General features: G+C 39.0%; 8 protein-coding genes across 23 annotated transcripts in view; 4 read left to right on the plus strand and 4 right to left on the minus strand.

Moving 5' to 3' along the window:
- Positions 1–516: 516 nt before the first annotated feature.
- Positions 517–6370, plus strand: LOC101171933. Its single transcript, XM_011483637.2, has one exon. The coding sequence runs from the start codon at positions 517–519 to the stop codon at positions 2782–2784; it is 2268 nt and encodes a 755-aa protein (XP_011481939.1). The 3' UTR covers positions 2785–6370.
- A 1023-nt stretch (positions 6371–7393) lies between these two features.
- Positions 7394–25113, minus strand: brwd3 (bromodomain and WD repeat domain containing 3). Of its 2 annotated transcripts, none has more exons than XM_011483640.3 (40): positions 24747–25113; positions 24522–24580; positions 24396–24425; positions 24147–24206; positions 22780–22930; positions 22575–22673; positions 22327–22487; positions 21999–22220; positions 21787–21887; positions 21621–21691; positions 20659–20759; positions 20524–20564; positions 20346–20450; positions 20122–20272; positions 19871–20005; positions 19636–19764; positions 19310–19535; positions 19075–19215; positions 18746–18926; positions 18576–18669; positions 18320–18481; positions 18041–18114; positions 17771–17963; positions 17531–17641; positions 17344–17451; positions 15917–16041; positions 15742–15824; positions 15550–15661; positions 15378–15439; positions 13133–13288; positions 12928–13048; positions 12724–12849; positions 12104–12179; positions 11970–12020; positions 11700–11843; positions 11455–11607; positions 11209–11366; positions 10920–11008; positions 10020–10148; positions 7394–9931 (listed from the first exon to the last, which is right to left on the minus strand). In XM_011483640.3, the coding sequence occupies exons 1-40, from the start codon at positions 24778–24780 to the stop codon at positions 9105–9107; spliced, it is 5352 nt and encodes a 1783-aa protein (XP_011481942.1). In that variant the 5' UTR covers positions 24781–25113; the 3' UTR covers positions 7394–9104. The 2 variants fall into 2 exon arrangements, with proteins under 2 accessions (XP_011481942.1, XP_011481941.1); XM_011483639.3 differs by having other exon boundaries at positions 11197–11366.
- Positions 25114–30040: 4927 nt separating this feature from the next.
- On the plus strand, positions 30041–74968 carry LOC101172430 (neuronal PAS domain-containing protein 2). Of its 9 annotated transcripts, none has more exons than XM_020708975.2 (23): positions 30041–30165; positions 30249–30290; positions 59660–59858; positions 61158–61214; positions 63861–64015; positions 64121–64212; positions 64440–64529; positions 64963–65083; positions 66096–66209; positions 66303–66421; positions 67136–67218; positions 67300–67406; positions 67492–67639; positions 67745–67829; positions 67903–68029; positions 69332–69429; positions 69569–69655; positions 69828–70010; positions 70351–70545; positions 71105–71283; positions 71362–71454; positions 71539–71749; positions 72015–74968. In XM_020708975.2, the coding sequence occupies exons 3-23, from the start codon at positions 59803–59805 to the stop codon at positions 72216–72218; spliced, it is 2604 nt and encodes an 867-aa protein (XP_020564634.2). In that variant the 5' UTR covers positions 30041–30165; positions 30249–30290; positions 59660–59802; the 3' UTR covers positions 72219–74968. The 9 variants fall into 9 exon arrangements, with proteins under 9 accessions (XP_020564634.2, XP_023818395.1, XP_020564635.2 ...); XM_023962627.1 differs by having other exon boundaries at positions 30042–30290; positions 71105–71137; positions 71210–71283; XM_020708976.2 differs by having other exon boundaries at positions 30043–30290.
- Positions 74969–75380: 412 nt separating this feature from the next.
- c14hxorf57 (chromosome 14 CXorf57 homolog) lies at positions 75381–84350 on the minus strand. 4 transcript variants are annotated; one of them, XM_020708982.2, is made up of 14 exons: positions 83276–84350; positions 81796–81935; positions 80592–80784; positions 80032–80140; positions 79853–79953; positions 79644–79763; positions 79460–79555; positions 79209–79367; positions 78241–78389; positions 78041–78156; positions 77777–77901; positions 76735–76974; positions 76119–76312; positions 75381–76045 (listed from the first exon to the last, which is right to left on the minus strand). In XM_020708982.2, exons 1-14 carry the CDS (start codon positions 83868–83870, stop codon positions 75974–75976), a joined length of 2409 nt encoding a protein of 802 aa, XP_020564641.1. In that variant the 5' UTR covers positions 83871–84350; the 3' UTR covers positions 75381–75973. The 4 variants fall into 4 exon arrangements, with proteins under 4 accessions (XP_020564641.1, XP_011481948.1, XP_011481947.1 ...); XM_011483646.3 differs by having other exon boundaries at positions 76130–76312; positions 76735–76971; positions 83276–84346; XM_011483645.3 differs by having other exon boundaries at positions 76130–76312; positions 83276–84344.
- Positions 84351–84525: 175 nt separating this feature from the next.
- Positions 84526–101271, plus strand: tbc1d8b (TBC1 domain family member 8B). 2 transcript variants are annotated; one of them, XM_011483649.3, is made up of 21 exons: positions 84526–84909; positions 87952–88062; positions 88341–88459; positions 88579–88804; positions 90158–90398; positions 90542–90749; positions 90838–91005; positions 91096–91257; positions 91492–91642; positions 92570–92784; positions 93258–93375; positions 93453–93738; positions 93822–93951; positions 94031–94129; positions 95490–95558; positions 95645–95885; positions 95957–96022; positions 98317–98409; positions 98533–98580; positions 98672–98769; positions 98850–101271. In XM_011483649.3, the coding sequence occupies exons 1-21, from the start codon at positions 84783–84785 to the stop codon at positions 99297–99299; spliced, it is 3426 nt and encodes a 1141-aa protein (XP_011481951.1). In that variant the 5' UTR covers positions 84526–84782; the 3' UTR covers positions 99300–101271. The 2 variants fall into 2 exon arrangements, with proteins under 2 accessions (XP_011481951.1, XP_011481952.1); XM_011483650.3 differs by lacking the exon at positions 98317–98409 and having other exon boundaries at positions 84527–84909.
- Positions 101272–105714: 4443 nt separating this feature from the next.
- On the minus strand, positions 105715–112423 carry LOC101162623 (gap junction alpha-3 protein). The gene is made up of 2 exons (XM_004076505.3): positions 112234–112423; positions 105715–107443 (listed from the first exon to the last, which is right to left on the minus strand). Exon 2 carries the CDS (start codon positions 107399–107401, stop codon positions 106331–106333), a length of 1071 nt encoding a protein of 356 aa, XP_004076553.1. The 5' UTR covers positions 107402–107443; positions 112234–112423; the 3' UTR covers positions 105715–106330.
- A 2739-nt stretch (positions 112424–115162) lies between these two features.
- Positions 115163–121449, minus strand: LOC101163022 (gap junction beta-1 protein). Of its 3 annotated transcripts, none has more exons than XM_023962407.1 (2): positions 121316–121449; positions 115163–116556 (listed from the first exon to the last, which is right to left on the minus strand). In XM_023962407.1, exon 2 carries the CDS (start codon positions 116540–116542, stop codon positions 115820–115822), a length of 723 nt encoding a protein of 240 aa, XP_023818175.1. In that variant the 5' UTR covers positions 116543–116556; positions 121316–121449; the 3' UTR covers positions 115163–115819. The 3 variants fall into 3 exon arrangements, with proteins under 3 accessions (XP_023818175.1, XP_004076555.2, XP_004076554.1); XM_004076507.4 differs by lacking the exon at positions 121316–121449 and adding an exon at positions 117236–117453; XM_004076506.4 differs by lacking the exon at positions 121316–121449 and adding an exon at positions 117791–117966 and having other exon boundaries at positions 115360–116556.
- The window catches only part of ophn1 (oligophrenin 1), a 21121-nt gene continuing 1590 nt past the window's right edge, over positions 121424–140954 (plus strand). Inside the window, exons 1-22 of the mRNA XM_023962406.1 lie at positions 121424–121649; positions 122962–123057; positions 123286–123347; positions 123934–124005; positions 126731–126832; positions 126922–127032; positions 128218–128322; positions 128400–128529; positions 128631–128731; positions 128857–128948; positions 129967–130045; positions 131532–131565; positions 131640–131702; positions 132134–132208; positions 134265–134349; positions 134462–134520; positions 135242–135347; positions 135479–135638; positions 138252–138399; positions 139038–139325; positions 139501–139648; positions 140351–140401. Coding sequence (XP_023818174.1) covers positions 121496–121649; positions 122962–123057; positions 123286–123347; positions 123934–124005; positions 126731–126832; positions 126922–127032; positions 128218–128322; positions 128400–128529; positions 128631–128731; positions 128857–128948; positions 129967–130045; positions 131532–131565; positions 131640–131702; positions 132134–132208; positions 134265–134349; positions 134462–134520; positions 135242–135347; positions 135479–135638; positions 138252–138399; positions 139038–139325; positions 139501–139648; positions 140351–140401 — 2321 coding nt within the window. The 5' untranslated portion in view covers positions 121424–121495. The remainder of the gene's footprint in view (positions 121650–122961; positions 123058–123285; positions 123348–123933; positions 124006–126730; positions 126833–126921; positions 127033–128217; positions 128323–128399; positions 128530–128630; positions 128732–128856; positions 128949–129966; positions 130046–131531; positions 131566–131639; positions 131703–132133; positions 132209–134264; positions 134350–134461; positions 134521–135241; positions 135348–135478; positions 135639–138251; positions 138400–139037; positions 139326–139500; positions 139649–140350; positions 140402–140954) is intronic.

A 140954-nucleotide genomic window follows, 5' to 3' on the forward strand; every position in this document is an offset into this window, starting at 1 on the left:
AGATTCCTGTTCTGCTCTGCTCAGATGCATCCACTTCCAGACAAATAGATCCAAGTATGTTAAAGTTAAAGTACCATTAGCTGTCACACACCTAGATGTGTGAAATTTGTTCTCTGCATTTGACCCATCCCCTGGGGGAGCAGTGAGCTGTAGACATAGCCGCGCTCAGGAACCATGTGGTGGATTAACCCCCCAATCCAACCCCTTAATGCTGAGTGTCAAGCAGGGAGGCATTGGGTCCCATTTGTAGAGTCTTTGGTGTGACTCGGTCTGGATTTGAACACCCAACCTTCCAGTCACAGGGTGGACACTCTTTTCCACAAGGCCACTGAGCTGGCACGTCTTTGTTTTTCTCAGTTGAGCTGGCATCTGGCTCAAAACCGTACAGCTGGATTGCTCTGATATTGCCTTCATGATGACCTGCATTGACACATAAAAATGTAAAAAAAAATACTTTTCAAGTCATTAACCATGGTTTAATGTAAATATCAGATCTCTATTTGACAGAAGGCGACTATGGAGCTTCAAACAGAGAAGAGGTTCAACAACTTGAGCATTGAGCAAATCCAGGCTCTTGACAGAATTTTGACTGAGGTCATCCCTATCCACGGCCGGGGAAATTTTCCTACGCTGCAGGTGAGAGTGAAAGACATAATTCGTGTGGTCAAGGACCGGCTGGTTGAGCGGGACATCATGGTCAAAGACATACGTCTCAATGGAGCCACTGCCAGTCACATCTTAGTGAGAGACAACGGCCTGGGTTACAGAGATTTGGATATCATTTTTGGAGTTGAGCTGCCCAGACAGGAAGATTTCCAGGTGATCAAAGAGGTGGTGCTGAGCAGCCTACGAGACCTCCTGCCATACGGGGTCAACAGGCGGAAGATCACCTGCCTCACGATGAAGGAAGCATACGTTCAAAAGATGGTAAAGGTTTTCAATGAGTACGACAAATGGAGCCTCATTTCACTCTCCAACAACAGAGCTAAGACCGTGGAGCTTCGGTTTGTCAGCTCCCTTCGTAGACAGTTTGAATTCAGCGTGGATTCTTTTCAGATAATATTAGATCGCGTGCTGGAGTCCTACTGGGTCATGGAGAGGAAGCAAGAAGGAAAGCTGGCACTGAATGACACAAAGTTGTCAAAAAGAGAAAGGCATGAGGATAGAAAGAAGGAGCAACTTAACCTGCAAAATACCAAAGAGGGTGTTGAGGAAGGTTCGTCAGGCTTGGATGAAAGTCCATGCCAGGATGAGGAAGTGTCAGTGCTTGAGAAAGAACATCATGACGAGACTGAGCCTATTGTAGGGGAGCTCAAGGTAGATCAAGGGTTAGAACCCAAGAAAAATGCGAATAACCAGACGGAAGAAAAGATAAATGGAACTGAGGGTGTTTGTTTAGAGGAAAACAACTCTGTTGGGTTCAAGTTGTGTGAAAAACAGGGAGAAGGGAAAGAATACCTTAACTGTGATTATCCACTAGTGTCACCCTGCAAATTTATTGAATTCACAGATGCCGGGGATGCACTAGTGTCACACGCTTTTTTAAAGCTTCAGAGTAATGAGCAAGGGTGTAAACCAAAGGTTCCCCTGCCGGAGAATTCACAGTCACAAGGAGCAGCCTGCTGTCAAGAAAATAATGAGGTAGATTCGGTAATCTGCAGCACTGAAAATGCCCAGAACCTGACAGATTCACACCTTGAGTTCTCCTTTCCTCCACCGGCGAAAAAAACCTGCAGCACAACACAGGACATCAAACCGGATTACTGTCCTTCACCAAAGTTACAAAGAAAAATGTCTCGGAAGACAATCACCAAGACCGACAAATGGTCTCTCCTGAATGACTTGTCAGACCTTACAACACAGTTGTTCCCTCCAATAGAAATACCAAAAAACCTTCAGTCTAAACCTCTCTCACTTAATGCAACTCAAGTTAGTGACTCACTCATGCTGAGCTCCAAATCAGAGAACTTTGAGGGTGCAGACTTCCCTGCAGAATCTGCATGCAATCCACCTAGTTCCTTCCACGAAGGTTCATCTTCCTGTGAACCTGTGGACCTGATTGTGGAGACGGCACACTCTACGAGACCTCCTGATGTGACGACAAACACATCTTTCCAACCTAAAACAGATGGTAATAGATTGGATTTGGGAGACACTGTTCCAAACAGTTGTGAGTCAGACTCGTGGTTCGGGGCGTCAGGAGAGCCCATCATTACAGTCGAAGCTGAATGTATGTACGGTGACTTTGAGCAGGCCTTGCACCACCTTCGTCATCGCCTCATTGCCACTCACAACCCAGAGGAGATCCGAGGAGGTGGGCTGCTAAAGTACAGCGACCTGCTGGTTAGGAACTTCAGGCCAGCCAGCGAAACCGAGATCAAGTCCTTGGAGCGCTACATGTGCTCTCGCTTCTTCATTGACTTTCCTGACGTAGGCGAGCAGCAGCGGAAGATCGAGGCCTATTTGCAGTGTCACTTCATCGGCAACGAGGAGATGAGCAAATATGACTACTTGATGACCCTGCGGCGTGTGATCGACGAAAGCACGGTGTGCTTAATGGGACACGAGAGGAGACAGACGCTCAACATGATCACGGTTCTGGCTTTACGCGTGTTGGGAGAACAGAATGCCATTCCCAACACGACCAACGTTACCTGCTTCTACCAGCCAGCCCCGTACATGGCGGAGCCGATGTACAACGGCTACTACATAACTCAGGCCCAGCCCCCACTTGTCTACCACCCCTATCCTCTACACGTCCACATGCAGACTGGCCTGGTGTAGCGACAGTAACGCGCCCACACAGGGCCCTTAAAGCTGCTTTAAGCAAAGTGCTCTGCAAAAAGAGGCACGTGCAAGTTTTAACAACAGGCACCTATGGGCGCAGTGTTGTTTAATGTTTTCAAATCTCTCCAGCATCTATTGTGAACAATGAGAGGTCAGAACAGCAATAGGGCTGGAGGTAAAGCATGTGGCCCTTTAAGATAAACACTGGAAAAACAACCAAGAAGCTATTAGAAGAGAACACGTTGAGAGGATATCATCAAAGGGGACTGACTTTTATGAATGGCTGTCTAAGCAGAATAAGTCTGTATTTCTCACCTGCATGTGTGGAGGGAGATGCTGGAATCTGGAATCTGGCTGGTTAATAAACGTCTCTATCAAAAACTATATGTCAGGAAAAAAATATCTTAGCTTGGATTCAACTAGAGATTCAAGTCTCGTATGTGTTTTTGTGAATCTTTCGTCTCTGGAGATAATGTTTAACATGTTTTTTCAAATGTGTTAACAAATAGGACTCCACAGTAACACACTTTGACAATTTCTCCTGCGATTCCTCCATGTTGTAACACAATATGTGTTTGTTATTGTGAAAACTTCATTTCAGAGTAGTTTACGAGACAAAGTAAAAGACTGCACTCAATTATTGACATGTTGAGAGAAACACATAAATGGAAATACAGTATATTTAGCTATGTCTTGATTATATTAGATTTATTGGTTCATTTCAAGCATTAATAATAGAAAAAACAACAAGAAATCACAGATGCATTACTCATTCAGAAATAAGAAAGCGCATTGATTTAAAACAAAGACAGTTTATCAAAAAATATGAGAAGATATCATCTTCTTAACAGTGTAATTATCCATAATCATAAGTAGAGATTTTTCCAGTAATACAACACACACTTAGGTCACATTAGATCAAAAAGTATAATGTTTATTATGAACTAAAGTCAAGTGCAGTTTAATTTATTGCTTGAAAAGGAGTGGAAAGAAGTAATTTGATGTTATGTTTTTGTATAGCTGTCATAATCAGGTTCTTATCAGATCAAGTGCAGATTTTTTGTCAAGTATTAAAATAGAGTGGGATATTTAGCTATTTCTTAAAAGTAGAAAATGCACAGATTGTTGTCCTTGTGTAATTTTATATAGAAAAAAAAGCATTCTTCAGTATTGTATTTTTATTAACTAATCGTAGCCATCTCTTATCTAAGTGTACAACATGGTTCAGTAAGTCAGACCTCGAAAATGTTTGTGGTGTACAAACCTAAACAATTTAGGGTATGTGGAGTGATATCAAGTTCTGTTCATGTAACTTTTGGTAATTTTTTGTTCCTCTTTAAACGTCTGAAGTCATGAAGGATCTGGTGTTTCTAAGGCTCAACTGGGGAAGATTTACTTGTTTGAAACAAATGTGTCATTTTAAGGGTGTAATCTGGCACATCTCATCCAATCAAATTACATTAAGTTGTAAAAGTGGCGAGTTTTGTGAAACATTTGTGTGTTTTTTTCATATTGTTGCACAATTTTATGAAAATCCATACAGTGTATAGACAGGATGATTGTAAAAAGGGAACATTTTGGTTCAAATAATATTGAAATTTTTTCCCGACTCAGTTAAATGTCACTCAAAGATCAAACAACTTTCTTCAAGTTAACATGGAGACAATTATAAATGAAACAGCTCACCTGACAGCTGTTTTCAGAGCTTTTCATGCTTTTATTGTTTATTTTTGAGTGTGATAATGCAGTAATGTCTTGTAGCTGTACATATTATAGCATGTCACATTTGACATTTCCAGAGTTTCTTTTTAAATGTACTTATTATGACAAAAAGAAAAAAACATAGCTGTTGTGTGCTTTTTCATCAATTCTGTATTGTGCTTTGCTCCATGTGTTTGATTTATTGTTGTGTTTTGTGAACTGCACTGCTCAGGTTTCCCAGCAGTCGATGGTCATTGTTGTGTTTGTCATCCAAAGAGATGTTCCACGCAGAAGTGGTCTGCAGGCAGGCAAGTCCAGCACACACTTGTTTTTCTCGATGAGGTTCAATTCTGCTTAAAGAAACACAAACCTTCTTTGAAGACAAGTGTTCTTCCTCCAAAATCCCAGCATGCTCCTGTGCATCAGTGGGGCTCTAGTGTCAGTAAATAGGTTTTCATTGATATCCTTAGTAACATTGCTGAGTAGATCTTCTCACTCATTTTCAACTTCAAGAGCCTCGTGTCTGCTCTTTTTAAAAGGAAAAGGCAGATCACATTTCTGTTTTAAGCTTACATGTGAAAAATTATAAAAGGTCTTTACAAAGGGTCAAATGTCAAATAGTCATGGCATCAAATGATCTGTGTTTTTGAGCTAACAACACTTCCTTCATGCTTTTCAAAGGCACTAATTGGAAAACCTGTTGGGCTCTTTTAAGATATGGTTCATAATCTCCCAGTAGCTTGAGTGTGAAGTCCTGTGAAGTCCAAGTACAGCAGGAACTGGAACAACAAACAAAAGGCGTGACAGCAGTGACAAATATAGCTAGTTTGGAGTTGAAGACCAGACTTTTAAAGCAAAAGAGACAAAAAAAAAGCTTTTGCTCTTAGAAAGGGTAAAAGTAAAGTTAAAGTTGTCACACTGAGCCATGACAAAATGTAGCCACAGTGAAGCTCCAAAAACTCCAACTAATTTCTACTCTGCAGCCGTCCAAGACCAGATGCATCGTTTCTTGCAGTACGAGCTTTTACTTTGAATTTGAGAGAACATGACTTTCAATGTAGATCATGTCTCTCAAATAGAGCAAATTTCTTACCTGTCAGCCCACACTGGACTGTAGAGTTTCTCATCCCTAATCTATTAAAAACACACAAAAGCTTTTACTTCTAATGGAGCATGAAGCAATATATATTCTAACGACTGTGAGACATTTTAGCGCAGTTTCGTCTATTTTGCATTATGTTACCTGTCTCTATTTCCTTTAAAAATGTTTTAGATGAAGACATTTAAAAGGCCTTTCTTTGTTTTTGGAGCAGATGGAAAAAGGTTAAATACATACATATATATTACCATAACATTCAAAAGTGTTTGTTGTACTTTTAAAAAGTCGCCCACTCTCCTAAAAAGAGGTCAGCAGTTTTAGATCAACAAACTGAACTTACATGACACTCCAAATCCTTTTAAGCGTCTTCAGCGGATTCCACACCGTAATTCTGTGACACTTTTGATGTAGTGGATCAAGTAGAGGCTTAGTTCGTTAGAAAACATCTCTCATTGTGACTAAAAACTGCGAGTGTGCTTTTCATTGTTTGTTTGCAAGTTGCACACATGTTGGGCAATGAAACAAGCAAGTTGAAGCACAGATTTAGGTGTAAGAAACTCTGCAACTGGAGCACTTTGTAAATGCACTTAGATGCTGTTTAATATTGAATGTGTTTTAAAGGTTTGTGATTCTTCTGCTGTTATAAAATATGTAGCTGTATGCATCTTTAGGACTTGTGTCATCAAAGATATGCTATGTCTCTGAAGAAAATGAATGATCTAGATTCTGTTATCCTGCTGTTATCATTGTGTTATTGTGATAATAAATGTGATGCAAAAGACATTTGTTTGGAGTTGATCTGAGTCTAAGCCACCACATCTTTACTTTTTCATGTTTCATATTGTAGTTGCCTCGAGAGGGCTAAAAGGTGAGACAGAGAAACATTCACCTTCATTCAATCGTAACACCTCAAAGTGATGGTAAAATATGTATTTAGAGCTTTCTATCTTTCAGTTTTGCATAATGATTTATCTAAAGTTTGTTTCAGAAAGCAGTCTTGTCGTGTGACAGCTCCTCATGGACTCTCCACAGGAAGACATCCATCCTGTTACTTATGCCCGTGTCTGTGTGGATTTTCAGTCATCTAGACTATTTTACTGCAGGACTTTGTTCTTCAGGGCAATTGGACTTCCACGATTGACATGACCTTCCACTGATCATCTAAGTAGCTTCTTCAGTTCTAACTACTGGTGTGGGAATTTAGTCCATTTATGTGCTGACTGCTTCAGGAGAGTGGCAGAAAGTTAAATAATTAGATTTTGTGTGAGCGAATACACAAATTAGTGGTCTTCGAGGTGGTGGCACTCATTACTGGTTCATTGTTTACGTGTGGACACTGAATTAGCATACCCATATGGAATATGTTTATCTTATGCAGTACTTTCACACTGATAATCATATTTCAACAGTCGATGTGATAAATATGCATACCAACATGTGTTTAGCAAATGTTTTTTATCCATTATGCATGAGTCCATGTGATCCTCGAGTATCTGCAGTTTCTAGGTGTGGTGGAGCAGTGCGTCACAGCTCAGCCGTGTTTGTTCCTCGTCTGACTCACCTGAGCCTACAAAGCATTCAAGCAAAAGGGTACGTTTGGATTTACAAGAGCCTGCCGCAGTCCGACCCAATATTCATCATCGTCTTTGATTTTAAATGTCTCCCTTTGGTGGATGTCCACGATTTTTTAGTTCTGATAACGGATGAGTCAGCCTCATAGCATGTCAGCAGTGCCTCAAGATGGTGAGTTTTTACACCAATTATTACGCAAGGTATAGGATTACTTGTGCTCAAAAACAAGTGACATTTTTGAAGTTTTAACATTTTATTAAAAAATAAGACATGGTCAAAACATTTTGTATAAAGCACGCTCACATAAGCTTCATCCATCTACAGAAACATGTAATTATTTTATTACAATGTTCTCAAACAAGACTAGGCTTGGTTTACAATAAAAAAAAAAAAAAACAATTCCAGAAAGGAATCTTAATTTTACACCAAGCTAATACACCAAGTTTCAGGACGCCAGTGAATCTTGGTGAATTTTCCTACATGCTGATGCCAATTTGAGTTTTATTTCTGGGAATTTCGACACAAAAAAGAAGTTTGCTCTCGCACCGATGCAAGAGGATGGTTGGATTTCAGCAACTCATCTTTTTTCTCGGTTTTCGTCTGACTGAGCACTGCCTCCAATGACCTTAGCAGTGTTTGCACGATAGTGCAAAATTGTATGTAAACATTATGAACACACACAGACATTAAAAAAGGAATAATTGTGTGATCAGTCAAGAATCACAGCTCATGAAACAAACAAGATCCAGTGATTAGAAAGTCACTGATGGAGGAAAACAGGGGAGAAGAAAGTGGCAGTTTCTTCTTTTACAATGATGAAGACAAATCAGACGAGACATTCAGTTATGCACAGGATGAAAGATAGCAATGTGCTATATGAAATCAAAGTGTGCTGGCACAGGTCACGAAATCATAAGGTCGTAAATCTGTACTATCTTTATTCTCAGCTGCCACAGGGAATAGATCAATGTGCAAATATCTACTTTTTCACACAAGTATTAACATATGAAATAGATAACGTGAGCCAAGGATATTCAAATAAAAAAAATAAATATATCTGTGGAAGATTTGTACAAGGAAACCTTCTGCTTTTGGACAGCCTGGAAGGAAGAGTAGCAACTATGAATGGAAAACAGCTTAAAAAATATGCTACAAAAATATGACCTAAAAAAAAAATAAAATCAAAACACAAAGAAAAGCAGTTTCACTTAAATAACACAATTTGGAATCCAAAAAAAAATAAGATCAAAACAAAGGAATTAGACATTCATAAATCACAGATGTAGAGAGGGGATATTACTCTACTCGCTTTTTCACAGCATCCTCAAACCTGTCTAGTCTAAAAGCACAATTATACCACCAGGTCAGAAAAAGAAAATACCTACGGCATGCTGTTGTGACGCCATAGCAAGAACCCAAAAGGTGGACATCAGAAACCACAAACAAGACTGCACCTGTCCCATCATGACCAAATGGGTTAAAGCCCTGTTCGGTCTCACAAAGATCCAAAATGAGCACCTTTTAAAATGTTTTTTTTTCCTTTTGGCATCTTTCTTTGGTGACCAGTTTATGACATAATTGGAGAGGAAATGTGGGGAAATAAAGTGTATTTGCCCCAGAATTAAAACACCCATGATGGAAAAGAAGTGTTGGGAGAGGAAAGCTGATGCTCCTCAAACAAGTAATAAGGCCAAAGTGAGTTAGTCCAGTTGGAGGGCGGGGGTCCCTGCTGAGCAGAAGCTCTGTTGACCGAGGAGGAAAAATCCATGGCAACAGTTCATGAGCACCATCTTTCAGTATTAGAGTTATAAGCATTCTCAGATAAAGAAAAAAATTTCTATTTATATATATTTAATCATATATATACAAACACTTGTAGAAAAAAAATCCCTGATTTTCACGTTAAAGTTTTTTTAAATTGAGGTTTGAGAGAGAGAGTAGCGTGTCAGTGACTCCAGCCCATAAGCTGGCTGACCCGGGCCTTCTCAGTCATTCGGCGAACCCGTCCTGAGCGGGACATGCCCAGGTTGAGAGGGTCGTCCTTCGAGCCGTGGCCGTCGTCCTCGGACTCGTCCCTGTACACCACTGTCCTGCGGCCTTGGTTGCGCGTGTTCACCCTCCCAGACCGACAGCGGCTTCCTCTCGGCTTATTAGCTGCAGAAGCCGAAGCTGCTGCAGCTGCAGCTGCTGGTTGTTGCTGCACTTCAGAGTTAGCATCTTCTTCTTCCTCCTCCTCTTCTTCTTCTTCTTCCTCCTCTGGCTCTTCCTCCTCAGACTCCTCTTCATGTTCTACTTCTTGTACATGTTTTACTTCCATTTGTTGCTCCTCTTCCTCCTCCTCCTCCTCTTCTTCTTCTTCATCTTCTTCTGCATTATCCTCCTCCTCCTCCTCATCATCATCTTCGTCCTCCTCCTCAGCTGGAAGCTGTACTCGTGTCCGTTTAGCTATCTGTGGCATCTCTTCCTCTGCTCTGGCTTTCCTTTTCCCCAAAGCCACCACCTTACCCTTCAGTGACAGGCGCAGTGGCTGACGGGGGGCTTTGCTGTAGTCATGATCTCCTCCTTCGACAAACTTCTCTACTTCAGAGTCAGAGCTGCTCTCCGTGTCTGAGGAAGAGGAGGATGAGGAGGAAGAGGAGGAAGACGATGACGAAGTTGAAGTCGATTCCGACGAGGAGCTAGTGGAGCTGGATACGTCCTCGTCGTGGTCTTCAGGTTCTTCCCCGCATTGCTGTCTGGCGCTTTTGTTCTGAGCAAAGTTTTGCCGCTTCCCTGGAGCAAGACAAGAAGCTGAGGGTTCGGTTCTGGGCTGTGCCACTGTAAAAGTGAATGCAATCATCAAAAATATCTCCCCTCATACCTCGCTTATTGACTGGTGCTGCTTTGGTGCGGTTCGCTCGATGTGGAGGTCTGTCTTCCACACTCGTCTCTGAACTGGGTAAAGACGGCTGGCTGTCCTCCTCCTCTGCTATACCGCTGCTTTGGTGCTCTAAAGAAAAATGATCAGGTGACCACATTAGTACTTAAGGTTGGTCGAAATAACAGTATTCATTCTAAAATGGATAAAAAAGGTGGAATAAAAAACTTCTGAAATGTAAAAGGAGGTTAATTATGAATAAATAATTAATTAAAGATGATACTGACAGAAGACAATAGAAAAACATTTTATGCAATCAATCTGTTAGTAAATTCAGAAAAACGTAAACGTGGAGAGGCCGACTCTTTTGGGCCAGCTGATCTACAGCTTAAAGCATAAATGAGTTCCACATGGAACGAAGCCCATAGGATGCAGCAGTTTTCACAGCCTGTTAACGTCAGGTGAAGTCTGTCATCTGCCTTTAATGTGACAGGCCCTTGTCTGGCTTTTGTTTCAAAATTAAAGCCTGTTTTGTGTTCAGAACAAAATTCTATCCTTTTTGCTAAAAAGAGCTGCGAGACAGATCCCATCAAGGCCGTTTGTGAAGGGTCACATCTCTTCTCCATTTCAACAAGAATTCAATAACACAATTGATAGAAGTAAATCGTTCTGGATGATTATTTGCTCTGAAAGTGCCAAGCGGTTACAGAGAAAATAATATTAGGCAAACAATAAAAGGTGCTGTTGCTGCCTTGTGATTACATTTATCTCCTGAATAGTTTCTGGATGTTGACTGTTTGTATTCTTCTTCTAATTTAAATAACAATGGAACTAGCTTTTTTTTTAACAGGTGTGATGTTTATGTCAGGTAAAATGCAATCAGACACTGCAGAGAAGTTGTACCCTGATAGGATCTCTGGCACCGCCTCTTTGATGACGTCTGTGATTTCTTCAGTTCTGACATCTTTCCTGACCGCTGCCGTTTCTTCGAGCTGTAAAATATAAAAAGAGAAAAGTAACCTTATATGACTACAAACAACACAATGTTAATCTTTAAAACTGTTAGAGCAAATCTGTAGCTTATTTAAAAAGAAATTATTATTATCTGAACTTTTTTCCAGCCCTCCCCTAAATCCTAAAGCTAAGATCATATCCTGATTTTGTGAAGGACATTGAGAACCTGGACGTTGACCTGTTGGGTTGAGAGTTGGTTCCGTTTTGTAATCTGCCGCTGTAATTCACTCTCTGACGGGAGCGCCGCTCATTTTGGATGGCAGACTTGTAGTCAGAGATTATGGGGAGTATACGTTTCTCGAAGTAGGCCGACATGGTGAGGGTCAAAGAAAAGATCTAGAAAGAAAAGGATGCAAAAACAAAAACTCTTTTATCACTAGAATATTCAAACAGCAGCTCCGGACACTAACATAAGATACTACACCTGTGACTTCTTGTTGGGTGTATAAGCTCTTGAGTTGCTGAAAATGAGGCGGACATCTTTGGCAAACTCCATTGGGTTTTCATAGTTTCCTGCCAACAGCGTTTCGGACACAGTGCCCAGATCCATGGGTGTGTCAATGATGTCCCGATAGTCCTAAAGCAAAGATGTTAAAGGAAACTTCTGTGAACCCAAATGTTACTTTAAACAATTGTAATTAAATAATAATTTAAATAATTTTGTCTTACAGGATACTCAAAAAGATCGACCGGCTGCCTGAAGGGTCCTGAATCCGGGGAAGCCAGCATCCGCCGCAGCAGCTCTCGGCACTGACTGTGCCATGCTTTCACATCCAGAACCACACCTCGCTTCTTGGAGCTGGACTTGGAGCCCTAACAGAGAGAAATAACAAATGAGACTGGAGCTCCTACAGGTGGTTTTCAAGAGAACTGTCACATCTAAAAGATAAATCAGTGAAAGTTCTCATTCATCTGAAGATAAAGTTTAACACTAATTACCAGATGTCCTGTAGATGTTCCTGGAGTGTCAGAGTCTACATCCAAGTCAACCTGCAGAAGAACATACAGGAGGTTGAAGCTAAAACGTCCACACTGTTGTGTTTTTTGAAAAAACAAAAACACAACATTCTCACCTCAGCTTCTTCTCCACTGCTGACCTCAGACTTCAGTTTGTGATACAACTCCAAGATGTCTATGCAGCTCTGGTCTCTGGTCGGTAGAAACATTTGGATGCACGTGAATCATACTGTTACTGCACCAGTAATGCTACGTTCATATCGGCCTCTGCGAAGCGCATAAATGCGCATTTTGGTCTTCGCTTTAAAAACTCCTGAAATCACGTGTCACTAGGCAAGTTTTAAAGTCAGAGTTCATACTAAAAAAGTTCACTACATACAAAACAGGCGGCCATTGATTGGAAGTTAAAGCAGCTTTTTAACTCCCAGAAGTGCCAACCTTTTGAAAATATATCATGAGGGAGAAAATAATATTTGCTCCGGGCCAGAATTCTACGACCCCCAGTCTTTCATATGTTGAAACAGAGCTGTTAAAGAAAAAGCCTGGAGCAAGACTCATGAGATTTGCACCGCTCCAACAGCATGTACATGTGTTAGTATCGGGTAGTGACAGTCCAGTGAACACCATATGCTAAGAGTACATTCAAAAACCTGCGTTCAGCGCGTTCTTGAACGTGTGTCAAATGCCCGGTCTGTACCTAGCTTGAGAGGAGCAGGTGAATTGGGTGGAGTCTTACCCTATGTAGTGAAGAAGGACATCGGTAACCGCCTTAGAAGCTGCTACAATTGGGCTTTGGGGTTCATTGAAGGTCCGAGCGTTGTGTTCAATGTAGCGCACCTCCCACATCAGAGCAGAGATGCGCCTGCAGCAGCAGAACGGAATGGCTACAGGAAACCCATCGGGATGAAACAAACACTAAAACAACGTAAGGGCGCTTCACCTGTAGAAGCGATTCTCCAGCCGTTTGCGGATGGTGCTGAGGTCGGTGGGGTACGCCACGGCGGTGCAGTACAAAGGGTAGTCCTGCAAGTTCACCGGTGATGCAAAAGCCTTCGCTACATCTGAGGAAAAACACCAATGAGATGCAGCCAAAAAAAGCAAGTCAGATGTTTTAAACTACTGGTATTAACACTTCAAGGGCCCACCGAGCGTGAGAAGCTGATCGATGCCACAGATGACTCTTTCACACTCTTCGTCACGGGTGAAAGCGCCCCATTCTCCTTCCTGTGGCCTGTAAAGCAGAGCTTTAAGCTCGTCCTCCGATACTTCCACACCATCACCAACATGTTCTGGCAGGAGAGCTGGCAAAGAAACAAATGTGTGACAAACAAAATACTTAACTGCAACTGCATTGGGTTCAGATGAGTGAGGAACACAAAAGGTTTTTCTTGCTTTAATGACTAAAAGAGATGGCTTGAGGATTTGTTTTGCATGGTTATTTTGGAGTGACATGCAGCTCTGCATTCAAATAAGAGCTGTGCTAAACACGTCATCTGGAGTGAATGCCATAGTACACAGCCCTGTTCAATAAACGTGTTTCTCTAAGACAATCAGAGAAAAACTACAAAAAACTTTGACTCCAAAAAGTTGGGGGTTATCAATTTTGATATATGAACCCAATTTCTACCCATCTTATATGCTAAGTCACAAATATTAAATGGCCTGTTATGTATTCTTACACTGGCAAGTTTCACCAGCTTCCCGTTAGTAACTTTATTACCTACATATTGGCTTTGAACGTAACTCAACTGTTTGTGCCGTTTCCCCTTATCTGAGTGTTTCAAAAGCAAAAACTTGTGAAATGTTCAGTAAAGTCTCCAGACTCTTTGCAGCTCTACGGTTAAAGATGCCTTCCAGACACCAGAATCTAAAAAAAAAAGTCTACAACTGACCGAAGGGGACATAAGAACTAAAAAGGTAAAGGCATAACACATGAAAAGCTGTGAATACACAACAAGTTGAACTGGGAACCAGGTGAGTCCCAGCAGCAGAAAACCACAACAGAAGCTGCTTCTGTCAGTTAAGAACAGGAAACTGAGGTCACAGCTCAACATAACAGGTGAACAAGGCCAAGAAAAGGAAATGAGCATTTTCTTGAAGCAAGGTGTAAGCCTGTATACATCCTGCCTACTAAACATTTTAAATTTGGCAGTAGTAGAGTCATAGCTATTCTTTCATTGGTAATTTAAGTCTGAAATTACAGTGTTTTCATTTATTGGTTTCCCCTAAAAATCTCAAAACTGAAATCTTCATTAAAAAAATCATTTTATTTTGGAATGAAAACAGAGATCTGCCAGTGATTGAAAATTTTGGAAAGCATTCTGTCGAGGAGATCCAGCAAAAAGAAGATTTATTTATAATGGTTTACCACTAATCAGAGCACGGAGCATAAAAAAAGCATGCAAAACAATATTCCAAAAATCCATGAACCAGTCAAAGGTGGACCGCCATATAGTAAGGGACCACGGTAGTCCTGAATTTTTGCATCGCTTAGTTTTATTTTAAAATTGTACACTAACTTGGTTGTGGTTTCTTAATAGTAGGTTTTTTAGCTAAAAAACTTTTTTTCTGATAATATTAACAACTCTAAACTGCCGTTGACCAAGGAGTTGGAAAAACCAAAGGAACCAACTAGTCATGCATCACATGTCCTTGAGTTCTTATACAGTTATAGCAGCAACTATGGAAACAAAAGTAACAAAGATATCTGACCTATTCTTTTTTTTCACCTGAGGAAAGGAAAACCTAAGGAGTGTTTAGGAAAAAAAAACAACTTCTTGAAAATAAAGATTTTATGGAATGAAACAGGAAAGCTGTTTTAAAGGATCCAATGTGATGAGAATCATGTGTTGTGTTTTAACATGTTCTTGTGGCATTTTTCTGATAATGGAGGACATGTATAGAGAAAATTAAGCAAAAAATTCCATCTCAGAGAATTTCTCTATTCAATTCGCTCTGAATCAGGAGCAGATGAAATAAATCAGTGTGAAAAAGAAATTATTTGTGATGTAGAAAATACACTGGGTCCCACAAGCTCCCTGCTCCAAGCTCTCAGCTACAGAGAGGAGAAGAGCGGGCGAGGTGGCTGCGGAACAACCGTCCCGGCCGCTCTGCACAAACTATGCTCTGAAAAACGACAGAGATTTCTTGATTTTGCCTAAAAATGGCATAATCACAGTCAAAAGACCACTGCGAATGATTTTAAAATAGATCAAAAGATGATTGGTGTGAATCTTTAGTGATACTAAAATGATTTTCAGCCAGACCAAAACACTGCGGCAGAGATATATGTAAGGAAAAATAATTAGGCACACCCAAAGGAGTAAGTGTTTATAAATACCCTTGCCCTAAAAAATTGACAACAGAAAATCCCAAAATTTGAATGCCAACCTTCCTCTGGTATGGGCTCCATATCCCAGGGGCTCATTTTCTCCCGTTCACCATTGTCCCATCTAGTGAAAGAAAAAACAAAACATATATTCAGTTCAAACAAATTAGAGTATCAGGTGGTGAGCGAGCCCTGCTTTAAACTGCACTCCAGCGGGGGCAGACAATAACGTACTTCACAGCATAACACTGAAACAGACTGTCTGGATATTCTAGCTGAAGAGGCTCCTGATCCTCCACAGACCCAAACCACCAGGCGTCATCAATGATGCTGCGGAACCTCATTCCTGCACATAGGGAAGAAGGTACAAAACTGTCAACATGAGAGTAAACATGTTTTAAGACCACAGGTGAGTAAGTGACCAACCTGGCTGCCAGTTGTGCTCCTTAGCCTCGTTGTAGAACTGCTGGAGGACCAGAAAATCGATGACATCAGGCATATCATGATACCTTGAAGGTACAGGAAAAGCAAAACCCAAAAGATTAGCACAGTTTTGCAGAAAATCTTAATTACAATCTCCATAATGAAAGGAAATGCCTACTTTAAAGAGAAGGAGTCGTTGGTCATTTTCCCTGAGACGGGGTCTAGGAAGGCCAGTTTTAGGCAACAGAGGGTGGGAGGTCCGACTTCATACTTAATTCCTACAACCTTCACAGATTCCTGGTCCTGAAAGGGGGAAAGAGGCATCAACATGTTTTCATAAAGGTATATGCTACTAAGTAGGGGTGTAAGAAAAAAATTGATTCGGCAAGATATCGCGATAGTTTATTTGGCAATACTTGTATCGTTTCAAAATGCTGCCAGGACGATATTTATTAGATTATTTCTGAGCGTCCTTCAGCGTCTGACTCTTGTTGTCCACTTAAACCTCCGACCGCTAGCTGGCAGCAGAGCACACGGAGCCTCTTTGAGCAGCTCTAATCCACACAAGACAACAGCAACATATAAAAATGAGGATTGTGGTCATTTTTAGCGGCTCAGATAAATACGAGTGAAGCATGGCAGCGGCTAATAGGCTATTGCGCTTAGCATCGGCTAAATGCTATCGGCAAAGCGGGCCAAGGTTCTGTAGAATCTCCCAGCAATGGATTCTAGTTTAGTGACCTGATGGATCAGAGGAATGTGTACAACGCTCTGAAAAAAGGCTGACATTGTGGTGAGGAGCGTTAGTTTAGTGCGTAAGTGAGATGCATGGCTGCAAAGGTGCAGCAGAGCAGACTGATATGTAAACAAAACGACTTCTTTGTCAAATTAAAGCAACTTTCCTTCATTCTGTCATGCTGCCTCATCATCAAACTTTATTGTTTTTGGAAAGAGTCAGTGTCCCGCCCTTTATTTTTGAAGCACTATTCAGGCTCCTGAACCGTTTAAAAGTACTGGAGAAGCTACATTAAGCAATGTTGAAAATAAACAGCATTTTTTCCCCAATGTAAACTTATTGGTTGAGGCACAGTCATTCTTTGTTTTTCTTATACTGAAAAATATTTTGTTGTGGAAATCATACAATGTTGACTGTTCCCTTTCTATATTTTAACTTACCAAAATAAAAGCACTATGAATTCGCTTTGGTAAACGCAACTTCTATATGAGATCCAGTTGCAGTGCTTAACATTGTGATCATTAAATAAACTGAATTTGACCATTTTATTACAGTGAAAGACATTAAAATTCAGGTAAAGTTTTTTCAAAGTCATATTTAAAGAAAAAAAAGAAGAGAAAATATGTTTTGGTAAAATATCGGGATACGTATCGTATCGCGAGGCGCATATAGGGATACGTATCCTATCGCCAGACTCTTGCCAATACACACCCCTACTACTAAGTCACTGCAAATGACGGCCAGACAGTGGAATTTAAATAATCTATGTGCTGTATTTTTGATGAAAGATTTGAGCGCAAAGTGTGCAAGTATCAAACAATAAAAGGATGACCGAAGGACAACTAGAACAGAGTAATGGCCTCCCTCACCCTGAGATCAAATCTGTTCCACGGTTGTTTCTGGGGGTTGATGCTGTAGGCCTTGGCTCTCCGAACAGCGCGCATATAGGCCTGATGGCCCTGCTTGAAGTAAATGAGCTGGATGTACACAAAAAAGTACAATAAATGATTGTAATTAAATGTTTTTGTTGTTCTGGGCTAAAGTAAGATTTCTTACTTCATCTCCCATTTGTGGAACAAAAGGAGAGCGATGGGGGACAGTCTCCATGATCCATGATGGTGGCAGCCATTCTTCAGGATTGAGCCCAGCCAGAGAGGAAGGTGGTTTCTGAGCAAATGCACTTGATTTAGTGGAATATGCATTTCTTTTTTAGGCATAAATCTGCCCTACATATACCCCTACAAATATTTTTCCCCCCGTGAAAACTCTGAGGCAGCAGGTGATGTCAGCTCTAACCTTTTTGGTCACTTTGGGCTTTTTCCTTTTCTCAATTTCCTTTTTCTTTGCCTCCTTGGCCTCATCCCCACCCTCTTCCTCCTCAGAGCTGCTGTATCCTGAGGGTTGTACAAGCCTTCTGGTTGGTCGCTTGGGTGGCTGGAGGTTGATCCCAGCATCGGCTGTCCAATCGGAATATTCACTAGATGACTCACTGAGGTATAGAGAAGAATACATTAAATCCAGCAGCTTTAAATCTGGGATCTGGAAACAGTCTTCAGTCCAATTTACCTGGAGCTGCTTTCACTCTGCCACGGAGATTCCCCATCAGAGGAGGCTTCAGACTGCCCTCTCTGTTCTACTGTCTGTCGGCGCAAACAAACACATCAATGTCGCCATAAATAACCGACAGCAGATGCAGTTTGGTTCTGGCTTTGCTACTACAGCCATACTTTTTTTATTTTCCACACGCACATTTGCTTGTGAATTTTGCAAAGCAACGGAATGTAAAATGTTTTTACTGTTTTTAAACAAATGTTTGGAAATACAGCGAAGAGCGGTTGAACATACATCTCCATTCTCCGAATGGCTCTCAGAATTGCGCCGAGCGTTCAGATTTCGACTCCTCGTCGCGGGTCGGCGCACTTGAGCCGAGCGGGTCTGATAGGAGTGGCCCTGCTTTTTTTTCTTGGTTGGTCGCAAGGAGCGCAGTCGAGTAGCTAATGGATTATTCTAAAGTGTGAAAATGAAAGCAGAGGAAAAAACAAGAATTACTCCGAAAGTTTAGCTTTTTGTTAGCAAAACTGAACTAGTGAATAAAGCAGACCTTGTCTGCGCTCAGTAGTGGTTTTTTCTTCCTCTCTGCATTGTAAAGAGAACATTCCAGTTCACTTTTGGCTTGTCTGCTTTCCTCTGAAATCCTAAAAATATTTGAGAAAAAAATCCACGTTAAAACTACCCAATTAAAAATCATTTAATTCTTCTAAAGTAAATTACCTGAAGTTCCCGTGTGGCATCTCATTAACCACAACTCTGTGGCTCCAGGCCAGCAGGTCCCTCTCAGTGGCCACCTGACTCTGAAGAGAGTTATGCTGCATCTGCCACACCCCGTCAACCTGCCGACTTCTGCGAGATTCAACAGCCGGGGAGGAGGGTACCAACTCTGCTTCATCAGCAACTAAAAAGAAATGGCAAGTCTCCCTAAATGACTTTTGAAGACATCTTTCTGAAAATGTCCAGAATCAACATCTTAATGCTCTGAATTCTCTAGATGAAAAGTACGACTTAATGTATGCTGAGGCAATCGAAGTGATGTAGAAATGTACCGTCTTCTGCATCAACCAGCTGTTCTGCGTTCTGTCTTTCGTCCTGCTCATTCTGTAACTGTCTGATGAGGCTGTCCAATAAACTTTCTCCATTTTCTGCTGTTTGCTGCCCAAGTACCTGTTCCACCAACTCTCCATCACCTACAGAAGCAAGCGGTCAAATTCTGTCACCTTAACTGAAGTAAGACATTTTTTAAAGACAATTTACTACAAATGTCTGGAGTCATGTAGTTACTGTTTGCCACGTATCCCAGCTGGGGTATTAGCTGGTCATCCTTGCAGTTCTCCCTTCCTGGCACCAGGCGCTGGAAGTGAGGAGGATGAGGATTTCCATCGATATCCACCAAGAAGGGAGGGGGCATAAGGTGGGGGGCTTGTTGTGTCTGCTCGTCCAGAACATAGTTATTAGAGTCGCGGATGAGAGGTCGGTAATCCGTGTGGAAAAACATCTGGTCAGGAATCTGAAGAGGAAAGGCAAAACCTTGATCCTCGAGACACAGTGTAGAAAATAAAAACTGGGGCCAAACGAATGTCTTTCAGAAGAAAGTTTATTTTGATCACCTTTTCATATGGTCTACTGCACCCAAAGCCAAAGATGAGCAAATGGCCGTGTGAGTCAGTGCAGGCAAAATGCTGACCATCGATGGAGAACTTGCAGTCGTATATGGCACCATGGCCCTGGCCCTCGATCTGAAAACACAACTTTAGCTTAACCAAACAAACAAAAAACAAGAGAAAATGACACGGCAGAGGCTTTTTCTCTTGTTTTTTGTTTGTTTGGACTCTTTTTAGTTACCATATTGAAGAAATTGCGGATCTTGACTCCTCTGGTTAGGTCCCAGATGTAAATGTTGCCATCATGACCAGCGGATAACATGATTCTGGGATCGAAGGGGTGAGCTTCCAGCACAAACACTTCATCATCGTGTCCCTTTAACAGAACGCACAGACATTCAAAAGTGATCCGATTGTTTAAGAAAAAGTAGTTTCACCTCTTTCAAGGTCTCTCAAAGGAACCGTCTTCACCAAAAAAAACAATCATCTCACGGATAAAACATGCAGCAGCTGTCCAGATGCTGAGCTCCACACTTTGAGGAGGAAGTTCGACACAGCTGTGATCACTGTGGTATCTGTGCGATCCCAGGCCACCATGGTCACCACCAGCTTGGCCTTATCGTCCCCATTGGTAGCAGTACTTCTAAACATCCAAAAGACATGAGATATAACACAGGTAGAACAAAAGGAATGAGTGGAACACTTGCTCCTCTTACCCAGGTAGCTTTGCAGCCATGTCTAAAGCAATGCTCTTCCACTCCTGTTGCTGGTAGTGCCAGATCTTGGCTGTGCCATCCCGACTGCCACTTACAAACCTTAAGCTGGAGACAAAAACACAATCCACTCTGAAGCTATACATAAATCACAAAATAATGGTACAGTCTGAAATCGTACCTCTCACTGTTATTGCTGAACTGGACAACTGCAACTTTATCCTAAAATGAATAATTGATGTCAGAAGGGGATAAAGCATTTGGGACATGGCAAAGTGACAGGAAACCTCAGGAAAATGCTGTGTTTATTAGTTACCGTGTGAGCATCCATCTCGGACAGTTTCATAGGAGTTTCTCCACCGAGGTAGTAGACCCTGATCATGTGATCTGTGCTGCCAGTAGCCATAAACATGCCACCTGTTAATAGCAGATAAAATGGAATGAAATTCAAAGAAACATGGCAAAATCTATAACTATAGCCATGTGGTTAAATCACAGCATAACCTCTTTGAATAAATGTTTACAAATAAAAGCGTGAGAAAATAATCTGAAACAACATTCTCTGCTCTTTAAACAACATATATGTTCAATTTATATACAAGACTGGAGCATTCCTCGTGAAACTCTCACAAATTTAAACAGGGAAATTGGACTACGATCAAAATCACTTCTTTGGACAGGAGAAAAATTTGAAATTATCTTAATTAAAAATAAAAAACTTTTTTTTAATTGTGTTTAACATTTACAAGCTGTTCTAACAAAGGAAATTCTGTCTCAGCTTCATTGGTGTGACGATGTGACAAAAAACATTTTTTTTGTTTTCTAGTCGGCTACAAGTGGATGCATCAGAATGAAGCGGAGGGAACCGTTGCCTGCAAAGCATATTTTCTACACCAAAAATGAGCTTTTTTTCAAATGCCTTTTATTCATCTGCTCCTGATGGCAACAATATGAACAAAGAAATGTGAATAAATGTCATTTTGAGCTTAATTTTCTTATACATATGTCCTGCATCATTTGAAAAATGCTATGCTAAAAACACAATTTTCATCTCAGTGAGTCTTTAATAAACAGTTCTGATTAATAATAGTTTTTGTGGTCTTTTTGCTTCTATGTTTTAATACCAACACGTGTGTAATCCATTGATGAAAGCCACCGTTAACTGCAATTGTTTGCATCGATACCGCCGGCCTGTTAAGATGTCTACTGTGTAAGAGTGGGTTGGTCAGATTGTAGTCGACCGTTATGTAGATTGAACGTTAAGAGTTTGCTACTTACCGCTACTGAAAGAAGAGGAGGAAACCTGGACTCCAGGCCGGGATCGTTCAACAAATTTGACTGGCTGATCACTACATTGGAGGTGAAAAAATAAAAAATAAACAAAAAAGTGGTCATTTTCACAAAGGAAAAAAGGATAACGGCAAAATGACTTGATCATTCTTACTTAAATTTCATGCTGAGGGAGTGCCACTTCCAAAAACACACCATGCCGTCTGCCCCTGTTGACGCAAGGTAGCGTGTAGTCTCTTTGGCCGCAGGACAAAACTGAGTCAAAAAAGTAGAATAGATGAGCTGTTACTATTTATTTCTTACATTCAGGGAAAGTAATAGCTAATGCAATATTTGCTTGTGATTTCTCTGTGAAATGTTGAGCACCTGTATGGATGTGATGGAAGCAGCGTGGGCCTGCAGAACACATATGGGTGCACATGTGCGGAGGCACCAAACTCGTATGACTTTGTCACAGCTGGCTGAGGCAATGAGACTGTTCTCGTGGTTCACAGCCATGTCACAGATCTCTGCCGAGTGACCGCGGAGGGTTGCCAGGAGTCGGCCATCGTCTGTGGCCCAGATTTTCACAAGGCAGTCATCTGACCCCTGAAAGTAAATTGACAGTCAATAATTTACGCTAAAGAGAGCCCAAAAGCGGATGTTTGATAAAAGGTTTCACCGTTGTAGTTTTTAAGCTAGAATAAACACTTACAGTAAAAATCCGTCGCCCAGTGCGGTCAAAGGCTACGCAGTACACAGAAGAAAGGTGGCCAAGAATTCGCTTGTGTATCTTCATGTGTTGATAGGATGAAGATGGCAGGACCTGGCCGAAGCGAGCCGTGCCTGTAGCCTGGCGAGCACCTATGATGGGCACTGAATAAAAAGATACAGGAAACTCACCACAGGTCAAAGACTACTTAAAAAGGAATAAAGCATGTGGACGAGGCATGTTTCACACACCAACACTGGGAGCATTTCCATCACTGACTGGAGGTTCTGGTGGACGTCCTCTATGGAGAGCAGCAACAGCTGAGCCACTGCAAACTTGTTTGCAACAACCTAGTTAAAAGAGAAACAATGGATTAAAATAACTGTAACTATAATCATTTTAAGAGTTGTGTTTTAAAGAGAAAGAACCTAAGGTTTTATAACAAGGAATGCCTACTTTTGGTCGTGCGCAGTAAGGACTGTTTTCCCAACCCAAGTAGTGTTTGGACTCCAGGAACACTAGGTGGGATCTCTTTCTCTATCAGTGGGCTGATGCGCTGGCAGACCCGAAGCAAATAGTCTGCAGGAATGTGCTGGTTTACAGTCATCTGCAGAAGGAAATAGTTATTTATGTGATGACACAAGAACACCATTAATCAGTTATGGTCTCCAATTTAGTTTAAAGAGTTTATTAAAAAAAAAAACACATCAACCTTAACCTTTGAAAATAATCTATTTTTAACCCTTGTACTATCCTAGGCACTTTAACGTTGGGAGTTGGGTCATCTAGACCCACTAGACAGTGCTCTGAAGACTTTTTTCCTTCAATGATTTGTGATCTTCACTGGTGTCCATGGATTACATGAAATCTTTCCACCTTTATCCACCTTTGTCATTGTAGGGAGAACACGTCAATGTATGGGTGGGGCCATCTAAGATAGCACAAGGGTTAGGACATTTTACCAGTGGAAAAAAACATGTATACCAAACATAGATGCTATGTTTGTATAAAGAAGTTAGTTTAGAATTTTCCTTTTAATTAAAAGGATGCCATCAAACAATTAAACAGTGGGTCACAACGTTTGAACTATTCAAATGTAAGGTGCTGTGCCAATGAGGTAAATCTCAAATCAGACTTAAAAAATAAATACAAATGGGTTTTTTTTGTTTTGCTTTATGGACTATAAGCATCAGTATAGAAACTAGGATATTTTGCGAATTCTTCCTGACATTTGTGAGGCATATAGCTTTATCTTAAGAACATGATAACAATAATAAGAAGAAGAAGAAGAAGAAATTTGGTTTAAAGTATTTCACACTAATTTCAATCTGAAAATTCAGAAAACTGTGAATTTTTAATAACATGAATATAAAGATAAGAATAAATTTCAAATTTTAAATAAATTAGACACAATGGCAGGAAACAAGAAAGGAAAGAAGGCTGAGAGAAAAGCTCAGCAATTCGTAAGAGTTTTTCGAGATCCTTCTTGTTCGCTCCTAAACAAAAGTGAGTGTTGATTGGTCCCCAGAGATGATTGACAACTCTTAGAACCCGCTTTGGCCTATCAGAATGGGTCTACTCTCCTTGCTCCCCGCCCACAAAGCCCAACAAAAGCACAGGCTGTATTAAGTGATTTATAAACAGGCCTATGCAAAAATAGTTGTTTAAAGCATTTTCAATTAAATAAATACATTTTTACCAAACATGTATTGATGTATAAATTTAATCAGGGAAATGGCATCTTTTATTGAACCAAAGTGGACTCTAAAAAATATAAAAACGTTTGATTAGATATGTTTTTAATTAAGGCAATTCGCACTCACCCAGTCTTGAAAGGTCCGTCTGTATTTCTCTCCGTCCCAGCTCCATCGTTGCGGGACCAACTTAAAGTTAAAAAGAATTCATTAGACTTGACAACAAGCTAACAGCTTCGAGTCTACGGAGAAATGCGGTCGTTTTTCAGACACCGGGAAAATATTCACAAATATCGAGATCGCAGCGATAACACAGGCAACATTACAAAGCAGACTTGGGATTTTTAAAAAAACGCAGAAAGATTGAGAAGAACTCACATCGAACTCTTCCAGCTCCTCAACCAGAATCTAACAACAGACACAGTTAGCATGAGACACTAGCAACGCAGAGAATTTAAGCAAATAGACATTTCATGTAACACAATGTGTGTTGTGTGGCGGTACCTGTGCTGCTTTTTTACAAGGTCCTGACTGGAGAAATCTGGCAATGAGGTAATACAATTCTGAGAAGAAAAAAATTGAAATTAGCTTTGAAACGGCTAGCGACACTATTGCGCTGGGCTAACGTTAGCTAGCGTTCAGTTGTTTAGCCCACCAGCTGACACACAACAACATAATTTGTAAATACACGCTATTTTATTTTACATCGAAGGTACACTCAGCACTCACCAGCTTCGGTTTGTGAGCACGGTTCTCTTGCCATCACTTCATAAGGAAGGAGACATTAAGCTGAACTGCTATTTTAGCTCGCTTGCTAGCCGCCGGCTAGCTAACAGTAGCTAGATGTGTGTAGCTAAAAAGCTAGTGAATGGCCTCCCCCTTTCTCAAGTTGTTTGCACCTGAAGCTATGTGTAAGCGCCCTCTAGCGGCGTCATTTATTATTATGATTTTTTTTTTGTGTTTGTTTTTGCCACCCATTTGAGAATAGAAAGATTATATTGAGGGGTTTATCGGGCAGTGGGGACACGTGTAGGTGAATTTCATATGTGTAAAAAGAGGTGGTCAAACTCCAAATCCATATGTGAACATTTGAACATCAGTATCTATAAAATATAGATATTAAAAACTATAAATGTTAAAAAGGATAATTTAAAATGTAAACAAAAAAACGCAGAAAGGATATGTAGATGCATTTCTATTTCTGCTCGTTACTCACTTTTATTAATTTGCTTTTATTTCATCTAACCTTTTTAATTATTACTTGGCAGGATACAAAATAATGTGTAGTGTTTGAAAATATTTTACCTCACTGTACATCCTCTAGCATTTAAACAGTTTACATTCATTTACAGTATTATGAGAAATGTATACCAGCAAAAACTGTAGAAAATAACAAGAATGACTAATAAAACATTGTCAACTCTAAATTTTGAAGTTAATTCGCTTTTATATATTATTTATACAAAAAAAACCCCACAGTTGAATTATTTCAAACACCCAGCTATTAAAATTACCGGTACTTTTACTATTCCGCCGGTTTTATTATGCAGGTGGAAAAGTTTTCTGTTTTTAAAATGTTTGAATTTTATTAAATGTGACAGTTTGTCTACAGGTGATATAATTCCAGCATACCTACTTTTTTCATTTATAGCTTCACAAATAGGTGTTTTTCAGTTCACTTTAAATGCAATCAAAACATCTTAAAACTTTTATATTTATTCAGATATTTTTTGCTTTGATATCAATAAGCTGTTTATTTTTTTTATAATGATTATTGTCATTTTTTAAAGTTGTGCTTTATATATTTCCTTGAATTTTTAAAATAGACGATAGCTTACCTATTATATTTAGTTTAATTTTGCCTTTTTTCCATACTTGACTCCGTTATTGTGATTTCTGTAGCTTTCTAGCAATGCAAGTTAAAGTGCAGGTCATTCCTCATGTACATAAGCAGTAATTGATATTAATGGGTATTTTTTAACTCTGAATTTTGTGATGTTGTGATTTTCAGACGCTTCCTTAGAAAATGTTTTCAACGTGAGTTCTTGGAAAAACTACTCATAAAGGGCCACTTCAAAGAAACAAAAAAACCACCTTAAGGCAGTTCATCCAGCTGTACTCGACATGGAGGGGATTGAAACTGCCCACTGAACAGTCCTCCTTCAGTGCAAGGGCTGCTTGAACCAACAGAGTGTTCATTTTCATTCACAGAAACTGTAATGGAAAGCTTGACAACATGTCTGTCTCCTAACTAGCCATAAGGCTAAGATGTTAGTTATTAAAAAAAAAATTATACTATTATGGCCTCTCCCCCCAAAAAGTAACAATAAAATGTTGAAATATTTCTTAGTGGTGTACTTCAAAGAATTATAGTAGTTTCTACAAGCTTTTTAGTGTTTTTGATATCACCTAGCAGCCTTTTTTAAAGAGCTGGAAAGGCGATGACTGAGCCGCGGCTTATTTTTCTTCTCTCCGATGAACATAAAAAGGAAATTCTCTTGAACAGAGTAAGCTGCGGTTTGTCCATTTAGTCTGCTTGAGAGAACAGACAGCATATGTTCCCGTCCACAAAAGTCTGAGGAGACGCTCTCTTTGCTTGTGGCTTTACATTGACATGAGAAATGCTTTGGTGAGGCTTAAAAATGTTGGCTTTCAATGAATTCAGTCCACAGAGTAAATGAAGGTTTTTGTTGCTGATCTCATGAAGCAGCTGTGTTTTCTACAGAAATCTGCTGCCAGTCTAGCTTGGCAGTCAGACATTCTCTTGGTAACTCCTTACAGCTGGCATTATTCAGTGTTTTTTCTTCTTAGTCACAAACCTTACAGTTTCAGACTGTTTTTCTGCAAGTGCCACAAATGTCTGTTGTCGTTTTGAGAAGACTAGAAAGTGCTGATGTAAAATCATAACATTGCAACTCTTTTTTTGTCACATCCCTAATCTTTAGTCTAAAACTGCCTTTATGATGAGTCAGTAGGACACTAAAATAAGATTGTTTATGTGGTAATAATATGTGGTAATAAAGAATATTTGCACTATTTTTAATGTAAACAATAAGTGATGCAAATAACTTTTGACCATTATTACTATTATAAAAGAGTGCACATATTTTTTTAGGACCTAACGTGACAAAGACATATTCCAACTGCATGTGAAAAACAATGGGATTTTAATAATTTGTTTTTTTCATTTAGCTAAAAACAAAATCCTAAAAAACAAACACTGAAAAACATTTTTGCCATGTGAAAAATGTGTCATTACCATATATTTGTATTTTTTTATCAGCTTTATTTTATATTCAGCCCAAAGAAAGCTAATGGTAAAATTAGAATTGACTGTAAACGTACACTTTGCTGAGGATGATTACCATTGGGTGATTGTTGAGACAAATGGAGACGTTTATTTATCCTAAACATACTATGGCACGCACAACACCCGCTCAAGGTTGTCATCTATCACATGAAAAACAGCAAACTTGTTATTTTCCTTTATGAATGGGCTCTGTCCTGTCCTCATGTCTGTTTTAGGAGGAGCTGACAGATTAGGTGATCAAGACACAAATGAAAAGTAGTTCCTAAAAGACTCCGAGACTCACCAATACTTTTGTTTATACTTAAAAAGTCAAACATGAGTCAGTAAAGGCTTCACTTGAATGATTAGTACCCACAAAATGTATTTTTGATTCTTTATTAATGCACATCTCTAGTATGTTAGAGAACCAAAACTACTGATGTGAATGCGACTAAAGTTTTAAATGCTTTTCATAAAAAATGCTTGTTTTTTTATTTTTGCAGAAGAAAACTGTTTGGAAGTCATCTGGAATGAAAGAAAAACACAAAAACAACATCCGTTATATAAGAAGAACCAGGTGTCTCACTGCTTATTTGAAGGCTGGCCTCACAATAAAACCTCTCAGATGCGGTTAACCACTTAAATCACAACCTGTTGCTAAATTACAGCACAAAAGAGTAGCTGTATATTCTGCAGATTCAACCTTTCATTAAGCATGTGTGGTATGTCAACGATAAAGGCCACGTCATTCTCTCCGCTGTGATTTGACCTTTACAACAGTATTGAAGAAAGAAAGGAAAAAGTCTTAATTTGGGATTGGGTGTAAACATTTTTGGTTCTCTTTCAATTACAGGTACTATTCATTGGTGCCTGATCAATAATAAGGAAATGTGAGCCTGTTGGATTATTTGTTTCCATTTCATTGAAATATATGGTTTACATTGCATATATTGTGTGGAGAGCACTGTTGTAAGCATAGGCCCTGGTACTGTATGCCACTGTAGTCGGTAGGTGTCTGCGCCAAGCATCAACATAAACGTTAGTTTGTTCTCAACAGGGCCTTTGTGATTGGTATTCTAAAAAAACAAGTTCTGGTATTGTTTGGAATCTCATGCCATCTTCTCATTTAAAGCCATATTCCAACATGGGGATGTTACAGGTAAACAGCACCTCAAGATGTCTTCTGGATTTGCAGTGAAGATTTCCAGTAGGATTTGGCCAGTTGCTCCCTAACGAACAATCCATAATGTCACTGCAGAGGGATATTTAAACGAGAATCTGCCACCATTGGTAATCCCATGTCTCAGCTGTATGGATCTTTACTCTCCAAGATGACATCGCTTGTCTCCTCTGAGCAGAGTTTCTCAGAGACCACCTCCAGAACTTGGCAGTGGAGAGAATAGAATGTCCTGCCAGCAGACATGACTTCAGCCCCTTTGAAAACTCGTGGGATCATCTTGGGCAAGCAGTCAGCGCCAGAGTGACCAACACAACCTTTTTGAGCAGTCTTGTAATGAATGTGAGTTGGTGAATGGGATACGCTCCCACAGCAGTGTGTGAGCAGAATGGTGACTAAAGCAGAAGTCGGAAGTGCCAAGCTTTTGTAGCTGTGTGGTTCTTCTTCATACTACGGAGATTTAGGTTTGTTAAATGAATAGTTGGTTGTGTTTCTAATGTGTCTTGCTTTCTCAAGTTTTAACCATTTACAGGTAACCAAACATCACATTTAATCAATAGGAGAATAACTTGTTTGGCAGAGAGGATTTGACATTTTTTTAATGGCTACAACTCATATGCTCTACTCTTCTGGTCAGGTATAGAAATGATTGGATCCTGCATATGTGGCACTATTTAAAATGGGTTATTAACATACTATCAATATGCAATAAACAATAATATGTGCAATAATTCTTCTGTACAGACTGGGTCGCTGCAATATTCATATTCATATTTTACTCATATTTCTATTTTTTATATACCTTGTAATTTTGTTGTCTAATTTTAACTTTTAACAGTATTCTATTTATTTATTTTTAAATTTTTTTTTGTTCTTTTTAATTTACCCTGACATGAGAGATGCCAAAGGAAAATTCCGATGTACCGCATGTGCAAACGGCAATAAAACCTTGAATCTTGAATCTATCCAATATTTTTAAAAACAAAAGCATTATTACCTTAAAATCTGCCACAAATTCTTTTACATTTTTTGCTATGTCTCAAATACATAAGAAAACATTAAATTGTAACCTTTTTTATAGTTTTTATAAAAAGATTTTATTGTATCAACTATTTGCGTATCAATTAAAACTTTGCTCCATGTAGGACACCGGTTGGCCTGTAGATGTCGCTGTAGGATCTAATCATCGAATGTAAATGATTGGCGGGCAAACCTCACCTGTACTTTTGTACTAATAGGCGAAAAGTCTGACCAATAATTCAGTATATATGCCCTTAAAAAGACAAATACTCACGGAAAAATAATTAAAAAAGGAAGAAATGATTTAAAGAATGTAGGAGCAACTGGTTACGGGTAACAATATTTAGAATAAAGTGTGTATCCTAATGTATACAAGTTATATGTCAACAACTCAATTGACGTTTTAGTTTGAAATGTCGGCCATGAGCCAGTAAAGTCACCCCAGGCGTATCTAATGTACACTCCAGTGGGCGGGGCTTGAAGCGTAGACTCACACTGGCTGGCTGATCGTCATTCAGCGCTCGCGCGTGTCAGTGGACAGGCTCGCGCTGTGCGTGCCGGGTGACGGTCAGCTCCACAGCTGCCACCGCAAGGAACAACCTGACTGCGGCGGGATCTCTACAGATGTCCTGGGATTACTGTGGGCTTTAGAGCCGTGCCGGGTAACTTTCGGATCGCTGGACGCAGCTTCAATAAAAAAAAAAAAAATATATATATAGATCTTTTTTTTTTCTTTCTGTCAAAGCTCATCTCACCTGTTTTAATTTGGACTTCGGAGAAGAAGAAGGTAGGTTTCCTCCATTTTTTAAAAAGGTGTTTTACGTCTAATGTCACAGTTGTTACAGAGTAGTTTAAGTGCTGGAAAAACTTTCCAACACAAATTTTAAAAAAATAGCTAAAAATAAAGTTTTGGTTATACTTAATGAATAAAACAAAATTATCGATCTTAAATCGTGATGAAGGGGTTTTTACGCCATCGATCATCGAATGTGTTTTTGAATGATCGGTTATAAAATCGTCTTTCCCAGTGACGTAAGAGAGCCGGCGCCATTGATTTGGACTTAAGAGGATGAGTTTGTTCCTTTGGATTTAGTATTGTGTGAAGAAGCTGAGTGACAGATTGAAGCTCGACCCCATTACTGGAGAGCCGTGGCTGCTGCATAATGAAGCTTAGTGGGTGTTGACTGTAAAAACTTTGTTTTGAAACTTTTACAGTCAATAGTGTTGACAACTAAAACGCTGTTGTTGCTATAGGACTCACTCTAAAAGCTCATCAGGGGTTTTAAAAAACAAACACTTTATTGTTCTTTTTTTGTTTAAGGACTACAAGTGATGGAGTGTGGTGTCAGAATTATAGGGAGATACATAAGGCACAATTTATATGTCCCAAGATATTAAGTTCTCACAGGAGTACAGGAAAGACCCATTTGATTTGCTGAAAAATGAACACAAAGAATCTGTGTCAAATCTCTTCCTGCTTAGTGATCTTAAGCAGATCATACTAAATGAAACAAATGATCGGCTCCATATTTGTTCTCAAATTGAAGGTCTTGTCCTAACCTTTTGCATCTGAAAGCTGGCGATGAGGATGGATGCTGACAGCTGAGTGGGGCAGAGTGGGTTGATCCATCACTGCACCATATGGCCCGTTTATGACATACTGTTTAACATTTGGGGCATCCTCATGACTCATGGCATCACCTCGACTCCAACTAGTTTTTTTTTAGACCTAATTTTAAATAGGTCAATCTGAACACTACTGATTTTTTAGGAAATCAAATTTCACCTGAATGGAAGCTCTTCTGCTTCTTCCCATTGCTCAGATTTATTATCAAGACCTTCAGCTATTTTTGACAGAGCATTAAAACTATATTAGTGGTGTGTCACCTTAATGATGTATGAATCTGTGGGCTGCAGGGAATGCAAGGAAACAGTTTGAGGCTACCTGCACATTGCTACTTGCAAAAACGCATTACTCCTGTTGTGCTGTGCAATACTGCCCCCCTTAATTTGGAGAAATAAGATACTGGCGAGACCTAGCCTATTTCTGTTCTTTCATCTTTTTTTTGCTTTTAAATATTTTTCTTTTCACTCTTAGTGTCCCCGGTTTCAAAATAGGCTTTTACCACTACTTGTTTTGATAGCAACACCTACAAATTCACTCTGATGAAATGCTTTCTTTCTCTGTACTGAACATCCCCTTTTCTGTAACATCATTTGTGCTACTTTTTTTTTTTGATTCTGCAGTGCTTTGACTGGCTTTTTGCTCATCCCACAGAAAAGCTATGCCGTGGTGAAGGTTAGTTAACGGATGACACACAGCCTCCTCTCTGATGTTACAGAGTATGTTGTGGGGAAAGTAGGTTACTGGGCCATGTCCTGCAAGCTTAAACTGAACACTAGTCAGAATATTGCTCTAGAGCTGCTTAGTGTGACTGGCCATGCACAAATGGTGTAGGGCTTGCAGGAGCGAACGGGATCGTTTCCTCGCTCTGTCTCTTTAAGAAAATGGAGCGGCGCTCCACGGTGAATAAATGTTGAATTTTCAGCTGATGTAGATTCAGCTGAAGGAAGTGAGCTCTGACCACCAAAAGACAAACAAATGACCAAGACTTAATGGTAATCATCTGTACCAGATGTTGTTTTTAGTGTTTAAGATCCATTTAGAATCTCAAGATGAACGGTTGAGTTTGGGCAATGATTGCAAGCCTGTGACTCCTGTGTAAGGGTTAATTTAGGTAAAAAACAAAAAACCCTGCCTTCGGATGAACGCTTTTGTAATGTTTCTAACTTCTATTAGAAACAATAGAGAAAAAAAAAATCAATTTTGCTGTAGCAATAGATTCTTGAGCGGATGAACAAAACCACACTATGTGGTTTATTTGTACCAATGATTTTGTTTTTTTAGAGAAAAACATGCCATTTTTTCCCCCTTTTATTTAAAACTAAGCTCTGAAGAAAACTAAAGACAATAAGGAAACTTTGTTTACTCAGATTAGTTACTCAGAGATCTATCGTGTTGAATACCAGAAAGACCAGCTGGATCAGTGCATTCAGACAAAAAGGTCAGAGGAATGGGAAACGCTGCAGCAAAGAGATGTTTAACATAATTGCCTTCCCTTTCAGTTTCTAGATTTTTCATGTTCCAGACTTTACATGTCTTTGTTTAAAGTGCTTGAATAATTCCTGCATTAAAGGTTTTATTGGAATGGTAAAAATGGAGTCAGTTAAAGCCACATTTGACTTTATTTTAAAACAAATTTCACTTTTTTGGATCTCCATCACTCTTCTTGTTGATCAAAAAACCTCTTTGATGTTTTTAGTTTGTGTGACTTCCTTGTGGAGAGGGATCCCACAACTGTGTGTGCTGCGGCTGAATGTTGTCTTTAAATAATGCATTTAGCTCTGAATATGCTTCTGACCTTAAACAGGAATAGACAGGTTGCCTAAACACTCCCCAACAACGCTCCTCCTGCAGGCGTCATGGTGGAAACGTTACTCATCAGTCTGTTAACTGTCTTCGTATTTACAAGAATCTTTTCCGCCCAACTTTATCAAAAAAAGACCCATAAACCATGTGGTCGATATGATTTTTCTTCATATATGCTTTACTTCAAGAAGTTCCCTTTAAATTCATTAAGAAATATGAAGAATTTTTAAGAATTACATTCAATATTCAAGATAATATATGTCCTTTGTGTAAACACAATATTAAACCCAGAAACCTCTTTTTTGTAAATTGGTTAATTTTTGGCAGCATTTACATGATTGACTTCCAACAAAAGAAAACATTCATTTGTTCATGAATAATTACATGAACACATGTCATTGGTTTCTATGACATATTCAATTCTGAGGTAACATTTTTTTTAAATTGTAAATGTCATTTTTTGAAACTGAGCCCCAATTTTATGTGGTTTGAAAATGAAAAAAAACTGGAACATAAAAAAAGCTATAATGTATTTGTTTATGTAAACTAATGCATGGTTTTTGGTCGTTGTTTTTATTGCTTAATTCTATTGCACGTTGAATTTGGATTCTGTTGTTTACTGTTTGGTTTTTGTTCCAATTTTAATTTTAGGGAGGTCATATTTGCAAAATAATTTGTGATATTGAGTAACTACATGTTCTGTGACTTTGGACATGTCAGTAAAGGGAAAAAAAGTCTTTGTATTTTTAAAAAGAGGTGGATTTTTTCCCCACACTTGCCATCCAAAGTCGTAGCAGTCCATTTTTAGTCTCTGTACTTCTTCTTATTTGTCCTCCTCCGTGGAGCTTTGTTTGCCTCCGACGTCTTCTGCACATCATCCCTCGCTCATGTTGAGATCCCATTGGTCCTTGAAGTCAGTGGTGTTTTGATGTGGGCTGAGATCTCTGTGACCCGATAACAGCTTTATCTTCTGCAGACGAGTAAACTCTTCTCCTTTTTGCGCATGAGAGCTAGTTTAGATTTCTCTCTTCATAGTATAGTGCTAAATAAACGTCCATAGTATTTCAAGTTTTAGCCGCCTCCCATGTTCTAAAGTAACAATAGCCCGGCCAATCTAATTTCAGGGTGATGCATTTCTCACTAGATGAAGATGTTATAGAGCTATATTAGTGCTGATCAATGTGTTTTAGCAGGAAAAGGTTTGGTTTGTCCAAACTTTACACTGACAGATACATGAGTGAACTACAAGAAATAAATGAACTTCTTTAAGTCAGATAGTGTCAGAAGCTGCTGCTGTAAAATCTTTGCAAAATCAACACGATTGCTTTAAGCAAAGAACACATATATTCAGATAATATATAAAAAAAAATGGAGTAAGCTCTTAAAATATTTAGAAATATCAAATATTTGATAGTAGGATTAAGATATGCTTATTACTGTCTAATCTTATGCATTATCTAATTTTAATTAAAAAAAGTCTGTCAAGTTAGAATTAAAACATTTAAAGTCCTCCTCCATTCATCTTTTGATCTATTGTAAAAGTGTTCCCAGTCATCTTTCATTTATGATTATGTTGTTTTAGGCAAAATCAAAAAACCTGTAGCGTTTTCTAGGACATAGTTTCTGCAGAGCGACAGTAGTTCATTAAAACTTCAACTCTAAGTTGTGGGCATAACTGTTGGTGTGATGCACCCCCGCCCCCCCTCCTGTCACTCATCACTTAGAACTGTTGTTTACACACTCTCTGGCTAGCTTACAGCCCCTCACACCCCCTAACCTAACATTACCACTGTTACAAAAATGCTTGAGCTACATTGGAACTATATAACCGTATAGTTTTGAGCCAGATACCAGCAAGGACGAGGAAAACAAAGATGGACGTGGATCTATTTGTCTGCAAGTAGGGGCATCAGAATGGAGCGGAGCAGGGAGCTCATGGCCAACCCAATGTATCTGACTCCAGTGTATTCTGTGTAACAAATATGATCTTTTTCAAACCGCAATGTTTTGGCCGCTTTTGATTTACAACAATTTGAATAAAGAAATACACAATTTTGAGCTAAAGCTTTTTATATATTTCCTCCACCATCAGGAAAATGCCATAAAAAAAGGCAAAATAACCAAAAAAAAAACATGTTTTTTTGGAGTGGGTCTTTAATAGTCACCCATTAGCCTTTTGTTGTTTGAATAACTTTGAAAAAGCCCTATAATTCTTTATTGTTTGTTTTTAAAGAAGCTGATCAGATCATATGTGGTTGAATACAGGGCAAAACGGCCACTGTGAAGAAGAGCAGGATGTTCTCTCTACAGAGCACATGGTGAAGAGGTTACACAGCTGATTCTCTTCCAGTGGAGCAAGGTTTAATCCTTGTCCTTGACGATCTGTTCTTTGTGCGCATGATCCTGCTTAAAAAATATGTTTTACGGATGCAGATTTCTGCCTCTCTCTGCTCCAAAATACAATCAATTTAACTGGCCAGATCTTTGCCTCTGAGGCTTTTAATAATAGAAGTCACTCATTAACTGAAACAACAGAAGCTAGATACTTAGGGCTATGATTCTAAAAGAAATGTTCTTTCTGGTCTTTCCCTTGTTTTAATGGGGTCTTGCAATTTTGATTCCTTCGCAATATTTTTGCTGAGAACAAACTCCTTGTTTGTGAGCTATATTTAGACAAATGCCAAATGCGTGGTGTGAGCATCTGTTGCTTGAGGGGTTCATTTTCCTTTTGCTGTAGGCAATAGGCCTGACTTGGTAAGGTAGTGAGAATATTTACTGTATAAAGCAAACATTAACAGATAAAATAATGTAGGAACTCTGTGAAATCCTGAAGGAAGACCATAAATAAGCTGTCAGTTTGCTTCACGCAAAGAGTAATCCTTCATTTATAATGCTGGTAATCATTTTTAACATTTACTTCTTCTATTGATGGTTATGGAAATCTGCTCAGCCTATCTAATCCATCGAAACAAAGTGCTACTACTGAATTTCATGATTTGGTCTGTGCAGGTTTAGGGCGAAAAAGCACTATCGCCTTCTGCAAAATGAAACTTAAGAAAGCCTTAGATTCACCCTGTCAAGCTCTGCTGGGGCTATAGCATGTAAACACAAATCTCTATTGTGAAATGACAGCCTCCTCACAAGTAAGCTCCCGACTCTTTTCCTCTCCTTTTAGTTTTGTGAAATACCAAAAAAAAAATAAGATTGAGAAGAGTATCATAGCAAATGCTGTAGCCACAACAGAGGCTAGATAGTTACTTCAAACAAGGACCCCCCTCCCCGGTTTATACTGTGTCGTTAGCCTTCATTCGTCATGGAACAGTTTGTTTCAGAAGTAGAGCTTCATCTTTGCAGATGACTTCTGAGACTGTGACGGGCTTTCATATCACTTCTTTTGACCTTGGAACTGTGACAGACAAAACGTTCAGCCTCCTTTATGTAACATCCTCCACAGACGTCATCATCCTCACTGCTGCTGCTGATCTCTTGCTCCGAAGCCCACAGTTATTGTCCTTAGTAGCTTCAGGCTTAGATCTATTGCGACTTGATTAATATATTAAGCTTCACAGAAAAATGGTTAAATTCCTCTTATTTCCTCCTCTTAGATCCTAAGAAAGGAAACTATCTACTGTAAATGGTATTAGAGAATCTCTCAATGACACTAAATCCGTTTAAAAAGATATTTTACTGCAAAATATTTTAGCTTCCATTGTTCACATGACTGCTGCAAAGTTATAAACTCTGACTGAGCATGTTTACGTCTGTGTGTACGTCTGGTAAACATCGGTGATTTACGTGACGTTCAAATAGCCATCATTTTCTCAGAAGAATGCGTCGCTGGCTACAAGTAATGCAGACAAAGAAACAAAATGACTCCACCATATTCCTGAGCCCAGCCCACATATGTGTGTGACCTAGATTTGATTCAGATCTTTAGTTCAGGGTGTTGGCTGCGTGTGCATTACGGTATTGTTTGTTTTTGAAGAGACAAGTACACACAACACGAGCATGTCAGGCCAGATGCCTGAAAGAGCACTCCCACTCTGCCATAAGTATCCTACAATCTATCTTTTCAACAAAGCTTTTATTCTGGATGAAGCCTCTCACATGCTACCTCCTTTTTGTTTTGTTTTTCTAATCAGGTTTCTCTTTTGTTAACCAAAATCCAGGTGTTGTTCTAACGTGAAGCATAAATGGGCCTTTTTTTTTTGCCAAACCTATTGGGAAAACGTAATTCCGGTATTCGAAGGAGTCTGAATAACCGCATTTTTGCACTCAGTGATTTAGCCGTGATTAGATGATCAAATATTGCTGTAGTGAATCATATCTGCACTTCCCTGTCAGCTGTAGTCTCTTTTTATCGTCTTATTCAGCTGTCGCACATGAGAAATGTAGAGTCATGTGTGGTAGAGCAACTGTAGTTTGTTTTAACAAATTAAATTGAGGCATTTTTATTTATTATTATTTGTTTAAATAGCAAAAAAAAAAAAGAAACGCGTGGAATTAATAATCCTACCAAATATTAACAATATTTTATTCATAAATTAATTTTTTATTCTAAGTTAAAAAAACAAGGAGTCTATGTCTTCAATTCAGTCAAATATAGTAGGTTTGTGTTTGTGTTTCTGAATAGAATATAAATCATGTATTATTTTACTGTCTGTTTTCGTCTTAAAACCTTGAATTTGACTACACAGAAAGCTTTTTTGGCAGAAAAGGGGTTGGAAATATGAAAGACAGTGTTTCATAACAGGGAAAATGAAACAGCCACACATAGGAATGGAGACATAAAGTCATTTTTTCCACGGACTCCTCTAAAAAAAGCTATTAGAGCTCACTTGAGAGTGTGTGCATGAGTGAACAGTGTCTTTTGGTTTTACAAACACATCAAAATGAAGTTAGACCTGCACGACGTTATTCTGTTTATTAGACCCAAATGTCCTTTCTGGGGTAGTGGGAGCAAATCCGTAGCCTTTCAGTTTTTCCAGCCCAGGAATTTAATCAAAAAAATGTTTCTTGCCATTTTGGCCTGAGACAGGGGTGAAAACAAAGAGCTGCATTGCCCTTTCCACTCATGCCCTAGAATTGTGACCCACATTCTTTGCTCACACAGTGCCTTAGGTAATTGCATCTTTTCCTGAGTAGCAGCAGACAATAACAGGCCTGGAATAATTTAGCGATTCATTTGGAATTGTTAAAGGAATATAATTATGAGAAAATTTGAGAGTAGATTCACCTGGTGAAAGGAGGTTTGTTTTATAGGCCGTTTTGTAAGAACGTGGCCACCCACAATGAGTCTGCATGTAATTACAAGGCTCTGGAATCATTTTAAGATACCTTTATTGAATGTTCAGAGACACAAGAGGGATAAACTCATTTCACCATAAAATATGACTAATGAGCTTTTGAGAAAATGGGTTTTACATTGAGTATAAAATCAGTTTAAAGTAGCATTTCCCTTCTAAATTCTTTAATCAGATAAAGTATTATGCGCTGTGTGTGAACTGATGTAGATTTGACCAAGAAGGAGAGTGGGTTTCCTCTTTTCTTTCTGTGCACAGCAGGTGAGCATGTGTTCAACTTGGTTATGATGTATGGAAGCAATTCTGTAGCATAATTAAAAATAAATGTCAAAACCAGACAGGCTTTTTCATTTTCAAAATGAAGCTGCATTTCTGACTCAAAATTAAAATGAAAAAGCATTCCTTCAAAATGCTTTTTCATTTTCTTCTTCAACACTGCTCATTCTGTCACTTAATTAAAATGATAAAGAAAATGGTATTTGACATTTCGTTTTCAAAAAGTTCTCTGGTAAATGTGTTGGATAATTCATTTAGAAATGTCTAATTTGACAATTAAACTGGATTAACAGAAATGCTTTTTAATTTTCAAAATGAAGCTGCATCAAATGTCTCATTTTGAAGCATTTTGAAGTATTGATTTTTCATTTTAATCTTGAGTAATTTGATGCAGTTACATTTGAAAATTAAAAAGCATTTCTGTTAATCCAGTTTAATTGTCAAATTAGACATTTCTAAATGAATTTTGCTAGACATTTACCAGAAAACTTTTTGAAAACGAAATGTCAAATACCATTTTCTTTATCATTTTAATTAAGTGACACAATAAGTGGAGTTGAAGAAGAAAATGAAAAAGCATTTTGAAGGAATGCTTTTTCATTTTAATTTTGAGTCAAGAAATGCAGTTACATTTTGAAAATGAAAAAGTTTTTCATGTTTTGACTTTTATTTTTAAATATGCTACAGAATCGCTTCCTTAATGACGGAGTTGTCCAGTGACAAGAGTTCAAAGAGTCTAAGGGTTCAGCTGTTGCCCAGGGAAGGATTAGCGTGAAGCTGTTGTTTGGTTGAGAAAGACAATACTTACAGCTCAGCACCACAGAGGAAACCTTTTTTTAAAGAGATCCTCACTCTTTGGCTACTTAATAGAAGAAAATACTGTACAAAGCCAGCATGTCCAAATTCAAGTTTCTTTATGGTTGAAAAGGGCCAAAGGTTGTAATTATTTTGATGCATCCTCTCTGATTTACCTGATGAGAAATGTCTTAAAGTGGGTTTGAGAATGTCTACATGAGGGGAAAACTATGAAACCATCTGGTTTGGTTCTTGCAAGGAGAGCAGGTCCCGCTTATAAGATGTTCTTCTGATAGGTGACAGCGTCAGTGGTCAGAACAACCACTATTACTTTTTCTTTAGTAAGTTATCTATTAAATCGACATACTGGAGTCCAGGACATACTTCTGCATATGATATGAGACTTTTATCAACATATATCTGCAACTCATATCTACTATATTACTGGTAGGTTTTAAATTCCAGTTGTATTTGGAGAAAGTTCACTTTTCAATATTCAAATTCATAGTTAAAAGATTTATCTCTGTGTGTTTAAGTAAAAAAGGTTATGTGTGAGCTGATTAATATCCAACAAACAAAAAGTGAAAAAATCTCCTGGTCCAAAAGGAATGATGGACATAGCTGTCTTGGCTAGAGCCAAGACAGCAGACACATATTGTTACCATGGGAACGCAGAGGGAACAGCCGTGCTGGTCTAATTAATGACAGCCAGTGCTTCAGCAGGCGGCCGCAATGACATCATCAATACCGGCACCGCAGATGTCGCTTGGGGCGATATGGCTTAATATCTGAGTAATTAAACAAATGATCCCCCCCCCACCCCCCCTTTTACACCAGTGGAAGAGCAAACAATCTGGACTGAGGTGCAGAGGAGCACGCAGAAAAAACAATAAGCATTTATTATTATGCTCCATCACTGCTTATGAGCACAAAATGTCATCTCATTACCCAATAGCATGACCTACATAAAAGAGCAGAACTAATCTCCATGTAGGCGGATGGTGAATAATGCAGTGAAATGTGGGAGAGCTTTATGAATCTTAGATGTCTCATACTTGTTGCTCCCTGGCACATCCTTAGTTTCATTGAGAGTGAAGCTGTGTCATTGCTGGACATTAAACACTGTTTTAGGTAACATTTTATTCTAAATACAATGTAATAACTGAGTTATTAACAAAGTAGAAATTAATTGAAAACGACATCATGTTTTTTTTTTTTTTTGCTCCAAAAAGAAAGCATATTTCTTATGATTCTCTTCTATTGTTTTATTACTGATTGACCAAAACTGTCCTGTGTCAATGTTTCCCAGTCTTATCGTTTTAAATACCAGACTAAAAACATTTTGACCTGTCAAAACCTTTTCAAATCCACCAGAAATTACAATTCCCAGAGCCCCACCCCTTTACATTTGGCATCATTGAGAAGCCCTAAAGTTTTCAGTAGAGTTAATTCAGTAGTATGTAGTGGTTGGGAGGTATTCAGGTTTAGAGATGTCTTCTAAAGAGGACACATTTGCATTGCTGGTAGTCGTGAGGTTATATGCACTGTAGGGGAGCTGTGCACAGAGAGCGACAGTGCTGAACGAATGGAAGCCAAAGTATGACCTATCCATTAGGGAACCTGGGATGCCCTGTGGCTGCGCTGTGGTTCCTGTTGAACTGTAACAAGGTTCTTAGACTGAAGCAATCCAAGGCGACACGGTAAAGATTCACAGACTACATCATGCTGTGTGCTTTTTTTTGGATTTAGTCTAAATTGAGTTATTGGCAGGTGTTGTGGGCTCTTATTTATGAGTCATCTGAGAAAACGAAAGCAAATTTTTTTTTTTACTTTCTTCTTGGTGCGTTTCAGCTGTTCTCTCTCTGTACTTGCCTTGTAAGTGAAATTCATTAAAAAATCTGGCACAAATTGTCAATCAACAATAATACTGACTCAATTTTTGTCCATTTTCCGATATGGGGAAGTTCTAGTTAGCACTCATTTGTCAGGTAAAGGCTTTTAGTTGATCACAAGAGTGCTTGTTTATGATTTTCTCTGCCTGATCTTTCAGTGGACTAATGATCAGGGTGTTACCAAAACTTGCCTGGCAACACCTAAGCTTAATTTACTTTTCATCAGTTAGCAGATGCTTTTTCTCCAAAGATATTTTACAGTTTTGCCCAAGGTCACAATGAACATTAATTCTGGGAACTGAACCTGTGACCAACAAATCAACCGATCCACAGCCACCCCACTCTACCTCCATTAACTCAAACAGATGGGGAACAAAATGACAAGAAAGCAAAGAGTCATCTAATTGTGGGTTTCACAGTCAGTATCGGTCGACCAATCAACCTAAGATGATTTGAACCATGGGAGCAACCATATGAGGAGAACGTGCAAACTGCACACAAAAAAAATAATCCACCAATTTTTCTTACCGTCCGTTAAATATCTGACCTCTGTGCTGTGTTGCAGTCATTTTTAATTCTGTCAGTAATTGTGTTGTGAAAATCTCTTATTGAACTAAGCTTCGATGAATCACAAGCATTCATTTGCTCCTTGGCTTTAATTCACTCTAAGTCCATAAATGATTTCTCAGTCGACATCAAGAACCATCAATGGGTTCACTAAAATAGCTGCGCTATGTGTTCACTGTAAATTGTGACTTGAGATGTTAATTTAAATAACGCTGACATCAAAACTTCACAGGCGTGGAGATTAAGTTTAGATACAGTGTCATAAAACTTTGGTCTGTAAAAATTAGACTCAGCTGTAAAAATGATACTTTTGCTTCTTTTTTTCTGTATTGATTGAACACCTCTTTTTTATTTGGATATATTTATTCTATATCTTTTTTTATTACTAGTCATACCTTTACAATTGAGGAACATTACTAAAGAAAAAAAATAACCCCTAAAATTAAAGTTTTTTTTGTCTTCATTCAACCTATTTTTTACATGTAATGTTCACTTTTACATGAATATGTTCTTCTGACTGTTGGAAAGTGATGTACTTTAGGTCTTTAACGTAAAATGTAACAATAGGTACATGAAAGTGTTTTTCTGGCTTTTTGGGTTTCCTTTGTTGTCATTAGTTTGTCACAACTGGATTTCCTTTTTCATAGAACATAATAGAATGTTAACCTATTTCGATCTGATTATTTCATTTTTTAGTTTTAAGTTGGGGAAATAAAATATTAAAGTAGGTAAATAAGACCACTTAGATGGTTCTTTTCTAAAAAATTTGTTTGGTTCAGGTCAGTGCAGTAAACCTTTTTTAGTTACAAACTTTATGTTTACACCCTTATTCTACAGTATTTTTATTAAAATTTTGTCAGTCTTGTCTCACAGTGATAAAGGTCCTGGTTAAAATCCCACCTGGGTCCCTTCTGCGTGGCGTTTGCACGTTTTCTCCGGGCACTCTGACCTCCTTCCACAGTCCAAAAAAATGCTTCACAGGTTAATTTTTTATTCTAAAAATAAAAAGGAAAAATATATGGTGGAATGAATCTTTGCTTTTTGTATTTTTTTTCATCTGTTTGAGTTAATGGAAGTAGAGTGTAATGTGAGTGGCTGATTGTCTCTATGAGGCCCTGTGATGGACAGGCAAACTGTTCAGGGTGTATCCCACTTTTGCCCAACAGTAACCAGTAAGTTCCACTTGACCCCGTTTGGGACTAAGCAGGTACAGAAAATGGATGGATGGATGGATATATTTACATCTTATACCTTTAGCTCACTCATGGACCATTGTCTGGTGTCCACTAGATCAATTTACCAATAACTATTTTGTAAACTAAATTAACTCTAAACATTTTGCAGGAGTAAATTCTTACCTAGAATGTCAAAACTTGTTTCTTGGGACAAAATCTTGCCATTTCAATTTTTTTATAGATTTATGTGGTTGAGGCTGTTTTGTTGTATTAATAGCAGAGAGACTTGTGTAAAGTAAATTTATAAGATGCTGTTTTTTTATTTTCAGATTTCTCATTTCAATGTTATGTCATAGAAATAAATTAATAAGTCTATATTTAAAAAGTGATGCCCAGCTTTTCCATAAGGAATTTAAATGATTTACCTTGTGGCATATGGGATGTCAATAAATAAACAATTATAAAACAGGGAAAGATATACTGGTACCTCTTTGTTTATCCAGGATATGAACACTTTTGAATGTATATTAGTTTCAGTAAATGTTCAGTGTGATTGTCACATTGTTGTAATTGTTTTCCGTGTCTATTCGTCCAGCCATCCAAAGATTTCTTTTTTTTTTTTGCTTAATGTATCCGTTTTTGGGGGGCGAGAACTGTAGCTTAGCCTAGCGTTCACAGAGTGAGAGACTGTCACATGTATTAAATTATGTTTTTGTTTTATTCTTTTAAGATCTTGCAATGTAAATCTACTTTACTGAGTGGAGCCATACACAAACTCAGGATTTCTGGATGTCTTTTTTACTGACAAGCACAGTTCCCAAATTTGATTTAACTCAAGGAAACTGACCCTGTTTGCAGAGGGAATTGTAATTTGATAGTTGTACCTATTAGCCCATAAAGTATCTGTTGTGTATCTGTACCTGATGTATCTGTTATATGCACAGTGGTACTAAGTAGGTGTTCAAGGGAGCTTCATCTTATTCTAAGTTCCTTTTTTTAATCCTTTCAATAATTCCCTTTCATGATGCCCTCTCAATCCCATCTGTATGGATTTCTCAGACTTTGAGAATACTTTTACTCCACACTCAGGATGTATGCATACCTGTGACCTTTCAGAGTAGGTCATCTGGCAGGCTGGGCTGACTTACAGCCTTTCTAAACAGTGTGCAGACTCCACCCAACGATGGCGCTTTGGCATGTGCCAGCATGGCGCTGACATACTTTTTATGTTTAACATGGCAAAGTGGAAGCCTCACATTGAAGCAGCAGGAAGGTTTTAATGAAAACCTGGCTTAAAATTTTACAATTTTTATTTTCATTTTTATTTGGTTGGTTGCATTTAGTTCTTAATGTGGAGTTTAGTTTCTTCATAATGAAAAATATTGTTCTGGAAACAAATTGTGGATCTTTTCACTTCTGGGATACACTGTTTGACTAGTGAATCATGGGAATTAGTGACACATCTGTGGCAACCTTTACAAATTCATAATCAAAATTGACTTGACCTTGAGTGCCCAGAAAGGCGCCTTATAAATAAAATGTATTATTATTATTATTATTATTAAAATTGTGAAATATATTTTTGCTTTCTATGTTCTATCTTCAGTAACATTCCAAATTTAAAATGTAACTATAAAAATCCTGTAAATATAGCTAAGGCTCTGGAAGTAAAGTCTGGTTAATGCACTTCACTTCTTCCTAAAACTGACGGCCTGCACCCTCTGAGGAATTAAATTTGATTAGGACCAATTCAGCAACTGCTTCCTTTTGCAGTCAATATGTTGATTCTATTGGGCTTGACATATGTGTACCGTTGTAAGCGTAACTATCAATTACGACGTCCAAGTGAAAATGCTACCGTTTAATCCCATTCAATTGTGAGCTTTATTTACTATTTAGATACACATGGATGGTAATTTTGGTTTTAATGTAATAATCTATTAATTAATCATCCGACACGTAATCTGATTATATTCTGAGTCCGGTTGATTTGTTTTAATCATTTGTTGAGCAGATTTGTTAAATTTCTATCTCATATATGAGATGAATTCATATTCATTGTTGGATTCTCTTGGTTTGTTATCTTTTTCTAGAGAATCCTGCTTTCAGTTCAACAGGAATGCCCAAATGTGACTTTTAAACGAATTTAATGATTTATAAAGAAGCTATGCTGCTACTTACTTGGGCAATACTGGATTTAATTGTGTCTGACCAAAGTTCTTAGAGAATATAGAGTAAATTTGAGCTTTCGTTTCCCAGCTAATGACTGTAGTGTTATCATTTCTCCTACCAGCAAGCCAGGCAAAAAACGATGGCTGACCCACATTTGGAACTCCATTTGAGGGGAAAGGTAACAGGAAGTTGTAAAAGAAAAAGAAGAAGAAAAGAAAAACAAAGGAAGTGCATGGGGAAGTCGTCAGAGAAAAACAAAAGTCTTCTCGTTCTTGTTTTGCTGATTGGTTGAAATGTGTGTCACAGGTTATTTTCCTTAACAGGTGTCTTTGAAACTTAAAATACACTCTTACAGAAAAGAGGCAGCACTTATGGTAGGTCCCCTTTTATGTCCGACTTCTTTAAAAATACCAGCACCATATTATTTCTTATATAAATTTACTCCTCATTTTAACCCATTTTCAAGGACTTGCTCGTGCTCTTGCTGCTAAAGGTTACCCCCTCGAGCGGACTCACAGAGGTTACTCATGTAAACAGTGCTGTGGGGACATTTAAAGTGCGTTACTTATGCATTAAGCGCGTGTTTGAGATTACAATCTGCCCCCTAATGCTGGCCACCGCTGCTTTCCTTCGCTCGTGTCGCTCAGCCGCCGCTCCTGCTGCTGCTGGCGTCGTTAGCCTGGTATTGAGCTACCAGCTGACCTACTTTCTCCGCCGCCCGCTCCTGTTTACAAGCCTCCGCGAGGATGTGGAGTACAGTGGCCGGACCGGGGAAACCGACATAACTCGGCGCTCGCGCTCACCACACCGGGGTAAAAATCTTAGCACCCGCTCACGGCGGGTAAGACTGAGCGGACGATCGCTGAGAAGATCAGCGCTTAAACTTAGGAGCTGTTATGCAATTTAACGATTTCAGTCTGGTCAGTCGGAGGCTGCCACCAGAGCTCGGCTACTATACTAATCATTACTAAAAAAGAGATAGAAAAGATGATTAAACTTGAAATCCGATCTGCTTTTTTACCCGGACTGTCGTTATTCAGGTAGGTGAGATTGAAACCTCTCTCCAACTTGTCATAATTCTGCTAGCAGCCTTACATCATCAAAGTTCACGGGTGACCTCTTTTCAGCAAGAAAAGAAAAGTGCATGTGTCATTTTAAAGCGTGCTTCGTCAGCCCGGAGCTCAGAATGCTGACAAGTGTTCCGATCGCATCGATTACGAGGTGAAACCCGTCTTTGTTGTCCTTCGTCTCTTTACTGAAGACAATTATTGCAAATGACAGACTTTCCTTTAGAACGCCTGCTGGAAATCTGTACAAAGTAAATTACTTCTCGGGGGGCGTTTGAGCCCATTTCATGTGTGCGCTTGCAATTATTATGTCTTTTTTTCAAGGCAAGACACTCCACTTTATGAAAGGTTGCACAACCCGCTGAGGATCTGGTGCATAGGCTACATACCTGAGGGTGGTAGAGTCATTCATCGGTGTTCATACGTGGGTGTGCTGTTTGTAGACGACGTTTTGTTTGTGAATGCTGTTTATTGGAAACATAAAGGAACTGCTATTATCCCAATGACCAGTTATGATGAATTGTTTTATATAATTGCAGCTATTTTCGGATTGACTGAAAATCCAGCATTCTTGTCAGACTTCAGACTGTAGAAGGAGTGTAATTTTTCATTTGAACAAAAACTCAATTCATATCTTTACTTCATGGTTCACATCGATTCATAGTCAATATTGGTTCATTTTGAAGAATCTGATCCGATTCACTGACTTAAATGGATCCAGGACATCTTTAGCCAAGACGTCAACCAGTGTGAGTCTGTGATAAATACCTGATACTGAACAGCGCAGGGGAAGTTTTCCAGATTTCTTGTATTTCTAACAAGATACTTAAGACTAAATGAAAGGACGGCTCTGTTGGGTGTGTGCAGGATTGGCACATGGAAAACCAGGGTTCCTTTTTCCAGGGGGTGCGATTAGCTGAAACCAATGTGGATCTTTAGGCAAGACCCTTCACACTACTGCCTACCTATGTAGCCACAGGGGGGCCCAGGTCAGGATCTCTCTGTGCTGGGTGTCTCTATGAAACCCACTCACATTTTAGTTTCATAAAGTTCAACCCACTGTTGTTTCTCCACATCAAAATAATACAAATGGAACATTATTAAAACATTCTACCACACTGTACGGTCACATGTTTGCTAAATTCAAAGTGTTTCCACACATTGGACTGGAATGATGGTTGATCATTTTTTACTGACATCACATGTGTGCTGTCCGCCGGGATAGAACTTAGTCGTTTTTACGTTATAGTTAAATAAACCTACCATACCTCAATTTAAATGCTATTTTCCAATGTCCATTCGATTCAATTTATTTCATTTTGAGATGATTTTATAATGGTACAGGATGATTCAATTAACAATTTGCCTCAGACAGATAGATCTGGTTGGATTGCAGGAACTGTTAATCGATTGAGTCAATTAATCGTCACACCCCTAAAATATAGGTGAAATATTTTGGGGGTTGTGATAGAAAGAAGTCATCAAGGCACTTGGTGAGAAAAGTAAAAAAAAGTGTATTTAAAATTTCTTTTAAATGTATGCATACATCGAGAGAGATTCATTTGATGACCACTGGAGTAAGGTCTGCATTTCTCTTTTTCCTCCCATGCTGTTTGAGAGGGAAATCCTAATGAGGAGCAAAACTGCAAAAAATAAATCAGATGTTGGGTTTGAAACTGTTATACAAGAAACAAAGAATCCTAACAAGAGGTTCTTTGTGGTTCTAATCTGAGCCCAGGACACAGAGTATTTTGATTTTAACAGCTGCAACAGTGGCCTTGAATTTCCAACAGAGAGTAAGAAGTTTAAAAACTCAGACCTTTTGACCTCAGCTTTTTTTTTATAAAGTTGTAAATGAAAAGGATAAAGATAAAAGCTTTCATCTGAAAGTGCAGCATATATGCATACTACGATGCGTTAAAGAGCAAAAACTCATGGTAAAAGGACATTTGTCTGTGTTATGTTAATAATTAACATGTGTTTTATCTTGAGCTTCCAAATGAGAAAGTACACTGAGTATAAAGTGTGTTTGTGTTTAGGTATATATAACTTAACCTCTGCAGGATGTCAGCTGTACAATAATACCAAACATACCACAAGTTGACGTCAAACTAGGCCATAAGGAAGCAACCGCAACTGAAAACAAAGTGTATAATGTGTTTTTCATTGCCTCTTTATATCATAATCTTTATGAAAATAACTGTAATGACCTGTCATCATGCTGGCTCTCCATACAGCTTCTGTACCATTTATTGTTCTCGCATGGCATTCAAAATGGGCCTGCTGGTTCCAAGAAGCTAAAATCCTATAGACTTCTAATGAGAAATAAACAGCTATTACTCAGTCATTTCTCATAATAACCATTCATACCTTATTTTTTTAATACCTTGTTGCTAATACTAATTTTGTTTTCATTATGTCTTTTGTTGTACAAGTTATTCCAGTTCTAAACTGACCAATCAGATGCTTCAGTAAAAGTATGTCTCACATTGAACACTTGAAATGTTTGACAGATTTCAGGTAGTCCGCTTTCAAGTGGTGGGGGTGTGGAGCTTCATCAAGATCACTCCTGATTGGCGAGAATGGTTGCCACAGAAACGAGGACTCTGACTGACCAATCACAGATTAGTGGCGATTTCTGATTTCAACATGGCAACATCCATAGTGCAAAAAATGGTGATTGAATTGACTTTAGTAACACCTTAAAGACCCAGTCCAGTGAAAATATTATTTATTTATTTTTGTAACATGTTCTTTTAGCATTTTTCTTCATAACAGATGACCTATATAAAAGAATGTATGATTAAAACAGAGTATTTCTTAATTCAAGATGTGCTGGATCAGAAAAGCAGATGCTTGAAAAAGCTCAGACTAATGACGCAGTTACTGAATTGGGCGTGCCAAAGTCTCTCTTCCCCAACCCTAACGCGCACCCTGGCCTGCTCGTGCTTATGTCCTACCTCGCCTCTGGCTGAAAACTGGATTGAGCCAATCAATGAGGTATATAGGCTAGAGGTGCTACACTAACTTGTTGTGCACGCAAAGTTGGACGCCATATTGGATAGGTCAAGATGGCGGCTCACTGTTGATACAATTGCACAAACAGTGCTTGAAAAGCAAGGATGTGACTTTTCCACAAGTAAATGATTACTGTCAGCCAGGGCTGCACGATATGAGGAAAACTAGCGGTATTGGTGATTAATATTGCGATAACGAAATAATTTGCGGTATATAAAGAAAGAGCAGGAGGCGAACATCTAACATGAAAGGGCTCTATCTGATTGGTCAACAACGTGAAGGGGTCCATCCGAATGGCCAAATGCATAAAGGGATTTATTTTATTCCTTAAAGGCTTCAAGTTGCCATAAGATTGTTTTAGCACATTTAAGGTAACCATTTATTGCAATTTTTGCTGTCTTTTGCAATATATACATTGCACAGCTTGATATTGCGATAACGACAAATTTGCGGTATATTGTGCAGGCCTACTGTCAGCTAATAAAGGAGAATGTCTAGAGAACATTTTAGGAAGATCTGAGTGAGTTCACTCTCAGAATACTGAATGTTAAGGTTGATCTTGTAGTCTATTCAAAGCCAATGAGCAAAAGCCAAGGCATTAGAGTTCTCACTACTTCCATGTTTTCTGGCAGGACCACCTATCTCTTGTTTTTTGGAGGATGACCCATTGAATTGACTCATAATACTAAGCAGAGGAAAATAAACTAACCAGGATTCCCTTGGTAGTGGAAAGCGAAGACTGCTGGGCATATCCCCCACAGCGGTGTGTTGCGATTTGCTTTAACTCAACAAGCCCTGGCGTGCTTTACAGCGAACACTGTCCGGACCTTACCGCACCGGGCCCATGGACTGAAGTGCTCACTACTTCCTCGCTCCTGTCCGTGGGGCCCCCCGGACTGGTGAAATTGTCTTCCACAGTTCTCAGTCCGCCCCAGGCGTGGACCAGCCCCCATACAATGAGCGCAAGGGGTCTGCGGCGATGTTGGCTACCCATTTTCAAACATGAACCGAGGAGTCTAACAGTGTGTGTAAATCTTAGTATGTGTGTAGATTTGAATACAATCACAGCCATTTATCAGATACGCATTGCGTTTCCTTTATGATGACTATAACAATATTTTTATTTAAAAAAAGTTTGAGATATTGTGCATCTGTTGCATCTTGTACAAAAACATTAACACCATGACCTGGGTCTTAATTTTGTGATGATCAGAGTTTTTTTCTTTTTAGAATTTGTACCATAGTTAAGTATTTTACGGTCAGAATTAAAAGAGTACTCGGAACAATGCCACAAAAAAAATGTTTTTGGTTGGAGTGGGACTTTAAAAGGTAGTAACAGAGTCTTGACAGACTGTAAACTAGATGGGTTCTGTGGTATTGTTAGTATCAGCATTGTAGGTTTAGGGGCATTATGTTCTGAGTTGTTTTTGTTTTGTTTTTGTGAAAAATTAAAAAAGAAAAAATTATTGAGCTTCCATTTTTATAGAAAATATTCCATGATGTTTTATTACCTCAGTGGGTACCAAAATGACTAGACTAGTTTTTGTTGATGTCTTTAAGCCTTGTGTTGATGAAAGGGGCTTTCCCTAATCAAGCATTATTAGACGGATACGTTTATTTATTTATTTTGGCTATTTGAGTCCTTAAAAAAATGACAGAGCAGGGTTGCAACACAGACAAAACCAATGAGAGCAGCACCCACATTAAAAACAGTCTGACAGACTTTCTAGAGGACAAGCCCCATGCAGTCCAATAATAAATATAGTCCTTTTTGGTTTCAATATTGCAATATGTTACAGGTGCTATAATTAATCCACAAATACATCAGTGTGACAGTTTGTGTTTTTAGATAAAGGTTTTTGTGATTAACACACTTTTATTTCAGACTCAGATGTGGTCCATAGAAAAAAGATACAAATACAGTATACATAATAAAAAGTAAAAAGATATAAATTAAAAAGAGTATAATCGCTGTATCCAGTGTTTCCCAGGGCAGAAGTGTAGCGGCATGAGCTTCTTTTGGGATCAGTCAGAGACATGATAATTGAGTTCTTAGATTTGTCCAGGCGTTCCATAAGGCTGTATGTAAGCTTACGCAGTAGTGCTTCACAGGTAGGGATGTGAGCATCCACAAACAGCTGACTGGCTCTGTACCACCTGGGCACCTGTAGCAGAAGCCTAAAAGCATCATTATAGGCCACTAAGAATTTGCGGAATGTCCCACGTCCATAGTTCCACCAAAGAGGGGCCGTATACAGAGGAGTGCAGTAAGCTCTGAACAGCGAACACTTCACTTGAAGAGAACACGTACTGAATTTTTTCATCAGCATGTTTGCCTGAGCATAGAGTTTACAGTACTGTCTCTGAATGTCTCTATCATCCCTTCAATCATCAGTAATGAAATGTCCAAGGTATTTGATAGATGAGGTTTGTTCCAGAGGCGTTCCACAAAGCTTAAAAACAGGAAAGTTTACATTTCTGTCGTCTTTGGTCCTTACAATCATTACTTTTCTTTTGGAGGGATTGTAGTTTATATCAAAGTCTCTGCCATAGTCAGAACAAACTTTTTAAAGTGTTTGTAACCCAGCACTGTAGGGGCTAAAAATGACAAGGTCATCAGGATACATAAGTACATAAGATGATAAAAGGTTTGACATCCAACAACACACCCAGTTTTGCACAGATTCAGATTAGTGGGGGTTGTTATAGTTAGCAGATTGAGCTATATACACCTGTGCCTGTATTAACTGGACGATAGTTTGAATTAAGTTCTGGCTGTCTCCATTCTTTCCAAAGAAATAGTCTTTTTTTTAAATCAGTTGTTTCCTTGGAGTGAGCAGCATAAAATATAATAGAAGCTTTAATCTCCCAGTGGCCAATTTACAGAAAGTTATGATTCTACAAGATTTTTGTTGAAACGCTGGAGTTAGCTGATATAGTTAAAACTTTAGATGTAGATATATCTGTGTAATGTTAGCTGTGATTACTTCAGTTTTAGGATGTTACTTAATGTTGGTAGATAAATGAAAGCAAAGGTTTTAGTTCAGATTTTATTCTCTGCAATATTCCTTTTCAGTTGTGAGTGGTGTCCACAGGCCAGCTTTGGGTAAGAAGCTGTTTCCTCAACATTACAGTGGTAAATAATTTGTTGTTCTTTTTTAATAGAAAATGTCCAGATGTTTTAATGGTTTGTTTTTTGGCTAAACATTCTCACTTTCCTCTATGGCTAGTCTATATTTTCTGGCTTTAGATTCAGGATTGCAGCGTCTGCAGCCTTTTAAGAGAAATCCTTTTATTCTCAGTGGGGCAGCTTTCAGACCGCACTGCTTCAGTCTCGGTTCTTTAGTTTAACTCAAAAGCTCGATATGCCCTAAGCAATAGAACATGGTCAAAATTATTAGCTGTCTGAGTGGACTGTCATTGTTGCACATTCATTCCCTTTAAGAGCGTGTTAACATTAAGTGTTAATGATGAATTTGAACCTCCGTGACTTGTGCTGCGAGTTCAGGTTTTAGCAAAACACTTTAAAAGCTTGAGGGCATGAGTGTAATTAGACGCTGATGTCTTTCAGCTCTGAATTTGGTTTCATTTTACCTGCAGCCCTGCAGGATGAAGACATTCCAGTTATGGCTGCACAGTGACTGAACCCAGCTAACGTTAGGTTATAAATGAACTAATGCCTATATGAATTGATTGGTGCTGTTTATACAGGAAATATAATCTGTATTGATTTGCATGCGCGTATATACAATAGGGTTTTTCTTCATTTTTTTATGAGACATTGTCAGATTGTTAGTAGTCTGCATGGTAGGAAGGAACCTTTCTTGTTGTCTTGTTTGTCTTGATTTTGTCTTAAAAGTGAAACAGAAAAGACTTTTAGTTTTCCTTCAGTAAGAATAAAAATGAAAATGTCTGATGACTCGTATTTGCCTATCCATTTCTATTTTTGAATCATGCAAATAGCGAGGTCAAGCAAATGTGTACATTTGTAAACCAATAGTCGCCGTCTAGTAAATTCAAGATGGTGAGCTAAAAATAAAACGACACCAGCTCATTAGAACCATAAATTGACCTTGTTTGTTTGGGAGTGAAGGTCTGATGAATGAATGAGTTTGGGTGAAGCACCCCGATGCACAGATCGTTGGGTTATGTCACATATGTCAAACTCAAGGCCCGGGGGCCAAATGCGGCCCTCCATGTCATTTTATGTGGCCCCCGAGAGCATAAAAGTTTTTGATTTCTTAAAATAAAAAATAAAAATTGGTGTGTATTTATTCATATCTAGGGGGAATCTGCCTTGAAATATCGGATTGGGCAACTATACATTAGGACTTAAACACTGTCCATATAACCTAACCTGACAGAATCAAATTTAAAAGGATTTATGCTAGAATACTAGCAAACATGTTTTCTATGCAACTGTAATTGTCACTTTCAAAAGTTATAATAAATAAATAAATTATTTGTTTAACATTAAGGAGTAGTTACATGTATGTTTCATTACATTTAGTTACATGTACAAGTTATATCCGGCCCTTTGAGGACAACCACTATGCTGATGTGGCCCTCGGTGGAAATGAGTTTGACACCCCTGGGTTATGTGGTTAAAATGTTGAGTAATTATTGATTGTTTATATACTTCTCTTATTCGTCTGTTTTTTAAATTCCTAAATGTAATGTTTTTACTCCAACAGCTGTCAGACTATTAAAATGGTTCCAGCATGGGATTGGGATGTTTCTCTATTTAGATTTTTCCTTCTGAGTATTGTTTTAAAGATCTACTCCAATAAAAAACATGGTTTGGGTGTTCTTAACATGTTCTTGTAGCATTTCTCTCATGATGGAGGACATAAAAAGATAAAAATTTAGATTAAAATGGTGTTTGTGAGTATTTCTTTATTCAAATTGTTGTGAATCAAGAGCAGAAAAAAAAACATTTAAAAAAGCTGGCAGTTGTAAAATTTACGGTCGGCAAGCCACAGGCTCCCTCCTTCGGTCCATTCTAATGTATTCACTTGCAGTCAAATAAATCCATGTACATCTTTGTTTTCCTCGTCTGAGCTGGCGTCTGGCTCAAAACCGTACGACTGGAAAGCTCCAATATTGCTCGACTTTTTGGTTGCACCGCTACTTTTAAGTTGGGGTTGTGAGGGGCTGTAAGCTGGCTGGAGAGTGTGTGAACAAAGAGATGATGGGAAATAAAGTAAAGTTTCCTCCATGGCAACAGTTCTGCCCCCAACTCAGAGGCAAAATCCGGATGAACTTCTCTGCCGCTCTGCAGAAACTATGTCCCAAAAAGTGACACAGGTTTTTTGATTTAGGCTAAAAACAGCATAATCATAATGAAAAGACCACTGAAAACTCTTTTACAATACATCAAAAGATGATTAGAGTGGGACTTTAACATGCTCCTGTGGCATTTTTCAAAACATTTAGGACATCAAGAAAAAAAAGTTCAAAGCTATCAAGAAAATTTAGCTTAAAATGTAATTTTATTGAAATCGGTGTGAATCAGAAGCAAACAAAAATGCTATTTAAAAAAAGAGCTTGTTTGTGAGATTAAAAATACGCTGGGCAGGCCAGAAGCTCCCTGCTCTGAGCTCTCAGCAACAGGGAGGGGAAAGGGGGACAGAGTTGCTCCGTACAAACAGTCCCACCGAGCACTCACAGGCGTATTTCTAATAATTTACTGTTGCTCTGTAGAAACAATGTCCTAGAAAACAACACAGGTTCTTTTGATTTTGACTAAAAATAATAGTAATTAAAAGACCACTGGGAACACGTTTAAAATATATCAAAAAATGATTGGGGCTGGTCTTCAAACAAGAGGGTTTTGAATGGAACCTGCCAAAATAAACACAGTCATAAATATCCACACTCGAATGACCTTTGAATACACAAAAGATAAAACAAGCTGCTTATTGCCTATTTAAAAAAAATCTTTGTTTATTAGTTTTAGATTAGTTTATCTATTAGTTTCTTGGCAGAGCAGCTATTGCGTTATTTTGATATTGATATTGTTAAAGTTTTATTTGAATACTATTTTCTAACTGGGTGGTATTTAAAGTTAAATTTAATACAAAATCAGGCACATACTTGTGTTTAATAAACTCCTGTGTCTGCCAAAACTTTTATAACAAAGGTTGAGCCTAAAATCGAAATAAAAAATACCCTTACAAGTTTGTAAAGGGCTCTAATATAAACCCCTCTCAAATGGTTCATCTCTGCAGTTACCGGAAATTTGATGATTATTGTGTCTCTTTCCCAGTTTGGAGCATTCAAATTTGCATTAACACAATTCCAAGATGAAAAAAATGGATAATCATCTGAGAGAAGTAAAGCTGTTAGCAAATGATTTTGGAGTTCAGAGCTCTACAGTCAGATAGATTATTGTAAACACAATTAGGCATTCAAGACCCCTACGAGTAAAATCTCAGACTCCATGGACTCTCAGTCGGCCAACGTTTGTGACAACAAAGTACGAGGAAGACTAAACAAATATAGGTTTCTTTGGAAGGGGTTTCTAAAAGAAAGCCATTTATGTCGAAAAAGAACAAAGAAGCAAAACCCAGCTCCACAATCTGCATCTGAACGAACCGCAAGACTTTAAAACAATGTGGGATAGATGAGACCAAAGCAGAGTTGTTTGGGCTTTTAATGTCCAATGCTATTTTTGGCTAGAGCCAAACAGATCTTTGCCAGAAACATCTCATACCAGCTGTCAAAGACAATGATGTAGGGCTGATGATTTGGCATTCTTTTTTAACTGCAAGACCTGAACATCTTCCAGTCACAGAGTAGATCTTGAACTCCCAACCTAATTTTTAAGAATACTATATCCTGTACTCCAATCTGGAAAAGCTGTAGACCAGTGTTTTGTTTGTATTTTTGTTTGTTTTGTTTGTTGTGTGTGTGGTGGTTCATAGAGCTCATGTAAAGAAATGTCTCGTGTAAACTTGACTAAAAAGGATGTCTTGTTTTTGCAGGATGCCCTGCATTCGGCGCACTGCTTTAAAGACTCACTCCGATTATACAATTGGGTTTTTTGTTACTCTTAACATGTTTTGTGGCGTTTTTTTTCTTTTTCATGATGGAGTATATATACAAGGACAATGAAGCTTACTAGATCCATGTACGTCTTCGTTTTCTTCGTCTGAGCTGGCATCTGGCTCCAAACTGTACAGCTGGATAGCTCCAATATTGCTCACCATTTTTGTTGCACAATGTCAGCTTGGGGATGTGAGGTATGGTAAGTTAGTGAAGAGCGTTTAAATAGTTAAATGATGGGAAGTCGGAGCGACTTACTCCATTCTGATGGGCCTGCCCACAACTCAGAATGACATTTCTAATGAACTCCTGCCGCTCTACAGAAACTATGTCCTGGAAAAACACCACAGAATTGGCTAAAACAGCATAATCATAATTGAAAGACCAATGGGAACGCTTTTAAAATAGATCAAGAGATGATTGGAGTGGATCTTTAAGATTGCACCAGCTTTCATGCACAGACAGATGGGATGTTAGAAAACACGCAGGAAGACTTTCAGTCAAAGGTAGCAAGAATGCTATTTACAAAGAAAGACATTATCACTGTAAATAAAATGTGAAAACAGCTATTTACTGTGTATTTTCTGTTCCTTTGTTTAGAGTTAAAATCAGACTGTGGTTTTAGCTTGCAGCTTTATCTAACAATTTTGTGGTCATTTATGATAGAACATTTTTTTAACCTGAATGATCTTGCATAGCAGTGAAAGGGCAGTTGTGTTCTTATAACTGCATCATATGTTTGCTGTGACAGTGAGGGTATTTAGTTCATAAACAAGTGGTCTAAAGAAGCTTTACATCAATGTCTATGTGACTGGTTCCTCCAGTAGTGAGTCAAAAAAGCAGACTTTACTCCAGAAATACCTCTTAATTACGCACAGAACTCTAATACTCTATGATAGACAAACGCAGGCATACAACCACAGGCACATCGCTTGTTCAGCAAGCTCCATGCAAGCAAAGAAAGCCTCACAGCTTAGTCTCCTTCCAGAAAAAAAATACTTTCACTGTTATCTGGTGAGATCATCCTGTGAAAATGTGATACAAATAAGGAAAATTAATTGTGCTACTTGTTGTGGTGCCCTCTGAGGTCTGCTTGGTTCTTAGCGGATCAGAGAATCTGGAAGTATTCTAAATTGAAGGTTATTCCAGGAAGGTGGAGAAATGGGAAAGTCATGCTCACATATAAAGATATTTGACTGAAAAATTGCAAAAATAAAAAAAGCTCCCAAATCCTTTGAGGTTTTGATTGATGTAGTCTAAGTTCAGAGCACCGAAGTATTAAAATGCTTTGAGAGGACTATAAGGGAGGTACACAAATGGCCAAAACGTTCAATCACTGGACGTATTGTGAAAAAAAGTGTTGGCCTCAAATTTTCCTCAACAATGTGAGGCTAAAAATAACTCCCAGGAAACAGCCACTTCAAATTATTGATGCCAAAGTAAGATCTGGAAGCTGGTAAATAACTTGGTGTTGCACAGATTTGTTTTATTGGAGCTTCATCTCTGCCAAAGAATCTGTGCAAAAAAACAACAACAACTGGTATTTGCTGGTAACAGCGGGAAAACCTTCACTGTTGATTCCGTGCATTTGAAGGGAAATTGTACCAATAACATTTGGTTCTGTCAACCAGAATAGGATAGGGTGGAACTTTTTAAGGAATATTTCAGTGTTGATTGCTTCAACTTGACCGGGAAGTTTCTAAAATGATGGAAATCATGCAAGGTTTGTGTAGGAGAGGCCTTGGCTGACTTTTGCTTACCCTACAAACAGCTTTCAGTTTGAGTATCTCATAGAAATGCAGAAATGCCATAAGTTAACTATGAATAAGATAAGCACTCTCCTTATCACATTTTCTTTTTCTTCTTCTGTGGGGAAAAGGGCACATCAACTCGTCACTTGCATATATCTGTGTTCCTTCTTTGATGGTTGTAAACTGATTAGATTAGTAGTCATATTCCTGAGGCAATGCACACGGATCTTTCGGAGCAACACATACGACTGCCTAAAAAGCAAACCAAATTATTATTTGAACATGATACAGACACGATGTCAAGTCTTTCTAGAGCAAATGGTTTATTTCTGTCCACAGAAGGCCTGTGTTTACAGTGGAAAGGGAAACAAGTGCTCTTTGTGTTGTCTCTTTTCAATAGTGATCCAATTCAGTGCTGAGTTTACAGCTCAGGTTGGGTAAAATGGGTCAGTAAGACGGAATACTCAGCTGATCAAAAAATAGTGCAGAGAAATGACAGCTGAGCCTCAGGCTTTACTCTGTTGAGTTTATTTGTAATTGATTTCTACTTTTTGGTCAGGCTGCACAAAGCTCGCATCTTTGATGTTTTGTGTGGGACAGTTTTTCTGGGAGTTTTCTGAAAAAATGTATTTAGTGATGATCAATTGTTAGTTTAAACTTACCGTAGTATTCTTTCCCTGTCAGAATGCCTTGTCTGTATCAGGGCAGTGGCAATTGTTCGTCCTATATTTAGGTTTTATTTCCCAATTTTTTTCAAAATACGAGGGATGTGATGAAAATATTCAGTTATAGATAGGGTGGTTTTTGGGATTTTATTGCATTTTAAGAATTCAAGGCCAAGTGCCAAGCGTGGCCTGTTTTCACATCATTTTATAAATAGCACACATTTATAGAGGGGCCAAATCCTAAATTTAGCCCCCTCTTGAAAAGACAAAGAGCACAGACGAGCTAGTGGCCAAAGAAACCTGAGATGACGTGTAATGCTTTGCTGTAAATGAAAACGGTATCTACAATGACAAGAGAAATGGAGTTGTGTGAGAGTTTTGGAAGTATGAGGAAGGAAGGGAAGAGCTTATGGTCCAAAGCACCACATCATCTGTCAAAGAGTCAAGGCGCCGTTGTGGAATGGGCTAAGTGTGACTGTCTGTGGAAGTGGGTCACTGGTGTTCATTGATGGTGTGACTGCTGACAGAAGCATGGCGAATTTTGAAATGTGTCAAGCTTGTTCTACCTTCTGCTCGAATTCTGTGTAAGGCTGCCACACTGACTCAGCAGAGCAGACATGCCAAACACTCCAAATGTACATGTCTCAAATGTTTCAAGACAAAAAATGGAAAAAATGCTGTTTTCTAAAATGACACTGACTTACAGTGTTGGTGATCATGCTGGTTTCTTACTGAAAAAGACTTACAAGCAGGCAGCATCCACAGAGAGTTGCCCTGGCAACCAGGATGATGGTTTTCTCTAGGATATTCAAGTATAGGTAAAAGAATACTTAGTTGTTGTGTTATAGCTGTCATTTTTATACATTTTTCACTTAAATTAAACTATTGTTAAATTGTTGTGTTTGGATTTCATGTGATATTCTCTAATGTCATTTTTTAATTGTTTGTGATGGAGAGTCCTTTGCTGAAACTGAAGCCCTTTTCATCTGTTTTCACAGGGTTTTGTGCTTCTTTTATTATTTTGCGGAGGTGGCGGCTGACCGGTCCCTGCTAGATTTTTCTAAAAGAGTGTTCCCATGAGGCCGGCTCGGATGGGACTTCCAAAACTTCAGAAAGGGCCTGGCTGGGAGAGGGAGTGAGTATGGACAACCTTCCTGACTTCTGTGACCCCTGTCCGTCCAGCCGCCGGGAATGGGAGTGAGTATACGATCAAGTCCACCTCAGTTTGTGATTGTACTGTAGCTCTGTTGTTACATTATTCATCCACGCTTTTTTTCCTTTCATTTACATCACTGATTAAGCATACAGGTCGATGAAATGCAATCCTATTTATATTTTTAGCTAAAGAAAACTGGTTAAATGAGCTCACAAGTAGACAAATGTTTCTATTATGTTGGAGAAAAGATCTTTTTTGGAAAAATAATTTTCAATCAAATAATGCTGACAGTCAGAGATGGATGGGAAAGATGAGGAAAGAAAGCAGAGAATTACATGTGGAAAAACCCCAAATTCTTTTATTATGTAGCGCAGACGGATGAATGTTTAAGGACTAAGAAAAAGGGCAAAAGTTTAATTTTGAATATTTCAGTGGTAAAATGAAGTTTTTTTTGTTTTTTATATAAAAGAGTTCTAAAATTCCGAGTGAACATTTTGTCACGTTTCTGTTGCTCCAGTAAAATCTAAATCAGAGGGTTTTGCTTACAAATGTTGCTTCAGTTGTCGCCATAAACGTCCGACAGAACCACATCAAAGATCATCATAAGAAGTGTTCTTTGTGATCAAGGGTAACCCAACCATACTTCTTCTGCACTCAAGAAATACATGAAGGGAATGTTTCTGGTGCACACAAGATTTTTTGGCTGGATAAACCTAATCTAGGCAATTTAGGTCACTAGAATCTAGATCTACGCTGTTTTGTACTCGATTCCGTCACAGAAAAATGTAAACATATTTCATTTAGACATAAAAAAAACTGAAGCTCGGCTAAGTTGCATCTGTTTAAACTTAGGGTAGCATCTTTGGCAGGAGAGGCTGGAAACAGAAAAAACTCCATGATTTACGAATTAATATCTTTACTGCCATTCATAAATGAAGATGCACTGATGTTTTAAAATACTACCAGTAGTAATACAAGGCATAAACTGGAAAACTGTGACTCATCTCAGCATGTTTGCATACACAGCATTATTTCAGCTTTAGGTGCCAGTGACCTTGTAGTGTCCAGACTTTGTTTTCTGCAATCCGAGTAATTTAAAAAGGTGTTTTTTTTATTGTAGAGAACACGGTTTATTAGCGTCTTTTTTTAGTTTTTCAGTATTTTTCATTTTAGCTCACTGAAAAGTCACAATAACCTACTGTTGCAGTTTGTTCAGAAAGCATTTTTTAAAAATCACATTGTATTTATCTAAAGTTGAATAAATAAAATAAATAATCTCAATCAGCTATATTAGAGAAATAATCACATAAACTACATTTTAAATGCCTTTCTTCTTCTAGTACCAACAGCTGCGTGGACGATTTAATGGATGAAGATGAAAAAGACAGAGCAAAAAGGTAACTGGAAGAGTGAAGTTGTGTTTTTTGTTTGTGCTGTTCTTTAGGTTGAACGGACGTGAAAACAAAAATACATTCGTTCACTTTAGTAAGTGAGTTAAGAATCACTAAGCAATCTATAAAATATGCATGCCTTCTGTCTGGACTCAAGAAAAGTAAAGACAACTTTAAATGTGTTTCAACTTATAGTTTTGTCCACCACAAATGATTTATTTAACAAAAATAATTCTAAAACAGTGTGTGACAAGTTTAGCAAATGTCAAGATTAAACAGTTCCGGGTTTAGAAAAAAATATTTAAAGTTATATTCTTTTACTTTTGGCAATATTGCTTCAGTTCTGTTATGTTTGAGGGTCTTGGTGTGTGCGCACAGTTGGCGTTTTCATGTCCCAGCCCAGCTTTTCCCTGGGTTGGAATCTGGACTTTGACTGGGTCATTGCAAAACCTTGATTGTTTCCTTTCTGCTGCTGTTTGCTGGATCGTCCTGGTGCATGACCCACTTTCAGCGCAGTTTCAGCTTTTGGACAGATGGCCTTACATTTCAATCTCCAATACTCTAGTGTTGCAGCAGTTCATGGTCAACTCAGTGACCTTGCTGTTACTATGTCTCATACCTGCAAAACAAGCGCAAACCAGCTCTCTGTACTCGCCATACTTGAAAGCCACTGTGAGATGCACTTAGGGTGGTTTTTACTAACCGTGTAGTTAAAGATTAGGACTTAATGCCCAACAGGACACCTTAAAGAGCATTGTAGAGTAGAGTAGAGTAACACAAGATAAATACAATTCATGAATAATGCATAAATGAATTAGTTCAACGTTAATTTAAAATGCAAGAAATAAAGCAAATAAAAGGGCAAAAATGACAAAATAAAAATAGAAATAAGTAAGATCCTCTCTTATTGCGGCCAGAATAAAAGACCTTCTGAACATCTCAGTTCTGCAGCGCAGTAAGAGGCTTCTCTCACTGCGACTGCTCCTCTGAGAGGCCAGGGTCACATGCAGCGGGCGCCTTTTGTTCATGAGGATGGCCTTCAACATGCTCCTCAATGCTCCTGGAAGAGCCTTTCTTTTTTTTTTCTAAAACAAAAATTCCAGGAAACTATCATGAACATAACTATGATGACAGCAGCCTGTTAACTCTGACGCAGTGCTTGGTATTTTGTGAATTTGTTTTTTAGTGTTGTGAACTTGGCCTTAACTTGCAGGCATGCTCCCTCCTGGGAAGACCAGCAGCTGTTTATCACCAGAGAACAGTCTCTGGATGATGACTTCACATCATTCAAAAATGGCTTCCTAGATTACTGGGTGGAAGAATTCAGAATAAAAGATTACCGCTAATGATGTCGGGCTTGGCATTTCACACTTGAACACACCTAAATGCTCAATTGCACTAAACAAACCACACCAGAGTAAAGACCCACCCGATCATTTTAATGACATTTTAATAAATGGTTATGCTGTTTTTAGTCAAAAAAAAACTGTCATTTTCTAGAACATATTTCCTGCAGAGCGTCAGTAGTTCATTAGAAATTTGCATCTGAATTGTGGTTGGAACTGTTGGCGTGGAGAAACCCCGCCCCTCTTCCTCTCAATTATCTTCTTTTTTTTTTTACATGCTCTCCCGTAAGCTTAAACTCCTTCACACACCCCAACCTAACATTACCCTTTAGGTAATTTCTAATAATCTGGTAATGATGTACATTTGATTAGGAAGACTTTGTTTATAATTTTTTTTAAACAGGAGAAATAAACCAAAATTGTTCTATGTCTATATAAATGTTTTGTGTGATATTTATAGAAACTCTTCACAAGTTAATAATGTTAATATTGATCTGGAGTTGGATTTTATACCGTTTCTCAAACTGCTGAGGACCAGATGATTAGGCACTAAAATATGAGACCATGGAGTTAAAGGCTGGCGGATTATGTTCCTACTTTTATTACTTATCAATCCAGCTAATAATAAATTTTACACTTTATACAAAAAAACTGGGCTCACAGCTTCTTTACTTTAATACATTTCCACATAAAAATGGGCTTAAAAATCAGAATTAATATTAGGGAGTGAAATTTCTTTTATCAATGTCTTTTTCAATCAGGAGAGATCTTGGTAATGTGATTTATTAGTGAGACAGAAAAAGGGGAAAGGAAATAAGTCCATAGACTGTGGCGGTTAGACTTTTACATGCTTGGAATGACCTGGAACCGCGGTGAAAAACCCAAGAGCCTAGACGTTGATGGTGGTTGAGGCTAGACTGCGCCGAAGTGGAGAACCAGGAGGAGAATGATGGGCCGGCAAAAAGTCTGCAAAGCAGATAAACAAACTTCTATGGATTTAAAGGCAGGAATTTGTGATTGGCTGTGAAGACAGTTGGCACTTAAGCTATTGGTTCAGAGTGAAAACTCATGGCGTGTGTAGTGAAGTAATCAGCGACCCAGTGTACCGGTAAATGAGGTAGATCTTCCTTATTGAAATTGCACCAAAAGCTTCACTATGCAGACATACTTTTAGGGCAGTTCACCAACAGACGTTTCTTCTTTTAGGACTATCACCTGGTGCTCATTTATCTCTTTTTTGGTTTTGTCTGGTTTTGATTCAGCTTTTTTTTTTCTCTGATCACTTCAAATGTGCTGCCTGATATAGGGCCTCCCGAAACAAATCGGAAAAGAAAAGAAGAGACCAATTCAATGTTCTCATCAAGGAGCTATGCACCATGCTACAGGGTCAGGGCCATCCGCGCAAGATGGATAAGTCCACGATACTGCAAAGAACTATTGACTTCTTGCAAAAACAGAAAGGTGGGAACATTTTTTTTTTTTTTTTTGCTGATTGCATTTTCCCCCCAAGCATTCCCATTCAGTTTGGATCCCTCCTCATCTTTGATTTCTCTTCAACTTTTTCAGACATCACTGCACAGAATGAAGTCAGCGATGTGAGGCAGGACTGGAAACCCTCTTTCCTCAGTAATGAGGAGTTTACTCAGCTCATGCTGGAGGTAAAACTCAGCAGGATGCACACAGAGAAATGGGGCTTTGGCTCAGCAAAGAAAACATGTCATGAAAAGGTTTTTTCAAAGTGCCCTATTTAAGTTCACTTGATTTTTACTATTTTTCTTTTGAAGTTTGCACTAATAACACATTTCATTGCTAAATCCCAGTTTTGAAAAAGATAGCTGTGCCTGTCTTTCATTGAATTTAACCTTTTTGCACTCCTTCCTCACAGGCCCTGGATGGATTCCTGGTTGCATTAACCACAGATGGCAACATCATATATGTATCTGACAGCGTCTCTTCACTTATTGGCCATTTACCTGTAAGTGGGGGAGCTTGTTGTCATTCTACTGGCTCCCTTCTATATTTTTGCACTATTAGCGTTTGAAAATGCACTTCCTGCTTTGAAAAAGTCTAAATTTAGCATAAAAAGACTAACTCACAGAGATAAAGACTTAGAAGTATGTAAATAATTAATGTCTATACAGCAAAAAAAATTCTCTTGATAAGTCCTAAAAAGAAAGAATAAAGAAGTAAACGGTTCTGGAGCAGTTTTGATGGTTCAAAGATTGAAAATAAGTAAAGGAAAGTTCAAATCATGACACACTTTGTCTAAAACAGCATCATTATTTTAAAGATTGCGTGGGCAATCAGGCTTTAAAGTTTTCATTGTAACAAATTGCCAACAGAAACTTTTGTTTGGAATACATTGTGTTTCAAAGACTAACCATCATTCATTTGTTGTGTTGCACCAGTCAGATATGGTGGACCAAAGTATCTTGAATTTCCTCCCGGAGCGGGAACATGGGGAGGTGTATAAGCTGCTATCATCCCACATGCTGATGACTGACCCCGTTGCTGCTGACTTCCTTGACAGTGAGTGTCCTGCTGAGCGGCCTCTCTGCTCTCACGCTGTCTGGGTCATCATGATGAAGCACAGTGGAAAGGTCAAAGCCCAAACATTGCCTTTATTTTAGGAGGTCAAACTCACTGTCGGGGGTGAATTTATTCACCTAATGTCTGCCTCAAAACTTGTTTGTTGTCGTTTTATGAAAGGAAATCCCATTTTGCCTCATGACCTCATGACTGCAGTGTTATTGTGTCAGAATAACTTCAAAGATTGTCCCGACTGAACTCTCACATACAGAACAAGTTGCTGTTTGGACGGCTGTGGGTTATTGGATTGTTGATTAGCTTGTTTCTATGGTTAGATTTTTACCTAAGAATAGCAGATGACTTAGTATCATGCTTAAGACCTTAAATCACTGTTATGTTAACAGTAATCCAAAGCAATGTAGCATAGGAGACTAAAGAAGCTGACCTTAATCCCGTGTTTCTGTCGCGCTTTTCTTGGGAGGAGAGACGGTGAGCCACCAAAGTCTTTGGCTGACACAAGAAACCTTAATGCAAACTGTCACACAGCCAGTTCTGGAGCCATTTTCCTCATTAGGGTTAAAATTGTGTCTACAAAACCAGAATCCTTCGCTTTCAACAGCAGTAAGATCCCTGAAAACCATAGAGACAATTCAAGACTCAGCCTTCTAGTAGTTCATCTTTACCTTCATTGACTAATATACAGATCTTTCAGTCTCCTAGTCATAACCTCCCAATTTGTTCTGTTCTAATTTACGAAGAAATATAAAAGTGAATCATACTACCAGAATATTATTTTGTTTTAAAAAAAAAATGCACTTAAAATGTTTATTTTCCAGTGTGAAAGAAGTATGTTTTGCTTCCATTCATTTCAGCCTAAAAGCAAACGTCGATTGTGAAATATTTTTATGTAATTGTGTGTTGTTAGGCTCCTCATTTGCACTCCTAAGCTTATGCTTTTAAAATGCATTCATATTGCATTATGCCTTAACAATGAAATGACCTTGCTTTCCAGGCGAGACGCATATTGAATTTTGCTGTCATCTAGCCAGAGGAAACTTGGACCCAAAGGAGCCGCCGGTGTATGAGTATGTCAAGTTTGTCGGAGATTTCAAATTTCACAACAATGGTAAGATTTTTTTTATGCATTGTATTATTCAAAATTAAAATCAAATGTTCTCCATGTTAATTGGTGAATAACGTGCACGGTCTTTTCCTGCAGTGCCTACGTCTTCTTGTAACGGACATGAATTAACGTTACCCAGAAGTCTGCAGTCATCTCTGGAGGAGCAGGTCTGCCTCATTGCCACTGTACGATTAGTCACTCCGCAGTTTCTGAAGGTGTGTGCAGCTTTTTCATTCAAATGCAGACTTTTTTGTGTTCAGTTTTTGTTATGAACATCTGTTTTTGTTAAAGGAATAAAACTGTCAGAACATTTATAGTCAAAGAGGAATGTTAATAAGGAGTTGGATTATTTGGTTTATTCATCTGGACTTTTTTGGAATTTCCACCTTTGAATCCTTTTCTTCCTAGAAGTCAAACTTTGGAGAAATTAAAGACGAGCAATTGTAAACAGTTCAATGGTATTATAGGTCAAATCTGATTATTTTTACTGTAAAAAGGACGAACTTATCTATTACAGGGATGAGTTTGCAAAAATCTCTTGTTAGGAGAATTGGATCCCCATATTTATCCACTTTTAAAAAAAATCTCAGATGTTTGCAATCAAACTGAAACTTTTTTTTATTTTTACAGCTTTTATTCACATTTTCTCCTGCAGACTATAAAGTGTTGCTTTTGTTCACAGATTTGTGAAATTTTCAAGAGTTATGGACTCACTTAGAACATGGAAACTAACTCTTAAACATAAACATGACCACAAATTTTTGATAGCAGAGCTGTCTTTCATTTAAAGTTCATCGAAATTCTCAGCAAGAAGCTCTAGTTTGAGCTACTTTACCATGAATTATTTTAGAAATGTTGCCTCAGATTCACAGGATGTACTGTTGATCCGCAGGGAAACCTTCACTCTCGTGTTTTCTGTTTTGCTGCAGGATTTGTGTAATGTGGATGATCCTTGTGATGAATTCACCTCCAGGCACAGCCTTGAATGGAAGTTTCTGTTTTTGGATCACAGGTAACAAAAAAATTGGGATCAAAAATTGGGATAAATAACGGTGTCAACTCAAACTCAAAGTAATCATCTTCTGTCTTCCAGAGCTCCACCCATCATAGGCTATCTACCCTTTGAGGTGCTTGGAACGTCTGGTTATGACTACTATCATGTGGATGACTTGGAGCTCATTGCACAATGTCACAAACAATGTAAGGATTCTCCCTCATCTACTCCTCTTCATCCTCATCTCCGAGTGAGAATATAGGAGTTTTTTTTTCTGTCTTGTCTCTTCAGTATTGCAGTTTGGAAAGGGCAAGTCCTGCTACTATCGCTTCCTGACCAAAGGACAGCAGTGGATTTGGCTGCAGACTCACTACTACATAACATACCACCAATGGACCTCCAAGCCTGAGTTCATTGTGTGCACTCACACTGTCATCAGGTATCCTCCTCCTCTGACATTTGCTAATTTTTCAACAAAGTTATAGTGTGAACCATTGTGGGGGTCACATTTTAGTGTCTCATAAAAACCTGCGTATGTTTTCAGCTACGCTGAGGTGAGAGCCGAGCGGAGAAGAGCTTTTGGACTCGAAGAGCTATCACCACCTGAGATAGCGCCCTCCTCAGTGAAGGTAAGAATCAGAGCTGAGCTGCACGGACTGCACTGCGATGGACTGCACTGATTGCTGCAATGGTGCATCCCAGGCTCAGGAGCTGTACTTGGACATCTGCTCGACTCTGGATGCTTCGCGGGACAGAAACAGCGGTGCACGTTCAGTGTCCTCCCAGAGCTCCCGGAAGTCCTCCCACACAGCGCTGTCGGACTCCGCATGTGAGTCATCCCCTGATCTCCAGAGTGCAAACTCTCTCCACAGCTGGCCATTATTTAAAGAAAGCTGGCTCATAGATGGCTGGAGGGTCTGTTGCTGATCTGAATCCCCTCAGCAAACAGCTCAATGTGAATTTTATGTGTAAACAAGAGATCCAAATGATTACTTTTTATGAATCTCCTGCAGTTGAGCAGTTTTTGTTTCATTTTCTCATCAGTGGTAGAAGTCCTTTTAATTTAGCAAACTAGGCTATATTTTTTAATGAGAAAGCATCAGCATTAAAAGGTTTCCAAGGTATAGTTTATGCTACTTTTAGCCTCCTTTCTCCTGAACATACTGCTGTTCCACCCACCTTCAGATGTACTGAAACATCTCATTTCCTGCATATTTATGAGGACGACTCAGCAGCAGCAGATAAACTGGAGTCTCAGTTTGAGTTATACAATCTCAGCATAGCTCAAAATGCCATTTTCAGGCTATTTTGGTTTAAAACTCCATTGAACGGCTCATGTTTTTACTTCACGCCTTTTTGTGTGGGCTACTCTGAAAGCCATGAAGCAAATGTTCGTGGGGTTTGGGAGGTTGCAGTTTAAGACGTTGATCAACGTCTGATGAATCGGCCGTGTCACACAACCAAAGAAAAAAGATGCCAAGTTCTTTTTTGCTTAATTTGAAAGCCACTCTCTGTCCTTTACTATCATCCTCCTCTATGTATTTTCTATTGACACAGAAACTAAAGGAAAACAAATATGTGAAGGTCCATAAACCATTCAGGAGTATGCAATTACATGAAAATGAAAAGATACTTGAATTTATTGTTATGAAAGACCCACTCCAATGAAAAATGGTGTTTTTAACTTATTCTTGTGGCATTTTTCTGATGATGGAGGACATGTGTGAAGAAAATTTAGCTAAAAAGGGAATTTTCTGAGTATTTCTTCATTCAATTTTTGTGAATCAGTAGCAGATGAAAAATGCAAGGGCTGTAAGCTACCGGGAGAGCATGTAAACAGATGGATGATGGGAAATGAGTGCAGGCTTACTCCATGTTACCAGCCCAACCCACTACTCGGAGATAAATTTCTAATGAACCACTCTGTAGAAAGTGTGAACAAGATTTTTGTATTTTGGCTAAAAATGGCATACGGTAATCATGATTAAATGATCACTGGGAAAGCCTTAAAAAAAAGATTAAAAGATGATTGGAGTAGGACTTTAAAGGTAACAGAAGGCTGGTGGTGGTGAGTGGTCACAAAGAAAGCATCAGGAAATGTGTGGTGATGATCACAATGTCTTTTCTGCAGCAGCAAACTCCTACACAGAGGCCTGCACGCCGTCATGGCAGTCCGCTTCCATCGGGCAGGATAAGACACCTGCCAGACTCCAATCCAGCGGCTCGAAGGTCAGTTTGTACTTCATGAAACAAATGAGTGTCTCCCTGTGTGTGATTTTATCTATAGGAAACATCTGTGTAAAGACAACATCATGTCAGAAGTGGCTCTTAATTGTAAAAAAAAAAATGTTATTTTTTTTTCCTTTAGAATTTGGCCCAAAGACAAAATTCCTTTGATTTTGTTCCCCAAATGAGCCTCCCCCTCTCTCCTACCTGCAGCCAGCACTCAGCAATGGTTCGTGTTTAGACTTCCTCTCCTGCCTAACACCTCTGTCTCTTCTGTTTGTGCACGAGATCTAACTTGTTTTGTGTTAACAGCGATTAAAAAAATCGGGAATTGATCAGAAAACTACATTTTGGCTTCAGTGAAGACTAAAGAACGATGAACATTATTGTGTTGTGTGCAGCAGCAGCAGCCGCCGCCATCGCAACAGTCCTCCATGTATCAGCTGCAGCAGCCTCAGCTGGGCGTGATGAACCAGCTGAAAGAGCAGCTGGAGGAGCGGACGCGCATTCTGCAGGCCGACATCAAGACACAGCAACAAGAGCTGCACGACATTAAGGAGAAGCTTCAGCTTGCTAACCTGCAGGTAAATATAGGATTGTCCTGCACATTATGGAACCCCTGAGTTTCATCAAAGAAACAACCTAGTATTATTATAATTGAAATAAACAATAATCAGCAGTAATGGTGAAATGCCTCCATCTAGAGGTTTTACCTGATACTACATGACCTAGATAACTTGAGGCTCAGATATCTGGAGCTCTGTCTGTTATGTCACTGCTCTTCCAAGCTTGCTACACATAAAAAGCTTACCAACCAGGTCTGATCACAGAGTTTCTTTATTACTCACTTATAGCAGTTATGGGAGCAACGTATTTATTTTTGGTAACTAATCTCCTTGTCTCTTTCTTTTACGTTTGCGTCAGATGTTGTTACAGCAGCCTGCCCACGACTTTGGTCAGGCGCAGCAGCCGCAGCAGCAGGGCCCAGGAAGGCCAGCTCAGCAGAGCCAGTCGGGGGTCATCAGGCAGCTCCCCGGACACCCCAAACCAGGCGCCTGCGGGACTCACACTACATCCCCTCACTCTGCTGTCAGTGACAACAATTCACCTACGACACAGGTGCAAAGAGGACAAAATTATAACTAGAAGTACATCTTTTATTTTTTTTTTTTACAAGAATTTTTCCAGAAGCGTTTGCATAGAAAATCCTTCTCTGTGTTAAAGAGAAATGTTTTATTTACAAACATAATATGAGAAATCCTTTTACCCTGAAAGATAATCTGAGCCTGAATTGAGTTCTTGGTGTTATAATACATTCTGTGAAAATAAAAACCTGTAATGTTGCCTTGTTTTTTTTTTACAAAATTGTAAAAAATTGTTTTTTTCTACCAATCAACAACTTTGTTTCATTGAATCTTCATCCTCTGTAAAATATTTACAGATAATTTCAACTTTTCTTTTTAAAGGCAAAAAACTTGATTTTTCTGGAACTGGAAGTTCTCAAGTACTCAAATTAAACAACAACTTTGGACCATTCACTGAAAATATTGTCTTAAAAAACGTTTGGGACCAGTGGTGCAGAGGAAGGGTTGTATTTTTAGGAGCTCTTTAACTCATTAAATGAGTTTCAGCAGAATTGTTACATTTTTTAGCTTCTTTTTTTCTCGCTGTCTTGCAGGGCCAGCAGAGGAACTCACACCAATCACATTCAGTAAGTTTGCCGGTACAGACCAACACGAGTCGGACGACGCCTTTCTACAGCAACCCTATGATGTTCTCTCAGCCCAACGCCCGGCCACAGCAGGATGCAAACCAAAGACACACAGACAACCAGTTCAGCCAAGAGGGACAGCTAAGGTAAGGACTCCGAAAAATGACGAAAAAGGCTGCACGGCTCATGCAGGTCCTCCACTGAAAGATTTCATTTTTTAACAGGATGCTCCTCAATCAGCCAATGCAGACTCTGGTCCCTACAAGCAGTGTCACCTCACAGCCTTCCCAGTGCAACATGGGTATCTCCCAAACCCTGTAAGCCATCAGATTACACACACACGCACGCTCACGGTTGCTGCGTGTTGGTCACAGTATGTCTGACTGCGTTCCTCCATGCAGATACAACCTGGAACAGCCAATCATCGCCCCCTCCTTCTCCATGCAGCAGGTCAACTGCAACGCCCTGCTTGTGCCCTCGCCAGTGTTCACGTCCCCCATAATGATCCCACACAACACCTTCATCACACATCAGTCCCAGCCAGCCTACCACTCTCAGCCTCAGGCCTCACAGCATTCCCTGCAGCTTCAGCAGCCACAGCAGTTCTTTCAGGTACAAAATTCACAAGTTTGATGAATCATGTGAGCATTTCAGGTAATATAAGCTAAACTTAATCATTAGAGAGCCGGTAATAGAGACAGATGGTATGCCAATCCCTATATATGAGAATAATTTACCATATAATAAAAAAAAAATAGACAAAATACTACAAAAGATGAGAATTAATTTGAAAAATTGATGGTAACGAGTTTTGAAATGCTAAGTTGGACAATAGAAGAAAGGCCAGAACACATTCATGCTCTCTTTTTTTGTGCAGATGACTCAAGGACTTGTTCACAGTGGATCCACTCAAGCTTTCTTACAAACCACTAATGTCTCACAGCAAAGCACCGTGGGATACATTCAGCAGCAGCCACAGTCACAGCAGCTGTCACTGACGCAACAGCAGCAACGGCAGTACCAACATTCCCAAAACCAAACTGGCAACGTTTCAGAGTTCCGAAACATGTTGACTCGGTAGCACCGCGGACTCAGTCCGAGCACTAAAATCTGCCGCTGTGGCGCGGCTCTTCAGGCGCCGTTGTGATCGGTCAAACTTTACTGGAAGACCCCCCTCCCCCCAGGACACGGGAGACCGTTCGCGGGGGATCTGACCTTTGACGTAAAGCCGCCTGTTCTGAGGAAGCCGGCACACAAGGTGCCGCAGACTGCACTGACCCAACGTGGGCTGCAGGATCTGAGCAGAGCCTGAGGTCGCCGGGCCTTCATCAGAGTCATCACAAGGCCACATCGCACCAGGAGGAGGTTTAAGGCCCACATGTGGAAGGTCCTCTTTTTCAGTGTCTGTTTGTAGCCTGATACCCTACCCGAGAGTCAAATATTTATTGTTGACCCATAAATTAATGTTCGGCTTCACTTTGAGATTATCTATTAAATCTTAAGTCTGACACCCCATCCCACAGTGACACATCTTTAAAACGTCTTTAGTCAAAACAAAAAGTGTCACAGCTCTTTAACGGTACCCACCGTCTCTCAAACTGCACGCAGAGACAAGCTTTACAGTGCAATACAACCTTAAGGCAACCGTCATATCAAAGCATGTTATTAGCAGATCCGATGGATGTTACACGGAACTGCTGGAAGCCGGGATCGTCTTCAACCGTATGGAAGGTCGATCTAGATTTTTAAAGCCTCAATCCGAACTGAAGAACGGGTGCTGTGAAATTCCTAGAACTTCTTACACAAAGCTCTGAAATTGTAGTTTTAGTTGCTTCTGAGAAGTTATGCAGTCCTAAAATAAATAAAGAACAGCCACCAAAGGGGGGAAACTTGTGCCTTCAGCCATACCTGTTGTGGTTTGATAGTTTTGTCTGATTACGGCTTTAAAAATCCAGCTCAGGTCCATTTGAGAAATAAAAGGTTTATTTTCATAAGAGTATAATTCTAATTTTCTGCATCAGATTGAAAATATATTACGAAAATAGATTTGTATTGGATATATTACATACATAAATACTGTGTAATGGGTGACTTGAAACCTTTACATGTTTGGCTAGTCTCCAATTCCCTGAAAGTGTCTGTAGTGATGATATCAGATATAAATGGAATTATTATTTTTAAAAAAAAGTATATGATGAAAAAAATCCATTTTATACACAAAAGTTTTAATAGATTTTTGTGTCATTTTAGACAATGAGAGGTCAATCCTGCTCCCTGGTCCTTGTGTCTTGTCCCGTTCATGGTTTAATAAAACATCTTTTCCATGCACCACCACTGATTGGCACGTGGTGTTTTCTTGAACGCATTTGATTGTAGTGCAACAACACACTGCTGCAGATTTTATTCAGGCCTGGTCAGTCTTTTAGTCGTTACCGGGAGATTCTATTATTTTATTAAAGAGTAAATGTTTAGTCCAACTGATTAGTATTTTATTCAAACAGAAAAATTCGGATGTGCCCTATTCCTGAAAAAGAAAATCAAAGCTGCATTTCTCTTAAGGATCATTGTCACTGTGTGAAAATGTTACAATCTTTTTGTGTTGCATCATTTAAACTTTTCTAGCCACATTGGGGAATAATCCGCACTTTTTCTTTGTGCTGGTTTAATGATAGAATTGATGATGTGTAACGACTAATCTGCTTTGCACTTTTGTCTTTGCCAGTTTGGGATTTAAAGACGAACAAACGAATTTATAAGCCGGAGGAATAATGCAGCATTGTGCGCTCTTTGCAGTTCCCAGAGCTCAATAGCAATGCAATGACAGTTGCAACAAACAGTTAGGATGAATGGAGCATGTTGTCGAAACTCGATTCCAGAAGACAAAGAAATGCTTTTAAGCAGGGATGAAATCTTGATAAACCAGTTTGAAACAAAAAAAAACTTTTACACTGGCCCAGTTTTACAGGAAACCCACTTTTGTTGCCACACTTTATAAAAGGCAGACTGCCACCACAGATTAGATGTGCAAGTCCCATTAGAGAGTGGTGCTGCCCGTTTTTTGCACAAGTTGCACCACTCAGCATGTGCGTTCAGTGCTGTTTTACACTTTTTATTTTTTTAAATGTGCAATTCAAAAGAAGAATGTTAATTTATACTGTTTGCAATGTTTCAGAACAGATGTATATTTAGATGAGTTATATGCAGCTGTAATTTATATGGAGAAAATTTTAATGGAAATGTCCAAACATTCCTGTAACCGCATCTTTTTGTTTGGATGTTAGTCCTCCGAAGAGCAGGATCACACAGGGTCTTTTTTGTGTGTGCATGTGTGTGCACAACTAGTTGCTTGCTAACCAAACACACATTTCTAAAGTGGAGGTTCATGCATTCACCATAGAAAAGGAGATTACGGGGGGAAGATTCAGTTTCTCCATCTGTTGGACAGATACTCAGCCAAAATAAAATAGTGACAAGAAAAAGTGCAATTTGTCTACCATCATCCAGTCCTTTTATTCATGATATGAAAAGTCTAAATTTGTGTCTTAGCCACTGGGTTGCTTCCATTTCTCTTACCCAGTAAGGGGTTATGAACTAAGGTCTGGCTATACAAGAAACTCAACAGGTGCCATTGTTATGAATCCACTGTTTTCTGCCTACAGTAGTCGATATTAAAAAAAAAAGACAAGATAACTTGATTTTAAAGTTAAATATACAGAGATTTATAGTACTGGAGATATTCTAAGAATGCAATTCCCTTTTTTATTTTCTGTTTCAGAAGTATTACTTTCAATTGTTTGCCTTGTGGAAGTACCCAAGAAAAAAAAAAAACAATCGATCAAACTCCAGTGTTCAGTGTAAATGATTTTGCATGGGATGTAAGGTGATCTTCATTTTGTTATACTTCACAAAGGCTGTATATAAAGGCACCTGCAGTGTTTGTAGTTAAAATGCCCTAAAGTTGCTCATGCATCCGTTTTTTTTTATTCCAAGTTCAGATCGCTTTCTTTACGAGGCTTTTCATCTAGTGTGAGTTTTTGTTCTTGAAGGTATGTGATTTGACCTTATTTCACATGTTTTGCTTTTTTTTTTTTACTGATCGCCATATGAACGCCACCCTCGTGTGAGCAGAGGAATGCTTTCTGTGCAAGACGCAGAGGTGAGAGAAGAAACCAGGAGATTTCTGCCTTTTCAAAACAGAAGCAAAACAAATCTTTCAATAGAATGTATAAAAAGGACAAAAAAGTAGGCGAAATGGTTGTTTATTTTATAAAATTCACAGATTACAACTGTATATGTTCATAATTTACAAATTAAAGTAATTTTGTAACAGATAAAGAAACTGTTTTGTTAGAGGAGCTGATACTGTTTTTGTGTTGCACACTCACTTGTATGGTTTGTATTCCTTCTATATTTACTCCAAAAATAGCTTTCAAATGACATACAAGCAATTATTTGACTAAAGTTTACAGTCAAAATTAACAAACACTCTCTGGATATTACAGATACAATAAATTATTTATAAATCAACTTGGATACTGTGAAATCTATTTGAAAATAAATATTTTTAAATGGATGTATTGCTATTTTGGAGCAAAAATTTCACTTTAAGGGTTACTCAGTTGTATCTTCTTTAGGAAAAAACTCACACAAATATATATTTTTTGTGTTTAGTGAGTTTAATTTTAATTATAAATATATATATATATACACAAATTCAGCTCATAAAAAAATAACCTTAACTGGAGGATTATGAGAATTTGCCAGTTCCTTCTTAATCAAATGCAACCTCTGCCACTTTGTACACCTTGTTGATTAGGACTTCCAATTTGTCTTCACCTAAATGACAAAGGTCCAAGATGCACACCACGTGCATGTCCTCCAGCTCACCAGCAGTCTCCAAGATCTCCTCTGAAAGAGAAAAAATATGAAATCTACCATGAGTCACGAGTGAGCGTCGTGGAGCTCTGCGTATGGCTGTTACCTTGTTGTTACCTGGTTCATGCAGAGATCTGTCTCTGCTGTCTTCTGTGGCAGTAAGAGGGCAGAGGAACCCAGAGGAAAGGCAGGACAGCATTGTGTTGTTGTGTAAATCCTGCGGTAGGCTGACGGCCTGTGGGTCATCGGAGGAAGCCACCGGAAGAAAAGCAGCATCGACGGCTATCTGCTTGTTAATACCTGTTGGAGAGATTTGAAAAGCACATTTTTCAAATGGAAGTTTACATGAACACATTGACATAAACACGTTGACAGTGGAAGAAATGAACACTTGAAGAAACACCTCGGCAGCATGGTTACCTAAATCCTGGTCCTTTCTGGGGTGACTCAGACCCCTGTCTGTGAGGCTTGGTTTTCCACTGACAATACCTCAAAGTGACTCACTGATGACGTAAATGTTATACAGTAGAAGCACAAGGGTCACTTAGCTGTCTACTTCAATGCTAAATAGAAAAAGACGTCTGTCGGGCCTAAACACCCACTTACAGACCAACAAAAAGGCTTTGGAAAATGACATCTTTCAGTGCCATTTTCCATCATTTCCAAGCGTTCGGCTTTCAGGTTAAGGGTCTTCATCCAGAAGCTGGAGGAGTTGTATTTACCCAGGATGGTTAGCTGGTAATACCCGGAACAGAGCACGGGTGGGACAGACTCGGAGCTTTGCTTGGACGTCCACCGTGATGGCTGCAGGTTGCCCCACTGCAGGAGAGCATTCTTCTCATCGAATGTGAACCTGCGACAGATGCTGTCCTGGTGCAGACCGCCTTGACTCAGATGCTCGGACAGCTCCTGCTGTTGCTTTGACCAGCTGCTGCCTTCCCAGGACAGAATGTGGGACGCTGCTGGAAGACAAAAAGTATTGGTGTCACCAAGAAACCTGAGGCTCTTTTGACACCCCATTGTCGCTTTCTGGTTGGAGACAAATGAAGTTTTTCATTTTAAAAAGTAACTTTTTTTTCAAACTATAAGGTGCATCAAGCATAAGTTAAAATTTATTCCACTCATTCACAAACAGTGGAAGCACAATACTTGTTACTCTGCGAAGCGCACTGACTACATTACCCACAATGCTCCAAAACCCATCAAGCTGTGCTACTTAGTTTACCAAAGTCGTACTAAAACACTTGAAAATTGATTTTTGAGCACCAAAAATCCCTTGCTAAATTCCTACTTTAAATTTTCTATTTTGAGAAAAAGTCAAGGATTTCAAGTGTGCCATGAGGTCAGAAAAGCCCAGCATGGGTCACTTCGTTAGCTCTCACAGATTTCTGGCTGAGAAGCACCACAAATGTTAAAATAGAAGTGTAAAGTTTTTTTTTTTTTTTAAATCACAGCTGACAGTACACTACTACTATATTTTTTGCATCAAGGTGGTTCTACAACGTACAGGATGTCTTCTTTTGCAAGGAAGTCATGTGAACCTCTGTCCACAGTTATAAACCATTTCATTTTTTGAAAAAAGGCAATTTCTCTTTATGTTTTATTTGTGCCAAAAAAAATCAACAGTTCTTTATATTTATCATAATAATGGCAATAATAGTAGTCAGCGAGAAATCGAGCTGAATGGCTCCTTAAGTGTTGAAGGTTGCAGAGCCCTGGTGTAGGAGGACAGACGGCTGTACAGCTAAAGCTCCAGAAGCTCACCTGGACCTGAATTATGACCACAGCTGTGTTCCTGGAGTTGAACTTCTGATGAAGGGTTGGCCTCTTCCTCCTCTGGCACCATTTCATGTGTTTTTCTGCATCCAAGCGTACTGCAGAAGCCGGAACTTTTTGAGTTCAGAGTGTTTGAGATCATTTACTGATAGGTTTTAGTTTGAATGATGCCACAGTGTAGAATTCACGTCATAAAAAGCAAAACCGGTGAAGATCTAACACAAAGAAAGAAAATGTGGGGCCAATGCACACCTCATTTGAATTTTCCTTTTCCTTGAAGTAGCTGGAGTCTCATCCGACGATGGAGACCGTAATCTCTGTGAGGGAGAACGGTGTCCTTCAGCATGCTCACAGTTATTTTCTGAAACCTGCAGGAAAGGAAGTAGTTTAGCTTAATTTTAAACAAATAGGATCTGTAAAAGAAATAACCATGTAAATATGAGGCCTGACACCTCTGTTCCTTCCGTTCGGGGTGTTTTTGGGCTTCTTAAATATGTAACCGCTGTGATTTGTCCCTGATAGGCAAGCCTTTTATGTTCTCTATACTGCAAGGTCTCTAGCTCCCTCTTCAGGTCAGCTGCAGGAACAAGAGGAATTTGACCTAGAATAACAAAAGACAGGGTGTCACAACGAGCAGATGTCACATTAAAGAAACAGGCAGAGATGATTAACTGACAGATTTTTATAAGTTAATGTAGGTAAAGGTAAGCAGCAGCAAAGTTCTTCTAGGTCAGGAGCACCTGTGAAAGCACATGGATTTAAATATTTAGGTTTTACAGCTGCTGCATGTCTGTGTATGCCTTGTCTGATTGTGGTGACTCACCTCTGTTTTCTGTGGCAGGATTGGTCCGCCAGCAAAAGAAGTCCCTAAGGGTACAAGAACCTTATATTGGTTCCGGGGAGGGAACCAAAATCATTGTAAAGTTAACAGGGGAGATTTAGAGTAGTCATTTTATTATTTGAGTGAATTATTGAAATGGTTTAGGAACAGTTAGTGAGTTCTATTTTTGTATGGGGTTGGGGAAACTTTGACTGTAAATATTTTAATTCATTCATTTTTTTTTTTTTTGAATGAATGAAAAAAATATTTTAATATTTTGTGTAAATAGATTATCTGTAGGAACCTGGGTGGATGGTAGCTCCCAAAGGAGAAATCCTATAAAGGTGGGAGTTGTAACCATTTGGAGGGTGGTTGTTGGTTGGCGGTTAGAGCTTGGGGCATGACTGAAGACAGAAGACATTGAAAATAAAGTTTTGAGCTAAACCCAAGTCCTGAGACTCCACCTGTGCTTCTACCATGATGATGGCCTCCGAGACTACGAGCTGAACGTGACACAGGGTTTCAATGAAAATGTTTCAATCTTCACCTTTATTACCATGATTGAAGCACTGCGATACTAAACGCAGTAAATGTTCTGACCTGCTGCTGACTGTATGAACATTGGTGGAGAATGGGGGTATGAATAATGGCCTCCAACAGCCGTCTTCTGCAGAACAATGTTGTCCTTTAAAGTCTTGGTCCATTGGATGAAGCTTTTCACTCTGGGGTCGCCCACATATGGTTGACTTTTGTGGTATCCTGTTTGCACAGAAAAAAAAACAAAAAAAAACCAATCGACACCTCTGTTCCACACGCAGCCACTAAACAACAGGGGAACCGGCTGCACCAACCCGTGATGAACATCTCAGTCTCACAGCTGCTAGTCAGGTAGGGCTGAGAGCCGGTCACCTGGCAAACCCTCATCTGGGTGCAGACCAGGTATGTCACTGTTGGAAGAAGAGGCAAAAGGGGAAAACGTATAAAAATGGCGAGCTTAGCAGAGCAGTCATATCTGTCTGGAAGCAGTCAACTCACTTGGACAAATGTTGTTGAAGATTTCAACTCGAGAGGAAGAAAAAAGCTCCAGGATAAACGGCTGGCTGGACGTTCCGTCCACTGCGTGGACCCAGCGGTACGTCCAGTACTTTTCTGGACCTAAAGGCAAAGAATCAAGAAATTTAAAAACTGTATTCATTGTTAGCATTACTTTAATAATTTCATATATGAAGCAATTATACAATCACCTTTGTCAACTTTACTTTTGACTCTTTCCACACGGCCAACGAATGTCACCAAACCAATGACGTCACAGGCAAAATTATCCGCTTGTCTGTCCAACTCTGATCTGTAGGGAAAATTATACAAGTTATGAGTCGAATTATTTTCAAATCTACATCCCTTTTGAATGATAAGATCGCATCACCTGCTGATGAACCGGTAGGAAACGTCAGGCAGACCCCACTGAGGCTGAACAGTCTTAGGTGAGACCACAGTGATGAGCGAAGCTGGACCATGAGGGTTCAGGACAATTTCTAAGAGAGAAAGAGTACGGTAGTTCTCGTCAGAGGGTTAAAGACCCACTCTGAGGAAAATTTTTGTTTGAGGTTTTTAACATGTTCTGAAGGCATTTTTCTGATGATGGAGGACATGCATAAAGATAATTAAACTTTAATATGCATTTTTGAGCATTTTCTTTAATCAAATCATTGAGAATCAGTAGCAGACGAAAAAATGCAGTTTGAAAAAGCGCTTATTTGTGAAAATATGCAGGGACTATCATAATCAAATTAAGTCTATAAATTAATTTTGTAAATGACTCAAAAGATTATCGGAGTGGGACTTCAAATAATACTAAAACTCTAGAGTTTATGCTGTAGGAGGCCAAGATGGAAGGGTCCATTTAAGCTTTGAAGCACAGCAGTCATATTAGCAGTACTATACTACGGTAATTTGAGGCAAAGTAAAGTTTAGTTAGAAACATACCTAGAGAGTTATAGCTTTTCATTCTGTGGTGATCCATTTGTGGTCGTGTTCGGTTCGTATAACTCGGCTTCAGGGTGTAGTTTTGGAGGTAAAGCACTGTGCCAACATTCAATCGCTGGTAAAACTTCGGACAGAGTTCGTTCCAAAGCACAAGCGACATGATTCCACTCTGGTCAGCTACTTCGAAGTACGCCTGAAATATTTCCAAGTAGCAAATGGAGAAGTGTTAATACAGGGTGTCTTCTAATTTAAATAAATCTAATTTAAGGATCCTTTTTAAGAACACCTAAAAGCTCATTTAAGATTGTTTGAACCAGACCTGCACAATAAATCGCACAATTAATCGTTTATCAAGCTGTGCAATGCGCATCTCGCAAAAGTCAGCGAAAATTGCAACAAATGGTTTCCTTGAATGTGCTAAAACAATCTTATGGCAGCTTGAAGTATTTAACTAATCAAATAAATCCATTTATGCATTTGACCAATCGGATGGAGCCTGATTATTCTACATGCTCGCCTCCTATGTAGACGAGGGTTGACGCTTATTTAAATGAAACTGTTGCAGTGAAAAGGAAATGATGGTTTTGGTTGTTTTGCTGTTTGTTCATGTATCGCAGGTTATTTCATCATCGTAATATTGATCATTAATATTGCAAAACACGAGTTTTCCTCACATCGGGCAGCCCTAGTTTGAACAAAGAGAATGACACAGTTTGTTTGCTCTACAAATGATTTTGACTGCCTTGGTCCACATTGTTGCAAGTTTAAATGTGATTTGGCAAACTGTACAGTTTGCAACATCCGGATTTCCACTAACCAGTTTTAACCACTAAGAGTTATCCCTATTTTCAAACAACTTCTCCATGAATTTGCACTTTCCCATTTCCTGCACAATCAAGTATGAGCCAATTAACTAGTTGAGGAAAAATGATTTAGGACCAGGTCACGACCTTTTGACAGTGTGCATCCTGGAAATGTTTTTTTGTGTGTGACAGGACGTCATAACACTTTTACAAGAAAAATGTAAGACCCATTCACCAGAAACTAAAACAGTAATGCTTCACAAGCCTCAGGTACATTTAAGACCGTGTAAGGTTGCAGCCACCTTTTAAACTGTTTTTGTACAAATCACTGTCATACAACATTAAAGATTGTGGAAAACCTATTTTTGTAAAAAGTGATGTGATAAAAAAGCCCAACTCACCATGTAGGGGTAATCAATCTTAGATCCAAACTTCCCATAATACCTTAGTTTGGATTTGTGGATGACCTTCACCAGAAGAGGGAGATTATTCAGGGTGCTTCTTGAAGACTCCAAATGCCTTATAAGTGTTATCTTGGATACTGAAATTAAATATCGTAGACAGATTTTAATGACTTTTTGAGGTCAAAAATGGGCTTTTTAAAAAGGTTGTCATGAGGAACGTTAATTATCACTTTGGACACATTTGAAGTATCTATTCTGTATTTTTTGTAGGCTTCTGGGTATAATAAGAACCTTTAAACAATTTAAAAAACAATTTGATCCAAATATATGTACAATTTTGAACTACACAGTTACTTCAAGAATATTGCAATCAAAAGAGACATTTATCAGGCAGGGTCATCTGTGCCTCTCCAGCAAATGTTTATATAAATTTATATAAATCAGGGGTCTGCAACTTGAGAGTCCAGGGCCACTTTTGCCTCTTCTACCCTCCATTGTGGTTCTCTGGTTTTCATTTTAAAAAGTAACTTTTCAGACTACAAGGCACATCAAGTGATACTAACCAGTCAGATACGTAAAATTTTATTCCACTCATTCAAAAACAGTTGAAGCACAATATGCACCACTCCACAAGGCAACAGACTACAGTACCCATAATTCTCTCACAATCCATCAGGCTGAGAGGCTTCTCAGTTAACCAAAATCATAAAAAACACTTTTGAGCGCCATGTACCACAGAAAAATCACTTGGAGGCGAGTTAGCATAACCAGAATCTCTACTTAAGGCAGATTTTCCAATTTTGAAAACATTTTTTTAAGGTTTTAAGAGCGGTTTATGGTTTGAAAAATCCACCAAGTCACTTCCTTAGCTCTGATTTAACTTAGGTTAGTTTGATTAACAAATTTCAGGCTGAGATGCACCACAAATGGTAAAATAAATGCCATTTAGGTTTATGTTTGTTGTTTTTATTCACAGTACACGATCTAATCGTACATCTTCAGCATTGAGGTGGTCCTATATGAAACAGGATGTCGTATTTTGAAAGGAAGTCATGTGAACCTCTGTAAAAAAGTTGTAGATTATTTTTATTTAGAAATTAAAGGCAATTTTTTCGTATAGTTTATGTTACTTTTAGGACAAAAAACCCAATAATTCATTTATACTTATCATAATAGTGACAATAAAAAAACTTTTTTTTTCTAAAAGGACCCACTTGGCTCTTTAAGTGTTGAAGGTTGCAGACCCCTGATATAAATAATTGAATATTTCAAGAATTTTAGTAAAATATGATATAATTAAAGACACAATCCTGGATTCTGATCAACTGTGGGGGATCTTAACATCATTCAGCTTGATGGATCTGTTTTCACCTGCAGTTGTGATTAGATCCACTTTATAAATCAGAACAGCAATGTGAAGCTGAGAGGTACCAGTGATGTAAAAACCAAACAGTGAGTGTGAGGATTGAGGTCTCACCATCCAGCACAGCATCTGATGGTGGGGCTCCTGAGATCCACATGTCCCCTTCCGGGTCGACGTTGTTCCACAGTGGGAGGTAATGTTTCCGGCTTAACTGGAGGGGGACATCACTGTGCAGCACGACGCTCCTCTCCATGCCATGCCTAACCAGCATGGGCAACAAGCTGACGTCTTTTATGCGGGCCAGAACGGCGGAGCTCCTTGCGCCACACCGGAGCTTTTCGATGCACATGTAACCGTGTCCCAACCTGCTTTCACTAAAAAGAAAGGAGCACTGGGAGATGAAGATGTCCCTCCCAGTCCGCAGTGTGTTCGAGTGCACCAGGTGGTTTAAACTGGCGTGAAGAAAGCATTTGACCCTCCGGACCCCGTCTGTGACGGTCACGTCGTAGCTGTAGCTGTGGAGCTGCTCGTCACGATAATCAGTCCGCTCTGACAGATACCTCTGCAGCGCCACGACAGCGACCGGTTCCTCCTGGTCACTTCCGAATTTCAGACACTGTGCGGACGACAACCGCTCCAACGTCCTCTGGAGAAAAGACGCTTGGGAGGGAGTAGGAACCAGCGAGGAACAAGACGAGCTGTCCTCCATTAGTGGAAGTTAGCTGCCTGGTTAGGATCGTCTGATGTTAGCTTTTTTTTAGCTAGCCGTGTTTTGTTGGCATGAATAAACTCGCATTATTAGACAAATAAAAAAAACTTTCACCAACCCTTCTAGTACCCAAAGTGTTACATAAGTAGCTCCTCTTACAAAAAGCTGCTCAAAAAATATATCCTTTCCTTATCGGAGGAAACGACAATACAGTACAAGCTAAACTAAACAACAATACAAAAAAGCCAACTGCGTCACATCTTTCACAAAATCCAACAAGGAAATAAACGCAAAAATTACTTCTTATTTAACGTGATCCAGTACTTTAAAAATAATAACTGTGAAGTATATAATCTTAACTTCAAAACTCGGTCGTAGTGTAAGCGGCAGATTACCGTTTTAAAAACACGCGCTAGCCGGCTGGCGTGACGTCATCGAGGCAAGCGTTTAAAAAAGTATGATTTAAAACATAGTTTAAAATGTGGTTTATATATTTAATAATACAATAAAAAAAATCCAAACGCAATTAAAACACGACAAAAAATTGATTTATTAAAGTGGGTTCAACCATTGATTGAATATATGAACGTGTGCAACCTTGTTTGTTGGGTCCGACTTTTTTTTTTTTTTTTACTTTTTCTTCTATCATTATCGAGGGCTGCAATACATTAAACGTGTGTTCAAGTCAGACAGCGTTTCATAACAATTTATTTAATTTGTTTTTGTTTTAAGTAAATAACTGAACTACAATCCCCACAACACATTGCGATTTTTGGCAGCGTTTCTTGTCGACGTGGGAAGGGAGGGATTCGGACACAAACAAATGTCTACGGGTTTGCAGTTGGGGGGGTCGTTAAAAATGACCGTGACATGCTAAGCTGAATAAACACGAAACTGTGGCTCATTTTTACGATGTGGCTCAAACCTGATGAGATTCTGCTGAAGAACGCATTCAAATTATGGGTCACCGAAAAGGATAACGAGTATTTCGTGCTGCAAAGGAGACGAGGGTACGGAGAAGGTGGTGGCGGTTTGACAGGTAAGCTTTACAGCTCGGCTATGGACTCCAATATGTTTTGGTCGGATGCTAACGGGTTTTTAACCAGGAAAAAAGTTATCTACGGATTATCTTAACAATCATATCAAAAGCGAAGAAGCTGGGCGATGTTTATAAGATGGGTGTTGTAGTCTTTGGGGGTGGGGGTAGCTTCTTTGCAACAGGTAGAGGAGACTAGTGGGAAAATAGCAGTTAATTTTATTTAGGCTTGGAGCGTAACATCTGGTTGTGAGTTACGATGCAGTGAAGCGGGGTGTCAGCAGATGTGCTTCTGTGGTTTGATTTACCTGTAAAATAGTTGACAAGAGTGGCACTAGTATTCTGTTTGCAGCTCATTTCACACCCATGTTTCACCACACGTATAACAAGTTACTACAATGACCAACTCACTACAATGGATTCACTAAACACAGGGATAATTCTATTAGTTTTATCACTTTGCTGTCAATTACTGACTAACAACCGTTTCCACAACTTTACCACAAGCTAACGGATTGAATGCTTGTTTTATTTGTATTATTACTATTATTAAACGATGCATTTATTTTGTTATGATTCTTTTTTCTTTCCTATTACTAAACAAAGTATTGTGATTTTCTTCACAAGAATGGGAAACTTGCATTTAATTATAAATACAATTCTAAACACACTGTGTGCTTTGGCAAGATTTTAAACACTTTGTTTCTGACTTTTTTTTTATGAGAAAATGTTAAAGACTCACTCTAATCATCTATCTGTAGAGTGTCCCTAATGGCTTTTAATTATGATCATGCTGTTTATAGTCAAAAGAAATTTTTTTTTTTAAACTGTGTTGTTTTCTAGGACAGTTTTTGCAAAGTGGGAGGAGTTCATTAGAAATACACCTCTAAGTTGTGGAACAATATTGGAGATATTTTGAACCAACTTAAATGAGGAAAAGAAAGACGTAAATGGATCTAGTCGTCTACAAGTGAATGCATCAGAATGGAGCGGGGTTGGGGAGTTTGTAGCTTCTACGTCACACGTACAATCTTTTTCAGACTGCATTTTTGCATCTCCTCCTGATTAAAAAAATACTCAGAAATGCAATTTTAAGCCTAATTTTCTGTACATATATTATATTACCAAAAGTATTCACTCATCCAATAGGTGTCCTAACCACAGATTAGCCCAAGTATAGCACACAGAGAGCTTCATGGAATGGGTCTCACCTGCAGCTGCATCCAAGCCACACATCACTAAGGGCAATGCAAAGCATCTGATGCAGTGGTGTAACGGGCGCCGCCACTACACTCTACAGCAGTGGAGGAACGTTCTCTTCTTTTCTATCTGGCAATCTGATGGACAAGTCTGGGTTTGGAGGTTACCATTTCGGATTGCATTGTGCTGAGTGTGAAATTTGGTGGAGGAGGAACTATGGTGTGGGCTTGTTTTTCAGGACTCTGGGCATGGCTGCTTAATTCCAGTGAAATAAACTCTGAATGCTTCAAGGATACCAAAACATTTTGGGTTATCCCATGCTCCCAACCTTGTGGGAACAGTTTGGAGCAGGCCCTTTCCTCTTCCAACATGACTGCACCAGTGCACAAAGCAAGATCCATGAAGACATGGATGACAGAGTCTGGTGTGGATGAACTTGACTGGCCTGAACAGAGTCCTGACCTGAATTCAATAAAATATCTATGGGATGAATTTAGTGTAGACTGAGAGCCAGGCCTGCTCCACCAACATGGACGTGTGACCTCACCAATGTGCTTTTGGAAGAATGGTCAAATATTCCTAGAAACACACTCCTCAACCTTCTCAGAAGAGTTGAAGCTGTAAGAGCTGCAAAAGGTGGACTGACATCAGAGTCAACTGTATGGGTTAGGAATGGGATGGCACTTCAGTTCACATGTGAGTCAAGGCAGGTGAGCCAATACTTTTGGTAATCTTGTGTATGTCCTCCATCATCAGAAAAATGTCACAAGAACATGTTAAAAACACCAAAACCACATTTTTAACCAGAGTGGATCCTTAAAGTAAAAGGTGGTTGTAACACAGGAGGTTCAGGACCACAAAGAGAACTGCCAAAGGTCTGTGCAGCCGTTTCATTGAGGATTCAACCCCTTCCATTAGAAGAATCTTTTGTGTCTTTCTGCTGTTAACGGTTGCTGTGGGTTAATGAGAACACAGCAGTTAACATTTTTGTTTGATGTGCTGAATGTTTCACAGCTTGGCTGCTCAGTTTTAGGCCATGTGGAGGGCACACGTGTGTCCAGCAGGCAAGGGAATACTGATGCAGTGCATTAGATAGCGGGTTCAGAATAACCTTGTTAATTATTAATGCAGCAAGAAAGCGTTAAGGTAACAAATTCAGCTAATTTTAGATCTGAAATGGACCAAATGATCCATTCTTTTCTATCAGTTTGGCTTTAAATAGTTTGACATCTTATTCTGGGGGCAAAAACGCAGTCAGTGACACTGAGACAGACACTGAGGTCAGCTGATTATAACTATTGTGTATTTATCAGATATTGTTTAAAAAATGCTTCACATAATCATTCACAAATAAGACAAAAGGCTTAAATACCAATATAAAGTGGATTTTTGTTTTTGCAAAGCATTGTTGTTTTCATTTTTTGTGGAAAATAAACCTCTATAACCTTTATAATTATGTTTTTAATAAACTAAACACACTTTTATTTGACTTTATGATCAAAAGCCAAAATTTAACAACAGTATAAAACGTTAAAAGGCTGTAAAATAAAAATAGAAAATCAAGAATGCAATAGAAAATCAAACGTGACAAAGATTTTCATGCAAAACCAACCTAGCAAATTATTTGGAACAGTTACGTCAAACCAGCTACTGATTGGGTGGATCTGATGGAATAAAAAATTATACTTTAAAGTTTACAGCCTGCTGTGCAGTTTGCATAATTTATTCTTAATCAGGAAGCCCAATTGAGCAGGCATAAATGAAATGAAAGATGCATCCTGACTAAATCCTTTTCATGGTTGTGTTAAATAAACCCAGGAGATGCATTCCCTGTTTTTATTTCAGGCCTCCTAGTGGGAACTCTGGATACGGTGTTGGACTCCACATCCAAAGTTGCTCCTTACCGCATTCTGCACCACACTCCAGACTCACAAGTGTACTGGTCAGTAGCATGTGGTAAGTGACTACAGATCTATTTTTTACTTTCATTGCAGCTGTGATAGCTTTTGACTGTTAAATAACAGAGTCCCACTCCAATCATCTTTTGATCTGTTGTAAAAGCGTTCCCAAAAAGCGGTTAATTATGATTATGCAGTTTTTATAGGTTTGACTATAAAAAGTTTAATCCTGGTATTCACAATCTCGTGAAAATGACTTTTTTTTTGTCTTAAGACAGTAGAGCAAATCCAAAGTGCTTCTGATCAGCTTTGTACACTTGTCTCTTGTATGGTCAGGTGTCACCAGAGAGGAGATTTTTCAGCACTGGGAGTGGCTGCAGCAGAATATCATGAGAACACTCTCTGTGTTTGACTCCAGTGAAGACATTACCAGCTTTGTCCAGGGCAAGATCAGAGTAAGAGGAGAAAATAAATCCCACAGTCCCTGGAGGATTTTTCCTAGACTGTGATAAACATCTGTGATCAATGTATCTATAGGAGCAAAGCTGTAGAGAATGTGTCTGCTGTGTTCCAGGGTCTTATTGCAGAGGAGGGAAAGACCTCACTGGTACTGGAAGATGATCCAGAAAAATTCCGAGAAGCACTTCTGAGGTTTGAAAAGTGGTTTGAAATTCCCACAGAGGAAAAGTTGGTCACCTATTACTCATGCAGCTACTGGAAAGGCAAAGTACCCTGCCAGGGCTGGCTCTACCTCAGCACAAACTTCCTCTGCTTCTACTCTTACTTTCTGGGAGCTGAGGGTAAGTCACAACATTTTATATCTGCTGCCTCTGCAGCATATTTTAAGTTCTTTTAATGATATTTCTTATCATTTTTATGCTGATGATATTCAGCTCAATTTGTCTTTTAAACCCCAGGATGTTTTTAAAATACAGATTTTAGGCAGTTGTCTGGATTCAGTCAAGTGTTGGATGAATGATAATTTTCCCCAACTAAATAAAGCCAAAAATGAGGTCCTATTCTGTGCTCCTGACAGTTGCCTCCCCCATATGGTCCAGTGGCTCGGTCCCCTTGCGTCCTCCATCAAGCCCTCTGTCAGGAACCTTGGGGTGACCCTCGACCCGGTTTTATCCCTTGACTCTCATGTCGGGTCACTTGTTCGTTCTTGTTTTTATGATCTTGAAAACATTGCAAAACTGAGTCGAATTGTGTCGCGTTCTGAGATGGAGATGCTAATCCACGCTTTTATATCTTCTCGTCTTGATTATTGCAACTCCATCTTGTCACGTTTAAGCTAAAAATCTCTAGAACGCCTCCAGGTTGTCCAGAACACGGCTGAAAGGCTTTTAACTAATTCATCCAAGTTTTCACACGTCACCCCGTTAGTAATCCAGCTGCACTGGCTCCCCATCCGCTGCCGAATGCATTTTAAAATCCTGGTTTTAACATATACAGCTCTCAATAGCCAAGCACCAGTTTACACAAAAGACCTTTTGCAGCCGTACACTCCCAACAGGTCCCTGAGATCATGTGACCAGGGTCTGCTGGTTGTAAAGAGAACTCATTTAAAGACTAAAGGTGACAGAGCCTTTGCAGCAGTTGCTCCATCCCTCTGGAACTCCCTTCCCCTCAGCCTTAGATCGATCTGCAGACTCAGTGTTTTCTTTTAAAAAGCAGCTAAAAACCTATCTTTTTAAAATAGCCTTTTTTTAATTCTTTTTTATATTCTGTGTCATACTGTGTTTTACCCTGTTTTACTGTGTTTTATTGTGTTTTACTGTGAAGCATTTTGTGATTTTTATCTCGAAAGGTGCTATACACATAAAGTTTATTCTTCTTATTATTATTATCTATTGATAATCTTTTTTTGTCCGTTTACTAGCTTTCATCCAGAGGGATTGGGGCTTTATAAGAAAGATTATTTTAAGTTGTAAAATATGACACACTAATAGCTGCTCTCAAATTTGGAGAAAGCTGTTATTACTGAACTCCAAGAGGAGACGGGAAAAGTTGTTCTGATAATGGGCAGCTCTGGATTTCACGTCACAGACTGACATTTAAAGACATTTCTTAGTGGTTATCTGAGCGTTTTCTTTTAGTTGTGGAATCGTCTTAATCACTGTTTTTTATCCGGGCTTGTGCTCAATTTGCAGTGAAACTTGTCATCTCCTGGGACGAGATCTGGAGGCTGGAGAAAACCTCCAATGTCATCCTGACGGAGAGCATCCATGTTTTGGCTCATGGAGAGGATCACTATTTCTCCATGCTGCTGCATCTTAACGAAACCTTTTCCCTCATGGAACAACTGGCGGACTATTCCATCAAGCGTCTTTTTGATAAAGAGGCATTCGAGAGAGAGCCGGCACTCTCAGACCCGCTGCAAATTACCAAGAGGTACTGTGTATTTTCTCCAGTACTTTGTGCGATCCTCTTAGGGCTTTGTGTTTGTTTAAACCTTTTGCAGCTTCCAGGCTGGTTTCTAATTTGTTCCAATCGTGATTTTTAAACTGGAACTTTGTGCTGTTGCTTCCCCACAGAGGCCTTGAAGCTCACGCAAAAAGTCAGCAGTTCCGGACATTTTTTCGACTCCCAAAAGAGGAAAACCTGTTGGAGGTTCACGAGGGCTTCCTATGGGTGCCCTTCAGTCATTTCAACACTCTTGGAAAAATCTGCCTGTCTGAGAACTACCTGTGCTTTGCCAGTCAGGATGGAAGCCAGTGCCATATTATCATTCCAATGAGGGAGGTAAATGCAGGACTAACAGACTCCAACAGTGCCAGGCTTTTTGACTTGTGTGGTTCTGGCCTTCTTACCCACCATTGTCCTGTTTCAGGTTGTCAATGTGGAGAAGCCAGACTCTGGCAGCAGGGCTTTAACCGTCTTCGTACGTGGAAAGAAGGCGCTACGTTTCTCAGAGGTGCGGGACTTCCAACGGTTGGCAAACACGATCCGCAGCAGGTGTGGGATTAGTGCCAGCCCACAGCACTCTGCGTCACCAGAGGTAACACACTCACATGTTCCTCTTAGGCCTTTGTTGTTAGGCTTGTGGCTGCAGCTTTGACTGTTAAAAACGATGTGTTTTGACACCAAGGCCATACGAGGAGAGTGTCAGTCTCTCATAAATCACTTTGAGGATAATCCGGAGGACGTGACTCTCATGGTGGGACAGAAAGACAGCAGCAAGGCTGTGAGCACCGAGGCTCTCATGACAGTTTTCCACCCCCAGGACGTAGAAAACCTCGATCCTAAAATGGTAAACGCCAACATCCTGCTCACATTGATGCCACTTGCGTCCATCTTGTCATACAAAAGCAGCTCATCCACTTCTAACTACTCTATTATACTGACTTTGAATCACCAGAACCTTCCTGTCCTCTACAGAATATACACGTGTGATCACATCAAGCACTTGTAGATTAGATGGTAATATTATTTTGTGTGTGTGTGTGTGTGTGGGTGTGCGTGTCTGTGTGTGTGTGTTTATTAGCTTAAAGAGAAGATGAAGGAACAGTCCTGGGACATCCATTTCTCTGAATATGGCCGTGGAACCAGCATGTTCTTCACCAGAAAAACCAGAGATTTAATAGTTCGAGGAGTTCCAGAGTCTTTGAGAGGAGAATTATGGATGCTATTCTCAGGTATTTATCTTTATGTTTAAGTAAGAAGAAAAAAAAAACCTCTTTCATTCAAGGCATAAATATAGTAAACAAAATTCCTCCTTTTTGTTTGATTTTAAACACTAAAGTGAAACCATTTGACTAACAGATTCAAAGTAACTGGAGTCAGCATACCTAATGGTTGCTTAGTGACCATTACTAAGTCACATTTCTATTCATTCTGTTGTAAGACGGGCCGATTTTAGAACTCAAATACATATTCTTTCCCTGTGGGAAAAACATTTTCAGTTTGTGTGATTACCGTACATTTCACTGTTCTGGAGCAGAATTCTCACTAACCTCATCATGTGGTCTCATTATTAATGGTTGTTTGCCAAGTCGTCGGCTCTAAAACAACCATTGAAGCTGTTAGTCTTCCCTTCTTACCAAAACTGAATCAATCTGTCTTCAAAGTCTGTGAATCGAGTTGCATTATGGATCTCTCTCAGTTTTGCCAGCGTTGTTCTTATACTTCCTTATCTTCTGACGCACTTTCCGATGTCTTGTCTTGTCATTTCTATTTGCTATAAAATATTTGCAAAAATCAACTTGACTGATGTCATCCTCTTTTCTTCACAAACCTATAGACTTCTTTCCACATCCTCATTTTTCAAAGGCTTATGCACAATGAGAAGCACAACACAACTGTACACACAAACTCCCCAACTCCCAGGTTAACTGTGCGAGAGTTTGATGTTGTCCAGTATTTTTGGTTGGTTAGGAAAATTATACATATGCATAAACTATATACCAGGCACTGAAGTGACTTGAAATGCCCTTTCGATTTTAAATCAGGCTTTTTTGTTTTTCTGTGCACCCACTCAAGTGCTCACTAAGCAGGAGGATGTAGGCTAGCGTGGGATCAGTGCAGCTTCAGTGTTTGGACTGACTGGGACTCTGACTCTGCAGGAGCTGTGAACGACATGGCCACTCACCCCGGATATTACACCGAGCTGGTGGAACTGTCTCTGGGTACCAGCACTCTGGCAACAGATGAGATCGAAAGAGACCTTCACCGCTCCCTGCCTGAACACCCCGCCTTCCAGAGTGACACGGGAATCTCTGCTCTGCGCAGAGTCCTCACTGCCTATGCCTATAGGAACCCCAAAATAGGATACTGTCAGGTACTCCAGTTTCTACTGGGACTTGGTCCGCTGCGACAGACACAGAAAAACATGCGACAGATATACAAATGTGCAAAAAGGAGAAAGAGTAATATTCTTTCAGTAATTTGCCCTTTTTTTTTTTTCTTTTTAATCGGGAAATTCCAGTTTAAAGACTCTTTTTTCGGAGAATTAACTGCAAATTTAACTGTGTAGCTGCAGTTATGAAACGCTGTATAGTAATTGAAACAATGCACGTTTGTACGGTCATGTAGATTTGATTTTGGTTTCATATCAGTTTATCTATTTTAGTACTGAAACTCATGATGAGGAAATCTACTCGTTTGTAGGTATTTATTAAAGAGAATTTTTCTACTAATCAAATAGATTTTAGTTTGACTGGAATCCATCACTTCTGATATCTTTTTCAGGTATATTGGTCTGGAAAAATTGCTGTAAACCAAAGAAGTCTATCCGCTTTCTTTTCTCTTTAGGCCATGAACATCCTCACTTCAGTCCTGCTTCTGTATGCTAAAGAAGAGGAAGCTTTCTGGCTGCTGGTAGCAGTCTGCGAGAGGATGCTACCAGATTACTTTAACCGCAGAATCATCGGTAATCTTTCAAATCTAGAACCATTTGTGTTGGTAATGTCAACTTCACTACCGGATCCTTTACTGCTGTCCTCCCAGGTGCTTTGGTTGACCAGGCCGTGTTTGAGGACCTGATCAGAGAAAACCTCCCTCAGCTGGTGGAGCACATGACTGACCTCAGTTTTTTCTCATCCGTGTCGTTGTCCTGGTTTCTCACGCTTTTTATCAGCGTCTTACCCATAGAGAGCGCTGTGAATGTGGTGGACTGCTTTTTCTTTGATGGCATCAAATCTATCCTGCAGCTCGGTCTGGCTGTGCTGGATTACAACATGGACGCTCTGATCAGCTGCAGTGACGACGCGGAGGCCGTCACCATACTGAACAAGTCTGTATCCATGCACTTTAATCCTGGCCTGACAATTTAAGCAATATTCCATTGTGATTTGCTTTCTGTTTTTCCCATCACAGGTTCTTTGATAGTGTGACAAACAGGGACAGCCCGCTGCCACCAACAGTGCAGCAAGCTTTAGTGAGCAATAACGGCAAAGCATCTCACGTGGGTGTGGATATCAGTGAGCTGATTCGAGAGGCCTACGAGGTATTATCTGACTTTCCGTGTCGGGGATCACAGCATCGTCTGTATTGCAGCTGACAGAACTGGTTTGTTGTCTCTACAGAAATATGGAAGCATTCGCTCAGAGGAAGTCGAGAGTTCACGGAAAAGAAACAAGCTGTATGTGATCCAGACACTGGAGGACACAACCAAACAAAATGTGGTGAGATTTTACACCTGTCAGAACAGTGTATATAGAAGGTACAACAGCGTATCAGGGCTGCCATGAAAAAAAAAATCAATTGACAGAAGGGTGAGAAAAAAGTCATAATTTTACAAGGAGAAAACCATACTTTTTTGAAAATAAAGTTGGTGGTCTAAGCCTCCGTCCACATTACATGCCGACTAAGTCTATTAATGCATCCATTTGTGGAGATGCCAAAAGGCTTTATCATAGGAATCTATGTACCATGATGCATTTGGACCTCCACAACAGCACTGCTGACGGTGTAAACGGCACGCCCACTGGAAATCCACTCCTTGTTTGTCAGCAGCAACAATTAAAGAAAACAGCAGCACTGAAAGGGTTCTGCTGTTTTCTTTAGAGGGTGCCACTGCAAATGACCTGCCTCCATCGAACTTTTCTCTGCATCTTCCTCACTCCCACCAACTTCCCTTCTCTACATCCCTAAACATCCTCTTTGGTCTTTCTCTAGACCTCTTAGCTCCAACCTCAGCATCTTTTCACCAACATCATCACTGTTCTTCCTTTTAACATGTCCAAACATCTCCATCTGCTTCCCAGCATTTATCTCTAGAACATCTACCATGATCTGTTCCTCTGAGGGATTCATTCCTGATCCATCCTGGTCACTCCCAAAGGGAACCTCACCATCTTTATCTCTGCTACCTCCAGCTCTGCTTCCAGTCTCTGCATCAGTCTCTAAACAGGGCTGCTCTCACCACCGTCTACTAAACCTCTCATTTTATTCCTGATGACACTCTTTAGTCACACATCACACCTGAAACCTTCTTCCACACGTTCTATCCTGCTTGCAGTTCCTCTCATTTACACACGGATACTTTGTCTTGCCACAGCTGATCTTCATTCCTCACCGTCTCAGAGCAGACCTCCACCTCTCTAGATGTTCCTCCACCTGCTCTCACTGCAGATCAGTGTCATCTGCAGACATGATCCACAGATTCCTGTCTAACCTCATCTGTCAGTCTGTCCATCACCACAGCAGTCCCACATGGTGCAGTCCCACCTCCACCTTCAACTCCTCTGTCAAACTTAGAAACCAGAACATCTCTCTACTGTCTTCCAGCTCTCATCCATGTCCTGAACATCTCCAATGTTCTTGTATTCCAGAAAATGTCCTTATACTTGCAATAAAACAATGGTGACTCACTGCTCTTTGCCTCTCAAATATACGCCTTTAATCTCGTACATTCTCAATGTATAACTTATATAACTTTATTATCGAAAAATATTGACTCTTACTCATAATTGAAGGAGTTTATTCTCTTATTCTTGTGACCCAAAGTGACACTTTGAGCTGATTACAAATGTCTTTTTTCAGATCCGAGTGGTGTCCCAGGATGTCAGATTCAACATCACACAGCTTGATGAGCTTTATAATCTATTTAAAGTGAGTCAAAAAAGAAGGAACCAAATTTTACTCTTAATTTTACGAAATATCAAAAATATTCATTATTATTATAATTTTCTTTTCAGAGGCAGCATTTCCTCAGCTGCTACTGGACCATGAAAAGCCCGGCTCTGCTGCACCATGACCCCAGCCTGGCCTATTTGGAGCAGTACCAATTGGGTTTCCAGCAGTTTAGTGAACTCTTCTCTCTGCTGGAGCCCTGGGCTTTTTGCACCTACAAGAGCAACCTCTCCCTCTGGGTGTTTCGCCTCATAGATGAGAACCAGGACGGTCTCATCAACTTTAAAGAGTTCTGCTGTGCTCTTGGTGGGTTGCTTTCATGTCTTTGTCCACCCGAGTCTCTGTTATCTTCTAACTATGTGTTGCTTCTCCTGCAGACACTTTATACTCCAGCTCGTTCACAAACAAGCTGAAGTTTCTCTTTAAGCTGCACCTTCCCCCAGGTTAGTGATGACCAACTCAACATGTTAACATTAATCGCGTTTACCCAGAACTGTAGCCGTTCTTTGTGTCTCTTCTGTCTTCAACTTTTCTCTCGTTTGTTTCATAACATTTGGACAATGAAGATGGGTTCCTGTGAATCCATAGTTCAAAAGGTTTCATTTAGATGACTAATTTCCAAATTTTGCTGTATTTGGAAGTGCAGCTGTGTTGCTGCAGCTGATTAAAGGTCAGATAATGTAAAATGCTCTCCTGTCACGTCGTCGGTCTAAAAATCCCCGTCATAACTCAACTTTTTTTGCATGAACATGCAGCTTTGGGTACCGATGTGCCGTTGGATGTGTGTCTCACATCTGCATGATGTGTCATTGCCTGCTAAGAGGCTGGGGGTAAGAATAGTCTACATTGGGTGAAAGAACTTGCCATGGCAACAGTTTTCGTAAGGAGCTGTGAAGGCATTTTGAAGTAGGCCTGTTGCTCAAAACACAGGATCTGTGCAGAGAAGCAGCTGCTCAAATTACATCTGACAGCTTAGCAGCAGATGAGACCTTAGTCATGGTTTATTCTGTGCCAGGCCAATAAGCATCAAGCAGCAAAGCTTACTGTTTTTTTTTATTATCTCGTAGAGTGTGCACATTGCTTCAGCACCAAGGACATGTCACATCATTGGGCCACAATCCAGACTGTTGGCACAATTTCACTTTCAATTCACATTCTGGACTGTTGGCACAATCTGCCATCTAAAAAAAGCACCAAGAAAGTCAACAAAATTCTCCTTTGAAATGGGATTAAATGAATTTGTGCTCATAAAATAAAGCCTGCAGGTTTTTCATTACGTATGGGAAGTACCTTGGCTGCTGATATTTGAATACTACAGTCAAAGGTAAAGAAATTAGCCCAATAATATCACAAATAATATTTCTTTTTCTTACTTTCCAAGAGACCTACCTCATAAATGATGATGCAGAGTGAAGCGACACATTCGGCTCGTGAGGATAATTGGTTAAACGAAGTATAAAAACGACACGCATGTCTGCACCCACATGTGCTCATCAGTGGGAAAGGATGCAAAAATGCAGAAGAGTATTCTTATAAGCAGTTGTGCACACAGACTCTGTCATTTAGAAAAATACTCTTTTTATGGTTTCTGGTTTTTTTTTACAATCTAAATGCTTTTTCAAGAGATGCAAAGTAAACATTGTAAGCTAAACAGTGATAGGAAGACAATTCTGCAGATAAACTGGCACTTTTCAAAGCAATGTGGCTTGAAAGGTCTTTAAAGCAGAATGATTAGACTCATGCCTCTGAAACAGTTTGCAGATTGTTAGCCGTATACTTCAGAGCGCCTCTTACAGGATTGAATACTCTTTGTTGGAGCTAAAAGGAAGCCGTCTTGAGCTTTCTGAATCCCACAGAGGAAGGGAAAAATTCTAGTAGACATATTTGTTAATTATTTGTTATGAGGAAAAAATGTTAGAGGTTTTTTTGAGTAAGAATTTCAAAAGTTGAGTGTTTTCCATTAAAATGTAATTTGTTGGAGGCAGTTTTTTCAGAAAAGCTGGTTAGTATGGTGGCCCTGAAGTCCAAATCACACTGAATCACTCAACATAAACACATATTAAAGACCACTACAACAATAACAAAAGCTAAACAACTAAAAAGAAACATTACATTTTAGGAATCACAATAAAATTCCAGAAACCAAAACACAATTCCAAAAAAAGGAAATGGAATTAAAAATGAAACATTTTGGAAAGCAAAAGGAATTTCCAGAAATCACAATGAAATGTTAAAAAACTAAATGTAATAAGAAACCAGAAACAGTAATTGAAAATGGTGTTTGATTCTTGATGTTTAAGATTTTTCAGATGCTAATAACAGTTTTAGGGTGAGCACCGAGCAGATCCAGTAAAGTTCATGCCAAATTAATTTTGGCTGAAAAGATGGACAAAAGTCATCATCTAATCTGTGATATCCCATGTAGTTCTGGTTTCTTCTTTTGTTTATTTATTTTTTAACTAAGGCCTAAGCCCCCCTGTGGGAGCAGTCACATCCATCATCATTCTCAAGTTTTTTTGATGTGACCCAACTGTAGATTCAAACCCACAACCTCATGGTCTCAGGTGGGACAGTTGGCGTCTGAGTTGGAGCTCAGCAGAAGATCAGTGGATTACAGAATATCATCAGATTGTATTTACTAAACAGATTGTCCTTTCTTTCTTTTTCTCTGGATTGCTGTTTTTTTCACGCCTGTCCTTTCTTTGCTTTCAGTCCTCTTACAGTTGTGTGTTTTTAGCCTTCACAGGCAGCCCTTTGCACTCAGAGAAGCAAAGAATCCTGCACTATGTTCCAGTGCCTGAAGACTCTTCTCACTTGACTAGACTTTCTGGTTAGCCTCTTCACTCTTTTTTTTCCTCTCAGAGTTTCCCCTCTTTCTATTTCTATCTAAATTTTGTTATAAACCTGTTCAGACTTTGCATGGAAACGTATCTGAATGTGGTTTGCATTTCAGCCTTTGACCTCCCCGAAGATGGTGTGATTAAGAAAAGCCCAGAGAGAGGTAGAAATTCATTAAAATACTTGTCTGTTTTGAAGCTGTGACACATCATTGTTGAAGATGGTTCTTGTTTTCTATTTTGTGGAACTGTCAGGCAGGGGGAGGATTGACCTGCAGGCCTATCTGAAGCAGTGGCAGAATGAAATTCTTAAAAAGGAGGAAACTATTAAGGACCTCCCCAGGATTAACCAGGTAATTAAGATTATACCTTATCAAATTATCTGTGGAGTCACGTTTTCACAGATGATAACTTGTGCCATGTTTCTTATTAGACTCAGTTCATCCAGTTCTCCAAGACCTTGTACAACATTTTTCATGGGGCTCCAGAGGAGGAGTCTCTGTATCGAGCTGTTGCTCACGTGACCAGCCTCCTCCTGAGGATGGAGGAGGTGGGACGGAGGCTGCAGGAGCCAAGCAGCCCATCTGAGTCTGAAAAGGCCGCCGGCACATCTCCGGCAGAGGACTCGTCCACTGAGCAGGGGCCCGTCACCCCGGAAAGCTGCGACACCTCCAGCTCCCACAACAGCCAGGACGCGGGGTCCGAGCTGTCAGACACAGAGTGGTCCTTCTCCTTCGAGCAGGTTCTAGCGTCTCTGCTCAACGAGCCGACTATAGTCGACTTCTTCGACAGGCCTCTCAACATTCAGACCAAACTGGGACTAGCTCGGGTCGCCCAGCTCAAGCTGAAGGCAAATAAGGGAAAAGATTCAAAAGGGAACTGAAACTTGAAGCTGTCACTTACAGGTTACCACGAGTTTTCACCTTTCTGTTTGATCGGGGAAGGGGACTTAAATGCAGCTGAGAGTTTAGTTTCAGAGTATAGGAAAAGGGATTGGAATATTGGAATAAGGAAATTAGCAGAAATGGCTGCTAAAACATGTAAAAAACACAGTGTGATAATCCACCTTCTAAATGTTGTTCCATCTTCAGCCTTGATGCAAACATGTCCGTAGGCTAAGGTCCTTCCCACATCTGATTATGCATTTTTAACTGTGGTCTGATGTAGCCGCTCATTGTCCAAACTTCAACGCTGAGCCTTTTTGTATCATCTGCGTCCAGAAGAACAGAGGGAAATCACATTTCTAAGGCAGACGAATGTCTTCTGTTCTCAATCACGTTAGCCGTCGCTGCTTCAAAGTAAAAACAGATGTTTATTGCTGGTAGGTCCTTCGTCTTTACATGTTTATAGAAGAATATATATTGTGAGAAATGCCAGCTTAGTTAGGACTATACTGTAGTGTAGTGAGCTGAATTTTAGTGTTCTGGAAGCCACAAAGGAATGGGATTTTCAGAATAAAATGATTTATTTGGAGAAAGGAAACACGGAACTGCTGTTCTATGCATTTCTCTTAACTGAAGAAAGCAGGACTATGGTGTTGCAGCATGAGGTTGCTGCTGTATGTCAATAGGTCTTTGTGTAAATCAGTTCCACATTGCTGCTACCGCGTCTTTACAGTGGGACTGCTCACATACGGAAGTCTGTAGGATTCACGCTTTGGTTTGTGCAGCATTATAAACAAAGGTCAGTCCAGTATGCATTATAAATGTATTTATGAATATCGCAAAAATGACAAAAGCTTGTTGAGGGATATTTAGTTAATCAAATCTCAGGGTGAAATTTGTCAAAAGGCAAAGTGGGAAATATAAATATATGATAATTTAGCTAGTATGTAAGAGTCAAATATATGGAGCGTGTTTAGCACAGTTGCAGGGTTTACCAGCCTTTTGGTACACTACTGTTACGTGCCACAGAAGGCCAGATTTTACACTACTTCTTTTTGCCCTCTGTTTTTCCTCGTGCTTCTGTTTGGGTGATTTTTTGAGACTTGCAGACTGAAGACGAGCCTGTTCCTCAGCGGCACGGGACTCCTGAAGGTTATGACCGCTTCAACTGCAGCTCGTCATCTCTAGGGGCCAAATTCTTGAATACATAAAGCTTTACAGAATATCTGCTCCTCATGGGGATGAAGTCATTTAGATGTTTCTTAAGCATATCTTAAATTTTGCATTTATTTCTTTACTTTTTTTAAGCTTTAAAAATACAGAGTTGGTTAAAGTTTTCTGGGGAAATTATTTTATTTCTGAAATGCATCCTTAAAAGAAAGCTATATTCCGAAAAGTACACAAAAATCTGTCACTATTTATGTATTAAATGTTAAAGATTAAACTAAAATAAATAGTTAACAACACACTAAAAGTCATAAATCTCAAATGCTGGTTGAATGATGGTTGCTACCATTTAAAGTTCCCTTAAAAAAATCCTAACTAAGCATGATTTGATTTATTCCATCATGTTTTTTGTCATTTTTAACATCTCCAAACTTCCAGATGTTTCATAAAAATGCAATTAAAATAATCATTTCCAGGAGAATGTGCTTGGTTTATGATTTATTGCATGTTTATTAAGTTGCTGTATATTTAACTACAAAATAAAGCTTTTCAGCTCAAGATTTAAGAATTAATAATTTTGTCTTTTTGATGGCAAATACATTTGATGCAAATGAATTTTGTTTGGAATGAAAACTTTTTTGTTTTGAATCAGAATGTGAAACGACCAAAACCTGCAGCCATTACAATCTTCACTGTTTCTTTTGTAAAGTGCAATGTGATGTTTTGCTTTTCTTGCTTTAAACTGGTTGCTTTCTTTTCTGTATGAATGCTCCAGACTAAATAAAGAAAACCGGAGGAATGATGGATTTGAAGTTCACTTGTACAAGTTAAAACCTTATAAACACATTCCAGGAAACTGTTTAAACTATACCTAACGGCAGGTATAGGTTTCAAATATATGATAACACGTCCCAGAATTTATCTGCATCTTAATCAAACTAAAAATCGATTGCATTATTATTACATTATGAAAGTATTTCAGTGAAAACATTTCCCGTTTTTTTTCATCCATTAATCTTCTAAACCTGTTTGTCCCTTTCGAGATGGCGGAGCTGTCAGAGCCTATCCTGGCCACTCATGGGCGAAGGCACACCTAGGGACAATTTACAGTAACCAATTAACCTATGAAGCATGTTTTTGGACGGTGGGAGGGAGCCAGAGTCCCTGGAGAAAGCCCACGCATGCACGGGGAGAACATGCAAATACAGGTGTTCTGTTCAGGGTCTTGAACTGGGGGCATTTTTAGTGGCTAACCACTACTCCACGGTGCATCCCCATTTTCCCAAACACCCAAAAACATTTCCCAAAATAATAAAAATTATTAATTAACAATATTCAAATTGAATCTGTCATGTTGAATTCATCGTCTGAGGGTTAAGGTTTTCTGCTACTAATTCATTTGTGGAAAACCTCTGGGCTGGGAGTCATTGCTTGCCTTTGCCCTCCTTAGCCTTTCCTAACGCAAACACTCTAGTCTTTCTGATTTATGCTGAGCAGTAGGATTTTAGTGACAACTGGTAGCAGCATATCACATACGTGCTATTCTGGCTCGGAGGTCTAGTAACATGAGGTTGTAACCTACAAGATCCAACCTCAACCTTTCTAACCTGTGGAGTTAGCAGCCTTGTTTTCTAACTGCGAAGAAGTTGAAGAATTCTTATTGGCTCTTAAAATTAATGAAAAGTCTTTACACAAATATTTCTGCTGCTTTCTGTTCTAATGATCTCTGCAGCAGACAACAGCAAAGGCATCAACAGTGGGGGTTTGGCATTTTATTTAAGGTAAAATCACAACTTCTGCAAAACATTTCAGGCAGTAAATGATGACTCTGCAGGGAAAAACTACAGAAATATTGGCTTACAAGGCTGATAATGTGAGATAATGGTTCTAGGAATGAGTTATCAGTCTATCATTTCTTATGATGAAACAAGTATTAATGCAATGGGATTTAGGCTGTTTTAGTTCATAAATCAGAATACAATTTTAAAATAAGTACCACATTCTTGCCACCATAAATAGGAGCAGAGAAAAATAAATGTTGATTTTTGAAGAAATTATGCAGGTTGTACCATCCTTAATGTTTATGAAAGACACAATCTAACCTGTTTACATTTACATACCTCATATGCATTTGATATCATGAGGATAGTATTTCTAAGATTTAAAATAACGTTTTTTCGGTAAAAGGGGATCTTGCATCTGTGAATGCCAGTTTACACACTAGTTGATAAGTATGTAATTGGTAATCACAAAATATGATCTGTATTTTTTCTCCTGATGGGGCTTTTCTATGAGAGCTTAACTGTGAAGTGATGCATCATTTTTTTAAAAACCAGATTGTAACTGAAAGGGGATTTGTCTGTTCTGCTGCTTCCTTACCTGACACATTTAGGTCACATGTGTGCCTAAAGTCTATTTAGTGCGGCATACTAAATTAGGAAGGGGCAGCTGCCCTACATTTTTGACAAATAAGTTGACCAAGCAGTGTAACCTGAGCTTTTAGTCACCAGCAGGAAACGGATATCTGAAACATTTCAAACAGGTAGAAAGGCCTCGTCAAATTCAACCCAGTGTTGTTCGGAATTAATTGCCATATTTTTCAATGGGGGATGTCTATTTTTATTGCATAATTTGACTGGGGGTGCGACTTATACTCAGGTGCGACTTACATGTGAATAATAAAAAAAATTAAAAGGCTCACGTGTTTGTTATTTTCCCAACAACAACCACTAGAGGGCACTATAGGTGTGTTTGTCAGTATTTGCTACTGACAGCAACGCAGAAGAAGAAGTGCTGCTTAGTCTGCGGTGTTGTTCCAAACACAATGAAGAATTGAATGGATTTAACGATTTAAAGGGAAATAAAGAGTTTAGTTGATTTGTTAGCATGTTCTTTGTGCTGCAGTTCTCTAAACAATTGTTAATATGTTGCGTCTATATACCATTATTGTTCAATTCCTCTAATATTTCATGGAGCTAAATACGGTTTTGGTAGTCAGTGAAGCCTGTAAATATTCAGTCTATTAATGTTATCTATTCCATTTTTATGATCTACCTTTCAAGAAGAAATTTTGTTCTTGTTCCCACACTTTGTTAAATCAATTTCTCCCAAAAGTGCAACTTAAAAATCATTTTTTTTCTTTTTTTATCATGCATTGAGTGACTTCTAGTCCAAAAAATGCAGTAATTATGTTAGTAGAGAAGAAATGAAAATATGTGGACAATTCCTTTACTCCCAGGTCACACATGACCCATGAAATTCTAATGCAAAAGTAAATTTCCAAACCTACACCAAGAGAAAAAATGAATTCAGTATCCCACGAAATGTATTCAAACTGTTGAAAATTTAACAGAGCAGTGTGTGACAGCAGTGAACTTTGTGTCTGCTTTACAGCTTTAGTGGTTTCAGTTTGAGGATGTCGTACTCATATTGAAATTCCGACCATTTTTTCTAAAGGAATTATGAATTATTACCTCCAGAAAAGGAGAAGCAACAACCACAGTGCAGCAGTAAGATTTCTACAAAACATTAAGTCATGTGATCACTTGTACATAACTTGGTGTAGTCATTAGTTTATTGAGCGTCCAACAATAGACCAGTCAGAGTGGATTTTTCAGGTTGTCACAGTTTTAGTTTTACATTGAACTCTAATGACAAAAAGGTTTTCCTTTTTTCTTTACATGCAAGCCACCCATCCTGCTCTCATTTATGCATCTCAAGTTTATCCATTAGATTTTTGTAAACATTGTTAACAGTAAACATGTGCCAGTAAACATTTCAGGCAATCTAGTTTGCATTCAAATTGTCAAATTAGATCATAAGTGAAGGAGAAAAACGTCTAAGTAGCAGGCTCAGTAAACATTAAGAAACATGAAGTTATTGAGACAGAGAAAGTGCTTTCCACATGGATCATTAAAGTGATGCACATGAAACTCACAGAAAACCAGTTTAAACATCCAATGAAAGTAGTAATGTAACATGTTTTGGTGACATTTTTGATGATGGGGAACAAATTTAAAGAAAATGAAGCTGTTAAATGCATTTTTTTAATACTGTTTAATTAAAACTGTGAATTAGGAGCAGACAAAATAATGCCTTTTGAAAAAGATTGTAGAAAATATGCTCCCTGCTCCGCTCCACAATGGGGAAGGGACGTGGGGTGGGGTTACTCGCCCACAATCAGAGGGGAATTTCTGAAGAACTGCTGCTGTACCTTACCGTGTACCTCTTCTCTGCTCTTGCTCCTACACCTGGCTGTGGTTCCTGTCTCTGGCTCGACTCGCGCCCCTGACTGTCCCCCCCAACCACGGCTGGATGAAGCTCGTCTGCTGGACTTTATATATGTAGTTGGAGAGTTAGATAAGTTAATTCTTCTCTATGAGTTCTGATAAATCGCCTGTCCGTCCTGGGGGAGGATCTCTCCTTCATGTGGGCACCCCTGAGGTTTCTTCGCTTTTTCCGGAATCCGGCTTTTTAGGAGTTTTTTCTTACCGCGAAGGGGGGTCTAAGGGCAGGGATGCCAGTATAGCTTAGTGAGTTTGTTAGTTCATTTTAGTATGTTCCTATTGAACTCTTTGTATTCATGATCCTTTTGAGTTCATGTTTCACTTCGAAGCCCATCGAGACGACTGTTGTTGTGATTTTGGGCTATACAAATAAAATTGAATTGAATTGCTGCTCTGCAGAAACTATGTCATAGAAAATGACACAGATTTTTTAATTTAGCCTAAAAACAGCACGATCATAACAAAAAGACCACTGGGAACACTTTTAAAATTGATCAAAAGATGTTCAGAGTCGGATTTTAAATCCTGCATTCTGCCGAAAAGGCAACTCAACTTGCTGCTCTTGGAGAATTACACAAAAAAAGGGTCCTGTCACCACCCAATGAGAGATGTGCACTTGCAGTACTGGGTATGTGGTAAATTAGAACTTTAAAATCCAGATCCTAGTCATTTACTCAATAAATTCAGGCTAAATAAAGGTTTAAAATTAATGTTTTCTCTTAGGCCAAAACACCTGTGATTCTTATGGCTGTGGATGTTAAAGTGATGATGTAAACACCAGCCTAATTAGCCCTCAGTGAAGGTTTTAGTCTCCCACCATCAATGATTCATTGATGGTGGGATTCAGATTGATTCTTAGATTTTTACAGTGCACATGTTAGAGATTGGTGTCTTTGACAGGTTTGGCCATAAAAAACTTCTCTCTGTGGATGCACTTAATGCACATTTCCTAATTTTTATATTCTTTCACTTTGATCTTCTTCATCCTTTTGGACCCTGTAAATTCGGGGGCGGCAGAGGTAGAGCGGTCGACCTCTGATCAGATGATTGTAGGTTGGGTTCCCACCCGTTTCCCCAATGTGTCAGAGTGTCTTTGGGTAAGACACTAAACTCCACATTTCTCTTTGTGGTTATAGGTTGGTGCCAGTGCTTGGCAGCTGAGCCGCAATGAGTGTGTGTGTATTGCTGGATGGGAGTGTGACTGTAAAACAATTTGAGTCTCCTAAGACGGTAGTAAAGAGCTTTATAATTATACGCCATTTACCATTTGTCTGAGTTTTAAGAACCAGCTAAACCCTAAGTTAGAATTGCTTTCTTGAAATGCTAACCAAGGCTTAGCTTGTCCTTGTAAAGATTTGAGACTTGATTTTTACCAGATGCTTGCTTTCTAAAAATCGATGTACATTTCACAGACCTCCCACATCATAGACTCCGAGCAAAATCCCAGAAACTCTACCAGGCACTTGTTAAATGTTGAGATAAAAAATGGTGGATGTTACAGCTGGTTTTAATTTCCAAACACAATTTTCACAACGAGAAAGTTAGACCTCAGACTTGCATGAAAAGATAGAAGATCCTCAGATCTTCAGGTCATCTAGCCTGCTTTTGTTGTTACTGTGCTTGCTTGATTGACTGTTTCTGCGCTGGCTTTCAGCAGGAGCCTCAGAGGCAGGACTGGAGGACTTGGTCTTCTCTGAATCATCCCCTTCAGCTCTGCTTTTCCTCTCCACAGCCAGGTTGTCTCTGTTCTGCTTGTGAACTGCTTTGCTGTTGTAAGGGTTGTAGGCAGAGTTTGGCTCTGCCACGTTGAACTTGGAATCTGCAGAGAACGGTTCGTGTGACAGCGTGTGACTGGTAAGGTAGGTGTAGTTTGGAGCAAAAGGTGGGACAGCCTCATTTGGGGATTTGGGAGCTGCATTTGTGGCCCGGGATCGTCTGTAACGAAGACCCTGATGACACTTTGTGAAACCCAGATGATACATTTCCACCAGATTGAGCAGCAAAGAGACACAAGCCACGCCCAGCATGAAAATAATGAAGACTGTCTTCTCTGTGGGTCTGGAGATGTAGCAATTCACCATATTGGGGCAAGGCCAGCGGTCACAGGTGTACATAGGCTTCAGTTCAAACCCGTACAGGAAGTATTGAGCTACTATAAAAGCCACTTCAAACAGAGTCTTAAAAATAATGTTGAAGACGTATGTTCGCAGCAGTGCACCTTGCAAACGGACGTGGCCCTGATTGTCTTTCACTGAGGTCTTCTTGGCTGCCTTGCTCAACAGCTGCTGCTGGTTTTCATTCTGGATTTCAAGTTCCTTCAGCTTCTGGTTCTCTTTTTCCTCCATGCGAACCAGATGGAGGATGTGGCCCAGATAAACGAGTGTTGGCGTGGAGACGAAGATGATCTGCATCACCCAGAAGCGGATGTGAGAAATGGGGAAGGTCTTGTCATAGCAGACGTTCTGACAACCGGGCTGCTTGGTGTCACACGTGAAGCCGGACTGCTCGTCACCCCACACCTTCTCGGCGGCTGTTCCCAGAACTAGGATGCGGAAGATGAACAGCACCGTGAGCCAGACCTTACCCACGACGGTGGAGTGTTCCTGAGCGCTCTCCAGCAGCTTCCCCAGCAAGTTCCAGTCTCCCATAGTGACTCATCAATGTCCTCTCGTCAAAACTAGGAGAAACCTCTGAAAGAAAGTGGATAGTTGCAAATAAAATGTTTTTTAAAAATGTTATTTAATGAATGACTGCATTAGATTCAAGGTAACACAGCTCTTTAGTTCAGCACATTTCAAACACAGAGTCAGTTCTACATGATTTAAAGATACAAAAGTTTTTTCAGCATGCTGGAAGACAGCATTGAATCAATGAAAGTGCATTAAACAACCGGAGGACATGTAGTGCTCTATAAAAAAAAGAGTAACATAAGCTTAAACCTAAAAATAGAAACAGTTGGTGATCATATAGTCAATTAGGGAAGCTGCAGAAAAGCAGCTGAAAGCAGCTTCACAGGGTTTGGTTCTGACACACAGTTATACTAGCTGATTGCTTCCTGTAGAATTTAAGAACCTGGGAGGTTAGAGCAGTGGTCTGCAATATTTAACACACACAAAAAAAACCTAGTGAGAGTTCACCTTTTATAAAAATAAATTTATTTTAGTGCATGTGAACATTGAGCCATTCATTTATGAGATTCTAGTGCCTTGTAAAATAAAATACATCCTGTGTCACCTAAGATCTTCCTGCTGCAGCAGATTTACTTTAATTTAAAGTGCAAGAAAGTCAAACATGACAAATTCTGTCATCATAACTTTGGAGCGCTTTCATCCGTGTTCTCCAATAACAATCAAATTGAAAAATGAAGACATTGGTGAAAACTCTAGTTAAAAAATCTATACATGTAAATGCGATGATTTATTTTGAGAACTGTCAATGACCATCAACTAGGAGCAGATGATCAGAAAATGTGTTTTGAGCTTATTGTAATAATAAACCACCATAAACTTTTTTCTTCATAACCAAAGAGCTACACTGGAGGGATAAAAGAGCAGCGTGTGGCTCTGGAGCCTCAGGTTGCAGACCCCTGTACCACAAGTAGATGTGAAAGTCAAGATCAAACAATTACAAAATGAGACTTTGTTTCTAGCTTTGTATTGACATCTTTAAATAATAAAAAAATATTCTTGACAGTAATTGAATTGAAGATGAAAGATTAATCAATCCTAGTCATATTATTTTATGTTCCTAATGATAGTTTTGAATGCACCACCTTATATGCAGGTCTTTTATTTGAAGTGCACATAAATACACAAATATTCAGTCACTCTCTCAGATTTCCACACTTTGACCCCAGGATTTGAGTTAATTTCAATCACAAAAATACAGAAGTCACTCAGTTCAGTTTATTTAACCCTATTTTGAAGTCAAAACACTGTGGCTTTTCTAGATTCCCTTGTTTTGCCTGGTGGTCTTGATGTCAAAGACGAATGAAAGCAGGATATCGTGATTTTGAGAAAAGTCTATTTTGTTGTAGAACATTTCTGTCATAGTAAAGAGGAAGACTGTAGTGAGAAACAAGTGTGGTTAAACAGGAGGAAGCAGAGGATGCTTGGGTTTCTCTGAGAGTGTCGAGGACGGTCAGGATCAGCACGTCAAAGGGACTTTAGAAACGAGGGGCAAGAGGCAAGTGATAGAGAAAACTCAGAGTACATGGGTTAAAAACAGAGCTAACAGACATTCATGAAGAACTGACAGATGTAAGCAAAGAACTCAAGACGGGTGGGTTTCAGCAGCAGAAAAAGAAGCAGCCGTTTTATTTAAACTTTGACTCTATAATGAACAAGTTATTGTAAATTTCTTCTGGACAAAAACACTGCAAATGTTGATTTACATCCCTTTACTTAAAATCCTGTTAGGTGACGCTGGCGTATAAAGGTGATGCTGCAAAAACGAATAAAAAGATAAATTCTAGCTGCAATTAACATATAAAACAATAATTCATCTAGGTTTTACTTTTTCTTGTCCATGTTGTTTTTAAATGAAAAAAAATGACTTGACCGTAAAATCTCTTTTTAGACAAAATGATCCAAACGTTCAACAAATAACACATGCAGAAAAATGTCTCTGTTTACTAAAAAGTTGTTTTCTGACATTTACCATTATTGTTTGGAGTTAAATCCCACATAAATTAGTGGATTTACCTCCCTCAATTCTGTGTATTTGCTGTAACAACATAACAAAAACCCAGTTTTTGATCATTTAGAAAAAAAGACAAAATGATCGGTAGTAGTCAAGAAAAATATACTTAAAAATAGTTGGAAAGAAAAATTATCAACTTGAGCAAGAAAACTAAAAATGAACGTAGGCCTATGTTGTTAATTCAAGGGTTAAAAGGTCTTCCAGCAGCTTGTTTTTTTGAGGGTATTTTGCACAAAAGTTTGATGGCTCTAGTGAAAACATTTTGCAACTACCAGATGACTGAGCAAAACGTTCTATGACCATTCCCCTCTTTTCCTTTACAGGATTCAAAACCTCAACTGCAAACTCACACTGTGTGTTTTTAATACCACTGCATGTCTCTGACACTTTTTTTTTCAATACTAAAATTTCCAGAAAATTGAAGTTTTGTTTTTTAGAGCACAGCTGATTGTCTTCTCATCGCCCCTCGTGCTGCTTGAAACAGTAATTATCAGTTTATTTTGTCATCCAGGCTCAGAAACATCTAAACCTTTTTATTGCTCCAAATCATTTCAATCATATCATTGGTAAACAAATGATCTTAGAACATAACTTACTGTTATGTCTTCAAGCTGCTCTCAGACTTTGTGGAAACATTCAAAACTTATCGTGCATCAGAAAAGCCACAGAGCAATAGAAACATTGATCCACTGCGAATCTGCTGCAGGCTTTCATTGAGGTTGTGCCCTTTCCAGAGAGCGCAGAGAAAATCCCAGCACATAACTTACTGTGTATGATTAGAAGCCCTGAGGCGGGCTCAGAAACTGTGTTGGACATGGTGTGGATCTTGTGACTCCTTAGCCAAACGTACGTCTCAAAGTGCTTTAGAAATCATCGCACTCGGTCTTTGGGGTAAGGGTGATCAGAAAACAACTGCAGTTCAGCCTTTTTTTTGCACTTGTCCATTCAAAGCATTCGAGAGCCGACTTCTTATTTCAGAGGACGAATTTCTTATGTAGTGTTCAAACCAGGTTCCACTCAGATGTGTGTCTATCCCCTTTAAATATCTAAATTACGTCTGTATTTGATTGCATTGCACACAACGGAGCAGCAATATTTATTGAGCTAAGAGTCTTTTGAATCTCTAGTTCATTCAGTTTTGTTTAAATCATTTAATTATACGGCTTCTTAAGCAAACTCTTTGATAAAATGTGGGAAATCAAGCTTGAAATCCATCTAAGCAAAGCCCTCTTTTGGATATTAGATGTGCCAAAGGGCTAAAGGAAAGCCTTTTTTCACTACATGATGATGATCTTTTTGGGCTTTTTACAAATTAAGGCATTGAGTGTCTCAACAAGAAAGGAAATTTATCAGCGTGAATTTTTTTTTTTTAAATATAACTTTATTTGAAATGTTCCCAATAGCAGAGGGAAAATATGGTGATTTTTTTACGTTTTTCTTTTGTATTTTTTATCTTGAAGTCCTTACAAAATCTGTAATTAGAGACAACTAGAAGCATTTGCATCATCCTGGTTCTTTCATAACGAGAAACAAGAAATTATTAGTGTTTTGCATAACCTGCTTTTTTATTGTTGTTACTTTGTTGTTTTTAGCTGATACTACTGATAATATCAATGGTCGATTGATTTTTTTGATACGTATCTGTATTGTTTACATCCTTATTTCAATCCCAAAATCGGCCAATCGTAGAAAACCACTGCACCAAAGCCAAGGTGACAGCTGCATTGTAGGGCAACTCCAGTGCAACAAGAAGGAAACCAATACATTTGGTTCTGTTAAAATTATTTAAAAATAAACAAACAAAAATAAACATGGATGTATTTATATATATATATATATATATATATATATATATATATATATATATATATATATATATATATATATTTTTACCCCTAGTTTTTTTCAAATATTCGCTACAATCATCACCCTGAAGGCTGGAACCATTGTTTCTTCCACAGCTTATTATATATACATAATAATAAGTCGAGCATCAGGGGTTAGAAACGCCGAGTTGGGGGTAATATTATACTCCTTAACATCTAATTTCCATTTTGACTGACCAAAGTCCCCAAAAGTAACAAGTACTTCTTCAATTATTCCCCAAAATGCCAGATGTTTTATTTACTCTTTTTTTTTCTTCAAATCAGGCCAAATGTTAAAAGAAAAAAATGTAGACTTGCAGAAATAGTTTAATATCCTTCTTTACTCATTACTTTTTGGAGACTCAATGCACAGATAGTCAGGCAAAGCAGTTTTTTAGCACAGTTGAACACTGTTCTATTCATTTTTCCACGCCATAATTTAGGATTTTTCAGTATTTGCCTAAATCACAGGACAAATGATCTACAACCAGTACAACACTCAGTCTCCAGAGTTTAACATCCCTGAAACCAAGTCTTCTTTTGGACAAGTGTCTTTTTCATTTTCTGTCGTACTGAGAAAACCTGCTATGCAAAACACAACTCCTTCTGTATCTTCCTTTTTTTATTATTTAAAGATCATTTAAGAGCACGTTTCACTCACTCTTGCAAATATTGTTTTACCACAATCTGAATTTTTTTTTTAAATTACAGACATTTAACATTTGTGTTGTTATCTAATGTAACTGTGTCTTTTCCCTCCCCCTCCCTTCAAATGTTTTCTGGCACTTGCCAGGCCAGAATTGCAAAGAAGATGTTGCTCTTGTTGTTTTGCCAGAATAAACAACAGTTAAAGGGGGGAAAAAAAGCCAGTTTGGAATCCGAAGTTTCTTTAGTACTAATAAATAAAAACTTACCTGTTAATATTCATCTCTCTCAAAGGTCACACAGCCTCCTCACTTCTCTGAGAGGCCATGTTCTCCAAAAGCTCACGGGAAAATACAGCACAGAAATGAAGTTTCCGTCCACTCAGACCTCACCAAGACCTGGTGTTTCAAGCAGCCCCTGCAGCTGAACTCTCCTGTCTGTGCTCGTGTCAGCGCTGATGAAAACTTAACTATTCATAGTTCAAGTCTGAAACCCGTCAGGAGGGGGACATTTTCAGTGAGTGGCAGCTGAGCTGTCCAGTAAAAACGCAGCCCTTGTCAGGGAGCTCTAAATATAAGACAGGGTGCAGGCAGAAGCTCTGCTGTCACTCTGCTGCTGATCTGACCCTTGACTTGGTGGAGGAACTTCAGACTTAGTGCCACCGTGAGGGGCTGCTGCAGGGTTAAAACCTGGATTTATGCACGGCTCCAGACAAAACTTTATCATGAATTGGATTTTGGATCTTCTGGAAGTAACAGTAAACTCTGATTACGTTAGAATGTGCTGTGACTTTTACATCAGAGAGAATGTACATAAATCTCGTAAAACATAGATCCTTAATACATTTCAAAGTGACCTCACATTCATCTGAAAAAAGAGGACAGGGAGCATCCAAGAATACTTGTTTTTTTTGGTTGATTTTGGGACATAAAGTTACACATTTCATATTTTGGACTGGAAATTTGCTGTACTTTGCTTTTCCAAAACTTTTCAAAAAGATTGCATGTTAGCTTCTGAAAATGTTATTTTTTCGAGACACTCCCCTTTGAATGTTGGGAAGTATCCATGCAAAGAATCAAAAAAGCATCACTTTTAACAAAGTCTTTCACATTGAAGTTTGAATTTGTTAATTAAATGGACTGTTGTGTTTTGGAGACATAAATAAAACATCAACTTAACTTTTGACCAATGTTCACGTGACTTCCATTCAAAATTAAAGGCATCCTGTACCAAATAGGATAATCTAAATGCAGCAACTTTAGGTAGTGTGATGTCAACTATGCTTTTTTTTCTATCTGTGGCTGGATAGCTCAGTTGGTTAAGTGCAAGTGAAATTAGGGTTTTATTCCCAGGGGGCACAATTAGCTTAACCAAGTGTGGGTTCTTTGGCAAGAGCCTTCATAATATGCCTAACTCCCTGTGCTGGTCCCCAGTCCACATCAAATACAGGATTGTGTCAGGAAGGGAATCCAGCATTAAATCTCTGCCAAACCACCTTGCTGTGGCGACCCCTGAAGGGATAGGCCGAAAAAGAACAACCTACAGTTTATTTTATTGTTGTTGGTGCATCTCAGACAAAAGTTGGTAAATTTAACAAACCAAAATGAAATCAGAACTAACTCAGTGAACCTTACTATATTTCTGGACCCGCCTTTTAGTCTGGTGCGCCTTATGTATGAATTCTGGCTGTGCTTACTGACTTCAAATAGATTTTCTGTTGTACAAGCTGCTCAAAAATGTGTCGAAACCTTCGACTTTGGCAAACTACAAAGCTGAACGACTTGATGGATCATTGGAGCATCATGGGTACTGTAGTCAGGAACCTGGCTGAGTTATGCATACAGTGCTTGAACTGTTTGTGAATGAGTCAAATAAAGTTTGACTTATCTCGCTGCTTTGCTTTGCTTGATGCACATTGTAGTAAAAAAAGAACCTCACTTTTTAAAATGAAAAACATTTACATTACATTAGGTACATTACATTAGGTAAAAGAACCGCATGTGACCTCAGAGTCTGAGGTTGCAGACCCCTGGTCTTCTTGATGGATGTCGATGAGATCCTGTCAAATCTTCCCCCTGAAATGTGAAAACTGAATGGAGGAGTTGGCTAACATGCCTCTCATCAGCTAATAGATGTTGTTCCATAAAAAGAGAAGCAACCTCAATCCTCAGCAGGTCCAGCTGTCTTCAGGGTCAACCATAATGACCCCATGCACTGACCCCTTGCTCTTCACACCCTGTGGCTATTGATGACCCTAAAAACTCTGCACTCATGAGGAGAATTTCTTCAGTCTCAGATGTTTCCTCACAGGTGGAACCACAAAAAGGAGATGGTTTTTTTTGTTTTCCTAGCAGTCTCACTGTTAACAGCTGAGAGGAAAGCATCAGCACTGTGACTGCAGCTGATTTAAGATCCCAGGTCTGCGGCTCTCTTGGGATTTGTGGAATTTCAGATCCACTCAGACAGGGAATCCCATCAGGAAGGAATGTGAGCCATTTGTGTGGCAAAGCAGAATGTCACTGAAGTCATGCTGGATGACATAAGGGGTCAAAGAAATGAATCTAAGCTGCTTCAGGCTCTTTTCATTGTTTCATTCAGATTGGTGTGATTTCAGCATGTGCCTCTGCATTCAGAAGCTAAGTCAAGATTTTGCATGACTGGCTTTTTTATAATGTTATAATAATTAAATTTCTTAAAAAGAAAAAGTTGAGAATATTGGTCTTTGGTTTCATTTTAACACACTGTCACATGATAAAAGCATAAGCAGTGATAGTATATTAATTTCTAAAAACATATTCTAAGTGGAACAACAGAGGGTGTTAGCGAAGCAATTGATTCTCTTTTTGCAAGTAAAATGCACTTTAGCTCTATTAGTTTAATAGCATTATTGTCTTTTTCATTTAACCTCTTGATGCCCCAATTCATTTCCAGCTTTGAATAAAAGATTCACATATTTTTGCTATCAAGTAGATGCTAAATAATGTCATTTTGGAGTAGGGGTGGTTTAATGCTTGTTTTCATCAAAAGGCATCAAGTCAGTGTTTCTGTTTTTAGTTTGTTTGTGCTTTTTACGGTAGATATAGGATACCTACATGAGTACCGGTTATATGGTTTGATCTGCCAGGTTTGTCCCAGACGTAGGTTGTTAGATTTATCCAGTTAAAATTACTTGAGTAATCTTTTTGAAAAAAAATGCTCTTAATATACCATTTTTTATTCTTACAACACTTAATTGTAAGCACAATGTGTTGCTGCTGTATAATAAGTGCTTCATAAATAAAGTTTGAATTTGACTTCACATATTTTAGAAAATATGAATTATTTTAAAAATCTTGTAAATGAGCCCCTTTTTGTTACAGTATGTACGTTTCAAACTCAAGAATTAATTCAAGAACTTGTTGGATAAGGAGTAGTTTGTTTACTTTAGCGCGTTACAAACAATGAACCTGTCTCAGCGTCGCTGGCATCTGGTCACGCATTAAATTTGCTGCACAGTCTGTTGGCATAAAGTTATGTTGAAATAAAACTAAAAGCATCTATACCATCATAATACACATGCTGTTTCACAACATTTGGAACATAGTACATAGTTAAAATATGTTCGAGACCAAATCCAATGCATGTCAGAGCATTATCACTCCAAGATCAAAATAAAGCACAAAATGCAGTTTAACATCAAATATTAAATAAATAAGCTTTAGATGGATGAAGTTACAGCTTTGATGAGTTATGTGTGTCCAGTGTTTTGATTCTTTGTAGCTCAGTTACCATGGAATCAGAAGAATTGTGAGCTGCTGGTGCCAAACTGTAGTCTTAACTTTCTATTTCTGCCAAAATCTTGCAGTTTGACCTCTGTTAGAGGGATCGGAGCTTCTGTTGGATCCAGGCTCCCATGGAGGAGTCTCCAGCGTCGTGCAGGTGTTTACTGCAGGCTTTTCCCACCAAAAAGACCACTTCTGCGATGTTGAGCAAAATGCAGACCCCGGACACGGCCAGCATGAACACTGTGAAGACAGTCTTCTCTGTGGGCCTCGACACAAAACAGTCCACCGTGTTTGGGCAGGGGTAGGAGTCACACTTCACTAGCCGGATCATCTTATAACCAGGGTAAATCATGTAGAAGAGATACATGAAGGTGACCTCAAAGATGACACGGAATAACAGGCTGATGACGTAAGTCCACCACAGAGCGCCTGTGATTTTCATCTTCTGGCTCTTTATCTGTTCCAGGTCTTTTGGGTTGGTCCGTCCTGACAATTTGTAGATCCTCTTGTCCACATGGCGGCGGTGAGCCACGTGCATGGCCACCAGCAGTGCTGGGGTGGAGACCAGGATGAGCTGCAGCGCCCAGAGGCGGATGTGAGAGATGGGAAAGAAGTGGTCGTAGCAGACGCTGTTGCAGCCGGGCTGCTGGGTGTTGCAGGTGAAGCCAGACTTTTCGTCCCCCCACACGCTCTCAGCCGCCACCACCAGGACCAGGATGCGGAAAATGAATAGGACGGAGAGCCAGATGCGGCCGATGCCGGTGGAATGCCGATTCACACCGCTGATGACGGCATAAAATGATGCCCAGTTCATCTTTGGTTCCGGGTCTGAAGAGAAAAAAGAATCAGGGAAAAAATGTGAAGTTGAACCTAACATTAATTTTATTTTCTTAAATGAGGTTTTACCAATTCAAGATATCATTTTTTTTTAAAGAGTGAAAAGTTCAAATAAACTGTGTTAACTGTGTTCCAGTTAAACATTAGTTTAACTGGAAAAAAAATTCAATTGTTGCTTACTTTAAAAAAAACATTAAATATGTTGGATTTCTGTTAGAACAGATTTTCAGAAAAGGCATTTTCTTGAATTTTATCAGTCAGATATTAAAAAAAATATTTTTGTTGAGATAAAAACGTTTTTCTCAGAAACTTAACTCCAGAAACTCAAAGAATATTTGGCATTGAAAACTTTGTAATCTGCAACTTTCAAACGTTTTTTTACAAAAAATAAAAAAATATTAAGACAGCTATCAGAATTTTTTTTTTTTACATTTTTCAAAATGTTTGGATAATATTGCTTTTCATAAAGTTCAGGTTTGTCCAAATATTTTTATCACAATTATTACATAAGAAAAAAATCAAAAATGTTCTTCTTTCTGCCCCAAATCACAACATTAAAAAGTCAAGAAATCATGAAAATAAAGTCTCAGATTGGCTCTTCGGTGGCTGATTCATAATCCCAGGATTATGTTTGTATCTGCTGTTTTATCCTAATAGCCGGAGTTGTTACCGGGTTCAGCTGGAGGCTTAAGAGGCATAGGAAGCGGCGTGGAGGACAAAGCTGACCCGCTGGTTTGGCATGGATGTGACCCCAGAGGAGGAAAAAGCCTCTGTGACGCCCCCCAGGGCTTTGCTGGCCTCTTAAAAGCACAAAACGTGTCATGTGACATGCCTTCATCAGTCGACATGGAGAGGCACACGGAGTGGGCATCTGTGCCCAGCACACTCTGTAACCCCCCCCAATTTGTTGGCTGGAAGGAAATTTATGCCCAAAAATGTTCTGATGACGAATGCATGAAGACTGGTCTGCTAGATCTGAGGATGAAGCACCAAAACCAAAGACTTTCTATAGCATAGAATGACATCAAATAGATATGTTAATTTAGTTGTTGTTATGAGGTCATGTCAGAATCATTTTTAATCAAGATTTTTTCATCTTTTTTGTCAAATCTTTTTTCAAATGTCAATTGACATGACATTAATCTCTAAATATGCACAAAGGAGATCTGCTGGACTCCAACAACAATCTGAAAACCACATCTTTAGATCTGAAGAAAGAGCTTACCTTCAGCTACAGTTCAGAACCAGGTACATCCAGAACCATTGACGGGAGCAGAATTTTTTTTTCTCAACGAGACTGTCAGAGCACCATGACTTTGCATTGCTAATGATTTCTCTCACACTAGCCACTGCCCTGCACTGAGAGGGTCAGATGCTTCTGTGCAGAGAATTTGCATACAATAGCTCCATTTAGCACAGATGAACAAACAGCTTCAGAGCTCACATGAGACGTTTTTATTTCTGCCCTGCTCAAGAATCTGTGTGGGGACTGCGGCCGGTCCTCCGCTCCTCTTTGTGCTGTGCTGCGTGGAGGAAGTGGAGGATGCTCTTGACGCAACATGGAGTAAAATAAAAGGTCCTAAACAAAGACGGAACCTTTAAATCTAACGATAAGAAGAAACAAGCTCCATATTTCAGCTAATTATTTCCTTATCTCAAGTTCTTGCTGAATATTGAACTCCTGTTTCAGTGGGGGTGACTGAGGTCGTGACTCAGTGCTTCCAGATTAAACTGGTCACATTTACATAATTTAACAAAATAAAACAATACTACATCTTTGAAAAGAAACTGTGTTTTCAGTCTAAGATTATGTTTAAATAAACCGTAATCTGTATTTGGTATTAAAATAACACGAGTCAGATTATTACATTTGTCTGTGGAGGTAGTTCAAGGCTTCAATGGCTTCAAACAATTTATCTCTGTGTGCATTGAATCATGGAAAAGTCTAAATTGATCATAAAAAAGGGTTGCTGATGTTAGCTTTTTTCTGGAGCTGCTCACAGAAACAATGTGTTAACATTTACTGTGGTCTGTGGTTTGATAAACTGACTATGTCCTGTTTGGTTAAAATGACGGTTGTTATGTTTTTCAGCATAGGGTTTGCCAGTTAAGGCCATCATGGGGGTGGTAGCACCATCGTGTGGGGCTGTTCTGCTGCAGTGCATACTAGGGTAATGATTGTAATGATGGATGCTGAAGAGGATTTTAAATAGGTGAAATCCCAACATTTGCCATTAATGGATGTTATGAACTAATAATGATGATAATTAAACCTTTATTAACAAAACAATCCACCTCTTTGGTGATTTGTGGTTTCATAGTGCTGAATTCAGGAGCTACACTGCCCAAAATGATCTGCTGAAGAGTTATTATAGCATCACAACAAGCGCTGTTAAATCCAAAAGACACTTCTATTGCAGCTGACACACTTGCATTTCTCCTTTCCTCTGAGCAAAGGCTGCAGAGCAAAGCTCAACCTTTCCCTTAAAATCAGTGAAATGGAACACATTTCTGAGGAGACTGAGTCTAAAATCTGAAGTTGTGGAGCGGCTGAAAAAACCTGTGAGGTCAAAATTCATCTCCAGCCTTAAAAATGTGACTTTAAACAAAGATGATTAGAAACTGAATTCAACATGGTTTCTGTTGAGCTTTATTCAACAAACCAGTTCTTGGATTGATAAAAATTAAGCATTTCCCATCATCAGTCGACGGAATTCACTAAATAGGCGACGGTTGGCAAAATGTTCTCATTTGCATTAAACAGGAATCACAAGAGTTTATTTTTCGATTTATTTTTGATATTATGATTCGAATTTAAAAAAACTATCTTTTCTCGCTATTTTTTGATGTAGAAACAAGGATTGAGCTTAACTCTGTTCAGGATCCTTTGCATACCCAGATTAAAGAAAGTCCTACGGTCCTTAAACTTTACATTAATATCATTGGAAGTTTTGATTCTGAACAGGATTTGCACAGTCTGTAGCATTAACCTCTGTGTCTCTTCATACTAATGGGGTTGGTCTAATGGGGGTAAAAATATAGATGAAAATTGTGTTTGCAGGACAACTGCTGCAATTTGCTCCAATTTACTAGACAGAAGGACACCTGGAGTTCAAATACTGTCACTGCAACCCAGCAAAATGCCTTGAGAAGCAAGTACAGTAATGAATGTGTACCACAATGATTGTAAGGATAAGATAAAATACAAATTTTGTATTTTAGAAACAATAGATAAACCATGGAAAGCATCAGTTTTTGGAAACATACAAGATGTCACTAATGGAACTGATCAATAAAAACAAAAATGTCACTGCTGCATAGGTGGTATGCAGAATGTAATATGAATGTTTTGAACAAAACTGTAACTAGAAATATGCACATCATCAGGTGTTGTAAAAAAGGGGGTGGGATCATACAAGATTTCTCTTCAATCCACTCCTTTTCAAGCGCACTGTCTTGTTTTATCTGTCTTTTAAACTCTTGAAGTTATTTTCGTTTGTGTTTGAAATAAAAAAAATGTTTGAAATAAAGTTTGTAAAGAGATTAAGGGAAAAGAACAAAAAAATAATTGCAAGTTTTATTCTAAAATTAATGTTATGAAAAACAAGATAATGGTTGTTAGTGCAAAGCAAAGCATTATGAAAACAAGTCTCTGTTTTTCTTCCCAGAAACAAAACACATATTTTCATACATTCTTACAGCTTTTTGTCTGCAAATAGATTGTAAGATCAGTGTTGCAGCATTACAAAAGCAGAATAGGTGCAGTCTTAGCAAAGGTCACTATATGGGCAGATACTTGTAGGAGCTGCCTAACCAGCTCAAAGGCATTGTGGAGGAGTGTCTGGAAGGTTGTGAGTTCAAATCCACAGCCAAGTCATACCAAAGACTGTAAAATTGGAACCCTGCTTGACAACTAAATGGGACTTCAACTTTTAAATATGAAGCATTTACATTGTTCCCATGATATGTTTATATTTCTACTGCAGTTTTGGATCAAGAGCTTCTTCAGTGCTCAGTGGATACTATACTGTTGTTAAAACTATCTATCTATCTATCTATCTATCTATCTATCTATCTATCTATCTATCTATCTATCTATCTATCTATCTATCTATCTATCTATCTATCTATCTATCTATCTATCTATCTATCTATCTATCTATCTATCTATCTATCTATCTATCTATCTATCTATCTATCTATCTATCTATCTATCTATCTATCTATCTATCTATCTATCTATCTATCTATCTATCTATCTATCTATCTATCTATCTATCTATCTATCTATCTATCTATATCTATACTTCCTTCCATCTATTTTTCGACGGTCCTTGAAGGCAGCGCCAGCAGCCCCTTTAAGAATCTCCTGGGTGTGGAAATGGGTAGCTGCGTTTTTATTTCTTCAGGCTTCGTTCCGTTTCGTTCATTTTCTGCTCCTCTTGAATCTTACTCGCTCAAAAATAACAGTAAGGTGTCTTTTATGACCAAATATAGATAAATGTATATTTAGTCATCAGAAAATCTACTAAACTTCATACTGCTGTCAACAAAGGTTACGAGCTTACGAAAAGCTTTGGTAAAAGTGTGCAGGCTTTCGGAATGGAACGCGTCCAGAAGGGATCCAACTGCCCGTCTTATCACACGACACAGCACTACGGAGGCTAAAGTGTCTAAAGAGGACCAGGGCAGTGTGAAACCAGTTCAAAGAACGCTTGAAATTAGCAACCAGAGGAAGTGCAGCCCATACCGCCCGGTTCTTTCGGTGTTAGCGGCGGCGGCTGCAGGAGCTCCTCCGGGAGGTTTGCACTTCTCGGCGGGGAAAAACACTTCTTTTGGAGTCGCGTCGTAGCAGCAGAAATGAGCGGGGTCCCATAAGCGAGCGTGGGCAGCGGGTCTCCGAGACAAAATCCATTGTCTCGGCCAGAAGATGGGGCATCCTCCCCTGGAGTTCTGTGACTGCTACAAGGACAGTCCGGACTTCAGAGAGACTCTCAAGTGCTATGAATTAGAGCTGGAGAGGACCAGCAAATTCCTGAAAGAGTTGATAAAAGATGGCAACAGTGTAATTAATGCAATCAAAGGTGAGCATGCGCAGATCTAACCATACTTGCATTTCTTTAGGGATGATGAGGATGAGCTTCAGTGGGCCTCTTCTTGGAGGCCTGCACTGAGTGGGGTCATTGACCTTCCCTGCAAAGGTCACTGATGTGATGCATGCAGATGTGAAGCAGATGTGCATCTCTCCAGTTTTGCTGTGTGTGACTGCTACAACAGCACTCCAGCAGCTGCAGATCTGTCTGTCTGTGTCACCCTCACTGATCATTTTCTCAAGAGCTTTTTTCTGTCAGAAAATGTCATTGTGGGTTTGTGGGTGGTGAGGTCTCCCAGTCAGAAGTCGCACATGCACCCACACACCACCCATCACGTTTATGTGAAACTTTTCTGTTCCTCCCTAATGTCGATGAGGATTTCAGCAGCCTGTTCTCCCTGGTTCTGCAGTTGTTTTGTCAAGCAACCTCACACTTCTCCTAAATACATTTTAATTGTGACCAATTTCTGTTCCCAACTTTTAATAGTTTACAGATGCTTTCTTTTCTGTTTTTTTTGAGTCATTCATATATAAAAGCATGTTTTTTATCACCAGGTAATAAGAAGTTGGCTCAAAGATTGACTTAAAAATAAACCATTTGAGGTTTTGTTGTCGTTACAGCTTTAGGTGTTCTAGTCTGCTCTGTCAGCCTTGTTTTCTGCATTTCTCCAAACACTTAAGATTTAGGATTTGATCTTTGATAGCAGCAATATTTTTTATTTTGGTCTTTGATTTGAGTCAATACATCAATAAAAGCGCCAAAGCATCGTTTGAGCAGATGTTTTTGAGGCCAACCAGTTTAAGAGCGAGCCAGTCAATCATGTGCACACTGGTCGCAGAGAGTGTTATTGGCTTCTGGCTTCATGGTTTGAAATCTCATCCCTGACTGCGGTTCCTTGCAGCTCCACTTTAAAAATCCCAAATCAAACAAAATGCATTAAATGCACAAGAAGTTGAAAGCCATTTCGCATAAAAAAAACATGGGATTTACGACATTACTCTCCCCAGGCAAGTTCCCCCAATGATTGCTGCACTATATTGATCTGACGGGCTGTTTTATTTTGATAATCAAAGCCAGACATGGTGGGGGATCTGACCAGCAACCACCTAGTGTTCGCTGCTAGATCCTGCCAACTTTGGCTGGATTTAGTAGCAACAAATAAGTTAAAATAAATGTGCTTTACACATGTTTGACTTTAAGGGGCCATAAAGAAATGTGCATGTTCTTAATGAAGCTTGTGGTTGAACATTTATTTGATTTTTAACAGGAATAAATCTTTATTTTTTATATATATATATTTTAGGCTATTCCTTGGCGGTGCAAAAGTTTTCCCAGACACTCAGCGCATTCCAGTTTGACTTCATTGGTGACTCCCTGACAGATGATGAGGTCAACATCGGTAAGATCACGCAAACACGCACCTTAATACGCAGCTATTGAAAGACTCGTAGAGGTTGTTTGACAAAAATGACTTCCCTGTGATTATTTTCAGACAAGAAAGGCTGTGGTTCCTCTTTTCCAAACACAACCAGCGGTTTTACAAAATGATAATGCTTCTGCTTCCATGTGCGGTCATCATATATCAATTTAGCTTAGCTTTGTTTTTTTGTTTCCTTTTGCTCCCCAGCTGAGTCATTCCAGGAGTTTGCTGGCCTCCTCCAGGAAGTGGAGCACGACAGGATGATGCTGGTGGGTTATCAGCCCCCCCTCCCCAAGCATCCTTCTGGAGCCACATCCTGCTCCAAAGATATCTTCATTACAAGGAAACAATTGGCACCTACTGCAAACAAAAAAGCTGACGCTCTGTTTGTTATGAGGGAAGTTCAGGGAGCAAGCAGAAACAGAGATGCTGATTGTGTAAACGTGTGGCATCAGGCTTGACCGTCAAAAGCAATACTGGCAATTTTCTTTTTAGTATCAGTTCCCCTGTTTGTTTTGTCTTCTTCCTACTTTACTAATGGTTTCATATTGTTTCCTTCAGACTCTTCTTTGCATTTACTGTAAAGGAATATTATCCAGAGATGTTGGTTCAATAGTCACAACATACCTTTAAAAGAAATAAAACCAGTTTGACTGGGTTTTCTGGAGTCTGATCTAACTACAGAGCTATGTGCTGTTAATTAAGAAGACATGTTGTAGAGCAGCGCCCTCATAAAGCAGGTTTTAAAGTCTTTTTTGGCACGTGCGATCCGGTGCGTGGAGTTCTTTTAAACGTGCATCACAGAAGCATTTTTTAGGAATGTTACATTGACAGCTGCTCGGCTTTCATGTCCAGGTTCAGAACGCATCGGATCTGCTCATCAAACCCCTGGAGAAGTTCAGGAAGGAGCAGATATCTGCAACTAAAGTGAGTGTTCATCATGCTTATTGTAAAGACATCTGGAAGTGAACATTATTTTGAAAAGGTCAACCCGTCTTGGGTGAGTTTTACACATCAAGATGATTTCAATCGTCTTGTCAAAAAAAGAAGCATTTTTACACCCATTTTGGCCCCATTTCTGTGACAAATATTTGTGGGTCAGGTGCAATAGTTTGTAGCGGTACTCCACACCAACAGTTTCGCCCACAATTTAGAAGTGAAATTTCTGCCGGTCTGCAGAAACTATGTCCTAGAAAACCACACAAGTTTTTTGATTTTGGCTAAAATCAACATAATCATAATTGAAAGACCACTGAGAATTAACGATTTGGTTACAGATCATAAGATGATAGAAGTGGGACTGAAAAACTTTAAACTGCAATTTAAAACTCCAATGCAAAAAAAATAAAATAAATCTGCATGTTATGTTATATAATTTTGATTCAGTCTCTATTTCGGTTAATTTGAAGTTTGGTCTTGTCAGGTTTTCTTTGGGTTTTTAGTTTGGTGTTACAAATGACAGCATCTGTGATATGTCTCACAACAGAGTATTTTTACCGAATGATATGCAGCACATCTTTACTATGAAGATGCTCACTGGCTGAGAGGCTGACTCATCAAAGGTTAGATGGGGGGCATTAGATCATCAGATGGTTCCTGAGTGCAGCTGTCATTGCGGCTCACCGCTCCTCCTTGGGATGGGTCAAGTGCTGGAAAAGGATTTCACACTCAGGTGTGGGAATCTATCTTTAGAATGCAAGAACTTCCAAAAAAATATCTACTTTCAAACTAGTTTGGAAAGTGTGAGATACACAAGACATTATATGAAGAGGTAAGGACCACCTTAAAACTAAATCGAGACTGACTGGAGACAATAGGGAGGATTTGAAAGTGTGGATTTGACTGGCTGTTCTCACTGTAGTCACATCATACTGATGTTACTACTTGACATTTTTATTCAGTAGAAACTTTAATGTTAGTTGCATTCAGCTAGCAGTTGAGCTTTATTAGCACCATTTGATTTATTAACTTATTCTCTCTAGATTCCCTTCAAAATCTTATTACTGAATGGATTAAATTCAAAAATCAACTTTTCTTAAATCAGGAGGTTTTCCAAGAAACAATTTATTTGGTTTGACACAGAATATCTTAGTACTTTATCACTGTATGCAACTGGTTGCTTACACATATATAATTAGCATCACATTTTGTCTGAGTGTTTATTTACATCTGACAGGAAGAAAACAGTCTAAGCATCAGATCTGTTGACTACCAGCATTTTTCAGCACAAACCAACTTTTAAAGTCTTCATATAATCATAGAGGCGTTACGATTGAGCTAATAATTCATGCCATCATCTGTGGTTGCTGATACGATTCATAGTCGTTATTGGTTCATTTTGAACAATGACATTCTATTCTCTGACCTAAAATGAAATATGTGTACAAACAAGTGTTATGTCCCTTTTTATGTCAAGGGGGACCTAGAGGAGCATAACATAAAAGTTGTTAATGCCCAACTTTAAATTAATAACAAAACACCAAAAGATTGCCTCCATAAAAAAATGACACATTTATTTACAAATGAATAAATGCCAAACAACAATGACTTAAGGTGAAGCAAAAAGGTTTCAGGGTGAACCAAGGCCAAAATAACAAACACAAACCCCACCTAAATGAAGTCTGAAGTCTTACCTGTAAATGAAAGAAAAGGGAAATCAATGACTAAACACTAACCTCCCTAGACTAACATAAACAGCAGAAAACATTTGTGAAAGAAAATGACAGTTCACCCCTACAGCTTCACTTAAACAGAACTACTCCAAACAAAAGACTACACAGAGTGGGCCTGAACACAAAATCTACAAAGTGCAACACAAACTACAGAACAGGTGGAGAAGAGCGCCAAGCTGCAGTGGAGACGGGTTGCAGCAAAACTCCCTTCTCGCAGGCTGGAGGTCCATAAAGTGCTTTTAAAGGCTGCTGCCATCAGCTTGGGTGCTATGGGAGCCACACCCTTTCCAGCACCACACCTGAAAGTAATCAGACAGACACACAAAGATCCACAAAAACACAGAAGTCCCACACTGATACAGGAATGTAAAAATAAATAAAAAAACAACTAAATACGGCCACAGCCGTAACACAAGTAAACAAACATTAATGTCAAACCCATTCCTAAAGTTCAGCCCACTGTTGTTTTTCCACATCAAAATGACCAAAACGGAACATTATTATTAGAACATACCGCACTGTAAGGTCACATGACTTTGCTAAATTATGTTTCCACACATTGAACTGGAATGATTAGCTTGGTCATTTTTTTTACCCACAAATATGCTTTTTCATTTCAGTGTCGCACATTTCTTTTCTGATAAGTCATCAACGGAGCTAAATCTGGTTGCATTATGTCATTATAGACCATTCAGGGAAGCGTTATGCTAGTTGTTGAAGCGAAAAAGGGAAAACGTTCTGTTTGCACATCCTGGCAGTTATCCTTGACGTGTTTTCAGGACAGATGTAATTTTTATTCTATGTCCTGTGCGCTCCATTACTATTTTGAATCAGTTTTTGTGTTGCTTTATGGGACGTTTTTCAAGTCTTACAATTTTGAGAGAATATGCAGAATTCTGTCTTAAAGTTATTAACATTTGATCAACCTGCTAGATTTAACTTAATCCAACCCTAATCTCATTTTTTTAATAATCCTGCAGGAAAAGAAGAAGAAGTTCGAGAAGGAGAGTGAGAAATATTACTCCCAATTAGAGAAACATTTGAGTATTTCTGCCAGGAAGAAGGACAGTCAGCTTCAGGAGGTTGGTTGAAGTTCTTTTTCTTCTGTTTTTTATTCTGGAGATAAAACTGAGAGTGATTATGTTTTACTGTCCGTGATTCCCCACATAAGGCGGATGAGCTTGTGGAAAAAGAGCGGCAGAATTTTTATGAATCTTCAGTGGAGTATGTGTACCAGATCCACCAAGTACAGGACAGGAAGAAGTTTGACGTTGTCGAGCCGGTGAGTTCTGCCCCAGATTTCACTTTGTTCCTCTTCGATTCCGATGTTGCTGCACACTGATCATCTTTTGATCTGTAATAAAAGCATTCCCTGTGGTTTTTTAACCCTTGTATTGTCCACAAATATTACTCGCACGTTTCACCCTTGGGGTCAATTTGATCCTAGGGATATTGACCTTCAGAAAATGATTTACAAAAAATTATTAACCAGGTTTTTAGTGTCAGGCACATTGTTTATTTGTTGAATACATAAATAACCCTTGATGAATGAAACAGATCAGTGGGTTGACTTGTTCTCTAGCGCCACCATCAGGCCAAACTTTTAAATTGTATGAATGTACCTTCAAAAGTTTTCATACAAATCTTCTCAAATTTACTGACAACATTAATGACCACAAGAGTTGGAACCCTATTGGTTTAATGATTACATGACCTTTGCTGTAGCGCCACCAAAAGGTTAAACTTTCAGTTTTAGAGTTAGTGGATCTTGAATATCTTTCATCCAAATCTTTTCTAATTTGGGGTGCACATTCATTTTGGCAGGATTTCACTCCAAACCACGAGAAATATCAAAGTTCTCGTAGGAATAGTTGTTTACCCCACCCCCCTCTGCAGCTCCTGCAGGTGTGGGTATCTGAGGTCGCACACACAGACAGACAAGTTTTACACAGCTAAAACAGCCTGGGGTCACATTGACCCCAGAGTAACACCAATGTATGCAATATGTGTTTAGCCTTTTGAAAAAAATATCATCATGATAATTTTATGCTTAATCAATTGTACCCATCAAATTTGGAAAAGTCGTGAAATACGAAGTAAAAATAAAAAATTATCTATATATATTTTTTTTAATTACAAACATTGAATTGGGGTCAAATTGATCCCAAGGATAATAGGAGGGTTAATTATGATTATGCCGTTTTTATCCAAAATAAAAAAAAAGTAGTTTTTTTTTTTTTATGAACAAATGTTATTTGTTCATTAGAAATTCACACTTAAAAGCTTTTTGCAACTGTATTTTTTTGTGTGTTTCACAATGATTTGATTATAGAAAGAAATACTCGAAACCCATTTTGAAGGCTTAATTTTTCTTATATAGGTCCTCCATCATCATGAGAAGGAACATGTTAAAAATGCCAAAAACATAATCTAATTGGAGTGGGTCTTGTGTTTTTGTGTCGTTCAGGTTCTGGCGTTTCTTCACAGCATATTGACGCTCAATAACTTGACAGTGGAGATGACTCAGGACTTCATGCCTTACAAGCAAGAGCTGCAGCTCAGCTTGCAGAACGTAAGTACTTTTTGGCAGCGAGGTTCACGCTCCTCTAACATGTGTTTCCTTTGAATGTGGCTGGGTTTTATTTGCAGACGAGGAACCACTATGAGAGCACGTGTGAGGAGTTAGAGGATCTGATGAAAAGGGTGAAGCACCCGTCCTACATCTCTAAAATGCAAAACTTTTTTCCGATGGAGGGTTTTCTGTTTTGCCAGGAGAAGCGTAAGTGAAGCGGATGTTTGTTCAGCTGCTGATTGCTCCTTTTGTCTCCCAGAATGCTAAAGCTCATCCTGTTTCTGTCTCTTCTCCTTTTGTTCACTAAGGCGCTCTGGGAGCATCATGGGTTAAATATTATTGCAAGTATATCAAGGAGAAAAAGCATCTGATCATGGTGCCCTGTGAACAGAGGCCTTCAGTGAAACAGGTGCTCAGTGGCTGTAAACCCATAAACCCATGTGACTTTGAGGATGTGTTATCCCAGATTTATTCTCCTCAGACTGTTTGGTCTCATGGCTGCTTCTCCCCCCTCCTCCTTCTCTCCCTTCGTAGAGCCCGACGATTCTTACTCTGAAGTCCTGCATCCGCCGGAAGACTGAGTCCATTGACAAGCGCTTCTGCTTCGACGTGGAAACCGTCGAGAGGTTGGTGCAAACAAAACCTGAGACACCGGGGGGAGGCTGCCTTGTGGGATAAACAGGTCCGGGCGACGAGGTGAACAGGTGGTTTGCAAGGACAGAGTGTGAAGCTAAATGGACTGTAGCCCAAACAATCCCTGAGCAATGGGCTGGCGCTGGAGACAGATGGCAGGAGCCGGGGTTGGAAGAAGGAACACAACAAGCTCATATTTATATAAGCAGGAGCAAAATGAATTTTAATTAGAATGCAGACTTTTCTTTCATCTTTTTTCCTGAAAAAGGAGGCTAAAATGGTTTTTCTGATTTCCTTTAAGCCCAATGACAAACTGTTTCATCAAAAAGTAGAAAAAAATGTGATTAAAGAGGAGAAATGCAGCTCTGGGATACTAAATAATTCAGTGAACTGAAGGTGGCACTGCTGTCTAAGGTAGGAAGTGATGCTGTGAGGCCAAAGACAAGCAGCAACCTGCATGGATGAAGTCGAAATGATCTGAGGAGCAACTGTTTATTGACTTCTTCTATGTTAAAGCTTAAAATAATAAAAAGCTTATGTCATATCAGGACTTTCTTTCCTCCCAATGCTCCAAACTTTTATTTATTGAAAGTGTTGTGAGGTTTTTTAATTAAGATCGGTGCAGTTTGCAGCAGGAGCTTTCATCTCATGGAGAACTTGCTGAAGCTAAATGATGCATCAGCCTGTGAGCTGCTAAAGTTGGCTCTTTGTGATGTTTCTGCAGTAAAACAAATCGCAGTGACCCTTTTTCTTATCATCTCTTCTTCACTTGTCTTATTTATTTTGCTTTTATAGCTGCCACGTGGGGTTGCAATCCGATGGTTGCTTCCTCTTGAGGTGTTCTCCATGTTTGATCCAAAATGTCAGTGTTTTATTCAACTTTGTTCAAAGGGCTCTGCCTTTTTATGGGTTTTTTTGTTTGTTTTAGCAAAGTGCATCAATTCAACTTAATAAGTAAATTGCAGCCTTTTTTTTGCCGCATTTAATGGCGTTTTATAACTGTTTCCATAGAAACGCACCCGTCACGTTCCAGGCTCTTGCGGACGGGGACAGGAAGTTGTGGATGGAAGCCATGGATGGGAAAGAACCTGTGAGTTTGTTGTGTTTTTATTTGGTGAAAAATGCGTCACCAATTGTTTCATCTGCAACCGCAAAGCCCCATTTGAAGATCTGTAATAATCCAGTTCTAAATGTGCAGTTTTCCATTTCTTTATTTATGGCATGGTGGAGGCATTAATGATCTCATTGTGGCGTTTGTGTAAAAGGCTTTTATATGTCATGTGTGATTCTTTTTAGGAACTTTAGCAGTTGGGGTGCTGTTAATTATTGGCTTAGTTTGGTTAACATCAAACTTTTAACAATCAAAGGAATCAACTTAATAGAAAATGTTAAATTAAAAAGGGGCTTTTATTTGTTTTTGTTTGTTGTTTTTCATTTTGTTTGCTATCTCCTTAGAAAAATCTGTTTTTCCCTATGTGAACAAAGGTTAAAGTCACGGAAGGAACATTTTCCTTTGCCCTTCCTCTGCCGCTTCCCACCGACTTCTTCATACTGTCAGTAGTTTCACAGGAAGCTTATTCCTGTGGTTTTGCCCCAAAGCGCAGTGCAAACCGACTGCTCTGATTTCAAATCTCCACTTTTTTTTGTGCTGTTCTATGGCCCTTCCATCTCAGGCCTTGTTGCTGTCCTGGTTGAAACCTAATATAGTCTACACACACAAACCAAAGCACTACTGATGCTCTGAGATGTCTTCACGTAGTCTGTTTCTTCCTAGAAAATAAAGAAGGAAAGAAGGAAAAACATCTAATTCTTTAATCCAATTATCCAAAATTATAACCGACAGAAACTGTCTCCTGTGATTTTGCTCACATGAAAACAGTCTCAAGAGTTTTTTTGAGAACTAACCCAAGTTATTTATTGCACTTCTGGAACAGATTTTTGCACATTTTCCTTCCAACACGTGCGAGAAGCTGACGGGCTCTCCCAAAACAACACATTTGTTCAAACTTTAACCATAAGAATGTGTGCCGATCAGACAGATGCGGATTCTAGCAAATTCCCGCATTAAAAGCGTGCTCTGAAACCTTGATTTTGGCTGTCGCTCATTGCTCCTAACTTTGTTTCTGTGGTATTCCAGATTGTTAGATGCGGAGCAAAGGACAGCATAAAAGCTGCGCCCTGAACGACAGGCATCAGCGCAGACTCATTAGTGGGAAAAGGGGAGAGTAAAGAGCTATTTCAACCAGAGAATCAAATATTTAAACAGATCTCAGATTTGAATCTTTATGAACTGAGGAACTGTGCCAGCACTCATGCAGTCCAACATTTTTTCTGCTCTTCCTGCTTTCTGTATTATCACAGTTCACTGTAAGCAGAATAATAAGCTCGTATATTCATGAACTGTCCTTGATCTCAAGGATTAGATTTGTTGCCTTGAACTATCATCAGGTTTTTTTCTTTCTTCTCTTTTCAGTTAGACAGAAAAAAAAAGAAGCCTGTGATTAACGACACCTCTGAATTTTCCCCACATGCTCCACAAAAGCTTTCCCTTTTACATTTTTCCGTCTCCCTTTCAGATTTATCATTCCCCAATTCAGAAGCAAGCTGAAAGTAAGTTGGCCATCACTTTTGAAGGTGCGATGAGTTTTCTTTGGGCTTCATTTACATGTGTTTGTTTTCTACAGTGGAGCTCAATGAAACTGGATTTAAATTTGTGCAGAAATGCATCAACTGCATTGAAACTGAAGGTAACTGCTTCTGATACAAAACTATTTGTTTTCAGTTCATTTTCTCGGGAGCCTAGTGGGGCGCAGTTGAGTCACTTCTTTAAGGCTTCCCCCAATAAACGTCAACATTACAACATTTGTAAACAAATATTGCGTTTTTTTTAAAATCTTTTTGCAATCTTGAATGCAATTATTGTTGCTTAAGTGTAATTACCCTCCCATTCCTTTTGCACAACCTTAAAAGTCTTCTCATCTAAATTCTTAAGGTCGTTTGAACTGTTTCTAGGCAAGCGGTTAATTGAAAGAAGGAGCGTTTTCAGTCTCATGTCAGGTCGCAAGAGAGGCATGTGGTACATTTTCACTGTACGCTATTTGTCCAGACTACACTCCCGCTTTCATTATATTTATTCCTTCTTTTTTTTTTTTACAACCTCCCCCTCTTCTTTGTCTAGGAGTCACACAGGAAGGAGTGTACAGAACAGTTGGCAGCAACATCCAAGTGCAGAGGCTTTTAAATGCCTTCTTTGGTGAGGAAATAACTCGCTTTGCACATGATTCATTTGTACAGTTACACTCCTTAAACTTAGCCGTCCGGCAAAACTCAGCTTATTTGTGAAATACAGGGATATATTGTACGAGATATGGGATCAATAAACAGGAACTCACTAACCCAATATATTTTGAACAGTAGAAACCTATTTTTTCTGCAAATCTGCTTAAATACTTTCCCTTTGAGGTCAGAATCTGTCAATCTTAGACAAAACTACAGTTCTTTTTAATACATTCACATTGTTTTAAAATATTTTATACTAACAAATGTAATTTTAACATTTGCTGAAAGTGATTCTTGTCAGTCGAATCTAAGGTTGGATATAAATATTATTTGCTTGGATTTAATGAGCCTATTTTCCTTTTTTTTTACACCCATTTTTTGTATTTTAAAGGTTGAAGTTCTAAGAGTCGTACGATTTTATATTTTGTTTTTTGGGCCATTTGATGACATTTTACACCTAAAAGTAGGGCTTTTCCTGTTCATTTCAAAATGGCTGCTTCCATCAATGACACTTTTGGCAGGAAAAGTTTGGGTTATTTTCTAAACTTTATTGTAACAATAAACCATTTATTGTTTTTCACTTTTTCAAATTGACGACTTGCTATGTGGAAAATTTTTTCATTGTTGTTTACGTACAGTTATAGCATGTTAAAAAGTGTAAGTCAAATGTGTGACAGTGAGAAAATAAGGTGCTTTTGTCCTGAACACTCTGCTTTAACTAAAATTGCTTTGAGCAAAAACATAGAAAATCACCCAACATACCATAATTGATACTGTCTTAAATCTTATAAGAATTATATTACATAAACATTTTAAAGATTTTATCAAAAGGTTTAAAAACATCTTAATAAAATTATTTTTTTATTCTTTCAACTCTTTGAAGTCGAGGGGTGTACAGGGTTAAATCGAGGTAAGAAGAATCAAGTGAAGATACTGGTCTATCATGGTAACACAATTGAGTTAAAAAAAAAAAAGCTGCTGAATTCCTCTCAGATTTGCAGAAATCAACAGTTCCAGCCTGTATTGCTGGGCTCCAAGCCAAGTGTGGCCTGTAGTTTCTGGGGTCATATCCTTATGGACCTTTTCTTTTCCAGTTTGATTTAAAAAAACAACAACTCTTTCACTCATGTTTATAAATCAATTTAGTTCCAGACCAACTGCTGGTCTGGAATGACTGTTCTAATTATAAAATATCTATACTATTGTAAATATTAAGGACATTTTTGGAAGTGTTTTTGCTAAACTTATTTACCGGTAGAGGTGTACAGTATTTTCTACTCTTTATTCCAGCTTATATTTTACTCTTTACAAACTGCTTTTGCACTTTTTGGTAGTATATTTTGATTAGACATTTTTATGGTTTAAAAGTAGAGCGCTTTTATTCATTTCAGTCTGTATTTGTGCAACCTTAACAATTAAGGAAAAGTAAATCTCAACTCTACACATACTTTTTAATTAAAATCCAACTCCCATTATCTTTTGATCTATTGTAAAAGTGTTCCCAGTGGTCTTTTAATTATGATTATGTTGTTTTTAGACAAGGAGGCAGTTCATTAGAAATTTGCCTCTGAGTTGTGGGTGGGACTGTTGGCATGGAGTAAGCCCGCCCCCTTCTCATCATTCCTTTGTTTACCCTCTCTCCTGCTAGCTTACAGCCCCTCACACCCCCAACCTAACATTAGTGTGCAACAAAAAAGGCGAGTAATATTGGAGCTATCCAGCCGAACAGTCTTGATCCAGATTCCAGCTCAGACGAGAAAAACAAAAACATTAATGGATCTATTGGTCTAAATGTGAATGCATCAGAATGGAGCAGAGCAGGGAGCTTATGGCTTGCCATTGTAACTTCTTCGTCACTGCTACAAGCTTTTGCCCTTGCGTTTGCTCCGGATTTACAGAGATTTGAATAAAGTACCTTAATATATCTGTAACAAAAAAGATAAATAGCAGTTTGACTTAAAACTTTTACAATTATTTTCTATACTTGTTTTGAAACCTGATTTCTGCAGTCAGTGCTTTGTTTCCTCCAGATTCTACATCCTCAACAGATGTGAACCTTCACAGCAGCGACTGGGAAGTTAAAACCATTACAAGCGCTTTAAAGTTTTATTTGAGGTTTGTGAATTCATCTGTGGACTTCCAGGTCCACTGACGAATCGTTGCATTCATTGTAACTTGATCAACGTGTTGCTGAATTCCACGTGTGTGTGTTTTGTTTTATACCTAGGAGTCTGTCTGAACCCTTAATGACCTACGATCTGCACAGAGACCTCATTTGTGCAGCAAGTAAGTGTTTTGAAAAACGAAACCATGCTAACATCACAGAGTTTGGATTAAAGATGAACTCCTGAAAAAGGCAGATACTTAAAAAAAAATAAAAACTGGTACAGGTTGAAGAAATACAAGAGGCTGTGAGTTTATCAGTTTGAACACTAAAGGGAATCTGAGCTTTATGTGTTTTGGTCCGGCACTCTAAATTTTTGTAAACCTACAGTTAAAAGCATCAGTGTCCTCCCATCAGGATGCAGTATATGTGGGGGACTCCTGTAAAGCATCCTAGCTTTTTTTAAGTTAGTTTTTTATTAGCGTTCTGCTTCTGCTGTGGGCGGCCACGCTCCTTTTTCAGCAGCTTGATTATTCCTTTTTAATAGGACTCACTTTTAAATGAACCTAATGTTAAAGCTCTTCCCTCAGGCTGACCCCTTTGACCTGGTGGAGCATGATCAGCCGCTCCCCAGCAAAAATACCACTTCTCTCTATCGGCCATTGTTTGTAATTCTTTGGTGAAGCAACAGCAGTAGGAGAGGGGATAGTCTTCTGGCGGAAAAATAGTTTATCTAAAAGGATCTTTACTGTACTGATGGTAGCATGGAGATGTTTTTTATTGAAAGTGTCCTAAAAACAAATAGAAAATAATTATTTTTCTTGCCTTTTTGTGTTTTTTTCTGTTTTTTTTAAACCTTAAGAGGTTATCACTTCAAAATATATATATTTTTTGTCGTCTCAGAATCAGATAATCCAGACGTTCGGCTCAGTGAAATTCATTCACTCACCTACAAACTTCCAGGGAAGAACCGGCAAATGCTGGAGCTCCTGATTAATCACTTGGGGAAGTGAGTTCAAGCTTCTTTAGTTGTTTTATTCTTTCAGATTGTTTCCGCCCTCCTGAAATGAGCTCAGATACTGTGTCACTGTCTGTGCCGAGTAACAATTTATTCAACCCAGCTTGGCGTTTTTTTGGCAGGGTGTGCAGCCACAGTGATGAAAACCTGATGACTCCCTCCAACATGGCAGTCGTCTTTGGGCCCACGCTCATGAGAGCAAAGGAGGAGACGGTGGCGGCCATGCTTGACATCAAGTTCCAGAATATTGTGGTTGAGATTCTGATTGAGGATTATGAAAAGGTACAACTAAGACAAACAAACTCAGCTAAGAAAACCATTTTCTGTTTTCAGGTCTGTAGAAGTCTGCATGTTTATAAAACTTTTTTGTTCCCTTCAGAAGTTGCTGTTTGCCAGAACTGCTTTGTTTAATTTAACCCAAATGTTTCTTAAAACATGATGTTGGAGTTTTTCGCCTATTTTCCTCCAAAATGTTTGAGTTTTACTTGCCCTTACATGTATTTTCAATGTTCCCCTGGAGTGAGGTTGGGGTTTTATGAAAGGCACTCCTATAATTTCATTCTGATTTTAATAATTTGGCTCCATGACTTGTTCTAGCTGCTGTAATTTATATGGACAACACATTTACATCAAATTCTTCCAACTTTGACTTGTTTGGTTGATGTTTCATTTTTTTCTTATGATTTTTTATTTTTATTTTTTAAGCCCAGCTTTTGCACACCATGATACTTCCACCACCATACTTAACAATAGAGATGGTGTTTCATCAGCGTTTTTACACAGCCTATTGTTCTTCGTTTGCATGTTTCATACCAAGGCTAGTTCTTCTTTAGGAAGAAAATCCATCTGCTCACTGGGTGGTTTTGTATAAACAAATGAACGTGGCACCATCAAGCATCTGGAAATCACACCAAAGTTGGACAGAAAAATATTTTAATTTAAGAAGACTAATCTGATCCTTATAGACCAATTCAGGTCAATTTTATTTATGTTGACCAATATTACAACACAGTTGTCTCAACCACTTTTGTTAGGAAAAATAATTCTCATAATTATTGACTGTATCAGAGAACTGGAGTGAGTGAGTGTGGCGTCACCCATAGAAAATTACACCTTCGGGACCAACAGAATGGATTTAGTTCAGTTGCCATTTTTTCTCGTTGCGGACGCCGCCATGTTAAAGCCAGACGTCAGTAAACAGTGATTGCTCCGAAGTGGTCTGAGTCAACTTTTTCATGGCAACCACTGTAGCCAATCAGATATGAGCTTGTTTGAAGTCCACACCCATTCAATGAAAGTGGGCTCGGGAGAATCTGTCAATCAAACATTGTGACGTAAGACCACATACATTTATTGTGATATCTGATTGGTCAGTTTATAAATGTAATAAGTTACACTACAACAAAAAAGAAAAAAAAATAGGATTAACAAGAAGTTGTTTTAAAAAGCTAGCAGAGCAAAAATGGTTATTCTTTCAAACCAAATGACTCCATAGAATGCGAGGAGGAAGGGGTCACTCTGTCCAGTTCTTTTATACAGTAAATGGTCATTATATAGATCTTAAAAAAAGCAGATCAGTAGAAGTATCTTAATTCAAAACTGGATCTATAAAAAGGCAAAAGCAGCAGTACCACACTTATGACATATAACACTTTAATCTTTTTTGGTTAAAAAACCTTATGTGTACTGCACATTTGACCTGTTCTAGTAGTCAGGGCTGGCCAACCCTGGTCCTCAAGAGCCTCAATCCTGCATGTTTTCCATTTCTCCCTGACCAGCTTGCTGCTGATTAGCTGACTCAATTCATTCCACATCCTGATTGACTGAACACACCTGATTTAGGTAGTCACCATCAAGCAGTCCAGGGAGAACTGGAAAACAGGCAAGGTTGAGGCCTTTTGAGGACCAGGGTTGGCCAGCCCTGTAGTAGATCTTCACCCCACCTCCCCATGGAAAACACACTTTCAGTTCTAAAAATATTACCAAGTAGCTGTAATGGAGTCAATCTTTCTGGGTAACTTGATGGTCTTGTCACAGTCAGAGTGGTTACCGTAATGCACAGAAGTAAAAAAAACAAAACAAGAAATCTCTTTTATTATACCATAGTAAAAACAAAATTAAAACAAAACCATAATAAAAACAAGTCCCACTACGATCATCTTTTGACCTATGGATCTCAGTGGTCTTTTACTAACGATTATTAAGGTTTTAGCCAATATAAAAAAAACTTGTCGTTTTCTAGGACATATTTTCTGCAGAGTGGCAGTAATTCATTAGAATTTCACCTCTGAGTGTTGCCGGGACCATTGGCGCAGAGTAACCCCGCCTCCCCTTCCCCTCCCTGTTGCTGAGAGCTTGGAGTAGGGAGCTTTTTTCCATGTCACAAATACATTCTTATTCAGAGAACATTTTTTTCGTCTGCTCCTGATTCACAGTTATTTGACTAAAGAAATATGCAGAAAAGCAATTTTAAGCTTAATTTTCTTTATATACGTCCTCCTACATCAGAAAGATGCCACAACAACATCTTAACAACACAAATAAACACAATTTTCATCGGAACAGATCTTTAAACGACCTCATGTTTCTCAGAAAGGAGCATCAGAAAATGTCTTCCCATAAAAAGTTTTCCTTCTTTTTAGGAACTTTAATTTTTTTTTTAGGTGAAACACAATCATAATCTCTTTAATCTGTTGTTTTTTTTAAAAGAATAAAGATTACCCTAAAATAGTTTTTATTTTACTTTACAGCCAGACAAAACAAAAGCCATTTGAGTTGAAATTGAAATTACAACCGGATTTCTTGTAGAAATGACTAAACAAAACTGAAAACAAAGAGGTGTCAGATGCTACACCGATTTCTTGCGGGTTGCAATAATGTCTCATGTGGTTGCAGATCTTCAGTGGCTTGCCGGGGGACAGCGCAGCACCACCCATTCCTCCCCCGCGGATCAACCCCAGAAAGCGGCAGCCCATCACCATCTCCAAGCGGGCCGCTCGTGTTTATCAAGCTCTTAGTCACGATCGCTTTGAGCACACAGAGAGTAATTATCAGCCTCCGCCGACCTGTTCCTCCTTACCGCCCTCGTCCCAATCCCATCCTTAGCGAGCTGTAGATGTTTGAGAATGATTGTTCTTTTTCATAAAAGCCAGTGCCGCTGCATACTCAAGGGTCATTTCTTGACATTTTCTAAATGCAGCTTTATTGAAGCCTGTGCACGGACCTGTTTGTGTGTATTCATCTCATTAATCACCACAAAATACTAAACTCGTAATTTGTTTGTCAAATTTCATCTTTTAAATGTTTCCTGTGTTTTTTAAATGTTATTATCAGAGCAAATGATTTTTTTAAAATGCTTATTTCAAGTCCAAATAAATGTGTTCACTCCACACTTTCATCTCACGGTAGTTATTTTTTCTAGCTTCAGCATCCTCATGAAGGTGGCTGATGGACTCTGAGCTTGCTTTACCCTTTTGTTGCAACAAAAATAGCTGTTCTTAGCTTCATAATGCTGAGATTGACGTGTGTTTATGAGCAAAATAACTCCTGAATAGTAAAGCATGTTTTTCTGCATAACCCTATTGACCCAAACTGGGATATTTGAATTTGTTTTTTCTGTGTGGTTAAAGAACTTAACAGAGGATTGAGGTCTGAACTTTTAATGTTGTTACTTTGTGGCAGATGGGCAAAATTACACCTCCACCGTGGATGGGGATGCCTCCACCAACCCTGCTCCCCAGAAGCGGACCAAAGTTGGAAGCCACGCTTCGCCCGTTCCAACAGAGCTTCCTCTGAGGCAAGCGGCTATGCCCAGACCAGCAAACCGTCAGGACAAACCAGCTGACTCTGATCTCATAAAGATCTGCAATGCAAGGCTGAAGCCAGATACGTCTTTGGCAGCAAACGGCGAGTCTGCAGCCTTCGTGAACAGGGTTCCATCATTTCAGAGCAAGAAGCCGCTAGCAAAAGGTACGCTGGACTCTGGAATCTAAAGACCTAAAGCTGGGTCACATGTTATCGGAAATTTGGTTTCCTAAACTCTCCAGAAGTTTTACTTTCTGCTCTTCCTGAGTTGGTTTGGTGTAAAGAGATGTAATTTTTTAAAATCATCTTAATAAGCGCCGACTCTCACTGCTTCTTCCAGGGGACTCTGACGGTTTGAATAAGACAAAATCCACAGAGAAACCGGTCATCTGCAGACCCCCAGTCCGGCCTCCGGAGCCCCCCAACAGAAGCCCTGTTACACAAAAGCTTGCAGCTGCAGCCAGCAGTGAGGCAACCATCACATCTTAGTAAGTGCTACGACTAACGTCTCCTATTTCACACTGTTAAACACAACTGCAACAGAAGAGGTTTTAAAGCTCAAGTCTTTTTTTTTTGTCAATAAAGCACAAAAATTTATGACTAAAAACAAGCAGGAAATTGCATGCATGTTTTTTTTTTGTAGCATTGAGATTATTTGCAGGACTGTGATTGATTATAACTCAAATGCAAAACATGAGGTTCAGGTTGAGCCACACTTTGCATAAACTCAGATGGATCAGTGTGTCATCCAATTGTTGCATCCTCTGCAAGCGGTTTCAATACTCCAACTTTTACTGATTGCAGCTGTGTGTGTTCTGACAGGGTCGAAAACTACGAATCTCCACCATATCTTTTTAAGTGTTATTTAACTGATGAATTATGGTAGTTTTAGTTTACACCAAATCGTTTGTGAAAAAAAGAACCTGAAATTAAAAAAGAAATGAGGAGAAATTACCTAAGAGATGCTTTCGTAACTCTCTATTTCTGCTGCTTGTTAGTGGTCAAGTGAAGTCATTGCAGGTTCAGCTGTCTTCTCTGGTTGGCTTTCACTCTGCGTTGTGGTTGTGATGACTAAATAAACTGTTTTTATGTAGAAAGAAAGAAAGTGGTAAATAAGAGATGACAGCCTTATGCAGGTTTTTCTCTATCCTTTATCCTGTCGAGCTCATAAACTTGATCTTTTTCTGCAGCGTTGCATCAAAAACCAAGTTTTTCGAAAATGCATCCAGGCAGGTTGGCAGGTATGTACGCCTTTTTTCCCATTTTGTTTTCTTTTGTTTAGCTTTCTGATTAATCGCACATGGAGTAAAAAATTTTTACGGCAAATGTTCGACACTTGAGGCCAAAAATGAGAGGAATGTGCAGCAGTAGTAGTATTTACACTTTCATTATGTCTTTTACTCAACTGGATGAATATAAGCTGTTGAAGTTAATACTTTCACAGATTAGAGGGTTTTTTTCCCCTTTTTTTTTATTAAGGTGATAAATCTGTTTTCAGTCCAGGCTCATTAAGATCTACAGGCTCGGATGGGATGAAAGTGTGCGTGTTGCTTTAATACCCAAGTGTTGCTTCATTTCACACCAAACTGTGGAGACCTAATTGAAGTCCCTAAAGATCCAGACACCCTTTTGAGAGTCAGGGAGGCTCTCATTTAGGGCTTCAAGTCTGGCAGTCTGTGTCTGTCTGTAAAAATTCCACAATCCCTGCCCCCAAAACACACACAGACTCGCTCACACACAAAGCGTTGCTGTACGCCAATAGTAGCTGTTTTCTCGAACTTGGCATCTTCCATT

The sequence above is a fragment of the Oryzias latipes genome, chromosome 14 (genome assembly GCF_002234675.1).
Source record: "Oryzias latipes chromosome 14, ASM223467v1".
Lineage (NCBI taxonomy): Eukaryota > Metazoa > Chordata > Actinopteri > Beloniformes > Adrianichthyidae > Oryzias > Oryzias latipes.

Coding starts and splice junctions, on each gene's coding strand:
- LOC101171933 (XM_011483637.2), top strand. CDS start 517: ATGGAGCTTCAAACAGAGAAGAGGTTCAACAACTTGAGCATTGAGCAA.
- brwd3 (XM_011483639.3), bottom strand. CDS start 24,780: ATGGCAAGAGAACCGTGCTCACAAACCGAAGCTG. Junction 22,488..22,574: donor TGGAAATGCTCCCAGTGTTG/GTGTGTGAAACA, acceptor CTTTTTATTCAG/TGCCCATCATAGGTGCTCGC. Junction 15,825..15,916: donor AACGACTCCTTCTCTTTAAA/GTAGGCATTTCC, acceptor TGTACCTTCAAG/GTATCATGATATGCCTGATG.
- LOC101172430 (XM_020708975.2), top strand. CDS start 59,803: ATGGACAACCTTCCTGACTTCTGTGACCCCTGTCCGTCCAGCCGCCGG. Junction 64,530..64,962: donor CACTTATTGGCCATTTACCT/GTAAGTGGGGGA, acceptor GTGTTGCACCAG/TCAGATATGGTGGACCAAAG. Junction 68,030..69,331: donor AGCGCTGTCGGACTCCGCAT/GTGAGTCATCCC, acceptor TCTTTTCTGCAG/CAGCAAACTCCTACACAGAG.
- c14hxorf57 (XM_011483645.3), bottom strand. CDS start 83,870: ATGGAGGACAGCTCGTCTTGTTCCTCGCTGGTTCCTACTCCCTCCCAA. Junction 81,936..83,275: donor ATCAGATGCTGTGCTGGATG/GTGAGACCTCAA, acceptor ATTTAATTTCAG/TATCCAAGATAACACTTATA. Junction 79,368..79,459: donor GACTGAGATGTTCATCACGG/GTTGGTGCAGCC, acceptor CTGTGCAAACAG/GATACCACAAAAGTCAACCA.
- tbc1d8b (XM_011483649.3), top strand. CDS start 84,783: ATGTGGCTCAAACCTGATGAGATTCTGCTGAAGAACGCATTCAAATTA. Junction 88,805..90,157: donor TTACTTTCTGGGAGCTGAGG/GTAAGTCACAAC, acceptor CTCAATTTGCAG/TGAAACTTGTCATCTCCTGG. Junction 93,952..94,030: donor TGATTCGAGAGGCCTACGAG/GTATTATCTGAC, acceptor TTGTCTCTACAG/AAATATGGAAGCATTCGCTC.
- LOC101162623 (XM_004076505.3), bottom strand. CDS start 107,401: ATGGGAGACTGGAACTTGCTGGGGAAGCTGCTGGAGAGCGCTCAGGAA.
- LOC101163022 (XM_004076507.4), bottom strand. CDS start 117,413: ATGTCGACTGATGAAGGCATGTCACATGACACGTTTTGTGCTTTTAAG. Junction 116,557..117,235: donor TAAGCCTCCAGCTGAACCCG/GTAACAACTCCG, acceptor TTTTCTCTTCAG/ACCCGGAACCAAAGATGAAC.